This window comes from Rana temporaria, chromosome 1 (assembly GCF_905171775.1).
Source record: "Rana temporaria chromosome 1, aRanTem1.1, whole genome shotgun sequence".
NCBI lineage: Eukaryota > Metazoa > Chordata > Amphibia > Anura > Ranidae > Rana > Rana temporaria.
The window spans coordinates 342,480,855-342,625,033 of NC_053489.1; the positions used below are offsets into that span (position 1 = coordinate 342,480,855).

Sequence of the window (144,179 nt, forward strand, 5' to 3'; positions counted from 1 at the left end):
TAGGAAATATTTGGAACCTGACCCTGAACTATGTACTGGACTCACACAGTATATCACAGGTGGTGGCAGGTGCAGTTGAAATATACAGAGTCACCTATAGATTGCTGTCCCTATAGCTGAACAAAATTCCTAAACTATATGAAGCACAGCAGATGTCACAGGAATAAAGAGTGCTTGTTTAGATTTCTGAAGCAGAATACCTCTCTGACACTGTCCCTCAATCAACAACAGCAGCCTGTCCCTACCATAGCTACAACACAGTGACGAGCCATAAACCATAAGATGATGCAGATATCAAAGAAATAAAGTGTGCTTGTTGAGATTTCTGAAGCAGGATGCACCTAAATGACACTGTCCCTAAGAAGCAGCAGCCTCTCCCTATGATAACTAAAGCACAGTGACGAGCCAGGAACCATAAGATGATGCAGATATCAAAGAAATAAAGTGTGCCTGTTTAGATTTCTGAAGCAGGATACAGCTCTCTGACACTGTCCCTAAGCAGCAGCAGCAGCAACAACCTCTCCCTATCATAACTGTGAGCCTCTATCTAATAGATAGGCATGACTGTGATCAGTTCCCAGTCACAGTAGTAAAACAAATGGCGATTGGCTGCCGTGCAGCGCGCCAAAACATACCCGAACCCAAACTTTTTCCGATTGTTCGGGAGCAAAAAAAAAAAAAAAAGTCCGTACCGAACCCGAACTTTACAGTTCGGGTTCGCTCAACCATACTCCTTTACACAGACAGCCAAGGGGAGCTAAAAACACTTAGTTGAGCTGCAGTTTTACTGACCGCTGAGCCACAAGTAACACCTATGGCCATGTTTTTACTGAAAATTCTACAACCTGTCTCTTCCAGCTACCAAATGCAACCTATTCAAGTTCACAAGACTGCTGCAGTTGCTTTGGAACCACGTGTAATGCAGGCTGTTGCGGCTTGTGCTGGCTTTCAATGCTTTAAACAAGTGTAGAGGGAGACCTTTTGCCTTTGAGACACCAGTCAACTGCCCCTAAAGCGGTCTACCATCACCATTGCTTTTCAAATGGGTCCGCAAAATAGAACAAGGCCTAAAGAATTTCTTTAATCAGCAGATTGTTTGCACAGCGTCTCCCCGCAGGGATGTAGTTCCAAGGGAGGGGGGTGAGCACGCTGACTAACCCCCAGCCAGAACGGCTCGGATGATGGGGGCAAGCTTACTGAGGAGAAACGGGAAGTGAGAAATTCAGACAAAGAAAAAAAAATTAGAAGGGAAATCAAAGGAAAGGGTAAGTGAACCAACAATGTACTAGCTTAACCACTTCAATACAGGGCTTTAAAACCCACCTCCATACCGGGCCTATTCTGGCACTTCTCTCCTACATGTACAAATCATCATTCTTTTGCTAGAAAATTACTCAGAACCCCCAAACATTATGTATGTTTTTTTAGCAGACACCCTAGGGAATAAAATGGCGGTCATTGCAACTTTTTATCTTGCACGGTATTTGCACAATCATTTTTCAAACGCCTTTTTTTTGTAAAAAAAAAAATGGTTTCATGAATTAAAAAATAACAAAACAGTAAAGTTAGCACAATTTGTTTTGTAAAATATGAAAGATGTTACGCCGAGTAAATAGATACCTAACATGCTTTAAAATTGCGCACACTCATGGAATTGCACCAAACTTTGTTACTTAAAAATCTCCATAGGCGACGCTTTAACATTTTTACAGGTTATCAGTTTAGAGTTAGAGGAGGTCTAGTGCTAGAATTGTTGCACACGCTCTAACGCATGCGGCGACACCTCACGTGTGGTTTGCACAACGTTTACATACGTGGGCGGGACTTAAGTGTGCGTTTGCTTCTGAGCGCAAGCTACCGGGGACAGGGGCGTTATAATTGTTTTATTTATTCTTTATTTTACTTTTTGACTTTTTTTTTTACATTTTCTTTATTTTATTTTTTATTTTCCGATCACTTTTATTCCTATTACAAGCAATGTAAACATCCCTTGTAATAGGAATAGTGTGTGACAGGTCCTCTTTAAGGAGAGATGCTGGGTCAATAAGACCCCACATCTCTCCTCCAGGCTGGAAAGAATGAGATCGTGAAAAAAATTCACATATCTTATTCTTATAAGACGCAATTGCGGTTTGTTTACTTACGGGTACCCGGGCATGACGTCATAAAAATCCCCTTTTTGGACATCATGACGGCGTGCGGTTTTAAAGTGGTTAAAGGAACCTCAAAGATTAAACCTCCTTTGCCATGTAGTTGCCCACCCCATTAATTTGTTCAGATCTTCTTGCAAAAGGTTTCCACATCCTGCAGAGAAGTTATTGTTCTGCTTTAGCATCCGCAAATACCTAGATTGAACTGTTTACCACATCCTCCAGATCGTTTATGAACACATTAAATAAGATTGGTTCCAGTACAGAACCCTGTGGCACCCCCACTAACCCACCCATGACCATTCCGATTATTCCCCATTTATCGCCACCCTCTGAACTTGCCCTTGTAGCCCATTTTCAATCCATGTACTCGCCAATGGACCTTATTTTGTACAGTAAACGCTTATGGGGAACTGTGTGTCAAATGCTTTTGCAAAATCCAGATGCACCACGTCTACGAGCCTTCCTTTATCTAGATGGCATCTCGCCTCATAGAAGGTTAATAAATTGGTTTGGCAAGAACGATTCTTCATGAATCCATGCTGATTACTGCTAATGATACAGTTTTCATTACTAAAATCTTGTATATTGTCCATTATCATCCTGTCCAAGATCTTGCATACTATTGATGTTAGGCTAACTGGTCTGTAATTCCCAGGGATGTATTTTGAGCCCTTTTTTAAATGTTGGTGCTACATTGGAATGGTACCAGCAGATTGGAGAAAAGCCAGTCGGACTGTCAGTAAAAATTAGCAACAATGCTATGTCAATTACTTGACTGAGTTCCACAAGTACCCTTGGGTGCGAGCCATCCTGTCTTGGTTATGTATTAACCACTTCTCTACTTTGGGTGTTTTTCAGATTTGGCGTTTACAAGACTAAAACATTTTTTTTTGCTAGAAAATTACTTAAAACCCACAAACATTATATATATTTTTTTTCTAATACCCTAGAGAATAAAATGGCGATCATTGCAATACTTTTTGTCACACCATATTTGCGCAGCGGTCCTACAAGCGCACTTTTTTTGGAAAAAAATCACTTTTTTGAATTAAAAAATAAGACAGCAATAAATTTGGCCCAATTTTTTTATATATTGTGAAAGATAATGTTACGCCGAGTAAAATGGTACCCAACATGCCACGCTTACAAATTGCGCCCGCTCGTGGCATGGCGTCAAACTTTTACCCTTAAAAATCTCGATAGGCGACGTTTAAAAAATTCTATAGGTTGCATTTTTTGAGTTACAGAGTAGGCCTAGGGCTATAATTATTGCTCTCGCTCTAACGATCGCGGCGATACCTCACTTGTGTCGTTTGAACACAGTTTTCATATGCGGGCGCTACTCACGTATGCGTTCGCTTCTGCGCACGAGCTCGTCGGGACGGGGCGCTTTAAAAAACATTTTTTTTTTTTTCTTATTTATTTTTATTTATTTTATTATTTTTTACACTGGGAAAAAAAATAAAAAAAAAATGATCACTTTTATTCCTATTACAAGGAATGTAAACATCCCTTGTAATAGAAAAAAGCATGACAGGTCCTCTTAAATATGAGATCTGGGGTCAAAAAGACCTCAGATCTTATATTTAGACTAAAATGAGAAAAAAAAAAAAAAATTGGAAAATGTCATTTTTTCAAATGACAAAAAAAAAAAATGTTTCTTTAAGAGGCTGGGCGGGACTGACGTTTTGACGTCACTTCCGCCCAGCCGAGCTATGGGGACGGGCGAAGGAGATTTTTCCTTCAGTCTCGTCCCCGCTCAGCTCCCGAACGGTCGCGATCTCCTCCGCCGCTACCGACGGCTCCGGTAAGCGGCGGAGGGCGCGGGAGAGCGGCGGGAGGGGGGGGCCCCTCTCCCGCCACCGATAACGGCGATCTCGCGGCGCATCCGCCGCGGAGACCGCCGTTATCGTTACCAGAACCGCTGACAGTAAAGATACATATCTCGGTAACGGCAGCAGCTGCTGCCACAACCGAGGTATGTATCTTTAAAGTTAGGCCGTATATAGTCGTACAGCGGTCTGGAAGTGGTTAATGTTAAGTTCCCAAGTCTAATTCTGTCCTCTGTTAGCCATGAGGGTGCTTCCTGTGATGTGTCACAAGGCTAAACACTGCAGTTTTGGTTACTGAAGCCCTCGTGAAGACTGATAAGAATAAATTCAATACATTTGCCATCTCCCCATCTTTAACTAGATGTCCTTTCTTATTCTTAATGGGGCCAATATGGTCTGCCCTCCCCCTTTTTTTACGGTTTTACATACTTAAAGAATTTCTTGGGATTTTTTTTAAGTCTCATGTGACAGTGGCACACGTGTCAAGTAGTTTTTTTTTTTTTTTTTTTTTTTTTAAGGGGGTGAATGTACAGTGTCAGTGTGTTTTTTTTTTTTTTTTTCCCCAATTCATTTTTTTATTTATTGCAATTCCTTTTTTTTTTTTTTTTTTTTTAATCAGCCCTGTTTGGGGTCTTTGGTGAGATATCAGGGGTCTTAACATACTTCTGACATCTCCCCTCTGAGAAATTTCCCAGTCCCTTTCTCTACAGCCTCAGCTGCGCTGAAAATGAAAGGAGAGAAGCCAGCGGCTTTTCTTCATTCATAAACATCGTAATCACAGGAGGTTACAATGTTTCAGTTATGTGAATGTACAGAGTGAGTGATCACTGACTCTGTACATTCAGAAAAGGTAGGAGCCGGCTCCTACCACCGCTCTCCATCCTGACAGATCGAGGGGGGCACGACGACAGCAGCAAGGAGGGCAGGGGGGGCACGACGACGGCGGCAGCAGCAGCAAGGAGGGGAGGGGGGCACGACGGCAGCAGCAAGGAGGGGAGGGGGGGGGCATCACGGCAGCAAAAAGGAGGGGAGGGGGGCACGTCGGCAGCAAGGAGGGGGGGGCACGACGACGGCAGCAGCAGCAAGGAGGGGAGAAGGGGCACGACGGCGGCGGCAGCAGCAGGGAGGGGGGCACGACGGCAGCAGCAGCAGGGAGGGGGGGGGCACGACGGCAGCAGCAGCAGGGAGGGGGGGGCACGACGGCAGCAGCAGCAGGGAGGGGGGGCACGACGGCGGTGGCAGCAGGGAGGGGGGCACGACGGCGGCGGCAGCGGCGGCGGCAGCAGCAGGGGGGGGGGGGCACGACGACGGCGGCAGCAGCAGGGAGAGGGGGGGCACAACGGCGGCAGCAGCAAGGGGGGGAGTTACGACACGGCGGCAGCATGGAAAAAGATGAAAGCCACAGCTTCAATTAGAAAGAAGGACTCTGTCTGGTCGGGGCCTCATAAAGGACATCCTGCTTCAAAATCCAATATTGCCAGATGGACCAACAACTACTTTCAACCGCTTATACTCCAAAGTGAGATTTTTTATTTATTTGTGATGTACTCCAAGGAAAGGAATTTTACAGGTAAACCAAAAATCCTAATTGTGCATCATAGGGCACTTCATATTATTGATTGCTTTGGATGTCACAAAGAACTGAACATGGAGGGTTGGCCACAGGGACAGACTGTCAACTCGTGGGACCCCCGGGCAACAGGAGATTATGGGGCCCCCTGTATCCCTGCCCACACTCACGCCACACACATCATGGGGGCATGAAACAGGGCATGGGGGTACACATCAGGGCATGGGGGCAAAGAGCAGTTCATGGGGTAAACAGCAGGGCATGAGGGCACAGAGCAGGGCATGGGGCAGACATCAGGGCATGGGGGCACGGAGCAGGGCATTGGGTAGACATCAGAGCATGGGGAAGACATCAGGGCATGGGGGCACAGAGCAGGGCATGGGGAAGACAGCAGGGCATGGGGGGCACACAGAGCATGGGGCAGAAAGCTGGACATGGGGCACAGAGCAGGGTGTGGGGCAGACATGGCATGGGGGCACAGAGAAGGGCATAGGGCAGACATCAGGGCATAAGGGCACAGGGCAGACATCAGGGCAAGGGGGCACAGAGCATGGCATGGGGTAGACAGAGCATGGGGCAGTAATCAGGGCATAGAGCAGGGCATGGGACAGACATCAGAGCATGGGGGCACACAGCAGGGCATAGGGTAGATAGCAGGGCAAGGGAGCACAGAGTATGGCATGGGGTAGACAGCAGGGCTTGGGGGCACACATCAGAGCATGGGGAAAAAGAGTAGAGCATTGGGCAAAGAGCAGGGCATGGGAGCAGACATCAGGGCATGGGGCAGACATTAGGACATGGAGCAGTGCATGGGGAAGACATCAGGGCATGGGGCAGTCAGCAGGGCATGAAGGCTCAGGACACATCACAGGGCCAAAGGGAATTGGGCACACAGTGGGACACATAGTAGGGCATGGGGCACACAGTAGGGCACATCGTGGGGGCACAGCGCAAGGCATAGGGGCACACATCAGAGTATGAGGCAAAAAGCAAGGCACGGAGCAGGGCATTAGGTAGACATCAGAGGATGGGGCAGACATCAGGGCATGGGGGCACAGAGCAGGCCATGGGGCAGACAGCAGGGCATGGGGCACACATCAGAGCATGGGGACAAAGAGCAAGGCATGGGGCAGACAACAGGGCATGGGCAGACAGGGCATGTGGCAGAGAGCAAGGTATGGGCAGATATCAGGGCATGGGGCAGAGAGTAGGGTATGGGCAGAGATCAGGGCATGGGGCAGAGATCAGGGCATAGGGAAGATATCAGGGCATGGGGCAGATAGCAGGGGATGGGGCAGATAGAGAGCAGGGTATGGGGCAGAGAGAGAGCAGGGTATGGGGCAGAAAGAGAGCAGGGTATGGGCAGACTCTAGGGCATGGGGCAGTGTTCAAGATGCTGGGCACACACTGTATAGGGACACAGCAGGACAGCATACAAGCTTTCCTTCCTAGATGCAGAGTAGCGCGGGAAGCAGCTGTAAACATTCCTCTCGTGATACGCTCCTCCCTGCCGGCCCCTCCTCTTTTCTCGTCTGTCCAAGGTGATGACAAATAGAAGCACCTGGGGTGGATGGAAGGGAAGGAGGGGCGCGCATCACGAGAGGTCTGTTTACACTGCAGTCTCTTAGCAGGAAGCAGTGATTCGGGACCCGATCTCCCTGTTAGCTAGCTGTGATTGACAGGTAGATCATAGGGCAGGGTTATTGAATTACAATTCGCCGAGGTCCGGTCAGTAAAATTTTCTTCTAGCAGAGGTCCGAATATGTCGGTTTCCTGTCACACATTTTCGCATGCACCAAACTACATGTTGTTGCAGCACAATGCGGCTTGGTGCGGCGCAATTTTTTTTTATAAAAGGGTCAAGAACTTTTCTCTCGGTTTCTCGGTGAGTAGTGAAGCCCATTAAAATGGGCTGATCTGCCCTAGACGAGTGCACCACATGCACAAATCTTTATAAAAGAGACAAAACACTATGGTGGAGAGAATGCGGCTGCTCACCCCAATAAGAATGATGAAAGAATTGTCCCAAATGGGGTTATTGCGCAGCTCAAAAACGGAGAAGTGATACCATGTAATAAAAAATTATATTTATTCATATGTTAAAAATCTAACAAAAGTAGACAAAATTGGATAGCAAAATTGGATAGAGCATGAGTTGCGACAGGTACACAAACAGCGTTTACATAAATGTATAAAAAACGGTACACAAATAATGTTTATACAGTCAAAAATGTGCATTGTAGTATAAACAGTCTAACGAACGTTTCGACCTTTAGAGGTCTTCTTCAGAGAATTTGTGTAGCTGAAAAGGAACACATAATGATTAGGCATCTCATGGTTATGACTTGGGTAATGAGAGGTACATTTTTAAGGTTTTACAAAAAGCCCTTAGACTAGGAGAGCAGTGTGTAAAAAAATTGTAATAAGAGCAAACACGTTTGTGTACATTTTTGCAAACGATAATATTGCATGAATTTATAATCCCTTTACCTTAGTGTTGTGTCTCAGTGATGTGCTGCGGTCCAATCGGCAGCATCAGGTGGTCCACTAAAGATAGCTCCCATCCCAGGCAGCGCAGCAGCTGTCCACGTCGTATGGAGCCCCTCGCTCAACACCACAAGAGGTCACCCCCAAAATAGTGGGGCCAAAGATGGAATGACCCTACTGAAACCCAGGAGGGGTGGGGGATGTCAGTGGAAGGGGAGGTTTAATAATGAAGCCTGTAAACAGAATAGTAAGGTTGATATTCTGAATATTTATATACATATATAGTGGGCGTATTTCATTAAGAGGTTATTGAGGCTCTGGGGTAAAAGGTGGAGGTGAGCGAAATTAACCGATATTGGCTAAGGGTAGTAAAAGAGGGGTGCTCAAGGGTACTAGAGTAGAGATTTGGAATAATAATCTCTAGAATAGGAAAAACAGGAGTCTCCCGAAAACAAGAAAAAAAAGAAAGGAAGAGGGAGAGAGAGGGAAAGAAGAAAAAGAGCAAAAAGAAGAGGAAAAAAGGGAGAAGAAAAGAAAACAAAAAGTGAAAAGGGAAAGAAAAAGAAAAAGAAAGAACATGAGGAGAGTTATGAAAAATAAAAAAGTGAAGGGAAAAGAAGGAGTGGAATGGAAATGAAAAGAAAAGGAAGATCAATAATAAAGAAATATGAAAATAAATAAAAAATAAATGATATGAAAATATATAGTAAGGAGAAAAAGTGAAAAAAACGGAGAGAAGTGTGATGAAGTGTGAGGGTGTGATGTGATGAGGGAAGTGAGAAAAGGTGAAATGAATGGGGATGATGAGAATTGATTGAAGTGACGTGTGGGAAAATATGAAAGAGTGATGGGAAGGAATACAAGGACAGTGAAGGTGATGTAGACAAAAGAGGAAGGGAAGTGAGGGACCTGGGGCGGGAAAGGAGAGGAGAGAGGAAAAGGAGGGAAAAAGATGTGTGCTGAGGGTAAGAGAGGTGAATAGTGAGGGAAGTGACAGAAGGTGAAAAAGGCGCAGGGAGAGGGGACGGGGGGGCAAGAGGAGTGACGCAAAACGACGGAAGCACAAAGGTGTGGAAAGTGAAAATAGATGTGAGTGAGGGCATAAGTGAGGGGGGGGGGGAAGAGAGGTCGGAAGGACAGAGAGGGGAGAAGGAAAAGTTAGGGGTATAAGTGCAGAAAAAGATGTAGGAAGTAAGGCAGGGAGAGGAAGAGACGGAGAGGGGCGAAGAAAGAATGCAAAAGTGCAAAAAAAAAAAAAAAAAGAGGTGAAAATGAAAGCAAGGGGAGGGAGAGAAATGGGGACAAGTGAGAACACATGAGGAACAATGGGGTGAAAAGTGAAGGGTATGATAAGTGAGGGCAGCTGGGCATCAAAAAACAGTGAGTGACAATAGACTGAATGGTGAAAAACACATCAGGAATAATATAGACGGATAGGGTAAGGAGAACTGTACCTTTAAATTGTAGAGACTTAGTCTAAGATTGTCTACTTTTGTTCGATTTTTAACATATGAATAAATATAATTTTTTTACTACATGGTATCACTTCTCCGTTTCTGAGCTGCGCAATAACCCCATTTGGGACAATTCTTTCATCATGCACAAATCTTAACCCATCCTTAGATCCGCATCCTTAGTCCCCAGTGCACATCACAGTCCCCTCCCTTTCACATCAAGATCCCCTCTTGATGAGTGTCCTCAGCTCCCCCTTTACATCACCCCCCCTCCACTCCTTCCACAGTAGTGTCCTCACACTTCCTTAACATCAACCCCCATTAACAGTACTGTCCTCTGCCCCTATTTACATCACAACCCCACATGACAGTCCTCAGTCCCCCCACATGACAGTCCTCAGTCCCCCCACATGACAGTCCTCAGTTCCCCCCACAAGACAGTCCCCCCACATGACAGTCCTCAGTCCCCCCACGTGACAGTCCTCAGTCCCCCCACGTGACAGTCCTCAGTCCCCCCACATGACAGTCCTCAGTCTCCCCACATGACAGTCCTCAGTTCCCCCCACATGACAGTCCCCCCACATGACAGTCCTCAGTCCCCCCACGTGACAGTCCTCAGTCCTCTCACATGACAGTCCCCCCACATGACAATCCTCAGTCCCCCCACATGACAGTCTTCAGTCCCCCCCACATGACAGTCCTCAGTCCCCCCCACATGACAGTCCTCAGTCCCCCCCACATGACAGTCCTCAGTCCCCTCACATGACAGTCCTCAGTCCCCCCACATGACAGTCCTCAGTCCCCCCACATGACAGTCCTCAGTTCCTCCACATTACAGTCCCCCAACATTCTAATGCTCAGCTCCCCCCACATGACAGTCCTTAGCCCCCCCCCACCACATCACTGCAATCCTGAGGCTCGGCATCCTCCCCCACATTCAGTTATTGGCTCCTAACTTCACCCCCGCACTGTCCTACCTTACACAGACAGATCGGAGGGAGGGAGGCACAGCGTGTCTGGATAGGTGCAGGAGAGGAGTTGCAGGGAGGCAGGCGGGACAGTTCTAGATGGAGGTCCGAGGTAACAAAGAGGTGATTGGCTGCTAGGAAGAAGGACAGTCCTAGCAGCCAATCACCTGTTTGATAACCATGGTCCGCTCCGTCCTCCACCCAGAAGTGTCCCACCTCCTGCTGTCGGCTCTGTGAGGATTACAGAGCAACGGCAGGAGAAGGAAAAGGCTCCTACATAGCGGTACCACGGTGGTCCGAATGGCAGAGTGCCGTGGGCCGCATTTGGCCCGCGGTCCGCCATTTAGTGATGCCCATCATAGGGAAAGCTGTCTTAGGGCCCTCTACTGGTCACAGGCCCTCGGTCCGTGCCCGAATCGCCCGATGGTCAGTCCGCCCCTGGTGCCAATCCTGGAATATCTAACCAGGCCTGCCACATTGTATGGAATTTACGGGGGGCATTTCTGTGCTGATATGTCAGTTTCTCCCTTATCAACAGTTTGTTCACCTGGTCAATCCACTGTTGCCTCGTGGGAACCCTGGGGGTGATCCAGAGCTGAGCTATCAATAGTCTTGCCACATAAAGTAACCGGATTATTGCTGTGTAAGTGGACGGGGTTAATAGCTCCTCATCCAGGGCTCCCAACAGGCACACTACAGGAGTTCTCGGTATGACAAAGGCAAACACCTGAGAAATCAAGTCAAGTATCCCGGTCCAGTAACGGAAGAGTTTGGGACACTTCCAGAACATATGCATGAGGTCTCCGTGATCCCTCATGCATTTTGGACAGAGAGGGGTATCTCTGTCCCCAGCTGTGAAGTCTGGTTGGAGTTCTGTAAGCCCTGTTCAGCAGGTAGAGGTGTGACAGTCTCTGAGAGGCTGATACCAACAGCATGGGGGTGGAGGCTAGACAAAGATTCCATGTCTCCCCATCCATTGACCCCACATCCTCCTCCCATTTACTTCTACATGTCAACTTGGCCGGGTCCTGAAGTGCGTTAAGGATAATATGTAGCCTCTAGAAATCATGCATTTTTTGTCACTTTCCATCAGAATCCCCTGTATTATGGCATGATCAGTTAGCCTAAGGGGTGTCAGTCTGATTGATTGATTTAATGGATTTGTAATGCGCCAAATACTGACCCGTCAGGGAAGCGTCTAAGCGCAGAAGACATACCTGTAAATAGATAAATCAAGTCAGGGAAGGAAAATAGAAGGAAAAGAAAAAAAGGAGAGCACAAAAAAGCAAACTACCAAGGAACAACAGGGAAAATTAACGTGACTCAGCCTGCTTTTCCCTCAAAAAAACAAGTTTTTATCCTTTTACGAAAGGCCATAATGGAGGGGAGAGACCGGATAGAAACAGGGAGACTATTCCATAGGGCCGTTGCTCTCACAGAAAAGCGTCTACCCCTGAAGGTAAGCAGGCGAGCAGATGGACAAGTGACGAGACCAGCTGTAAGTCCTCGTGCAGGGGTGTCTGGATTGTATCTGCAGTGCATGATACAGTTGCAGATACTTAAAAAAGTTAGTGCGTGGTATACCAAATTTTGATTGGATTTCCAAAAAGGATTTGAGGACATGACCATTGTACAATTGTGACATGTATTTGAGCCCTGCAGCTTCCCAATTTCTGAGTCCACTGAGCTTAAAGGATCACTAAAGGAAATTTTTTTTTTTTTTGCTGAAATGACTGTTTACAGGGTATAGAGACATAATAGTTAACTGATTCCTTTGAAAAATGATTCAAAATAGATAAAAATCAATCATATAATGTGCCACTCAGATGCAAAAATGAAACTGAAAGTAGTTTAGTCTTTGCATGTTATTTTATGCCTCTGTGCTGGACAGTGCCATAGAGAGTCATGGCTAGGAAAACGAAACTAAACTCTCCCATGACCTTTTTCATACGGAGCCAGACAACCAGGAAGTGTCCAGAGCAGTTTTACAGCAACATCAGAGCAAAAACGAGCAATGAGGACATGAAACCAGGACTGCAGTAAGGTAAAGGAAGCTATTTAGCAAAAAAAAAAAAAAATTCCTTTAGTGACCCTTTAAGCAATTCTCTATAATGCATATTTCACCAGATAGGAGGAAGTGTCAGGAAACACCTAACACCCAGTAATCGTTTGATGTTGTTCCACTGTATTTTCAGTAGAATTATGGATGGGAGTCCTCTATGTAAGTGTGTATAGCCAGCCTCCAATCGTGACAATGCCGTGGCATCGTCCATTGGAGTGGCCAGGAGGCTGCGTATAGGGTCCGAGGCGTCCACCAACCGCCCAGCTGTTGTAGCTGGGAGGCAAGGAAATAAGCTCTGGCAAGGGGGACTGCCAATCCCCCCTCATCCTTGTTATATTGTAAAGTAGAGAGCCTAATCCTAGCTGTTTTTTTGCGCCAAATCAATTCCCTAAATTGGGAGTCTATTCTATCGAACCAGCGACGGGGAACCCAAACCGGTGAATTATGACAAATATATAATAATTGTGGCGCCCATACCATATTTATGAGGTTCACTCTCCCCACCACTGATAAAGGCAACTTACACCAGTCACTGCATTTGTCCCGAAATTTAGCCAGTAGGGGGACAAGATTAAGAGGTATATATTGGGAGACATCCGGGGACACCTGTACATCCAGATAACGAAAAGAGGAGACTATCTGTACCATCGATGCACAGTCAGGTAGAGGGGCTGTCAGAGGGTCCAAGGCCATCAGTACTGACTTATTCCAGTTAATGGAGAAGCCGGACAGTGCACCAAAGGCTTTAATGAGATTCATAACTGTAACCAAAGAGCCCTGTGTGTCACCTAGGTAGAGCAGGGTATCATCAGCATATAATGATATTACATCCGTTCCCGTGACACGCTATAAACCCCACGATCTCACTATCCCCCCTTATTCATGCTGCGAGTGGCTCCAGGGCAAACAGCAGGGGTGAAAGTGGGCACCCCTGTCTGGTGCCTCTGAACAGCTGGAATGGCTCCGATAACTCCCCATTAACCCCAATTCTAGCTGAGGGTTGGGTATACAGTAATTTGACCCAGCTAATAAATTTGGCACCCAGACCCATACGCTCCAAGACCTTCCACAGGTAAGGCCACTCGATGCTGTTGAAGGCCTTAGCTGCGTCCAGTGAAAAAAATTGCCTGGTTCTCAGGGTTATCAATCGGGAGCTGTATATTCAAAAAATTTACCTAATGTTGTGGGCTGTGGATCTAGTGGGTATGAATCCAGACTGGTCTTTGTGGACCAGTTTTTGGATTACTTGTGACAGTCTCGTCACCAGCACCCTTGCCAAAAGTTTGACATCGGTCGTAAGCAAGGAGATGGGTCTATAAGAGTCTGGTGACGTAGCCTCCTTACCGGGTTTCAAAAGAACTATTATAATCGCCTCATTCATAGAATCAGGGAGTGTGCCTTCCTTAAGTGCCTCATTATAGACCTTCACCAGCATGGGTAGTAGAGTGTCTGCATATCTTTTGTATACTCCGGACGGAAGGCCATCAGCTCCCGGAGACTATTTTGGGTTTGTTCTAATGCTGTAGCTAATTCATCCTCCGTTAGTGGGGTATCAAGTATGGCCGCATCCGAGGCAGACAACTGAGGCAGCTCACACTTCCCTAGAAATCCTGTTATGTCCTCTTCTGCAGGGTGTACCTTGGAGGTATATAAGTCAGCATAAAAAGACCTAAAAATGTGTGTTATGTCAGAAGTTTGTGTCTGAAAAAACCCCTTGAGTATTGCACAAGGCCGAGACCATTGATGTGGATCTCTGTGCCCGTGCAAGCAAGGCCAACATGTGCCCAGTAGACTCTCCCTCTTCAAAATGGGTCTGTTGTAGGAAAAATCTTTTGTTTTCTGCCAGCTGTAGTGCTAGTTGACTAGACATGGCCTGCGCCCCTAACCAAGCTCCTTTCGTGTCCTCAGTAGGATTAGCTATATAGGTAGCCTCGGAGTCCCTGAGTGTTTTGCAGACTTCCCCCTCCCAAGCCTTCGTATTCGTTTTTATGCTATTGATCGTGGTAATAAATTGACCTCGCAAAAAAGTCTTGTCAGTATCCCAGAGTCTAGATTGACCTGCAGGAACAACTTTAAGCGCTCTCTGATCGGGTCAGGGTTCGGTAATAGGGAGAGCCAGAACGGATTAAGTTTTCACTGTCTGGTTTTAGCAATAGTAGGCAACGAGATAGTAACCCACAGGGAAGAGTGATCCGATACATGTCTGTCCCCATACCAGAGTCAACAATCAACGGAAGTAATGTATCGTTACCCAGGCCTAAATCAATCCAAGATAAACTCCCGTGAGCTGCAGAGCAACACGAGTATTGCCTAAGATGGGGATGACCCAGTCGCCACACATCAGTCAGTCCGAGCTCCTCAAGCAAGCCGACGAAGGAGGTAAACCCTTCATTACGAGCAGATATATTGGTGGGGACTGGCACTCTGTCCCAGTTATGGTTTACTGTATGTAGTTATTAAAATCGCCCACAGCTAGCAGTGGGACATTTGGAAATGATGCCATAAAGCTCGCCAAGTGCCTGAGGATCTTGGCTGAGTAGGGGGGCGGTATATACACTCCAGCCACAATACACACCATATTAGATATAGTACCTAGTAAATAGACATATCCCCCCCCCGCGTCGATGACCGTTGAGAACAATGGAACTGGGTATCTTGACAGATCAGAACACTTACCCCTCTAGCATAGGCAGAGTACGTAGAGTGGAATTGATGGCCATACAACCGGGGGCTAAAGCTAGGAGTTCCATCCGGTGGGAAGTGGGTCTCCTGTAAACACACTACCCCCGCCCCCGTAGATTTGAGGTGTCGCAGGACTGCTAATCTTTTCACAGGACTGCTCAACCCCCTGACATTCCAGGACAAAATTTTAACATTTGTAGCCATTTGGGTACATCAAATGTAAAAGTAGGGCCGCACCCGGACCCACTGTAGAAAAAAAGCGTTATTTGAGATACAATTGACATTAATAAGGCATGTGGATCAGTTCTGGTGTCAATGAAACCTGAGATACCTCTGAACAGTCCATTGACATCTGTATAGGTAGGGGGCCTTGCCGGACGATCAGAGGGGCCCGAGCGGGAGCCAAAATCACAACATAGTCTGAGAATTAAAGAGAAAAAGAAAAACAACCAAAAAAAAAAAGTAAAACATCAGTATTGTCTGTTTCAGAGCCAACTGGGCTCCCAGCCACTGGGGCTGAGGTGTAAAATTCCCTCAGACAAACCGCCCAGGCGGAAAGCATCGGAAACTCTCCCAGATGTAAATTCTGGCTGGTAGGCAGTGTTTCATATGTACAGTCAGCATGGAAAGATCCATGAGGTAAGAAGTCACCGCGTTCTCCTCATCCGCCTAGCCAAATGGGTAATAACTCCGTCTGTTAGGAAAAGTGACACATCTTCATTCTTGTGCTGGACGTTGCTGTCTGGCAGCTTTAAGTGCTCTATCCTCTCGATCCAACCATTGTGCAGCCGAAGCGGGACGATCAACGAAGTGGGCCTCTCCCAGGGCAGTCACTCGGAGACGAGCTGGGTAAAGCATTGCGTATTGTAAATTAAGCTCCCTGAGCCTTTTCTTAACATCATTGAATGTAGCGCGTCTCTTTTGCAATTCAGCGGAGAAATCAGGAAACGGTGATATTTTGGAGTTGTCAATCACCATTTTTCCAGACATGGCCCTGGCCTTAGAGAGAATCGCATCCCTGTCTTTATAATTGAGGAGCTTAAACAGAAAGGCCCTGGGATGGTTACCTGGTGGTAGAGGGCGGGAGGGCACTCTGTGAGCCCTTTCAACAGCGAAAAGTGGTGAAAAGGCATCTTTGCTAAAAAATGGAAATAAGCCATTGCTCTATAAAGTCTACAGGGTTTTTACCCTTGGCCCGCTTACCCAGGGCGCGAACATTATTGCGCCTCATGCGATTTTCCATTTCGTCAAGTCATGCAGCATGTTGTTCAGTGAGGTGACAATTATAATTCAGGTCTCTCTGCATAGGAACCATGTCATCTTCCACTGTACTCACTCTGCCTTCTAGGGCAGAGGTCCTCTCTCTCAGTTTTGTGCATGTCATGGCGCACATATGATAATTCAGCCTTCACCTCTTTAATCTCATCCAACAGGGCTGTTATGGACAGATTGCAAAATGTCACAGCAGTGAATATGTCCCTCAAAGTGGGTTCTGTACTAACCTCACTGGGGGAGCCATGCTGAGGCCTAGTGGCAGTGTCTTTAGGGGTACTCACTGTGTTCCATTCAGGAGATAATCCGTCAGCATCCTCCAAGGGGACCGTGTCATCTGCCTCTAAAATGCCCTCAGAAGTTTCCCCCACAGCGGGTGACTCAGCCAAGGCATCTTTGTACGACTTTCCACCAAACAGGAGCTTTTGTGCAGCCTCCTTGTACTGTTCCTTAGCCGTGCGGTGTGGACCGGCACCATCTTGGCTGTGGTTGTCAGCAAGGCCTTTGGTGGAGTTGGTCCTTTTAGACATGGCTCATTCGCCGCAGAGAGTCCGATTAGAATCCGGATGCCTCCCGGGTACTGGTACCGAAGGATTAGGTACCGCTGCTGTCCAGATTCATTGAGGAGAAGGAGTATTACACGGATAACTGGCGGAGCTGGAGACACACACGTCCTTCTACATAAGCTGCTAAGCCACGCCTCCTTTTTTTTATTACTTTGAGGAGTTTTCTTCCAAATTTACACTTGAGCACTTTGTAACTTGAAGGTCAAAGCTACCAAATTCTCAACATTAAAAATCCTATTGTTTTAAATGGTAAGATGTGTCATGGAAATTTGGCTGTAGGCTATGCGCACACCATTTCTCCTGTGCTAATAAGCAAACATTTTGTCTAATGATATAATGCGTCTTACCCAGGGGTCAAGTCCTGGGGAAAAAAAGTGTGGGAACTCCCACCCAAGATCCACTCCCCCACCAAAAAAAAAATCATATGCTCATATGCATATATATTTCACAGAAAATACTGGTGCTGGCCTGGCTGGTCTCGGTACTGGCCTGACTGGTCTCAGTGCTGGCCTGGCTGGCCTCAGGGTGCTGGCTGGCTGGCCTCAGGGTACTCGGTACTGGCCTGGCTGGTCTCAGGGTGCTGACCTGGCTGGTCTCAGGGTGCTGGCCTGGCTGGTCTCAGAGTGCTGGCCTGGCTGGTCTCAGGGTGCTGGCCTGGCTGGTCTCAGGGTGCTGGCCTGGCTGGTCTCAGGGTGCTGGCCTGGCTGGTCTCAAGGTGCTGGCTGGCCTCAGGGTGCTGGCTGGTCAATCTATATATATAAATACATATTATAGCAGGGTACAAAAAGGGCTTTTTTTACAGCTCACTGCACACACAGTGTCAGTGTGTCAGTGTCAGGGCAGAGTGTGTGTGACGGTGTGAGGAGAGAAGACGCAGGCTCACCCTAGCGTTGCTGTGTGCCTCCACGTGATGTCACACACAATCGGCCGCGTACTGAAGGACAGGTGGCAGGCGATGTTGAAGCCTGGAGGAGGAGTTTAGAGTCTGCTCGGCTCAGTTCGTCTGCCCCTGACAATGACTTGAGTCGAGTCCTTCACTATGCGGCGATGCTGGGCATCGCCGCTAAGTGAAGGATCGGCTTGGGCGGCTCGGCTGCTGGAGACCAGGGACAGACTGACAACTCATGGGGCAGGGCATGGGGGCACAGAGCAGGGCATGTGGCAGACATACAGGGGCACAGAGCAGGATGTTGGGCACATACAGGGGCACAGAGCAGGATGCTGGGCACATACAGGGGCACAGGACAGCATACAAGCTGCTGGACTTTCCTTCCTAGATACAGAGAGTAGCGCGGGAAGCGGCTAAAAAAATACCTCTTGTGATTCGCTCCTCCCCGCCGGCCCCTCCTCTCTTCTCGTCCGTCTGAGGTGATGACAAATACAAGCACCTGGGGTGGACGGGAGGGAAGGAGGGGCCGGCGGGGAGGCGAGCATCATGAGAGGTCTGTTTACTGCAGTCTCTTCGCAAGGAGCAGGGATTCGGGACCCGATCTACCCGTCAGCTAGCTTTGATTGATGGGTAGATCGAAGTGGAAGCTGTCATGGGGCCCCCTACTGGCCATGCCCGAATTGCTCTATGGTCAGTCCGCCCCTGCTCGAGGCTGCTCTAGTCCTGCAAAGAGAACGGCGTTCCTGCTGTGAAAAAATTGCAGGGACGCCGTTCCCACGCATTCCCGCAGTACTCGAGCCCTGGTCTTACCTATCATTCTATTTCCCGTATATATCCCCGAGTAAACAAACATCACCATAGCTTACATCTCAGCTCCGTCAACATGACTGCCTGCCGAGCAGTTGACTGGTTATTTTATTCAAAGGCCACAAAAGAAATTACAAACAGGAAGTTCTGGCTCCAACAGTGAATCGTCTCCTATACAGGATGTGACAACACAGGATGTGAATTTATACAACCAATGAATAATGGCTAAAGGAGTCCTATGGGTGTGTTCTGAGCAGAGATAGGGTGTATGTAGGTATTTGTGCACAGTGACGGGGGGGGGGGTGCACATGGGGGGATCAGAAGGAGGAAGAACAAGGAGGGAGATCGGTGCAGGGGAAGAAATTACAAGAATGATGCCCTGTGTCTGTGTCTCTCCCTGCAGCAGCTGAAAGCCGGCGGGAGGGAGAGAAAATGACTTTCAGCAGCTGCAGAGAGCCGCACAGGGCATCTTTCTATAATTGCACCTCCACCCGATCACACCCATTCCTCCTGCTGTTTGGGCTCCCCTGTGTGCCCGGGCCCCCTACAGGAGGACTGCTGCCCCCCCCCCCTATCAGCGGCCCTGCCCCCTAGTATTAGTGTCCATGCAGATCCTACAATAATAACTTTACTGGTATTGATGTTTTTTGTGGAATGACTGGTGTGTAGCACTTGCAGATGTGGCTGGCCAGAGCACACGGGGTGGATTTACTAAAACTGAACAGTGCAAAATCTGGTGCAGCTTTCCTTAGAAACCCATCAGCTTCCATGTTTTTTTTGTCAAAGCTTAATTGAATAAAGCAGGCCATACACGGTCAAATTTCGAACAAATTTTTTTTTTTGTGATCCGATGATGCCACCATTGATTTACGAAATTCGGCGACCAAACCTTCATGTTGCCGGGAATATTCATTTCTCTCCGGGAATATTCTTTTCTCTCAGTGGACATTCTTTTCTTGCACATGCGCGTTTTTTTTTCTATTACATTTCTCGCACGATTCTCCCATCATTGATCAGAAAATCGTTTGTTTTTCCAAAAATTTTCAACATGTCGGATTTCTCAAATTTGTTTGCCGCACGAACATCGGCTGTTGCTGCAGCCCACTAATGGTGCGAAATTCATACAAAAATTCTTTGATACGATTTTCGAAAGAAAATTCTTTTAAAATTGGAACCGTGTATGGCTGCCTTAAGTTGAAGTTAGAAGCTGATTGGCTATCATGTACAGCTGTACCAGATTTTGCAGCCTCCAGTTTTAGTAAATAAACCCCAGTGGGTAGGCACGCTTTAGTTCAGAGGTATTTGTTACCTGCACTGGACATACAGTATCAGTGGTACTGTTCCCTTGTTTATTATCCTTGATTAGCAATTGATAAATCATTATTGCTCCTCCTTGCAAATGTGTGATTGAGGGATGTGAGTAGCGTTGTATTAGTTCTATGGTTAATGATGTATTCCTTCTGATTTTATTTATTTATGATGTCCTGTAATGTTTCTACCTATGCTTATATCATATGTAAAGCGGTTGCTACTCCAGGTGCATGCATTGAGGGCATGTACGATTGCTAATGATTTTTTGTGTTTTGCTTTATTTCCTTTTCTTTTGTGTTTTTTTTTGTAATATATCATCATCTGGCTTATGTTTACAACTAAGCTTTCAGCTCACAAAGAGTTACATGTAAAACTGGTTTGGTTTCATTTCCTGGTGCTAGGTTCACTAGGGCAGTGCAGTGTACAGAAGACAGCTCGCCTCCTACAATCAGCATTCAGCACGTTACACCTACACTTTTTATGGCTTCTCCATAGGGTGTGAGTGATTCAGAAGAAGAAAATTCAGAGCAGTGCTACCAATTTGCAATTAACAGGTGCTATGGAGAAGAAGATGTCACCAGAAGAAGTCTCTGCCTTCAGTCATCCTCACCTCCTTAAGCTTTGTGGACTGTGTGGTGCTGGCTGCCCTGTACCTGTATTTTTAGTATCCTGTGGGCATTGCTTTTGCCTTGGCTGTCTTGAGGGCTTCTGGCAGCAACTTCCTAATTGTGAAAAGCCATGCCCAACCTGTACCTTGCCCAGGGAGAGTCAAGAAAGCCTGAGGCAACATCCATTGCAATGTAACCTGTGCCCAGTTCATCATCCATGTACTGCCAGGTGGAGCTGCCTGACCTGTGGGGAGTCCTATTGCCCTGAGCACTTCCAACCGCACATGCTTGAAGAGGAGAGTGGTGGGGTGTCACTGGCTGGGCACCATGTGTGTGATGCGGCAGGAGAGGAGGCCAGGAGAATGAGTGGTACCCGGCGGTGCCCACAGCACAGGGACAGGCTGGTGGAGATGTACTGTGGCATTTGCAGAGTGTGCATCTGTACCCTATGTCCCCTGCTTGGCAGTCATAAAGGCCACCCAGTGACCCTCATACAGCAGGAAGCCATGCACAAGAAGGTAAGGCAACCTCTCCATGCCTAAAGTATATATAAACAATTGCCTTGTAAAACAACCCATTCAGCTTAGAGTTCACCCAAAATTTTTTTTTTAACATTAGATTGAGGCTCATTTTGGGCAGCAGAATCAAGTGTTTTTTTTAAATCGAAGCAGTACTTACCGTTTTAGAGATAGATCTTCTCCGCCGCTTCCGAGTATGGTCTTCGGGACTGGGCGTTCCTATTTGATTGACAGGCTTCCAACAGGCTTCCGACGGTCGCATACATCGCGTCACGAGTATGCGAAAGAAGCCGAACATCGGTGCGGCTTTATTCTGCGCCTGCGCACCGACGTTCGGCTACTTTCGAAAAATCGTGACGCGCTGGATGCGACCGTCGGAAGCCTGTCAATCAAATAGGAACGCCCAGTCCCGCAGCCCATACCCGGAAGCGGCGGACAACATTACTCTCTAAAATGGTAAGTACTGCTTAGATTTTAAAAAAAACACCCGATTCTGCTGCCCAAAATGAGCCTCAATCTAATGTTAAAAATTGAGTTTTTTGGTGAACCTCCACTTTAATCAGGAATACAAACGCAAATCATTAATGTGCATATATGAGGGGTCTTCAAAAAGGGGACATACTTAAAGGAATGACAGAAAGGAATGCCCATAGACTTTAACAAGGAGATGGAATGCCCATAGAGAATAATGGTACAAAACAGAATGCCCATAGAGAATAATGGAAAAAAAATTAAATTAGTGACAGTCTTTAGACATATCAAATAAATGTTTTGCAAACCTACTTTTAAATATCAGTGGCCATTTTTAAAATTGAGACTATGTGGGATTATTATTGTTTTTTTTTTTTTATGGCATAACAAAGTATGTCCCTTCAAAAAGTTTCTTTTATATTTTAGTTGGAAACGGTGAGGGTGGGAGGAGTAGTAATTGGTTGTGTCTGAGAGTGTCACGTGACTAGTCTGTCTAGCAAGCCAGCCAGCTGACCTTGCAGTTTAGTATAATAATTGTCACCCTGTGGTGAAGATGGCTGCGAAACTTATAACAAAAGTGCAGAAACTTTTTGAAGAATCCTCATATATACCACAAAAGTGAGTACACCCTTCACAATTGTGTAAATATTTTATTATATGTTTTCATGTGACAACTTTGATTCACTGTAAAGTAGTGAGTATACAGCTTGTATAGCAGAGTCCCAGGCCCCCTTTATATAGATAGTCCGAGGTGGCTTCCTGATGACTAGGGATGAGCCCGATGTTCGAGTCAAATGTAAGTTCATGTTGATGGGGACAAGGGCCTCATCCCTACAACCCTTGCCCGGTGGTTGTGGGGGTCTGCGGGCGGGGGGCTTATCGGAATCTGGAAGCCCTCTTTAACAAAGGGGACCCCCAGATCCCTGCCCCCCATGTGAATTGGTAACTGTACTCCTACCATTTCACCAAAATGTTTTAAAAAATGGTAAAAAACCCAGGAGACAGCTTGGGACAAGTACTTTGGTGAGCAGTTCTTAATTCTGAGCACATTGGGTAGTCGCTAAGACATGAGGTGAAGGATCTCATCAAAATGTATTAATGAACTTTTGATAATGTTTTATATTTTACACAAGTTCACTTTAAATCTTTGTTGTAAAGTATAATTGTTGCACTTTTATGCACATGTTTACTTTATTTCCATGTCATATGGTCATACAAGTTCATCAAGGTCATTTTTTCACTTAGCACACCCTATCACTCTTTCTTCTCAATTGCACAGTGATTTGTTCACCGTTTTGGGGAGCAGCCTTTGTGTTGAAGGTAGTAATTGATCATTTTGTGGTGCAAGGTTCCCCCCTTTTTTTCAGAAATAAGCCATGACCTTACTTTCTAACTATCTATCTAATATATACAATGATAATAGATATATATAAAAAAAAGGGTTAGTGTTGTCATCAGGCTAGATCCCTGTCTCTCCTTGACCAATACAGCAACACCTGAAAGAGAGATCAACAGCGGAAGATCACAGGTCGCTTTTCATGGTGGATCACCCCAACAACTTCAACATTATCGAACGTGGCTCAGGTGGGCACTCCCTGCATCTTCTGGCAGCATTCAATCCAGCACAGTCCTGGCAGTACAGCCCTCTGGAATATTCTCCACTAGCAACAACTTGTATGTGAGTGTGACGTGGCTGTCAGCATAACGTCCTTGACATCATACAACATATTTGTAATCCACAAAGAAAGATAACGTAGGCATCTTTATGACATTTACCAGTAGTACCTGGGATCTGGCAGTGTTACGGTGTTACATCTTTTCGCATTTACAGTGACAACATTGGCCCAGATTCACAAAGCACTTACGCCGACGTATAACACGTTACGCCGACGTAAGTGCCAATATGCGCCGGCGTATGTGTGCGGCAGACCCACGAACCAACATGCGCCTAAAAACAGGCTACACCCCGCCGACGTAGCTTGCACACGCCGGCATAGGGTGGGCGCACATATGGGCTGGGCGCATGGTGCTGCTCCCATTGATTAGCCATTCAAACATGCAAATGAGGGAATTACGCCGATTCACGAACGTGCGTGTGCCCGGCGCATGCTACGAGAGATGCGCGTAAGTTGTATGTCCGGCGTAAAGTTATTTCCCATAAATGAGGTGCAACCCGGCAACAGACATGCACAGGTCTGCACCAGGGAACACAAGCCGGCGTATTGTGCGTTGGACGTGTGTCTGGCTTGGCGTACGTTATGTTCACGGCATACGTGGTGATCTGACGTAGCTTAGGCAGTTGTGCCGGCGTGTTGTGAGCAGGCGCAGGGGGGTGCTGGGTATGTGTCCACATCACGGCGCATGCGCAGTTCGTGATATGTACCTGTCTGGCGCTCGGCCCATCATTTGCATAGGGTCACGCCCACTTCCACCTACGCCGACGTGCGCCTTCGAAACCTACGTCACTCTGGCGCAGCGTTGTGAGAGCTGGCTTGCTGAATACAATGCTTGCCTCTCCGCACTACGTTGGCGTGGCGTACGGTGTTTGCTCTACGGTGGCGTAATGTGCGCCTTGCTCTCTGTGAATCTGGGCCATAGTGTTTAGCATCCTTTTTGTCTGACCTACGAAGGATTACGCTGTCCAGGTACATTTTAAGGCCATAGCCTCAGGTGTGTAGCTTGGAGGTATATCTTTTGTGGAGTTCACCAGTAATGCCTTGGATCGGGCAAGATCAAGAACTCTCCTTGGGCATTCACCGTAGTGACAAACAGCTTGATGTCCTTCTTGAGTTAACATGATTTAAGTTAGTCCATCAGACATATGCAAAACAGGTAACAGTGGGGCCTTCAAACCCTGGCTACTAGGCCATATTCAACGGTAACAATTTCTTCATGAAGTTGTTAAGGCGGTAGTATCTTAGCGACTCTGCCAACGGCAAGAATACTTTTCCTTAAGTTAGGAAGATGAACAGTACAATGGGGATATTTTTGCTACCCAGTACATCTTAACAACTTCATGCAACAGTCACTCTATTTAGTTTATTACATCTTCCCCTCCCTCTTGCTTACCAGTCTCAGGCACCTCCGGGTCTTGTTACTGGCGCCACTTCCGGTCTGCAGTGTATATATATTCATATTTATATGCACACTGTTTGATTTATTTTCCTCTGATTATAGTTATTTTTCATTGGTCTGATTAGTGCAGTGTGGCGGTTTATAGCCGTCATGTCCGTTGCAACTAAAGTGCTACGGTAAAGCTGTGGTTACCATTCCCCTTGTACTTCCATATTATGGCTGCTGTAGTTTATTTACACTCCACCAATAAAATGCCCGCCGCTAGTATTGGAGACATGTGCCCCATGAATATGGCCACCGTATTTTACTTATATCCCACCATTAAAATGGCTGCCATCAGTGTTGGAGACATGTTCTCCTTCAAAAGGGCCGCCGATCGACTTCCGTTTTGAGTATACATAAAGAAAACTCTCACATCCAATCATATTCCTCTGATGAAGTCACGTGAGGTGACGCAACGCGCCAGCAACATTGCATGTGACCGGAAGTGACGTGGATTTCGTCCGTAATCACGGTTTTATCCCTGTTTGTTTTTTACTCTGCTTGTAAGCGCCCAATTTTTGGCTTTATTCAATTTCTTGGTTTTACATATTTGACGATGAGAGTTCTTTTCTTCTGCCATTTTCCCTATTTACATTGTGTGTCTCCATTTTACTGAAGACCATCGCCATCGTTAAGGACATCAGGAAGCTGTATATGAAGGTTACTATCCTCTCAGTAAGACGTCCTGGAGTTATGCAAAGCTTATGTTCTTTGGCATTGAGGTGAGCCCACTTGTAAAGAGGACCACCACTTGAAGCACTTTGATCACTATTTGAAGTACTTAAAGCCAGTATTTGGATTATCTTATATTAATACACCAGCAAAAGCACTTTGGGCTGATTGATATAATATTGATTGCCATTGTTGTTGTTTTTTTCAGTTTTTTCCTTTTTTGTCATTATTTTTAGCACCTGGCCTGTACGACAGACACTCTCACATGTTAAACGTTTAGGAGGTTTAGTGGTATTAGGGTCTTGGATTATACACACTCTTGGGTTATATTGCACTGTGCACTTTATTCAATAGGTACTCACATCATTTTGGTTATTTATTTGGATCACTGCATGGACCTCTATATCTCATTTAGAGAGTGTACCTAGAGGTTGCGCTCATCACATTTTTTCTTAATACAATTTTTAGTGGATTTGTACACTTTATAGATTTGAGCAGCATTCTAACATATTGAACACATTGGTTCCCTGTACAATTTTGTGATTCACTAGGCAAGCGCAGGAGACCTCTTCTTTCAACTCTACATAAAGATGGCCTAGGCTATAAGAAGATTGTGAAGACCCTGAAACTGAGCTGCAGCACGGTGGCCAAGACCATACAGCGGTTTAACAGGACAGGTTCCACTCAGAACAGGCCTCACCATGGTCGACCAAAGAAGTTGAAGGCACGTGCTCAGCGTCATATCCAGAGGATGTCTTTGGGAAATAGATGTATGAGTGCTGCAAGCATTGCTGCAGAGGTTAAAGGGGTGGGGGGGGGGGGGTCAGCCTGCCAGGACCCCTGCCTTGCTGAGGCTGACTGAGCCTGGTGGTGAAGTGAGTGCACTCACAGTCTCAGAGAAAAACTGAGACAGGCATATCTGATGGTGGCAGGGGTCAGGGGGTGATATGTCTGATAGTGACAGACAGGGTGATATATCTGATGGTGACAAACAGGGGATGATATGTCTGATGGTGACAAACAGGGGATGATATGTCTGATGGTGACAGGGGGTAATATGTCTGATGGTGACAGGGGGTAAAATTGTCTGGTGACAGGGGGTAATATGTCTGATGGTGACAGGGGGTAATATGTCTGATGGTGACAGGGGGTAATATATCTGATGGTGACAGGGGGTAATATATCTGATGGTGACAGGGGGTAATATATCTGATGGTGACAGGGGGTAATATGTCTGATGGTGACAGGGGGTAATATGTCTGATGGTGACAGGGGGTAATATATCTGATGGTGACAGGGGATAATATGTCTGATGGTGACAGGGGGTAATATATCTGATGGTGACAGGGGGTAATATATCTGATGGTGACAGGGGATAATATGTCTGATGGTGACAGGGGGTAATATATCTGATGGTGACAGGGGGTGATATGTCTGATGGTGACAGGGGGTAATATATCTGATGGTGACAGGGGGTAACATATCTGATGGTGACGGGGGTAATATGTCTGATGGTGACAGGGGGTAATATATCTGATGGTGACAGGGGGTAATATATCTGATGGTGACAGGGGGTGATATGTCTGATGGTGACAGGGGGTAATATATCTGATGGTGACAGGGGGTGATATGTCTGATGGTGACAGGGGGTAATATATCTGATGGTGACAGGGGGTAACATATCTGATGGTGACAGGGGGTAATATGTCTGATGGTGACAGGGGGTAATATATCTGATGGTGACAGGGGGTAATATGTCTGATGGTGAAAGGGGGTGATATATCTGATGGTGACAAACAGGGGGTAATATGTCTGATGGTGACAGGGGGTAATATGTCTGATGGTAACAGGGGGTAATATGTCTGATTGTGACAGGGGTTAATATGTCTGATGGTAACAGGGGGTAATATGTCTGATGGTGATAGGGGGTAATATGTCTGATGGTAACAGGGGATAATATGTCTGATTGTGACAGGGGGTGATATATCTGATGGTGACAAACAGGGGATGATATGTTTGATGGTGACAGGGGATGATATGTCTAATGGTGACAGGGGGTGATATGTCTGATGGTGACAGGGGGTGATATATCTGATGGTGACAAACAGGGGATGATATGTTTGATGGTGACAGGGGATGATATGTCTAATGGTGACAGGGGGTGATATGTCTAATGGTGACAGGGGGTGATATATCTGATGGTGACAAATAGGGGGTTATATGTCTGATGGTGACAGGAGGTAATATGTCTGATGGTGACAGGGGGTGATATATCTGATGGTGACAAATAGGGGATGATATGTCTGATGGTGACAGGGGGTGATATATCTGATGGTGGCAGGGGGTGATATGTCTGGTGGTGGCAGGGGGTGATATGTCTGGTGGTGGCAGGGGGTAATATATGTGATGGTGGCAGGGGGTGATATGTCTGGTGGTGGCAGGGGGTGATATGTCTGGTGGTGGCAGGGGGTGATATGTCTGGTGGTGGCAGGGGGGTGATGATGGTTAGCAGGGGGTGATGGGTAATGATGGTGGCAGGGGGTGATGTCTGATGGTTGGCAGGGGGTGATAGGTAATGATGGTGGCAGGGGGTGATTTGTCTGATGGGTGGCAGGGGGTGATGATGGTTGTAGTGGGTGATGGTGGCAGGGGGTGAGGATGGTTGTGATGTCTGATGGTGGCAGGGGGTGATGTCTGATGGTGGCAGGGGGTGATTATGGTGGCAGGGGGTGATGGGTGATGTCTGATGGTGGCAGTGGGTGACGATGGTTGTAGTGGGTGATGGTGGCAGGGGGTCTTTAAAATTGGGAACATAAATTCTGGTTATCCTAGTAGCTACCAGGGATTTCCCCTCACTTTCTGTGGTGGTTATGGAACAGAAGTGAAGGGGAAATCTCTCCAGTTGGACATGGGTGACAAAAACTGATGGACTAAATAATCCGCCCTTATTATATCGAAAATAACAGAAATATGTCTTCTTACCTTTATTATCTACCTTAAATCACATTGCTTTTTGCCTAGTGTACTTGTTTGTAGCCTAAATACTGAAATTTGTGCTTAAAGATGTAGTTTTGTAACTTTTGTAAACTGCCAGTAAAAACTTGGCTGTGCCAGTACATTTTTGGTGTCCTGACAGTAAATTTCAAACTGGTAGGTTGGCAACACTGGAGAGGACATGCAAGCTATTAACAGCCTCTGCTCTGCAGGTAGGAGTCCTGAGCAGGGGAGGCAGAGATTGATGTTAGAGAGGGAAGGAGCAGACTACAGGGGCACTATAATGTAAAGGGGGGCTGTGATATAAAGGGGGCACTGTAATTCAAAGGGGAATGCATTGTACAAGGGCACTGTTACAACACATTCCCCTTTATATCACAGCCACCCTTTACATTACAGCGCCCCTTTACAGAGTAAACATTGTGGATGGACCCTCTGCACACTGCTATACACCCTTTCCAGCAAACTATGCAATGAAAAACAGGGATTTTTAGTTCACACATATTGCAATATATGCTTAAACTGGCTAACTACATCAAAGTAATCCCTCTTATGGCCAGTCCTACACTGCTATGTCACTGCTATGTCACTGCAAATGCTATGATGGACACCATGCCAACATGGGGCATAAAGACACAAGGTTGGAGTGAGCAACTAGGTTCAGGTCTGGTCACTGACCTGCATTGCAAGAGAAAAAATGTTAAAATACATGTACAAGCTATTGGGATTTGATCACAGGTATATCTTTTCTCTTTTTTTCACTTTACAGAGTAGTCCCCGTTACATTAATTGTAAAGGGGACTGCACTTTAATGTAAAGGTGGGCTGAAGGTGAACTGAGGACAATGTGGGACTGCTTTGAAGGGGGAACTGTGATGTAAAGGGGGACTGTGGACACTGATATAAAGGGGGGCTGTGCAACCACCAGGCGGACCAAGCGGCCGCTTGGGGCGGGCAGGTCCGCAGCCTGGGATGGGGGCGGAAAGATGACCTTTTTTTAATTTTTTTTTATTGTCCGGAGTTGCCGCCGCCCTCCGGCGCCCGGTGTCCCGCTCCAGGGCTCGAGTCCTGCGGGAACGGCGTCTGTAGAGGAGAAGGGAGGGAGAAAAAGTTTCACTGGCACCGCACTGCCCCGCCCCCTCCCCCGGCGAGCTGTTGCAGAAGAACAATAACATCATTAGCATGTGACAACCCCGACCCAGCAGGAGATCGTGGCCAGCACTAGCTAAACTTCTCTTCCTTCCCTGCTGAAGGGAGCATGCTGGCTGCTTGTAATTTTTTTTGTGATGGATGCTGATGAGCTGACCAGCCAATCTGCAGGCACTTGATAGGGCTAGGTGCATGCAGATTGGCTGGTCAGCTCATCAGAAAATTACAAGCAGCCAGCATGCTCCCTTCAGCAGGGAAGGAAGAGAAGTTTAGCTAGTGCTGGCCACGATCGGGTTTGTCACATGCTAATGATGTTATTGTATAAATACCAGGAAGCAGCATGGATGGAGGGTAAGTCACAGAAATTGTGTGTGTTACTGTGCCCCCCCCCCCTGCAGACTTTAATTAAACTCATGTTTAAAGGGAAACCTGGCTGAGGTTGACAGGCTGGCATTGTGAAGATGGATGAGGATGACTCTGGGTGGATATGAGAGTTACATTGTGGAGATCCTCTTCACAATGTAACTCTCATCCCCACAGAGTCATCCTCATCCATCTTCACAATGCAACACAATCATCTTCATCCCCACCCAGCACCATCCATCCCTCTCTAACGCATCCCCTGCACGATCTATCCCTTTCCACAACACATCCCCACCCAGCACCATCCATCCCTCTCTAACGCATCCCCTGCACCATCCATCCCTTTCCACATCACATCCCCACCCAGCACCATCCATCCCTCTCTAACGCATCCCCTGCACCATCTATCCCTTTCCACAACACATCCCCACCCACACCCAGCACCATCCATCCCTCTCCACAACGCATCACCACAACGCATCACCACCCACGCCAAGCACCATCCATCCCACTCCACAATGCATCCCCACCCACCCCTCTCCACGACGCATCCCCACCCACGCCTAGCACCATCCACCCTCTCCACAACACATGGCTGTGGAGGAGGCGGGTACAGAGAGAGGTGGCTGTGGAGGAGGCGGGTACCACCCACCCCTCTCCACAACGCATCACCACAACGCATCACCACCCACGCCAAGTCCCATCCATCCCACTCCACAATGCATCCCCACCCACCCCTCTCCACAACGCATCCCCACCCACGCCTCTCCACAACGCATCCCCACCCACGCCTAGCACCATCCACCCTCTCCACAACACATGGCTGTGGAGGAGGCGGGTACAGAGAGAGGTGGCTGTGGAGGAGGGGGGTACAGAGAGGTGGCTGTGGAGGAGGGGGGTACAGAGAGGTGGCTGTGGAGGAGGGGGGTACAGAGAGGTGGCTGTAGAGGAGGGGGGTACAGAGAGGTGGCTGTAGAGGAGGGGGGTACAGAGAGGTGGCTGTAGAGGAGGGGGTACAGAGAGGTGGCGGTAGAGGAGGGGGCACAGAGAAGTAGCTTTACAGCCCTCTCTGTACCCCCCCCTCCTCCACAACCACCTCTCTGTACCCCCCTCCTCCACAACCACCTCTCTGTACCCCCCTCCTTAAAATTACTAAGAATGTATTTTTTTTTCTTTTTTAATAATTATGAGGTGGCACTGGTGGGCAGTAATGAGGTGGCACTGATGGACACTAATGGGCTGAACTGGTAGGCAGTGATGAGGTTGCACTGACAGGCTGAACTGGTGGACACTAATGAGGTGGCACTGTTGGACACTGATAGGCTGCACTTTACCTCTCCACCCTAAACAATAACCTCCTCCCCAACCTAGATTTTCTGAGATAATGAAAAAAAAAAAAAAAAATCGGCCTAAAATATCGGCCGCCCCAATTTTGAAATATCGGCATCGGTATCGGCCAGAGAAAAACCCATATCGGTCTACCTCTAGTCTGCACTGTAGGGGTGTCTGCATTGTAGGGGTGGGAGTCTGCACTATAGGGGTGTCTGTACTGTGGGGGTCTGCACTGTAGGGGTGTCTGTACTGTGGGAGTCTGCACTATAGGGGGGTCTGTACTGTAGGGGTGTCTGTACTGTGGGGGTCTGCACTATAGGGGTGGGGGTCTGCACTGTAGGGGTGTCTGTACTGTGGGAGTCTGCACTATAGGGGGGTCTGTACTGTAGGGGTGTCTGTACTGTGGGGGTCTGCACTATAGGGGTGGGGGTCTGCACTGTAGGGGTGTCTGTACTGTGTCGGGTTGGGGTCTGCACTGTAAGGGTTTCTGTACTGTGGGGGGCTGCACTATAGGGGTGTCTGTACTGTGGGGTATGGGGGTCTGCACTGTAGGGGTGTCTGTACTGTGGGGGTCTGCACTATAGGGGTGGGGGTCTGCACTGTAGGGGTGTCTGTACTGTGTTGGGTGGGGGTCTGCACTATAAGGGTGTCTGTACTGTGGGGGTCTGCACTATAGGGGTGTCTGTACTGTGGGGGTCTGCACTGTTGGGGGGTCTGAACTGTTGGGGGGTGTCTGTGTAATGGGGTCCAGAGGTGCAGGGTGCTATGTAATGTAAAGGGGTCCAGTGGTGTATGGTGCTGTGTAATGTAAAGGGGTCCAGTATGTTTTACATTTAGTAGTATGGTGTATATTATACTAAGAATTTCTGGTGTGGCGTGGTTACAAAAGCACAAATTAGTGTGTTTTTTTATATAAAAAAAAATATTGAAAGAAAATTTTTTGCAAGGGAGGTGGGTGGTCGTTGGGGGGGGGGGGGGGCGCCAAAATGGAGCTTCGCTTGTGTAGGCAGAAATCCTTGCACCGGCCCTGCTGGGGAGTGTTATGTCACCAGCAGCTAGGGTTTTTTAGGATATGGCTGAGTGCAGGGTAATTGGTTTATACTCCAGCTTTATTTTTATGCACAGTATCAAGAGGTAATATTGTAATTGTGATACTTATTTTAAATAAAGGTGTTTTATTCATTTGCTACACTAGGAGACTTGGCTTTTCTTTCTATCTCCCTGTTCTGTGAGAGGAATTTGGCTGCAATTTGGAGCTCCCTCTACCTTCTGGTGTATATTGAGTTGGTCCCACAAGCATTTATAGCTACTCTAGAGAGCCATGGATTAAAGTTTCTGATAAGGAACATATGTTTTTCTTTCTTCTGTTCCCACGGAATCCTTTTGCAAGCTCTGAAGGGGGAATGTGGCACAGCAGAGGGTTGCATTTGTTTTGGAGAACACAGTTTTGTGGATTTTGCATATTCACCGGGATTGATCACAAATTGTCTTGGAGGTTGATCTATTACTACGTGTGCACAATTTCTTATTTTTTTCTGTGTGATTATTGTATGATTATTTTCATTTGAGCTCTGTATTTTGAGCTCTGTATTTTTTGGATTTTATATTACATGACATTTTGGATTTTATATTACATAAAATTCTGTGTCAATAATTTTAGTATTAGCTACAAAATGTTGTAAATTATTATTTGGAGCGTCGGATTTGAGGATTTTAGGTGACAACATTATACTGTACCATCCCCAGGACTAATGTTGTTGTATTGATTTGTCTTGATCCACAACAGAGCAGTATATAACTGTAATGGAACGTCCCACACTCCATTTGAGTGCTTCTGTCATATACTGCTTCCTATCAGTCTGGATATAGATATCAGATATTCCAGATGCCCTCAACTAGGGTTGCCACCTCATTCCTTTAAACCAGAACACATATTAATTACACAGGTTCTGTGGCTGATTAAGGTGGTAATTAAACTCACCTGGTGCCATATCTGCATTACATTAGCCACAGAACATGTGTAATCCATATGTGTTCGGGATTAAAGGGATGAGGTGGCAACCCTACCCTCAACACACAACGAGACAAGACTTGTTTGTGTGCTGAACAAGGAGTGTTTATTAGAACCAAGAATTCAGCCTTATATACAGTTAGAGGAGGTAACCAGAACATAAATTAACATGAGCTAATTAACTAATCATTTACCCAGACGACGTGACTCATAGATATGACATTTTCAGGTTAGCCGTCACGTCTACGCTCACCTGCTATACAATACACATTATCATAAGTGTAAACACAGGACATCTTCACACAATAGCCGGGTCAATTAGCACAGAGAACAGAGATGGCTTGAGGCGAGGGCATTAGCATGTATGAATGAGTCACTCTTACAACCAACCCTTTAAATTCAGAATCAACAACCAGCAAATAGTTCTCTAGAGATATCCTGGAATATATTGTGGATAATAATTACATAATAATCCCCTCTTAGGTAGTCCAGGATATAATTTCTCAGTCATCCTATGCCCTTATTGGACATAGGATGATTTTAGACATAAGAGGGTCCGAGTCTGTCACAATAACTATGTGTTACAAGTCTATACAAATACTTTCTTAGTTTTTAAATATATGTTCTTCAAGGGCTCATTCACACCAGCAGCCCATTACACAGCGGTGTGCCCTCTGAAGAGGCAGTGCAATGTTTTGTTACAATGCATCACACTTTACTTTTTCTTTTGTGAATTGTCACAAAATGCCATTCTATACATGTCTATACACCGCAGTGTGTAGTAGTGTACTGTAATGCGTCACAAAAATCTGCATGGGGGAAAAATGCACCATGTCATACTTTTTTTCAGCACACACCAGTTGGTGTGAACTGAACTAATAGAACATGCAACAAATTGCTTCATCTGTGCTTTGTGATTGCATTAGGCAAAGAAGCGATTAAGGGGCATTCTTACCAAATGTGTAGGAATGAGCCTGAGCTGCCACATCTGCTCTAACATAAGTTGAGGATCCCAGGAAGCTGTACCACCTCAGTAGTGGTTTGTAAGGATGAGCTAAGGTCTGAACCTGGGGGAAATGGTCACAAGATAGCAGGCCACCAGCTGTGGCCATGGAACCTGCTGCCTTACATACTCGCATAACAAAGGGGGAGGAATGACATCAATAACCTAATATGGTCATCGTTCATGGGTTATGACATAGTTCCTGATTTGAAAATATGACCTGACCTTCCTCTGACAAGCATGGGTCGACTTTAACAGGTGTCTAAGGCAATCCCGGGTCCCTACCTTTTCCATACTCCCCCCATGCTTTACTCTTCACGTTCTTCTTTATCTTTGCCTTCTGTCTCTTTTCCTTTGCTGGGCTCTTTAGCCTCTTTAATTGATTTTTTATTTTGCATCCATGACTACCCGGGGTCATTGACACATTGACTCTGGCTACTTTGACAAAATCGTTTTCCCTGACGAACATATATGTTCAGTTTAGGTTTAATGTGATTGTTTGAGGAGGAGGCCCTCCCTTCTTCATTTATGCTATGTGTACCAATCTATGTTTCTTATGTCGCCAGTCATAGCCCCTGTGTGGGTGGACTTGGTGCTTTCTTTGTATTACTGCAAATGTTCTTACATATTTGCAATAAAAATTATCGAACCAGAAAATATTACTTGAAAGGTAGGTTGTTAGGGGGGCCAATGAGTTTCAAGTCATTTATGTTTCAGAAATTCCTTTTGATGACAAAGACCTTCACTATAGGAGTTAAATAGTCATATTTATCTTGTGGGAAGTACATGGGCAAACCCGAAGAGAAGTCACTTAGCTAATGTATTGATAGAGCTGGGAATTGTAGCCAACTTATATTTATCTCAAGGTTGATCCAGAAAAGTTAGAGTCTTTGAAATTAGTTTAAAGTGTCGGTCAATTTGTGCTCTATACTGTATAATTCGGGAATCCATGAGATCAGGCCATATTTCATTTTAAAAGTGTCTTCTTCTAAAAAAAACTATTCCTTTGAGACTGAGTGGCAATGCCAATCTACAACCCTAGTTAGTAGTCCTTTTACAACGACACCAAAGTTCACCATACCTGTTACAACCCGACCCTACAATTTTTGTACACTCACCATTAGGTTTACCATGACTATTATACAGTCAAGTAGGCTCTTGTACTATATAGTTATTGGTAGAGCCAAAGTACAGTGTACAATCAAATTGTAACATACGTGGTGAGCTTAAGACTGTGAGAGTCAGCACTAGGAGTTAATTCAGCTCTACTCTATGTACTGTATATATAATCGCAAGAAACATGCTCTAAGACAGAGAGTTGTTCACATCAGGATGCTGCTGCTCCTTCATTGTCCAGTCACAAACTGGGGGCAGGGACCTAGAACACACCAATTAGCTGAGAGTATTGATCAGATTGTCAGACCTTTCTCGGTCATGCCCCTTCAACAGAAGCCAGACATTTAGCCGACTTTTGTCAGACCAGCTGCTGTACACTTGGTATTCGCCCCATGTGTCGCCCCATGTGTACAGGGCTTAAGCTATATTAATATGCTGCAGAGAAAATGAGGTAGCCAGTTTGACTCTTCATTCTAGCAAGGCTGTGTTAAAGCGGAGGTTCACCCTAATTTCCAACATTACTATATCCACATCCTTGAAACATTTACTAACACATATGTCTAACCTTTTTTTTTTCTGCGGCTCCAATTAACTTGACTCAGCGGTCTGAATTAGGACTTCCGGGTTTTCCTCCCACGGGAGTAGGCGTGTATTTTGCCTTCCCTGGGGGCGCTATGTATGCTGGGAGGTTTCCGCAAGTGTCATGCTTCCTAGGAGACAAAGCGCAGCGCCGTCCAGCGAAATGTCTTGTGACACCGCTACCCGGAAGTCCGTGCTTGTGGGCTTTAGTATGCCCACAAGCAAAATGGCAAATCCCAGGATCAGTCAATAGAAGTTTTTCTTTAAAACGAAAACGGACGGGGGATGATTGTAATCGCCGGACGAGTGAGTACTAATTTGTTATATAAAACCACATTGAATGGGCTTAAAAAAAAAAAAAAAAAAAACGATGGACCGCGGAACCCCCGCTTTAAGCAGCCCATAGATTACTAAATTTTCCTTCCACTATGGGTAAAATGAAAGAAAGAAATCGATTGATTCCTCCATCAATATTTAATGTGCCTCCTGCATCGCTACTGTGATCTGCCAGTGGGGGGTGGGGTCGGGGAGGCCTTCCTCGGTGGCAGAACACAATTATTCTGCTGCTGGCAGTAATCAACATTAGTAAAATCATCCTGCCCATACTTGAATCGAAATTCAACCGATCCCTGTTTAACCAACTGAATTTCAATCCATATATGGCTGGCTTTAATCTCAGGACAAAATTACAAAACAGTTCTCCTCAATGTATTTCAAAGTATATTTTATGTTTGTCTGCAATAAAGTTTTATCAAATATTAACTTACAAAGTCCAGGTGATAATAGGATAAGAATGATTTATGATGTGTAGTTGTAATGGAATGGAAACCATGGACTTTACATAGTAAGAAGTTGTTTAAAATGTATAGATGAAAAAAGAAATATATAATTCAAGGCAAATCAGTACAGCACAAGCTACGTTTACGTTTGTGTCATTTGTGAATCAATCCTAGAAGGAAATATTGGCTGAGAAATAAGGACTATCCTTTAGGGCTTTTGAACATAGCAGTACACTAGGGTATATAGCATACATAGTAAAATCTGCCTGTTGTTGTGGCACCCGGAAGCCACAGTGACATTTTCTTGCAGGACTGTGGTGCTGGGATCACAGGAGCAGTAGTAAAAGTCTCTTGCAGGAATGGGGTGCTGGGATCCAGTGGCGTAGCATTGGGGGGGGCAGCCGGTGTGGTCGCCCTGGGTGCAACATTTAGAGGGGTGCACTTCTGGGTGCCTTCCAACAGATTCCCTCCGACACCCTCTGACAGATTGTTCTGAGGGTCCTCTGCCAGTGTCATCAGTGACATCAGTATCCTCCCACCAACATCGGCGCGATTAACATACCCCCCAGCTCAACTAAATTTCAAAGTCCTGCTCAGATCTTGCTCCAGTGCTCGGCTTCCACACCCCTTCGCTCTTGTTGGTTTGGGCTGCTCAATCAACTATTTTGCTACATTTAGCCAGCTAATATGGCAGAGTATTATGCCACTCTTAAGGTCAAGAGGTTAACAGTAACTTCCTGACAATGTTTTTTTGTGCGTGTGTTGCATGGTGCTGCAATCCCCTGTTGTATGTGCCCTGCAGCACTGCCTCTGGCTGCTCCTAAGAACCAAGAAAGACTGGAGATCTGTACAGTTTTATACTGGGGAAGGGGGGCTATAAGGGAGTGGAGTCTGTACTGAGGGGAAGGGCTGGCAGGGGGGTCTGTGCTGAAGGAGGGAGGTCTATACTTAGTTGAGAGGGGGATCTGTACTGAGGGAGGGGGTGTCAATACTTAGTGGAGAGAGGGGTCTGTACTGAGGGAATGGGCTGGCAAGGGGTTCTGCACTGGGGGGGGGGGGTCAGGGGTCTGTACTGAGCAAGCGCTGTCTGTACTGAGAGAAGGGGTCTATACTTAGTGGAGGGGAGGTTTGTACTGTGGGAGGGTGGGGTCCATACCTAGTGGTGAGGGGGTCTGTACTTAGTGGAGGGGGGGTCTATGCTGAGGGAAAAGGGGGTCCATACTGAGTGGGGTCTATACTTAGTGGGGAGGGTTCCAATGGCTAATTGGGCCCAATTTGGACATTTTCACTTAGGGGTGTACTCATTTTTGTTGCCAGTGGTTTAGACATTAATGACTGTGTGTTGAGTTATTTTGAGGGGACAGCAAATTTACACTGTTATACAAGCTGTATACTCACTACTTTACATTGTAGCAAAGTGTAATTTCTTTAGTGTTGTCACATGAAAAGATATAATAAAATATTTTCAAAAATGTGAGGGGTGTACTCACTTTTGTGAGATACTGTATATATACACATACACACTCACCAGCTACATTATTAGGTATACCTGTTCAATTGCTTGATAACACAAATTGTTAATCAGTCAATCACACGGCAGCAACTTAATGCATTTAGGCATCTAGACATGGTGAAGATGACTTGCTGAAGTTCAAACCGAGCATCAGAATCGGGAAGAAAGGGGATTTAAGTGACTTTGAACGTGGCATGGTTGTTGGTGGTGCCATACAAGCTGGTCTGAGTATTTTAAAAAATGCTGATCTACTGGGATTTTCACACACAACCATCTCTAGGGTTTACAGAGAATGGTCAGAAAAAGAGAAAATATCTTTGTTTGGGGAATGGTGTGCAGTCGTGTTGGAACAGGAAGGGGCCATACCCAAAGGGTTCCGCGGGTATTTTTTTTTTCTTTTTTTACATGCTTCTTGCGGTCTTACCTTGCTTGATCCGGCACTCGCATGTCCTAATACTAGAGCCGCCAGCATAGGGCCAGATTCAGAAAGATCAGCGGATCTTTCTGCTGGCGTAACGTATCCCCGATACGTTACGCCGCTGTAACTTTGGGCGCAAGTTCTGTATTCAGAAAGAACTTGCGCCCTTATTTACGGTGGCGTAACGTATGTGTTGCGGCATAAGGTCGCGTAATTCAAATGGGGATGTTGTGGGCGTGTTTTATTTAAATTTGACTTGACCCCCGCATTTTTTACGTTTTTTTTTGAACGGCGCATGCGCTGTCTGTAAAATGTCCCAGTGTGCATTGCTCCAAATTACGTCGCAAGGACGTATTGGATTTGACGTGAACGTAAATAACGTACAGCCGTATTCGCAAACGACTTACGCAAACAACGTAAAAAATTCAAAATTCGATGCGGGAACGACGGCCATACTTAACATTGAGTACGCCTCATAATAGCAGGGGTAACTATAGGCCGGAAAAAGCCCAACACAAACGACGTAAAAAAATGCGCCGGCCGGACGTACGTTCGTGGATCGCCGTAACTAGCTAATTTGCATACTCGACGCGGAATTAGACAGAAACGGCACCTAGCGGCCGGCGGAAAAAATGCATCTACGATCCGACGGCGTACTAAGACGTACGCCTGCCGGATCGATCCCAGATAGATACAAAACAAAGATACGATGCGGGAAATTTAAAATTACGCGGCGTATCAATAGATACGCCAGCGTAATTCTTTTGTGAATCTGGCCCATAGTCTTTATGCACGAAAAGATATTTTATAAAAATGTGTGATGGACGTTTCCATCTTGCTTGTGGGCAGTCTGAAGCCACTCCCGCGGGTAAAGGATCACTGACAGAACACTGAAGGCTGGATTAGAAAGGTAAAGAATCTGATATATATAAAAAAAAAAAAAAAAAACAACGGATTGCGCATAGACGATGGGTAGTGGTTTGATTTAGAGAAAGTTGAAATTTAGGGTGAACCTCCGCTTTAAGAGATCCCTTCACAGGAACTAAGGGCCAGATTCACAGAAGAGATACGACGGCGTATCTCCTGATACGCCGTCGTATCTCTGTGATCCGCCCGTCCTAACTATGCGACTGATTCATAGAATCAGTTATGCATTGATAGCCATAAGATCCGACAGGTGTAATTGACTAAGCACAACCCTTGAAAAACAACCCCACACCGTATCGATTTGGACCAGTGCACAAAGCAAGGTCCATAAAGACATGCATGAGCGAGTTTGGGATGGATGAACTGGACTGGTCTGCACAGAGTCCTGTCCTCAACCCGACTGAACACCTTTGGGATGAATTAGAACAGAAACTGCGAGCCAGACCTTCTCGCCCACATCGGTGCCTGACCCCACAAATGCGCTTCTGGAAAAATGGTCAAACCTTCCCATAGACACACTCCTAAACCTTGTGGACAGCCTTCCTAAAAGAGTTATAGCTGCAAAGGGTGGGCCAACTCAATATTGAACCCTATGGACTAAGTGTGACTATGCCCTGAATGTATTTTTGATTGTCTATGCATTTTGCTTAGGTTCAAAATGCATAGATTGGTGGCAGTGTCAATGAACCCTGAAAAAATTGCAGTGAAAATCCTAAACCCTTTTGCCATCTTTGAAAGCAGAGCTTGAACCTGTGAATGTAGAGCATATGGCAAGCCTTGGCCTAATTGTTCCTTTAGGCCGGGTACACACGGACAAACATGTATGGTGAAAGCGGTCCGTCGGACCGTTTTCACCATACATGTCTGCCAGAGGGCTTCTGTACGATGGTTGTACACACCATCGTACAGAAGTCCGCGCGTAAACAATACGCGGGGCGTGTCCGCGGTGTCGCCGCGTCGATGACGCGGTGTCGCCGCGACAATGACGCGGCGACGTGGGCGGCCCGCCTTTAAAATGCTTCCACGCATGCGTCGAAGTCATTCGACGCATGCGAGGGACGGCGGGCGCCTGGACATGTACGGTAGGTCTGTACTGACGACCGTACATGTCCGAGCGGGCAGAATTCCAGCGGACTGTTTTAAAACAAGTCCAGGAATATTTGTCTGCTGGGAAAAGGCCCGGCGGGCAAATGTTTGCTGGAATTCGGCCCGCTCGCGCCCACACACGACCAAACATGTCTGCTGAAACTGGCCTGCGGGCCAGTTTCAGCAGACATGTTTGGTCGTGAGTATGGGGCCTTATATGCTATAAATGAGCTGAGGAGTTGTCTATTTGTTGTACATGGTGTGTAAACATTTATTCTACAGAGATGAAATATGACATTCGGATGGAATGCTGATAATGTAGTTATGTCGCTATGGGGAGCTAAAGACATTATAAACCTTCTTACGTGCACTTTGTGGTGTTTTTCACTGCATTAGATGTACATTAATCATATCGTTTCATAAATGGTTTGCCACGCCACATGTCTCTACACACAGTGCCTTGAAAAAGTATTCATATCCATTGAAATTTTCCACAGTTGCAACCAAAAACATACATTTAATTTATTGAGATTTTATGTGACAGATTAACGCAAAGTGGCACATAATCGTGAAGAGGAAGGAAGCTGATAAATGTTTTTTTTTTATTTATTTTTACACATAAATGAAAAGTGTATTCATGCATTTGCTTTTAGAAGTCACCTATTTAGTAAATAGAGTCCACCTGTGTGTAATTTAATCTCAGTATAAATACAGCGGTTCTATGAAGCCCTCAGAGGTTTGTTAGAGAACCTTGGTGAACAAGCTGCATCATGAAGGCCAAGGAACACACCAGACAGGTCAGGGATAAAGTTGTTGAGAAGTTTAAAGCAGGGTTAAAGAGGAGGTCCGGGAAAAAATTAAAAGCCAGCAGCTACACATACCGCAGCTGCTGGCTTTTAATAAATGGACACTTACCTCTCCTGCTGTCCCTCGATGTCGGCAGCAGGGTTCTCGACGTGAAGCCGAAAAGGCTACACTGCCGCCGCCATTGCGGGTAAGGGAACCCGACAGTGTAGCCTTTCGGCTTCACGCCGGGAACCCTACTGCGCATGCGCGAGGCCCCACTCCTCTCTTCTATTAGCCCAGCGGCCAGGGAAGGAGGGAGCCCCGCTGTGACGTCATTGCTGCATCATGGCCATGACCGGACTCCCGGAAGTAGGAAGGGATACTTGTCAAAGACAGGTATCCTGTCCCCCCTTTCCCCGAAAGGTGCCAATTGTGGCACCGGGGGAATCCGATGAGAGGAAGTTCCACTTTAGGGTGGAGCTCTGCTTTAATTTATAAAAAAATATCCCAAGCTTCGAACATTTCACAGAGCACTGTTCAATCAATAACCTGAAAATGGAAAGAGTATGGCACAACTGCAAACCTACCAAGACATGGCTGTCTACCTAAACTGACGCCAGCATAGGAGAGCATTAAAGCGGAGGTCCACCCGATTTTTTTATTAAAAGCCAGCAGCTACAAATACGGCAGCTGCTGACTTTAAAAAAATGGACACTTACCTGTCCAGTGCGCCCATGATGTCAGCAGACGAGGCTGAGCAATCGCTCGGTCCTTGGCTGCTTCGGCCGCCATCCTCGGTGAAGGAATCAGGAAGTGAAGCCTTGCGGCTTCACTGCCCGATCCCCTACTGCGCATGCACGAGTATCGCGGTGCGCCGTCACTGGTCCCCGCTCTCTCCTGGGAACAGTGTTTCCCAGAAGACACCGGGGGGGGGGGGGGGTTGGGTGACGTGAAGGGGCAGGTATCTGCACCCCCCTCCCCCCTGAAAGGTGGCAAATTTGACACCGGAGGGGGGAGGGATCCAAAAAGCGGAGGTTCACTTTTTGTGTGAACCTCCGCTTTAATAAAAGAAGCAGCCAAGAGTCCCATGGTAACTCTGGAGGAGCTGCAGAGATCTACAGCTCAGATGGGAGAATCTGTCCACAAAAAAACTATTAGTCGTGCACTCCACAAATCTGGCCTTTATGCAGGGCCATCTTTAATATTGATTGGACCCTGGGCAAACATTTTCTTGTCTATCCCCCCCCCGCTCTGGGACATACAATAAATAGCAGCTAGACTCAAAATCAATTTACTGCACCAGATCAGGCAGCAATTGCGATTGGTTGCCAGAGATTACATCATATCATTAGCACTCACTGATTATTTACTAGAGGTTAATCCATATAATTACCGCTCACTGATTGGTTTCCAGAGGTTACTGCACATCATTACTGCTCACTGATTGGTTGCTAGAGGTTAATGCATCTTATTACCACTCACTGGTTGGTTGCTAGATGTTACTGCACATCATTACTGCTCACTGGTTGCTAGAGGTTACTGTACATCATTACAATTAATTGATTTGTTTCTAGAGGTTGCTACAAATCATTATTGCTCACCGATTGGTTGCTAGAGATTTCAGCAGATCATTACTGTTTACAGATAGGTTTCTAGAGGTTATTGCACATTATTACCTCTGTATAATTTTGTGGGTGAGGCCAAACTGCACTAACATTTAGGTATTGTTACATACCAGTAGTTCAGGTGTGGACTGTGAACAGAAGAGTGCGCTACATACAGAGTGCAGGGTTGAGGAGTGCGCTACGTACAGCGTGCAGGGTTTAGGAGTGCACTAATTACAGAGTGCGGGGTTGAGGAGTGTGCTATGTGCAGAGTGCAGGGGTGAGGAATGCGCTATGTACAGAGTGCAGGGGTGAGGGATGCGCTATGTACAGAGTGCAGGGTTACACATTATTACTGCTAACTGATTGGTTTCTAGAGGTTGCTACAAATCATTATTTCGCACGGATTGCTTGCTAGAGATTACAGCAGATCATTACTGTTTACTAATAGGGTCCTAGAAGTTACTGCACATTATCACTTCTGTATCAAGTTGTGGGTGTGGCCAAAATGCACTAACATTGAAGCAATGTTACATACCAGTAGATCAGGTGTGAACTATATACAGAAGAGTGTGCTAGGTACGGAGTGCAGGGTTGAGGGGTGCACTACATACATAGTGCAGGGTTGAGGGGTGCACAATGTGCACAGTTGAGGTGTGTGCTATGTGCAGAGTGCAGGGTTGAGGGATGCGCTACGTACAAAGTGCAGGATTGAGAAGTGCGCTAAGTACGGAGTACAGGGTTGAGGGGTGCACTGTGTGCAGAGTGCAGGGTTGAGAGGTGCGCAATGTGCTCGGTTGAGGGGTGTGCTATGTGCAGAGTGCAGGGTTTATGGGTGCACTATGGGCAGAGTGCAGGATTGAGGGATGCGCTATGTACAGAGTGCAGGATTGAGGGATGCGCTATGTACAGAACAGGGACGTGCAGTCAGGGGAGGCAAGTGAGGCAGGGCCTCACCTGCCATGAATATTAAAAAATAAATAAAAAAATTGAGCTTTGAGAGTTTTAGCTAAGCGACCTGGGGTCACAGTGACCCCAAATTTGGGGGACTACTTGCGCAGCCTGTCAGGAGCTAAATACAGAGCGGCAACTTTAAATAAAAGCTGACAGTCTGCAGCAGACTAAGAGGTTGAGTTCACAGTGCCTCTCACTTCTTGTCAGAGGCACTGAGCTCAATGAACACCTTGGAGACTTGGACCAATGGTAAAGTACCATTGGTCCCAGCTGTCCAATAAAAAAATGCTGCAGTGGAGGCATGCCTCTCACTGCAGTGTCATAGAAGGGGCATGTGTCTAAAAGACACATGCTCCCTTCCAGCCCAGCCCTCTTATCTACAAGGAAAAACAGGAAAAACATGTGTTTATGTGTATAAGATTTACCCATAATTCCATGTTTTTCTCACACAGTTAAGAGGGAGAAACTGATTCTGTTGAAAAGGTTCTGTTATATTCAAGCTAAATCATATATTTATATGCTATATGTTCTAACATAATACTTTATTATTTATCTATTTACCGTGAAATTACTGGTTGGAAGTTATAACTTCAAACTTCAGTAGTTTGTCTGTGAAGCCACCTGCTTGAGTACAGATTTTGTAAATATAGTAAATTACCTTAAAAACTATATATAATTTTTAATGGTAATTAACTCCTTGCCACCAGGCCAATTCTGACACTTCTCTTGTACATGTAAAAATCACATTTTTTTTTGCTAGAAAATTACTCAGAACCCCCAAACATATATATTGTTTAACAGACACCCTAGGGAATAAAATGGAGGTCGTTGCAACTTTTTATGTCACACGGTATTTGCACAGCAATTTTTTTTATACTAGCCAGTGCCTCACCAGCCATTGACTTCATCGCACGTCCCTGGTACAGAGTGCATGGTTGAGGGATGCGCTATGTACAGAGTGCAGGGTTGAGGGATGCGCTATGTACAGAGTGCAGGGTTGAGGGATGCGCTATGTACAGAGTGCAGGGTTGAGGGATGCGCTATGTACAGAGTGCAGGGTTGAGGGATGCGCTATGTACAGAGTTCAGGGATGCGCTATATGAAGAGTTAAGGGGTCCACAATGTACAGTGTGCAGGGTTGCACTATGTGCAGGGTTGAGGGGTGTGCAGGATAGAGGGATGCGCTATGTACAGAGTGCAGGGTTCAGGGGTGCACTATGTGCAGGGTTCAGGGGTGTGCTATGTGCAGGGTTGAGAGGTGCACTATGTACAGAGTGCAGGACTGAGGGTGCACTATGTGCAGGGTTCAGGGGTGTGCTATGTGCAGAGTCGAGGGGTGTGCTATGTGCAGAGTCCAGGGGTGCGCTATGTACAGAAAGAACAATTAAGGCGTGTGCTATGTGCAGAATGCATGGATGAGGGGTGTGCTGTACATCCAAGTCCCCCCCCCACCCCAGATACAAAGCTCTCCTCCCTCCAGTTCAGAGCTCACCCCCCTCCCCTCCGAATTCTCTCACACCAACTAGAAAACAGGAACAGAAGAACAGCCTCAACATCATGTCTGTGCAGCTGCTGGTCTCTAGAGGAGCTTCTGCCTGTGTGGATGCCCTGCCCCCTCCCTCCTATGCTCTCACAGAGATCGATGTGTAAAGCAGGGAGAGGTCTGAACGGCCGCACGGAGAGGAGCGCTTACGCCTGTAAATACAGAAGCAGCGCTCCTCTCCTGGAGGACAGTAGCAAGCAGACAGCATGACTAGGGTGACCACATTTCCAGACTACCATTCAGGGACACCCCCCCCCCCCTTCCCAAAAATCAGCTTGTGCTGTAACAAATCACAGCACACAAGAGGCAGGATTTATGATTTCTCCAATCACAAGCAGGGGGGGGCTGTGCTCCTCCAGGCATTCCCGGCCAGGACAAGTACTGTCAGTGAGTAAAGCAGTGATGTGGCGGCCTTTTTTGGGGGGATCAGATTGGGCCAGGGGGTGGCTGTGTCAGTTTCATTCCGAGACACTGTATTATCGTGGAATGAAGGTGCCCGGGACAGACCTGCAAAATGCGGGACTGTCCCGGGCAATCCGGGACACGTGGTCACCCTAAGCGTGACTAGCACTGGAGGTGATGGAACTCTGTTCCCTGGCGGACAGTGGGCAGCAGCGCAGGCTCAAAAGGCAGCTGCTTTGGCCCCCCCCCAAAATTGACCTGCGTTAAAGATGGCCCTGCTTTTATGGAAGAGTGGCAAGAAGAAAGCATTGTTGAAAGAAAGCCAAAAGGAGTCCTTTTGAAGTTTGCGAGAAGCCACGTGGAAGACACAGCTAATATTTGGAACAATGTGCTCTGGTCAGATGAGATCAAAATTTAACTTTTTGGCCTAAAAGCAAAGCATTATGTGTGTCGAAAAACTAACATTGCACATCACCCTGAACACACCATCCCCACTATGAAATATGGTGGTGGCAGCATCATGTTGTGGTAATGCTTTTCTTTGCATTAGCATTGACAGGGAAGCTGGTCAGAGTTAATGGGAAGATGGATGGAGCCAAATAACAGGCAATCTTAGAAGAAAACCTGTTATGCCGCGTACACACGATCGGTCAAACCGATGAGAATGGTCTGATGGACCGTTTTCCTTCGGACCAAACCGATCGTGTGTGGGCCCCATCGGTTATTTATCCATAGGTTAAAAAAAAGCAATCTTGTTTTAAATGTAACCGATGGATATCTAACCGATAGAAAAAAATGATCGTTTGTAGGCACGTCCATCGGTTAAAAATCCATGCATGCTCAGAATCAAGTCGACGCATGCTTGGAAGCATTGAACTTCGTTTTTTTCAGCACGTCGTTGTGTTTTACGTCACCACGTTCTGACACGATCGGTTTTTTAACCGATGGTGTGTAGGCACGACTGAACATCAGTAAGCTTCATAGGTTAACCGATGAAAACGGTCCATCAGACCGTTTTCATCGGATGGGCCGATCGCGTGTACAGGGCTTTAGAGTCTACAAAAGACTTAAGACTGGGGCGGAGGTTCACCTTCCAGCAGGACAACGACCCTAAACACACAGCCAGAGATACTATGGAATGGTTTATATCAAAGCATATTCATGTGTTAGAATGACCCAGTCAAAGTCCAGACCTAAATCCAATTGAGAATCTGTGGCAAGACTTGAAAATTGCTGTTCACAGACGCCCTCCATCCAATCTGACAGAGCTTGAGCTATTTTGCAAAGAAAAATGGGCAAAAATTATACTCTCTAGATGTGCAAAGCTGGTAGAGACATACCTAAAAAGACTTGCAGCTGTAATTGCAGTGAAAGGTGGTTCTACAAAGTATTGACTCAAGTAGGCCAAATACAAATGCACGACACACTTTTCACATATTCATTTGTAAAAAAAAATGAAAACCATTTATCATTTCTCTTCCACTTCACAATTATGTGCCACTTTGTGTTGGTTTATCACATAAAATCCCAATAAAATATATTTATGTTTTTAGTTGTAACATGACAAAAATGTGAAAAATTTCAAGGGGTATGAATACTTTTTCAAGGCACTGTAAACTTCAACAGCTGCAGTCACTTAGAGCTAATAAAGTTACTCAAACAATAAAACATGTTTTTTGCAACCGTGCTCATAAAAAAACAAAAACAAAAAGATATGTATATAAATCAAGCACACATACATGCTCTATCTAAAAATGGATTTCTCTAATAATAAAAACGGTGTCAAATTCAGATATTTAGGATGGAGTACAGGGGAAGGGGCTAGCCCATGGGTGTTCAACCTGTCCCCCCGCCCCCAAGCTGTTGCGGAACTCCAAGTCCAATGAAACATTGCAAGCTGCGGTCAGTTACAAGCATGACTCCCAAAGGCAAAGGCATGATGGGACTTGTAGTTCCGCAACAGGTTGAGCACCCATGGGCTAGTCAATATGTTATTTATTGGCCCCTTCCTTTTCTAAATGAACATAGTGAGCACACTTGCTCTCTGTGTTCATTCATAGCTGAAGCACATTAAACTGTGATTACTATGCTTCAATTTGTGAATGAACAGGAAGCTGCTCAGCACAGAGCTCCTCCCATTCATTCCCTGTGCAGTGCAGCTGAGGCTGCAGAGAAAGGGGCATGTATTTGAGCTTTGGGGTGCACACCCTAATACAATGGGCTGCGCACACCTATGTGCAGCTGTAATATCAATCTGCAATAAAGTAATAGAGTAAAGGGGGCTGCACTATAAAGGGGTACTGTGATGTAAAGAGGACTGCACTATACGGGGGCACAGTAAAGTTAAGGGGGGCTGTGTTGTGAAGGTGAACTGAGGATACTGGAATTGCTTTAAAGGGGGAACTGTGATGTAAAGGGGGAACTGTGATGTAAAGGGGGATTGTGGACACTGTGCTGTAAAGGGGGTTGTGATGTGAAGGATGAGGACTGACTCTTTGAATATCCCCCCCCCCCCCCCCCCGAAGGGTTAATATACTAAGCAGTAGATACTGTTTGCTGTCACTGTAAAACTGGTTTCTGGAAATAAGCGCAGTGAGATGTCAGAACAGGATTGTTCTGCTGCGATGAGAAACCAAATACAGAACTTTATGAAGGGCGTGAACGATCAAATGAGACTGGTATTCTGCCATACTTCCTTTGCTCTATAACCCCCTAAACTGTTCCTTGACGTTTAACACAACTTTCTCCACCACCACTTAACTATTATGCTGCATGCTCACTGAGAGCCTTTGATGAAAGCATTAAGTGCAAAAACATGAAAGGGACACAAAGGGCAATCAAAAGGCTCTAATGTATGTTCCTACACCATAAGTGTTGTGAACTGGCTTTAAAACTTTTATTCCAGATATGTATTCATGAAATTATATTTCATTTTTTAGATACTACTAGTAAAAGTATCAAAAGTTTTCATAATTATTAGTGTCCTAAAAACCCCTACATATCATTACTAAAACTTGAAAGTCAAAGGGGCATTACTTTTTAGCCATTCAAACTCTAATGCCACGTACACACGGTCGTTTTTCGGCATGAAAAAAAAACTACGTTTTTAAAAACGTAATTTAAAATGAACATGCTGCATTTTTTAACGTCGTTTTTAAAAATGTTGTTTTTCGGGTTGTAAAAAATGATCGTGTGTGGGCTAAAACAACGTTTTAAACCCGCGCATGCTCAGAAGCAAGTTATGAGACGGGAGCGCTCGTTCTGGTAAAACTACCGTTCATAATGGAGTAAGCACATTCATCACGCTGTAACAGACAGAAAAGTGTGAATCGTCTTTTACTAACAAGGAATCAGCTAAAAACAGCCAAAAGGCGAATAGAACTTCCCCTTTAGAGTGCCGTTGTACGTGTTGTACGTCACCGCGATTTGTTCATCATTTTTTTAAAACGATGGTGTGTGGGCAACGTTGTTTTTAATGATGAAGTTGGAAAAACTTTGTTTTTTGGACATGCTGAAAAACAACGTTTTCTTTCATGCCGAAAAATGATCGTGTGTACGCGGCATAATACACAGTGCTGTTGGTTTAATATTGGATACAAAGAAGAAGACAAATAGAGCCTAAAGGAACCTTTCTCAACCTTTTTAACATGGAGGAACCCTTGATATAACTTTCCGGTCTCAGGGAACTCCTGTAATGCCACGTACACACGATCGGGTTTGTCTGATGAAAACGGTCTGATAGACTGTTTTCATCAGACTAACCGATCATGTGTGGGCCCCCTCGGTTATTTATCCATCGGTTAAAAAACTCGGAACTTGTTTTAAAATTATCTGATGGTTAACTAACCGTTAGAAAAAAACAATCGCCTGTGGGCACGTCCATCGGTTAAAAATCCACGCATGCTCAGAATCAAGTCGACGCATGCTTGGAAGCATTGAACTTCATTTTTCTCAGCACGTCGTTGTGTTTTACGTCACCGCGTTCTGAAACGTGTGTAGGCACGACTGATGAAAGTCAGCTTCATCGGATATCTGATGAAAAAATCCATTAGACCTTTTTCATCGGATGAACCGATGGTTTGTACAGGGCATTAGAAATTTCTATATCTACAACTCATGATACTTTAGTGTAATGGTCAGTGGGAAGAATGCTCCTTACACTCGTGGTCACTGGGAAGAATTACCCCCTTACAGATAGCTAAAAAGAGCAGATGCAGAAATTGCTCATTGCTCAAGGAATCCCTAGCATCCTCTAAAGGAACCCTGGTTGAAAAACCTTGGCCTAGAGCAGGGGTGGGCAATTATTTTTTCGATGGGGCCACATGAGAAACTAAAAATATTTTGGAGGGCCGGGCCAAAAGGCTAAACTCAATACTGCATAAAATCAATTGTATTTCTTTATAAGTAAATATCATTGTTGGACAACTGGTACGAGTACTTGTTATAGTTAAACGATGAAAAAGTGAGGTTGCCTTACAAGAAATTTTTTTTAATTTATTAAACAAAATTTCCCAAAACAATGAACATTTTTCACAATTTGTGACTCATATTAGTGAAAATTTCCAGAGAGGATCAGAGACTGCGGACATGATACCAGAGAGGATCAGAGACTGCAGACATTGTCCCCATAAAGTCCTGCCAAACGACAATGTATGCCGTGTCATAAATTATGGTTTATGTATGTCTTATTGTCTTAGTGATTGATTCACATCACAACTTCATTGATAGCTTTTTTTTTTGTATGATTTTTAGTTTTGCTCATTACTGCCACACACGTGCAATGCATGGCTGCATGTGTGTGGCAGTGATGAGCAAAAGCAAAAATCATACAAAAAATAAGGGTATCAATTTCAAATCAATGAAGTTGTGGTGTTAATCAATCACTAAGACATACATAAACCAGTGTGCCATCAATTGCTGCCAGTGTGCCATCAATTGCTGCCAGTGTGCCATCAATTGCTGTCAGTGTGCCACCAGTGTGCCATCAATTGCTGCCAGTGTGCCATCAATTGCTGCCAGTGTGCCATCAATTGCTGCCAGTGTGCCACCAGTGTGCCATCAATTGCTGCCAGTGTGCCATCAATTGCTGCCATTGTGCCATCAATTGCTGCCAGTGTGCCATCAATTGCTGCCAGTGTGCCACCAGTGTGCCATCAATTGCTGCCAGTGTGCCATCAATTGCTGCCAGTGTGCCCTCAATTGCTGCCAGTGTGCCACCAGTGTGCCATCAATTGCTGCCAGTGTGCCACCAGTGTGCCATCAATTGCTGCCAGTGTGCCATCAATTGCTGCCAGTGTGCCATCAATTGCTGCCAGTGTGCCACCAGTGTGCCATCAATTGCTGCCAGTGTGCCATCAATTGGTGCCAGTGTGCCATCAATTGCTGCCAGTGTGCCACCAGTGTGCCATCAATTGCTGCCAGTGTGCCATCAATTGCTGCCAGCATCCCCACAAGCAAGTACCTGATGATGATGATGATGATGAAATCTCTGTCCTGTCAGTGTTTTGCTGCCTGCAGTCCTCGGCCGTCTCGGGTCTCCTACAGCAGCCTGTGCAGTGTGCACAGTGTGAGGTGAGGAGTCGGGACCGGGTCATTACTTGGCGGGAATTGGGGGACTTTTTTGAATTCGGGGACACTCACTCCATGTGGTGACGGGCGGCTGGGAATGCCGTCAGCGGGGGGCGGGAAAGGAAGCGTGGCCAGCTCCAATGGCTTCTTCGGCTGAATCAGCGGGGGGCGGGAAAGGAGGCGCGGCTAACACCCACAGGTTTCTTCGGCTGCACCAGCGGGGGGGGCGGGAAAGAGGTGCGGCTAACACCCGCAATTCTTTCGGCTGCAAATTCAGACTTCAAATTCAGATTTCTAGCGATCCGCCCGGGGGCCGGATTAAAAGGTCCGCCGGGCCGTAGTTTGCCCACCTCTGGCCTAGAGTGTTAGGTTAGAGCCTTGATAACAGTTTTAAAAGGACAAGACAAATATATTTACGTAGCTACCCATCTTTTAAACCTACACGGTTTAGGAGATATTTACAATGTCCTCGAACGCTGTAGTTTTCTGCTCATGCTCCAATGTATTCGGTACATGCACAGTTGCACACTTTAGAAAGGGCACACTGTGCCGTTTCAAGCGGGGTGCATGCTGTGACTGGCGGTTCCCACGTGCATGCCATGCGCAGTCACAGAGCCGGAGTATGTGGCCCTGGAAGAACGAGGCCTGAAGATGGATGCTTCCAGCCAGCAGTGACATTGCAGACTTCAGTTTCAGGTAAGTGACACATAATGGGCTACTATGCGATGCATAGTAGCCCATTATGCGTTACCTTTGCAGGGAAATAAAGAGGAAGTAAAACCCATCGGGTTTACTTCCTATTTAATGCCAAGCAGTGGTTTGCAAAGCGAGCAAAGTCCTTTCTTGTATTAAGAGGCGGAGCGGTACATCAGAGGCAGACTGGTGGTGGACGGTAATGATGTGACTGCAGGTACACAGACAGGTTACACTCACTGCCAGTGGCACTGTGATGATCAGGGACGCACAGGGGATGTTTTCTTTCCTTCCTCCATTCCTCCACTGCTGCTGTGCCAGCGCCTCTAACACTGTACGGAGGGACTCTATAGTGGAGCGGCTGCCTGTGTGTCCCCAAGAAAAGACATTGGTAGGGTTTTAACCTCACTTCCTGTTCAGCTGTGTGACAGGAAGTGAAGCCAATTTTAAGAAAAGGGACACAAAGCCCAATCCAAAAAACACAAGCAGGGGTTCTAACACTCACTTGGCTTCCCTCAAACACCCACAATTAGAATAGGATTGCCTTGCGCTAGATTTAAGCACAGTGCTGTAAATCAGCACTTCAAGCCTGTCCGCCAATACCCCCCCCCCCCCAACAGGCCATGTTTGCAGGTTTTCCTTCATCTTGCACATGTGCTTTAAAAGACCGTCTGGACAGCAATTCTTGATAAGATAAATCCACCAAACATGTCCTGTCGGGGGTACTTGAGGACTGAGGCTGAGAACCACTGCAGTAAAAAGGAGAAAATTAATATATACCGCTCTGTATTTTTCTTTTCCTGGTGACTACATGGCAGCAAACAATCCATGCATACGCACCAGGAAAGGAGCTTTGAGACAAAAATCACACCTGTTTTGTTAGGCCAATCAGCCTATTTCAGCTGCAGCTGTCAAAATCTGTAGCATGAAAAAGTAACAAAAAACAAACTTCAAAATTTGAAAGTAATTTGTTTGGTCAACAAAACAAGGAAAGCAAAAACAAACAAAAAAATCAAACAAAAATAAATATAAAAAATAAAAATAAACATAGGTTCATTTGAGACAGTAAACAAAATATGGTTTATGCTTTGGAAACAGGATAAATAGACCCAGACATCTATTAAGGATTGAAACATTAATTAGTCACAATATCTTGAGAAATATTTAGCAAAATAATGCAGCACAGACAAATACATCAAAGTGAACACCCTAAAAACAACATACATTGACAACCTCACAAATATTTCAGGCGAAGATAGCCCCCACCCAAAATAAATAAATAAATAAACCAGTAAAAAAAACCTTGATCAAAAACATATCTGTTTTGCAAAGATATTCGATAAGGACACACAAATATAATCTTGCCAGCTGGCCCCACACACAATCTGGCCTCTTTTTAGGGCAGGTAACAACTGCTCTATGCAAGCTTTATATAACATAGGCTTGTGTGCTAATAAGGCAATTGAAAACACATGCACAGCCCATGAAACACACAAAACACAAGTTCACCCAATGTAGAGACTGAACTTTAAAGTGAGTACACCTGTTAAGGATGTCCTTAAATTACTAACCCAAAAATCACGCTCTATGAGCATGCTCAGAAACATCCAAGTGCTGTTCACACACAAAAAGCAACATCAAAAAATCGAAGTCCCTGGGCATGCTCAGATCACCAGAAATGCAGAGGCAAAGCCCTGTCCAAAATGAATCACATCATTCGGCATGCTACAAAATTAGAGATGGGACAAACACCCCCTGGTCCGGGTGGGCAAACAAAGAGCCTAACATGGGCAAAAGTTATACCATAAATACCATTGCAGTCTATGGGAATTGACTTGTTCATTTTGCTAGACCCCACTTGGCTGGCTTATCTTCTATTAATTGGCCTTAAAATGGGTATGGGGGCCCAGGTCCCATCTAAGGGACATACAGTACCTGCCGCCGTTATTGTACTTTCAGCGTGATCTCATCAATCTGGTTCTCGGCGTCAGGGTACTGTAAATCTTGGGCTGGCTGCCACAATAGAAAAAACACAGGAGAGAGAGAAAGCGGCCTCCATGATGGAGTGGGGGGGAACATGCAACGTATGGGCACAGGCAGCACTGGGCAGAAAGGCAGAGGCTCAGAGGCAGAGCTGGCTGGCTGTAGCGGAGGCGGAGCGGTACATCAGAGGCAGACTGGTGGTGGACGGTAACGATGTGACTGCAGGTACACAGACAGGTCACACTCACTGCCAGTGGCACTGTGATGATCAGGGGCGCCCAGGGGATGTTTTCTTTCCTTCCTCCATTCCTCCACCGCTGCTGTGCCAGCGCCTCTAACACTGTACGGAGGGACTCTATAGCTGATGGTTGAGTTAGTTGCTGAGAGGGAGTAGGATCACTGGTGGCCGGGCGCCCTGGATGGTAGTGCCACCGCCTCTCTCCAGTGCGCCCTAGGCGGCTGCCTAGTGGTAGCACCGGCCCTGACTCCAAGGCAAATTTTAACCACTTCCGTACCGTACCATGTCATATGACGTCCTGGACTTCAGTGGGGGATATCTGAATGATGGGTGCAGCTACAGGTATCATTCAGATATCCTTTTTCACAGTCTGCGATTTTTCGCACCATAAGAATGATCATAGCGGAAGTTCTGCCACTTGATCGTTTTTACAGGCGGCGGGAGGGGACATCCCCCCCTCCCACCACCATCCGGTGCTTCTCCGGGCTCTCCCATACCATCGGAGGCCCAGAGAACTTATCGCCCGCCGCCGAATGAGGAGCATAGAGATTTAAAAACATAAACATAAACAAAGCTACAATCGCGGCTGAAAGCATGAGATCAGTGGTTTTTTTTCCCCGATCTCATGCTTTCCAGCCTGAAGGACAGATGTGGGGTCTTATTGACCCTGCCTCTCTCCATAAAGAGGACCTGTCACACACTATTCCTATTACAAGGGATGTTTAGGTTCCTTGTAATAGGTATAAAAGTGATCAAAAAAAAAAAAAGGAACAAAAAAGTGCAAAAAGAAAAAAATGTTACGTAAGAAAAAAGAAAAAAAAATTAAAACGCCCCTGTGCCTAGTAACTTGCACTCAGAAGCGAACACGCATGTAAGTTCCGCCCACATATGTAAACGCCGTTCAAACCACACTTGTGAGGTATTAACGCGTGCGCTAGATTTTAGCACTAGACCTAGACCTCCTCTGTAACTCTAAACTGGTTACCTTTAAAAAAAAATTCAAGCGTCGCCTATGGAGATTTTTAAGTCCCGAAGATTGGCGTCATTCCATGAGTGTGTGCAATATTAAAGCGTGACAAGTTAGGTATCTATTTACTCGGTGTAACATCATCTTTCACATTATCCCCAAAAAATGGGCTAACTTTACTGTTTTGTTATTTTTTAACCACTTCAGCCCCGGACCATATTGCTGGTCAATGACCGGGCCACTTTTTGCGATTCGGCACTGCGTGGCTTTAACTGACAATTGCGCGGTCGTGTGACGTGGCTCCCAAACAAAATTGGTGTTCTTTCTTCCCCACAAATAGAGCTTTCTTTTGGTGGTATTTGATCACCTCTGCGGTTTTTATGTTTTACGCTATAAACAAAAATAGAGCGCCAATTTTGAAAAAAAATGAATATTTTTTACTTTTTGCTATAATAAATATCTCCAAAAATATATAAAAAAAAAATTTCCTCAGTTTAGGCCGATATGTATTCTTCTACATATTTTTGGTAAAAAAATATTGCAATAAGCGTTTATTGTTTGCTTTGCGCAAAAGTTATAGCGTGTACAAAATAGGGGATCGTTTTATTGCATTTTTATTAATATTTATTTTTTACTAGTAATTGCGGCGATTACTGCACCAATCTCCCTGTGGCTCCCAGTAGGAGGGGCTCACAGTGACATCACAGTGCTACATAATCGAAAGCTCTGCCTAACGGCCTTGGGTGAAAAGGCCTATTTTAAAGCCAGCTTCTGCTGGCGTAAAGGGGTTGAGATCAGCAGGGGGGGGGGAGGTGATAGGGGGATCAGCAGAGCTGGGGGAGGGGGGGTCAGATCATGGGGGGGGTGATCAGAGTGGCAGGGGGAGCAATTACTGGACCAATCCCCCTGTGGCTCCCAGTAGGAGGGGCTCACAGTGACATCACAGTGCTACATAATCGAAAGCTCTGCCTAATGGCCTTGGGTGAAAAGGCCTATTTTAAAGCCAGCTGCTGCTGGTGTTAAGGGGTTGAGATCCGTGACATATATTGCCACAGTTTACTCTGACAGCTGCTCCAGAGAGTTTACAAGGGGACCTCGTCAGAATTTTGCTATGAGGCCCCCATTCTAGTTACGTCCCTGCAAGACAGAATCAATTTTTTTAATTTCCCCTGCACATGATTGGTTATTTGTGTTCACATCTTTTCACCTCACATGTTAGTACATCACACTCCTAGTATGTATATATCATGTGGGCAGAAGAGTGATGCCTTTGTTAGGTGATTGCTCTCCAATGACAACAATCACCAGCTGGAGGAACCAGCAATATCAGTTCCCAGCTGCTTCACTGTGAATTTCTTTGTCAGACGTGGTAGTCTCTTGTGGATTCATTTAATTTTTGTTCTTTTAATAGCATTCCTTGGTTACGTGTTTTTTTTTTTCTATGCCTTTCTTTGCAAACTGTTTGCTTACCCAAATGTTTTTTTCACTAATATTCAACTAACAAATAAACAGTTATTTCACAGTTGTGCTTCCTCCTATAATTGGTTATCACTGTTCTGATACAAACATAATAGGGTTTGTTTTGGAGATTGCTTTGTGCTTGCAATTTTATTGAAATTAACATAACTTTTGAAATGAATGTGTGCATACAGTAATAACAGCTAATCCAGGTATATGTTTTATATATTTTTTATGATTACTATCAAACCTATACTTGTCAATCACAGTCTTATCTTTGATATATTCTTTTCCCTAATCTGCAGAATATGGGGCAGAACCTCATACAGCGGCGCATTTATGCGCCGGGCGTAGCGTATCTAAGATACACTACGCCGCCGTAACTTTTTTTTTTAATCCACAAAGAATCCGTGCCGTAAGTTACGGCGGCGTAGTGTATCTTTGGCGGCGTAATGGCGCGGAATTCAAATGGCAGTGATGGGGGCGTGTTTTATGCAAATACGTCGTGACCCGACGTAAACAACTTTTTTTTTAACTACGCATGCGCCGTCCGTGGGGGTATTCCCGTGCGCATGCTCGAAATTAACCCGGAACTAGCCAATGCTTCCGACGGTGACGTCATTCTACGCAAATTCCTATTTGCGAACGACTTACGCAAACGACGTAAAAATTTCAAATTTCTACGCGGGAAGGACGGCCATACTTAACATTGAGTACGCCTCATAACAGAAGCTTTAACTATACGCCGGAAAAAGCCGAACGCAAACGACGTAAAAAAATGCGCCGGGCGGACGTACGTTCGTGGATCGCCGTAACTAGCTAATTTGCATACTCATACTTCGCTGGAAAAGCCACCTAGCGGCCGCTGAAAAATTGCATCTTAGATCCGATGGTATACTAAGACGTACGCCTGTCGGATCGACCCGAGATGCCGTCGTATCTTGTTTTGAAGATACAAAACAAAGATACGACGCGGGAAATTTAAAATTACGCCGCGTATCAATAGATACGCCGGCGTAATTATTTTGTGGATCTGCCCCTATAAATTAATAAATCAGTATAGAATTGAATACAAACTCATTTTTCCTTGGTATAAGTCATGTAGAGTGATAAAAGCTCCCTTTGGCCCCTTTCACAGGCATGGCCAAGGGGTGGAAAAAAACAGACAGTTGATCTGATGTTTTTTTAAAGCCCCCTGACTGCCCACATACAAGCAAACATGGTACAGCCTGGGTGAGTACACATTTGAACACAGAATCCCAAGTTTGAGAGGTGGCACCACTTGTCAAACCTTCCCATGTAATTGAATGGTAATGCACTGCAACCACAAGCAAAATGCTTGATTTCCAGTCATTGCAATGCAAATTTGCTGTCCAGCAGTAAAAAAAAAAAAAAAAAAGAGAGAGAGAGAGAAAAAAGACCATTATTGCTTCCAAAATGCATGAAAACCTAATTTCACCTTTGTATGTCTCTTTTCAGGGGATTGTAAACAATAGTAGTAGTGTGAAAGGAGCCGATAAGCTGTGAGTTTGCAGCAGTTTAACAATGTACAGTAAATAGGCAGTGCCGGCCCAAGACATTGTGCTGCCTGGTACCAAGAATGAAATGCTGCCCCCCCCCCCAAAAAAAAGAGTGGGCACAGCCAGGTGGACCTGAGGACAGAGTGGGAGCAGCCAGGTGGCACCGTATTGCCAAGAATGCAGCTCCCACTCCATTGCCATGAATGCCACACTCCATTGCCATTAATGCAGCACCTACATTGCCATGAATGCAGCACCCACATTGACATGAATGCAGACTCACCATTCGTCAGTGCAGCCTGATTTATTTTATCTGGAGCCTTGAGGAGACAGGGAGGGGGCGGGACGAGCGCCGACAGACATACAGGAGAAACTCCTGTTTTCTCGGCTGCCTCTTTAATTGAAAGTCCCGCCTCCTGTGATGGACAGAACAGTCGTCCAATGGCAGCGCAGGAGACGGGACTTCCTTTTACACAGGATGCCATGTAAACATGAAATACTCCTGTATCCTGTACGGCACTTGTCCCGTCTCCTCCAAGGCAGCAAGCATTTATATCTTTTGTGGCCCCCGGCGTTTGGGGATTCGTTGGGGGCCACAAAAGATATATATGTCAAAATTACCAGGCGGGCCGTCCGAAACTGGAACGCAGGCCGCGATTGGACCGCAGGCTGGACTTTGGACATGCCTGGTTTAACCACTTAAACACCAAACCTTTTTCTGACAGTTGTTTTCAAGTTAAAATAATCTTTTTTTTGCTAGAAAATTACCTAGAACCCCCAAAACATTATATATACATATATATATATATGTATATAAATATATATAATTTTTTTAGTAGAGACCCTAGAGAATAAAATGGTGGTTGTTGCAATATTTTATGTCGCACTATATTTGCGCAGCTGTCTTTCAAATGCAATTTTTGGGGAAAAATGACCTTAATAAAAACTAACCAGTAAAGTTAGCCCAATTTTTTTTCTTTTTTTGTATAATGTGAAAGATTTTACGCTGTGATCTTGTGGGGTAATCCACAAAAGGGATACGCCGGCGTATCTACTGATACGCCGTCGTATCCCTGTTTCTATCTATGGAACTGATCCACAGAATCAGTTTCACATAGATAGGGAGAAGATCCGACATGTGTAAGGGACTTACACTGTCGGATCTTAGGATGCAGTACCGCAGCCGCCGCTGGGGGCATTTCTCGTCGAAATGCCGCTTCGGGTATGCAAATTAACACTTACGGAGATCCACAAAGCTTTTACGCTTCGTTTTTTCTCCGTAAGTATTAGTTTGCCGTCGCAATATTAGGGCTGCTTTTATAAGGCCTAAACTGTTTAGGCCTTGTAAAAGTAGACCCTTCTATCCCGCGTCGCTGTCATTTTTTTTTCGATTTTTTTTTTCCGCCGCAACTCGTATTTTTTTTTTACGCCTGTCGCGATTCTCAAAACCCGGCGCAACGTAAAACCGCGCAAAGCACGTCGGGAAAATGACGTCGGGAGCATGCGCAGTACGTCCGGCGCGGGAGCGCGCCTAATTTAAATGGGACTCGCCCCATTAAATTAGGAACGCCTTGCTCCGGCCGGATTTAAGTTCCACCGCTCAAAATTTCTAGGTAAGTGCTTTGTGGATCGGGCACTTAGGTAGAGATTTTGCGGCGGTGTAACTTAAATGGAAAAAGTTACGTTGCGGCGGGTTTTTGAGGATTAGGCCCATTGTTCTAAGCAAAAAAATTGTGATTCTCATTTTGGCCAGAATCGTGCAGCTCTAGCTGTAGGTAAACCATAGAGAAGACACCCTATTTATCCTAAACTGCATGAAAAACTGCATAGCCCATAGCAAATAAAATCTTCTTATTTATAAGTGCAGATCTGAAAAAAGCAATCATTTGATTGGATGGTACAGTTCTCTTTCAGACACTCTCATAAATCGAGTGTGAACAGCCTGTAGTGTAAAGAGGTATTGCACCATTGGTTAGCATACAAAAGCAACATTTGCAGAGGACAGAATTTTAAATAAAAGCCCTGAATGGCACCCATGTAGGAAGACAGACCATTCGCTGTCGAATTCCTTTCCAAATAAAAAATGGGTATTTTCATGCCAGAGAGATGCTTTGTTTATGTGACTTGGCCATGCCAAGTTCTAATGTTTACTCTTTTATTGCCATGATAATTTTGGTCACTGGGGCAAAGAGTTTGATTCTTCACTCGACCTTGGCTGGTAGAAAAGGTTGGCACTTGCCAATCTAGTTAACAAACAAGCCGTAAAAAAGAGTTTGCTGTGCATAACGAGTTACGTTAATATATTTGTTTGATAGTTTGTTTTTAGTATAGTTTATTATTCCACCAAACACCACATTGTTTTATAGAAAATGATATTGAAATCTAAATCATAATTATCATTAAATGTCATCAAAAGGCACATGAAAGTATTTATATCTAGACAGGTAAAGTGTTCTTTGGACTATACTGTATGCCAGCTGATGGGTATCGTTTAGTGAATGGGATACAGCCTCTATTTGCTTTTACAGTGAAACCTCGGATTGCGAGTAACAGCGGTTAACAAGCGTTTCGCAATACGAACACTTTTTTGACTCGGTTTGTGAGTGTTGTCTCGCAAAATGAGTTGGATTCAAGCCACAGCGGTGTGCAGTACTGCATTTGGCCCGAGGTGCGGGGGCTCCGGAGCTGAGTGGAGCCGATTGGAGCCATTCAGGAATACTCCTGAAAAACTCCTTTCCAAGGTTTTCCGAGTTCATCCGAGCTGTCCCCAAACCTTTCTGAGTATTTCCGAGGCTCTCTCTGGCCACACGTGGTATTGCATGCCATAGACGTCAATGCGGAAACAAATTATTTTAGTTTCCAGTGACTTCTATGGGGAAACTCGCTTTGATATGAGAGTGCTTTGGATTACGAGCATTTCCTTAGGAACGGATTATGCTCGAAATCCAAGATTCCACTGTATAGTAAACCAAGGCTAAACGATACAGTGCAGATTAATTTAGCAGTACATGAGGTATCCACACAGATATAGGTCTGTTCAAGTTATTCACAATGAGATGTGTTGCTACTCAAATCAAGGTTAGGGGCCTATTCACACTAGCATGTTACTGTAATGTGTGTAGCATACAGCATCCACGCACCTAGGCAGGTCAGCATAGCACTTGCGTTGTAAAGCACTGCAATACACAGTTATGAACCATCTGTTCCTTATGGTATGCTGGGTTAAATAAAAGTGTATTTGCTTTTTAGTGCATTGAAAGTATATATTAAATACATTTTTTTTAATTGGATTTACAGCTAAAATTCCCTGTTTGTGATCACTGGAAATTATGGCAATTGTGGAAGAAAGAATGCAATAATTTTTTCTTGTATGTCACCTAGCAGGATATATTTACCTTTAAGCTCTTCATACACCAGTAGAATTCTGTTCAAATATCTGTATGGAAATTCAGAAAAATCGCGTATCAGAGCTTTCACTGGTACCATTATGGACTCAACAAATTTTGTTTGACAAAATGTGCCATGCCGATGTATTAAACTCAGCATTTGATTTACAGATACAAATATGAGTTACAATTTTTCCCGGCGGAAATGCCCTTGTCACAATGGTCAAGGACAATTAACAATTTGATTCCATTACCCATTTGGAAATTAAATTAACTTTGTGAAAATATATTTTTTAGATGACAATTCTAGTAGTGTATGGCCAACTTAAGACATTTGACATTTTCTCAACGCCTGTCCTCAGGACCCACTAAGACTGACCATACACCTATAGATTATCTGCAGATTTTCTATGGTCAGATGGAAAAAGTGGAACAGATTCCTCCATCTACGCTGAACTGTATGGATGGAAGAATCTCCCACTGGCCCAAGCTTACATATCTTGCTAGTCGGCCCCACTGGCTCTCACAATACCTGAACATTCTGATTGGGTGCAGGCATTGTTTAGGTTGAGAGCCAGGGGGGCCGACTAGCAAGATACTGAAGCTTGGCCCAGTGGGAGATTCCTCCATTCACACAGTTTAGCGTACATGGAGAAATCTGTTGCACTTTTTCCATCTAACCATAGAAAATCTGCAGATAATATATAGGTGTATGGCCAGCTTAACAAGATAACTGAAATACATCACAGGTGATATCATTTGCTGCTCAGTGATTGCAGTATTCTAGTCTGTATTCTAGCTTCAGGCATCATTCAGATATCCCCGCACAGTCAAGGACGTCATAGAGCGGAGACAGTTTCAATGTCAGCTGTTACATCTTGTTTTACCACTCGGTGATCCCGTGGCTCTCCTCTAACTCTATGCACGATCCGGGCACCCTCTCACTTACTCCGCCCTGGCAAGGCTGCAAATGGCGGCGCTGTAAGGCTGCAAATGGGGGCACTGTAAGGCAGCAAATAGGGGCACTGTAAGGCTGAAAATGGGGGCACAGTCAAGCTGAAAATGGGGGCACTGTCAGGCTGCAATATGGGCACTGTTATGCTGCAATCGGGGCACTGTCAGTCTGCAAATGGGGGCATGGTGAGGCTGCAATGTGAGGCATGGTAAGGCTGCAATGTGGGGCACGGTGAGGCTGCAATGTGGGGCACTGTGAGGCTGCATTTATGGGCACGGTGAGGCTGCATTGATGGGCACGGTGAGGCTGCATTGATGGGCACAGGTCACGCTGCATTGATGGGCACAGGTGAGTCTGCATTGATGTGCAATGGTGATGCTGTGCTGAGGGGAACTGATAAAGTTGTTGTTAATATTTATTTTTGTAACTTAATTCTGCATAAAACATTTAAGTGTAATTTCATGAGATAATTTATGATGGCGTGATTAGGGGCGGGGCAGGGTAAGGGTTGGGTGGGGCAACTGGTGGTGAGTAACCCTTAAAACCTGGCTAGTAGCTCAGGACTTGACATTTTGAGCCCTGTTGCAGAGTATGGCAGGGTATTGCAGAGTATGGCAGGGATGGCTGAGCATGGATGGATGGATCTCTCCCCCTCTCCTACTGTACCGATTGGTACAGAAAGGGGAGAGAGGAACCGGCGTCATGTCCATGGACGCCCTCGCAGAATAAGCCGACCACGCTGTAGCCGTCTTTCGGCTATAGCCTGGTCGGCATGTGGTTAAAGCAAGAAAATTGTAAATCTTAAAGGATAAGTACACTTTTGTAAAAAAAAAATATACAACAAATATTATAATAATAAATGCACATCTTTTTGCCGGTAAAAGAAAATGTGCATTCATTTTTTTACTAGGTGCCTATATTTTATTGTCAATAGACCATTCTTTTTACATTTTGAAATGCTTAAAGTACAACATTCACTTGTTGCCATCTATTCTTTTAGCTAATAAAAATGGTAAAGCTGCGCTGCAAAATGAAGAATCAACATAAACAATCAATTATGCTGTGTATGGTGCACACAGATCACCGGTGCAATCTAGTTAAAAAATGCAAGTGAAAAAAGTGCAAAGTCCATATAAAGGGATGTATCACAGAGAAATTTAAAGGTGACAGAAAGTTCTCAGAATGAGTGACAAAGATGTCCAGATAATATCCTGTGAATCTGTATAGCAGATGAGAGTATCCTCCACCACTTAAGTTCTAGCTGCTTACCAGAACGAAAGGTTAATAAAGCATGTAAACACATAAGCCAGTTCCAGGAATCCAGGATATGCTGTCACTCTATCTCCATTTCACATATCTTCTACATCAGACCAATCTTTCTCCATAGATGTGACCCAAAAGAAAAAACGCTGACATAGCGTGATAACGTTTCAAGAGTTTTAATAATAAAAAGTGTTGCACTCACATGTAGGTAGATAAAAAAGTGCGTGTATCAAATTAGCCAGCCGGCTCTGCTGTCCGCTCGGCCTTCCGGGTAGACAGCGTAGTACGAATCGTGGTGACGTCAGCACGCCGCTCCTCCCTACGCCCCTGGAAGAAGTCATTGTTGTGACGAAACGGCGTAGGGAGGAGCGGCGTGCTGACGTCACCCCGATTCGTACTACGCTGTCTACCCGGAAGGGCGAGCGGACAGCAGAGCCGGCCGGCTAATTTGATACACGCACTTTTTTATCTACCTACATGTGAGTGCAACACTTTTTATTATTAAAACTCTTGAAACGTTATCACGCTATGTCAGCGTTTTTTCTTTTGGGTCACATCTATGGAGAAAGATTGGTCTGATGTAGAAGATATGTGAAATAGAGATAGAGTGACAGCATATCCTGGATTCCTGGAACTGGCTTATGTGTTTACATGCTTGATTAACCTTTCGCTCTGGTAAGCAGCTAGAACTTAAGTGGTGGAGGATACTCTCATCTGCTATACAGATTCACAGGATATTATCTGGACATCTTTGTCACTCATTCGGAGAACTTTCTGTCACCTTTCAATTTCTCTGTGATACATCCCTTTATATGGACTTTGCACTTTTTTCACTTGCATTTTTTAACTAGATTGCACCGGTGATCTGTGTGCACCATACAATAATAATTACATTTTTTTTATTATTCATGTTTTTGTTCAGGCTTGGGTGTTTAGATATTATTTTATTATTATTATTATTATTATTATTATTAATAATAATAATAATAATAATAATTTATTTATTATATTATGTTAAGCTTAGGGGTTAATTATTATTTATTATTACATATTAATAATTTATGTTATTAATTTATGAGGATTTTTTGTGATTTATGTATATATTTGACATTTATCTATTCATTATTTTTTACATATTTTCATTTGAGCATAAAATCACGGAATTTGTGACATAATGCATGAATGCACGCAAATAGAGTGTTTCCATTACATTTCTATGAGAAAAAAAAAGGGCAAAAGCGTGCAAACCGGCTCAATTTGAGCTACAAAAAAAGCTCCTTAACTTTTTTATGTTTCAGGCGTTTGACTTCAGGCAGCTTGGAGTGGGGATGTGAACCAACTCCATAGAGAATAATTTACTTTTTTTTCTCCTCCAGCATTTTGGAGTCTCGAGCTCCAAGCTACAAACCACTGAGGTTTGAAAGGGGCCCTAAAGGGACACTGATATTTTGCCCATTTAGGGTAAAGTTAGTTTTGTCACATAGCCCACCTCCCCCGCAGTAAGCTTATACTTACCAAGCCAGACATTATTATTATTATACAGGATTTATAGAGCGCCAACAGTTTGCGCAAAGCTTTACAACAGGGAAGACAGTACAGTCACATTACAATTCAATACAGGAGGGCCAAGTCTATTGTGAGGTGCGGGAGTCTCCCACATTTAGGCTGTGACTCCCTGACACCCACAAGTAACACGCAATATCCCAGCTGCAGGGCCGATCCTGGGCGGGTGCACGGGGTGCACCTAGGATGACCACATGTCCCAGAGACTCCTGCTACAAGTTCCACCATATTGTTTTCCGCAGTCCCACTGGCCGTAGAGACCTTTATGGTATGAGAGAGGCTTTTCCTGTGTGCCATCAACTCTTATCTTCACTCTTTTTATTATTGTATATGCTTTATTGTATTACCCCCCCCATCTCCCCGCCTGGGAGTTGTAGAATAATGTGGGTGGATGATGGAAGTTGTGGAATAATGTGGGTGGATGATGGGAGTTTGCCACCTCCCTTAAATTCGTTTTCGCAGGTTGGGATGTCTGCCAATCTGCACTCCCCTGCCACCTCCCCACTGCAGCAAGTCTACCTGTCTAAGCTACAGTGTGGACTTGTGGTAGAGTTTATACATAAGGATGACACCATGTCACCCTCCCAAGTGTTGGGGTCCAGTGATTTGCCACTGGGGAGGTCACATACAAAATAGCCCTGCTCGACCTTTGGGAGTGCAGAGAGATGACAAGAGACAAGTGTATGGCTGGGAAAAAATACATACCTAGGGAGTGTGCAGACACTGTCACTCTGTCCTGAACTGGCAAAGTGACAGTGACTATTTAAAGGAGCTGCGGAGCTGCGGTGGCTCAACGCGATTGGCACTGCGCTCATAAGCCATTCACCTCTGGGGTTCGGATCCCGGTCTCAGCTACATGTGAATTGAGTTTGGTGGTCTCAGCCCGGTGGGTGTGCTATGCGAGGTAAGCTTGCGCTTAGTACGCCCACCCCCCTCCCACAAAAACCACCACACTTACACGCACTCGAAATTGGTTTAACATGCACGCACTTTGACCACGCGGTCTCTAAAAAGAGAGGCAAAGGACTAACGGTGCTGGTTGAGCGGGCTAGATCCTCTCACTCCCTTATAGGGAGTCCCTCTGCCCCGTTGGGCTTCAAAGCGGAGCAGGTAGGGCGGGCTGTGTGGGAGGACCCCCTCACACACCCGCCATTGCCACCTGGGGCATGGAGAAAGGTGGCAGATTGCCTCTGGGGGAGGCCTGCCTACTCCCAACTCCTGCAGTCCGGCTCCTCTCTCGAGTACATGCACAAAATACACTTTAAAAGAAAAGAGAAAAGAAAAAAAACAACCAAAAATTTAAAGGAGCTGCAGTGACATTAGCAATGCTGCAATGCCTTAGCTCATACGACTCTGGTAAAAACATGTTTCATAATGTAGGCAGGTGCAAATGCTGTTGTAATATTACTGTTAAACAATACTTTAGTTGTAAACCAGTACTGTAAATTGCTGACATAATGTACTGTATATGAAATAGATTCATATTCTCAGGTACATTACTAGGTGGATGGAACTACATAGGCAGAGCTTCGGTTGTCTACTGACATCTGGTGGATCACTTGAAATATGAAAGTTAATCAAGGTATGAAAGAACTGGCAACTCTACTAAGAAACATGCTGGCAACTTGCCACAGACTTCCATTATTATTTTTATTTTAAGTTGATAATTAATTACTGCCACATGCTAAAAAAAAAAAAAAAATGAAGTTACTTAAAACTGCTGACAAACAAGCAGCGGAAAATCAAAAGCCATCTTTTAATTAGTGTACTTAAACACGTCTATCACAACTAGTTACATACAGACAGGTTTTTGACGTAGGAAAATGCTAATTCAGCTAATTCAGTCTTCTTTCTAAACAAGTTACAGTTTTCCTTACTGCTATCAAGTCATAAACAAGTTTACTTTTTGCTCTGTGCCTTGTAAATGTAATAAATGATGAAGCTTAACTGCCATTTGTAATAACAATTAAAAATATACACAAGTTGTAAATCATAGCGCCATAATGCACCCATAGCTTGTTTTGTGGACTGTATCATGTGGCTGGTGGGGAAGCTGGCTATTAAAGCGGGGGTTCACCCGAAAAAAAAATTTAACATTAGATTCAGGCGAGTTGTTAGAAGCACAATCGGGTGTTTTTTTTTAAATCATTGCAGTACATACCGTTTTAGAGATAGATGTTCTCTGTGGCTTCCGGGTATAATCTGCAGCACTGGGCGTTCCTAATTGATTTACAGGCTTCCGACCGTCGCATACAGCGCGTCATGAGTTGCCGAAAGAAGCCGGACTGCTAGTTGGCTCTATAAGGCGCCTGCGCACCGACGTTCGGCTTCTTTCGGCAACTCGTGACGCGCTGTATGCGACGGTCGGAAGCCTGTCAATCAATTAGGATTGCCCAGTCCTGCAGATTATACCCGGAAGCCGCGGAGAACATCTATCTCTAAAATGGTATTTACGGCAATGATTTAAAAAAAAAACACCCGATTGTGCTTCTAACATCTCGCCTGAATCTAATGTTAAATTTTTTTTTTTTCGGTTAACCCCCTGCTTTAAATTAACTTCTTATATTGCCCTGTATATTGCAGATATTCTTTACATTTACAAGCCATTATTATATAATGAGCAGGGCCCTCTGATCCCTTCAGTATTGAATTGTATTGTAATTGTATTGTCTGTCCTCATGTTGTAAAACGCTGTGCAGACTGTTGGGGCCATAAAAATCCTGTAAAATAATAATAATAATAATAATAATAATAATAATAATAATTCAGAACAAATTGTTGTATCACATATCTAGAATATTTGTACAGTATTATATTTTATATCAGGAAACTTTCAGTCATAAACCTCTACACATGAGAAGAAAAAATATGATTTATGACTTATAGATTTATTTAGATTTATGTAATTCAGTTTTGTGTGTTCCTTAAAAAAATGATATAATATTGAACCTATAAGGAACAGTTTGTGCAGCGCTTTACAATGTGAGGGCAGACAGTACAGTTACAATACAATTCCATACAGGAGAAATCAGAGGGCCCTACTCATTAGAGCTTACAATCTAGAAGGGAGGGTCAAATGAAACAAATAACTGTGGGGGATGAACTGATGGAGAAAATGAAAATACAGGTGTGGGTAGGATAGTCTCCTCTGAACAGGATGGTTTTCAGGGATCGTCTAAAAGCTAATAGAGTAGAATCAGATTGGGGTAAGGAGTTCCATAGGATTGGAGAGGCTCTGGAAAAGTCCTGGAGGCAAGCATTAGAGGAGGTGATGAGGGAGCTAGAGAGTAGGAGGTCTTGAGAGGAACGAAGAGAACGATTAGGTTGGTATTTTGAGACAAGGCTAATGATGTAGCTGGGGGCAGAGTTGTGGATGGCTTTGTAAGTAGTTGTTGGTATTTTTAATTTATTTTTTAGATTTGGACAGTGATTGGACGCGGGGCTTAAAGGAGAGTTCAGAGTCCAGGACTACACCTAGGACCTTGGTATGTGGGTATGGGCTTATAGTTGTGCCATCAAATTTGACAGATAGATCAGGGGAGGGGGCACGTGGGGGAGGAAAAATGATAAGTTTGGTTTTGGATAGATTGAGTTTGAGGAAGTGGTGTGACATCCAGGCTGATATATCTGTTAGTAAATGAGTGATACGTGAGGAGTCAGAGGGAGGGAGTGAGCTGAGGGGTAGAGAAATAGATTTGGATGTCATCAGCGTAGAGATGGTATTGGAAGCCATGGGAGGCTATCAGCTGACCCAGGGAGGAGGTGTAGATTGAAAAAAGGAGAGGTCCAAGAACAGAACCTTGGGGGATCCCAACAGAGAAAGTATGAGGAGAGGAGAAAGTATAATTGTAAGTAATGCTAAGGCCCCTTTCACACGGATGGATAGAATGGTGCTTTTAGCTGCGGATTTTACCGCGGCTAAAAGCACACAATGCTTTCCTATGACACCCTTCACACACTACGGTTACCTGCGGTTTTGTTACCCGCGGTTTTGTGCGGATAGAAAAAATAGAACTGAATGCATCCAGCTGCGATGTACCGCAGCTATCGGCACATTACCGCAGGTAACCACAGTGCAATGGGGAGGTAGGTGCTTTGGGGCTGGGGGGCGCCCTGTGGCCCCCCCACCCCAAAGCACCCTGTCCCCATGTTGATGAGGACAGGGCCTCTTCCCGACATCCCTGGCCGTTGATTGTCGGGGTCGGCGGGCGGGGAGCTTATCGGAATCCGGGAGCCCCCTTTAATAAGGGGGCCCCCAGATCCCGGCTCCCCACACTAGGTGAATGAGTATGGGGTCACCGGGTGATATCCGCCCCCTTATGTTGTCACCACCCAGAGCATGATGGGAATGTGACGTCATAAGAGGCCTATATAAATCGGTGCGAGCCGCGCACACGGCATTACAGCGGGAGGAAGTGACGTGTCAACATCGAAGAAGAGAAGAAGGCAGAAGGCTACAGAAGCCCGGGGCCCCCTGCTCGTAAAAGAGCTAAAGAAGAGAGCAGGGGCCCCTGGCGGAAGAGAACCAGGCGACGGTGAAGACCGGGACACCCCCCCCCCATGGCAGAAGACGTCGAAGAAGCCCGGGGGGCCCTCGTAAAAGAGCTAAAGAAGAAACCGGGCCCCCCGGCAGAAGAGAACCAGACGGTGGTGAAGATCAGGACCCCCCCCCCCCCCGGCAGAAGACGTCGAAGAAGCATGGGGGGGCCCCCGCTCGTAAAAGAGCTAAAGAAGAAAATGGGCACCCCCGCAGGAGAGAAGCAGACGGTGGTGAAGACCGGGACCCCCGCAGAAAACGCCAAAGAAGCCCGAGGCCCTCGCTCATAAAAGAGCTTAAACAAAGAAAGTGGGGGCCCCAGCAGGAAGCCCCTCGGAGCTGACTTATAAATTACTTTAAAAACCCTGTGTAGTGTGTTTTTTTACATTTTTTTCCCACCAGGTGAATGGGTAGGGGTACGATGTACCCCATACTTATTCACGTAGGGCGGGCCGGGATCTGGGGGCCCTCTTATTAAAGGGGGCTCCTGGATTCCGATAAGCTTCCCACCCGCAGACCCCGACAACCAACGGCCAGGGTTGTCGGGAAGAGGCCCTGTCCTCAATAACATGGGGACAGGGTGCTTTGGGGTGGTGGGGCCGTGGGGCGCCCCCCTGCCCCAAAGCAACTACCTCCACATGTTGAAGGCATGCGGCCTGGCACGGTTAAGGGGGGGCTCACTCGTCCCCACCCCCTTTCCTGACCGGCCGGGCTTCATGCTTGGATATGGGTCTGGTATGGATTTTGGGGGACCCAATGTCGTTTTTTCAGAATACAAGGGGATCCCCTTAAAATCCATAGCAGACCCAAGAGCCTGGTATGCTCTTGGAGGGGGAACCCATGTCAGTTTTTTATTTGAAATTTGGCGTGGAGTTCCCCTTCAAGATTCATACCAGACACAGTGCTTGGTATTGGCAGGGATCCAAATCGGATCCCCGTTTAATATCGTGCCGCGGCTAATCGCACTGTACAAATGCAGCTGACCGCTGTGCCTGAAGTCTTGAATTCCAGCAAAACATAAACATGCTTTTATCTGCGGCAAAACAGCCTTCCGTGTGAAAGGGGCCTAAAGGTTCAGTTGGACAAGTAGGAAGAGAACCAGCTAAGAGTACAGTCACAGAGACCAAAGGCGTGAAGTTTTTTGAAGGGGATCAAGAAGGCTATTCTCAGCAAGGTGGTCGCTCAGTCGGTTGTAGACCAGACGTTCAAGAAGTTTGGATAAAAATGGGAGCAAGGAGATGGGGTGTAGGTTGTTAATAATATATATGCCTCCCGGCAGGACAGAGCCACCTTGCGGCCATATATAGTCGGCCGCAGGGTGGGAAGAGGTTAAAAGGGCCCAAGTTAGCCTAACATCAATAGTAAGCAAGCTCTTGGAGGGGATTATATGGGACTATATACAAGATTTTAGTAATGAGAATGGTATCCTTAGCAGAATCGTTCTTGCCAAACCAATCTATTAACCTTCTATGAGGAGGTGAGTTGCCATCTAGATAAAGGAAGGCCCGTAGATGTGGTGTATCTGGATTTTGCAAAACCATTTGGCACAGTTCCTAATACATGTTTACTGTACACAGCCATTTTTCCCCGTCCAAGAGAAAACATGACAGTTTTCCCTACGAGAAAACTGATCGTGTGTACGTGGCATAACTGTTTTGAAAACCAGTTAAATCAATGTTCTGCTTTTAGATGCAAATAACGTAAGTCCAAACCAAATTGATGTTTCAGTTGTCTACCAGCGTCTAAAACTTTTAGCACGGTTCGCTCCACTCTTCATGTATGCTTTTGGAGACTTGAAAGGGAGATCTCCCACAGCCTAACTGTCCTTAACATAGCTACAAATATTCATAACTAAGACGTCTCAATTCTATCTGTACACCACCTTTGCATTTGAGGCAGGTTACAGTGCAATAGATCACAAGGTAGCACCATTGTAGGTGAAATAAAAGATAACACCTTTAATAAGTGGCTGCTATGCAACGCGCAGCAAGTGTTCAACTTCAAAGCACATAGCTAATAAAAAAATAATATAGATTGTCCTTTTTAAAGGAGATCTTTTGTGAGAGCTACACGTGGATTGCCTTTGGTTACAGTATAATGCAAAATGCCAGTTATCTAGTAATAGTTTGAATTAGTGATTTAGAACAAGTATTTAGAACAGTAGCTTTGACTTCATTGCTGCATAAGTTGTCCAGGTCATTGACTGAGAAAGTACTGAAGACAGAGCCAGCAAGACAACTCGCATACTCAGAAGAAAATCAGCCATAGCCATAGGGCAATCGTTGGCTTTTCCTCTGTAGTTATCAGTCAAGCATTTATCTCCACCATTCGTAGAAACAGTCATTTTTATAAAACTTCAAATATTCTGTGTAAAAGAGGCGAGCATAACAAAACTGATATGTTTGCCGCCGAAGGTTGTGTGATTGAAGGCTGTAGAAATGGACTGATGGCTGATTAAATCTGGCCCTGTTTATAATGCATCACTGGCCAGGTATGTGCCCATATTATAATGAAGTGTTTCTATTTTTTAATTACTGACAAAGATGATTGGCATTGTGCACTGTGCACTTGTAACAGCTGAGCAAGCACATTTTGCTGGAGTGCATTGCAGTCCTTCTGCTGCTGAAAAAGTGAGCCATACAGCTTTGCTGAAAACAGTGTGCTATAGTAATAAACTTTCTTATTTCTTGTAGAATCTGACGAACAGATGCCTGGAGCAGCTTGATCAAAAGACAATCAATGTACTTGGCAACATACAGAATATTGAGCAAGCTGCCACCGAACTCAAGGTATGAGGCATTTCTTAAGAACAAGAGAACATCAGAGGGTTTCAATCAATACCAACATGCTGTATGTAGCCCATGTGTTTGCTATTTTATTACATGTTTTCCTTTCTGTAACACATATTGAAGAGGTACCAACCAACGAAAAGCAGAAAAACCTGCACATATTAACCACTTCAGCCCTGAAAGGTTTACCCATCTTCATGACTGGGAATTTTTTTTTGCGATACGGCACTGCGTTACTTTAACTGACAATTGCGGTACCCAAATAAAATGTATGTCCTTTTTTCCCCACAAATAGAGCTGTCTTTTGGGGTATTTGATCGCCTCTGCAGTTTCAATTTTTTGTGCTAAACAAAAAAAAATATATTTGTTTTTTAGTTTCTGCTATAAAACACATTCAATAAAAAAATGTAAAAAAATCGAATTTCTTTAAAAAATTTAGGCCAATATGTATTCTGACACATATTATTGGTAAACAAAATCCCAATACTGATTGGTTTGCGCAAAAGTTATAGTGTCTACGAACTGTGGGATAGATTTATGGAATTTTTATTTATTTCATTTTTACTAGTAATGGCGGTGTTCAGCGACTTATAGCGGGACTGCGACATTACGGTGAACAAATCAGACACTAAGGCCTCGTACACACGACCAGTTTCCTCGGCAGAATTCAGCTTCCGACCGAGTTTCTGGCTGAATTCTGCCGAGGAAACTGGTCGTGTGTACACTTTCGGCCGAGGAAGCCGACGAGGAGCTCGACGAGGAAATAGAGAACATGTTCTCTATTTCCTCGTTGTTCTATGGGAGCTCTCGTCCCGCCGAGCTCCTCGGCGGCTTCAGTGCTGAACTGGCCGAGGAACTCGATGTGTTTGGCACGTCGAGTTCCTCGGCCGTGTGTACGAGGCTTCAGTGACACTTTTAACACTTTTTTGAGAAACAGTGACACTAATACAGTGATCAGTGCTAAAAATATGCACTGTTACTGTACTAATGACATTGGCTGAGAAGTGGTTAACGTCAGGGGCGATCAGGGGGTTAAAATGCCTAAAATGTGCTTGGTTACTATGTGGGAAGTGCTTGTACTATGGGAAGGCAGAGATCCATGTTCCTGCTTTGCAGAAACACAGGATCAGTACCTTCCCTACTGACAGAACGGCAGTCTGCCTTGTTTACATGGACAGACCGCCATTTTTCTTGTGTCCTGAACGATCGGTGGGTCCTGGCAGACATTGAGTGCGCTGGACCCACTGATTGGCTCCCGCTCTGTCCAATCACAGCGGGAGCGGGTAGACGGCGGTACGTGTGCACGCCTCAGTCCCGGAAGTGCAGGATCACGTACTAGGTAAGTAATCCTGCACAGAAGTGCCGCATTGCCGCTATATATATATATATATATATATATATATACTGTATATATAGCCAGATTCAGGTATAGTTACGCCGGCGTATCAGTAGATACGCCGTCGTAACTCTGAATCCGCGCCGTCCTATATTCAAACGTTTAAACTGAGATACGCTTAAATGCTGCTAAGATACGAGCGGCGTAAGTCTTCCTACGCCGTCGTATCTTAGCTGTCTATTTACGCTGGCCGCTAGGGGCGTGTACGCTGATTTACGCCTAGAATATGTAAATCAGCGAGATACGCCTATTCACGAATGTAGGCTCGCCCGTCGCAGTAAAGATACGCCGTTTACGTAAGGCATTTTCAGGCATAAAGATAAACCACCAAAAAGATGGCGCAGCCAATGTTACATATGGACGTCGGAACCGCCGTCGAATTTCAGGTCGTTTGCGTAAGTCGATTCAAAATAGGACTGGGCGTAGGTTTTGTTCACGTCGAAAGCATTGACTATTTGCGACGTGATTTGGAGCATGCGCACTGGTATACGTCCACGGACGTCGCATGCGCCGTTCGTTCAAAACGTCAATTACGTGGGGTCATGCTTTATTTACATAACACACGCCCACCTCTTCACAATTTGAATTAGGCATGCTTACGCCGGCACATTTACGCTATGCCGCCGTAACTTAGGACGCAAGTGCTTTGTGAATACAGCACTTGCCTCTCTAACTTGCGGCGGCGTAAAGTAAATTACATACGCTACGCCCGCACAAGTTTAAGCCGCCGTATGTGAATCTGGCCAATAGTATGCGGTCGGCGAAGGGTTAAAGGATACCCTTCACATGCGTCCTAAATTATGCTAATGCATATTAGGTGTACAGGTTATAAAGACAAAGTGGTTTTTGTTCCTACCAGATTTCTGACAGTAACTTTGTGGCATTCATTAACAGCCAAGAAAATCAAATACAGCAATATAAAATTGGTATTTTACACGGCATATGTACAAAAGTATATTGGAAAGTATACACTATATACAGACCTCTATTTATGCAATATTAGTCGGGACTGCTGGTAAGTTAGGTTGCAGAATATACGTGGCAGGTATAGTTGTACTATTGTTCTTCATGCCAGTAGAACCACTTTGAGGAATTTTTCTCGAAGCCCCCTCTCCAAGGCCACCAGATCCTCCATTTCATTAAATTCAGTGTAGCTCCCTCTAGGTAAATTATGTTATTTGTGCCACTATAGTGAGTGGAGTAGATATTCCCAGTTAAGCTGTTAAGCAAATCTAGTTTGGCTCCATTGTAGCAAGTGGATGGGTATTGATTGTTTGGTCTGCTCAGGAGTCCTAGGCTGAGAATTTGATTCCCCTGGAAGTAGTTTTTAAAGCATAGGGAGTCAAATGATCAGCTGAATACCATACTCTGGCCAATCCTTGGAAAGGGGCATCCAGTAGGTAGCTGGGGAAGTGAGAAATGTGAAGGTGCCCTGAGCAGATAATTCTTTCATTGTCAGGGAGGGTTCTGTCACTCCTGGTGCTGATGCCCAAGATATCAACATCTGATATCAGAATTTGTTACGCTAAGAGGCCAAGGAGGACAGATAAAAAGAGAATACCTACTGAAGGACATTGTTTCAGACTCTAGGTTTGGAGAAGGAATTTGTCATCTCTCTCTGAGGTGATTGGGTTGCAGACTGCTACTAGGACACTGTGTGTAAGGATCTTCCTGGGGACAGACAGTTGCATAGAGATCTAAGAGAACTGGTTGCTAATGATTGCCCTGTGGTCTACAGCTGTGGAGCCTGAGGCCTCGTACACACGGGCAAGAATCTTGTCAGGAAAAACCCGTTGTTTCTTCCCTCACGAGATTCTTGGCAAGAATCTCTTGCCGCCCGAGTGTACACACAGACCTTTCAAAAGAACCGTGGTTCTCTTGAAAGGCAAGAATGCGGTGACGTCATTGTGTACAACGAGCATGTGCTCGTCACATTGAATGCCGTCGCCGCCATCTTGCTTCACCCTACCATTTCGAGCATGCGTGGGTTTTCACGGCGACAGGTAAGTTTACACACTCTCGGGTTTCTCGTCGGGAAACAGGCCGACAAAAACGAGAAAAAAGAGAGCAGGTTCTCTTTTTTTCTCGTAGAGATTCTGGCCAGATTTCCAGACGAGAAACCTGAAAACCTTGTACACACGAATGGTTTTCTCGGCAAGAAGCAGTGTTCTTGCTGTTTTTTGCCGAGAAAAACGGTCGTGTGTAAGAGGCTTTATATATACAGACATCCACAGCTATCTCCAGAGAAGTAGATATTGAAAGACTAGAGAGACGCTAGATCATTTGCTGGTGCTGCTGGTTATTTTAAAGTATCCCGTGACCCTAAACCCCACACCTGATAAAGTTTTTCTTTAACAATAAATCCTAAAAACACCTAGACTGAGCTTTAATTGTTGGTCTGCTTGGGTGGCTGGTGGCCTCTGCACTATTTTTTGGAGAACAGTTCTGCTAATGCTAAAAAAAGACAGATTTTCAGGGCAGGGTAAATATTGATTGTTGGACATAGAAAGCAAAACATCAAATTGGGTGACCAAGAATAGCAATAACCGAAGCTTTGTGAATTTAGGATGGAACAAGCATTTGCCTTAAGGTATTACCCTTACTTACCTCTGCACTCAAAAAACAAGTAACGGCCTTTTTTAAACTTTTGAAAAAATTAATATAGTGTATCCATATAACACTATACAGCATTGTAATTGTATTTTAGATAAGGGTCCAGGTTATGGGTCTTAACTATACATCAGCCTCTTGATGAGGTAGGCAATTAAAGTTGTTTTTCTTGTTTGAACATTCCCATCATTTGCTAATGGCTTGTTCTGTAGAATAGACAATTACAGAGCACTGGCAGTAATTTGTTATAATGTGCAAGTGCCACTCTTGGAATTCATTATGTGACATTAAATTACTAAGTATTAATGTTATAATGTCTCAGCGCTGAATAGGCAGCACTATTCTAAGGCCGCGTACACACGATCGGTCAAAACCGATGAAAACGGACTGAAGGACCCTTTCATCGGGCCAAACCGATCGTGTGTGGGCCCCATCGCTCAGTTAACCTTCGGTCAAAAAATTTAGAACTTGCTTTAAAATTATACCGATGGACTGATAACCGATAGGTCAAAACCGATGTTTAGTATGCAAAGGCATCGGTTAAAAATCCATGCATGCTCAGAATCAAGTCGACGCATGCTTGGAAGCATTGAACTTCGTTTTTTTCAGCACGTCGTTGTGTTTTACGTCACCGCGTTCTGACACAATCATTTTTTTAACCGATGGTGTGTAGGCACATCAGACCATTAGTCAGCTTCATCGGTTAGCCGATGAAAACGGTCCATCGGACCGTTCTCATTGGATGGACCGATCGTGTGTACGTGGCCTAAGTATAACTTTTTACAGAGAACTGCTTTATTCTTGTTTCCGTCTTAACTGGGGAACAACCATGCCCTTTCTCCTTTCTCCTGTTGGCTTATATGCTTCCTTTTGGCTCTCTTCTTCAGTCCAATCAATGCACTCCTCCTTTGCAAACGAAAATACTATTTTACTGTTTCTGCCATCTGACTCCTCTACAGCAACTTAAAGCAGAGTTCCACCCAAAAGTGGAACTTCCGCTCATCGGATTCCTCCCCCCCCCCTCCGGTGCCACAATTGGCACCTTTTGGGGGGAGGGGGGACAGGATACCTGTCAAAGACAGGTATCCTTTCCCACTTCTGGGAGTCCCAGCCACAGTTGGTGACGTCAGCGTGTAGGGGTTCCCTCCTTCTCCTCCCCCGGCCGCCGGGCCAGTAGGAGAGAGGACCGGGCATGCGCAGTAGGGTTCCCGGCATGAGGCCGAAAGGCTACACTGCCGGTTACCCTTAGCTGCAATGGTGGTAGCAGGTCCTGACAGCTGATGGAAACACCAGCTGCGGATGCCGACATCACTGGACTCCAGGACAGGTAAGTATCCATTTATTAAAAGCCAGCAGGTGCAGTATGTGTAGCTGCTGGTTTTAATCTTTTTTTTTTTTTTTGGATGGAACACTGCTTTAAGTATAGGATTATAACAAGGTATAGAAAAAAATTATCTTCAATAGGTGCACAAAATACCTACTGATCTTCTCAGAAATTCAGAGCTGCCCTGTTATCCTAAAGAGTCTGGTTAGCCCTCCATGGTCTTAGCTTGTGTTTAACCATTTGTCTACCGAGGCATTTTTTTAAATGTTTTTGCATACATGTAAAAATCTGCATTTTTTTTGCTAAACGTTACTTTAAACCCCCAAACAATTATGAAAGCAGGGGCCCCGGAAATGATCATGGTAGTGGTTGCATTTTTTTAAGTTGCATGATATTTACTTAGCTATTTATCAAATGCATATTTTCAGGATAAAATACACTAACATACACTAACATTTATTTATTTATTTAATATATAAGGGTTGCATCGAGGTATTAGATACCAAACGTGTCAAGCCATACAATTGTGCACGCTTGTGAAATTGCAAAAATGCATGGTACCAAAAAATTGTCCAGAGGGTGCTGCTTAATAAGGTAAATGCTTGTTGCCTATCCAGATTTCACAAAGCTTCTGGTAAGGCTATTCAACCAATCTGATGTCTTTCTTTCTATGGCCAACAAAGTGACTGATATTTATCCCACCCTGACCATCTTTTACCCTCCAAATAAACTTAACTCTTATTTCTCTGCCTTCCTTCATCCATCCCACTCACCTCCTGTGTCTGTGCTCTCCTTCATTGATCCAACTCCTTCACTGATAAACTATATAAAATAAATGTAAAATAATGTAACGCACCCAACACTTTTGCGTACACCCTTATTAAAACATGCAGCAAAGCAAGCATGTGTATATATACACACAAATTGCACCACACATGTGAGGTATCACTATGAATGTTAAAGTGGGAGATATGATTATACATCAGACAGGAGGCTCATATCTTATGCATTATCTTTCTTTAATAATGCCCATAGCAGAAATACAGTAAACATTTATTGTAACTTAAAAAATTCAAAGAACTACCCTTCCCAGCAGTCCCTGGGCCAGTGTAGCCCCTCCCAGACCGTAGCCTATATAAGGGACTGTCTGAGGTAACCTATTCCTCTTTCTTTCTGCTCATAGCCAGAACTCAGATAAGTACATTACTCTATGTTTATAATTTTTATGTAGGCTTGCTTGTTATTTGGTTATCAGCAGCCTTTTTAATTTGTGTAGATCCTAATGTCACATCGTCTTTCCACAGGGTGCTGGGGATCCCCCCCCCCCTCCCACCCCAGCTTTTATTACAGCTACGGAGGTTTTTCCCTCCTCCGCTATTCCCTTCAACTTCTACCTGTATCTGTATATACCCTCTGATCCCCTCAGACCTTCATCTGTGTGTTGTTCTATCAACCTTCTGTCTTATGAAGCACAACTGATATTTCTAAAAATGATAAACGCTTAGTTTTTGCTGTATGCTTTTCCCACTTTGCTATCTGTGCCACCCGTTTTGTAGAGAACGCGGTTTCCTCTGATGTGTACATCTTACAGTCATTGGGCTTCTTTATTTGTTTATTTTACAATATACCGCTGCTTTGCTTCTTTTGTTTCCCCCCGGTGCGCTCTGCACACTGCTCGTTTTCTGACTGGAGGTAGGACGGCGCCATTTTAACATCTCGGCGCCTTTTTTCCTACCTCCCTTCTTCTCCTCAGAGCGTCTCATCTCTGAGGGGGGCGTGGCGGTGAGGATCTCCCTGCACCAATCGCGCTATTGTCGCGAATCGACGGCGCCATTGCTGCGGAGCTGTCCTGGGGGACCCCATCCTCCGTGTGCTAGACCGTCTCTCCCCATCGCCGCCACGCCAGGGTGCGGGCGGCTGTATGGTTGGAACTCTGTGTAGATCTCACTGATCTATGCGAATCACATTAGGCCCCGAGCCTCACGTCTAGCTCCCCTTGTGGTGGGGAATATCTCCCCTCATCTAACTTCTGTCACTCACACCTAGCTGGTGGGGAATTCCTCCCCTCCCCTGCTTCTGTCACTCCTTCACCTTCAGTTACATTAAACATCAGTTCTTGTTCTGGGAATTTATTCCCCTGTAGTCTATTCTACATATAATGAATATATTAATACATGTAAATAAATAATAAATTTAAATAATTATACGAATGAATAAATTATTGACTTATTAAATAAATATAAATAAATCAATGGACATAAATGTCTATAAATAAATAATTTATACAATCTATATGATTGAATAAATAAATAAATATATAAATATATATATAATAAACAAATTTAAAATATAAACTATTAAACTATACTTTATATATAATTGAATAATTAAATACATATATATATATATATATATATATATATATATATATATAAATAAATAAACAAATTATAACAATAATTGATTGAATTATAGAAATTACTATACAAGTTATAGTACATAACTTCCGTATCTTCCTGTGCTGCACGGCTGTGCTGTCCGCAGACAGCTGACTCTTCTCCTGTGGCTGGCGACAGGTCCTTTACTCCCTACTGGTGCCACTGAAGTGGTGGACGCAGCCCTGGAAGGCCCTACCTACCTCAGTGCTGCACTGGTTCCTGAACTGGTCGGTAGGTCCGTCCAGACTACCAGGGCATCGGTTGTTCCAACCCACATGCACCCCTATGTCCGGATCTCCCGGCAAGGATATAACGCCCCTGAGTAGGGCATGGCGTCCCGTATGCGCCATCACATTAATGTGGCCTCCGTCTCCCCGGCAGGGGAAGTAATTAACATGCCCCAGGCAGTACCCTCCCAGGACTGCCGACCCATTGACTCCCCGACTGGGGAAGTAAATAACATACCCCAGGCAGTACCCTCCCAGGACTGCCGACCCTCTGACTCCCCAGCAGGGGAAGTACATAACATGCCCCAGGCAGTACCTTCCCAGGACTGCCGACCCACGGACTCCCCTGCAGGGGAAGTAAATAACATGCCCCAGGCAGTACCCTCCCGGGCCTGCCGACCCACTGCCTTCCCAGACTCCAATCGACCCCCGAGCCTCGGGGAGATGCACATGCAGAGGCAGCGATCCGCTAGATGGACTGAGCCAGACTCCTCGTGGACTCTTCCAGAGTCGTCCGCGGAGTACGAGGCGGCTAACACCTTTGAGTCTGAGGATGAAAATGATGATGATAATGATGATGATTATGTGAGCAGTGGGCACATGGCGCTCCATGACGACGCCAACCCTAGGTCCCAGGGTAAAACCTTATTGGACTCTTGTGGAGTACCATTTTCGATCAGGAGGTGATTGGCCACCCACACTCCGGTGACTGGGCACCTCTACCTGAGGTGTTCCAATAGATCGAATGCTGGACCCGGAGATCGATCGGTACGCTGACCGGACAAGTTGAGGGTGGAATACTCACCCTTCCATTACCAAATACGGTGGTGCTCACTCCAGAGGTGGATCCCATAATCATTCAGTATTCCAGGAAGGGAATAGAGAGGGCCTTTGGGACCTCACAGTACTGGGTCTTAGATCTCTGGACCTATCACCTAACCCTACGCCTTAGTGAGCAGGCTACCGCCTCTGTAAGCCGGTTGACCTAGCACAATGGGATCACGCTAATTGATGATATCTTTAAGACGGTAGGACAAATGGAGTTATATTACCAGGCGTATACCTGGTTCACCATCCCATTCGGTTTTTCAAACCTAAACACCGTCCTAATGGACAACAGGTTGCTAGACCTTGGACCAAACAGCCGATAGTAGAGATGGACCCGCTCTCTTTGAACTTCCTCAACAACATCTTCCCGATCAGGAAGAAGAAAGGCGGTTTTTCGTCCGGTGGGAGCTTGAGAAATCTCACCAACTTACTGCCCTGTGGAACAAGGGTGAGGTTGAACATCTACTTGAACGACCTACTTCTAATGGCTGGTTCCCCTCGCCTAGCGAGCAAACACGCCTCCTGGATGGTCGGATCGCTTCGCGATCTGGGACTCCTCATAGATCACGAACACCTATTATCTCCCAATTTCAGGAGATAGAGTTTTTGGGGTTCTTGGTGGACACCAACCGAGCGACCCTTCGGCTACCCATACCCAATTAGCCACCATCCGCAAAGACATCAGTATCATGCTGGGCAGCAGCGGGTGTCCTTACGCGGACTGACTCGCTTAGTCGGCCTGTTCCCGGTGTCAATCCAGGCCACTCTCCAGCCCCTCTTCACTGTCGAACCCTCCAGAGACTCGAGACTCTACATCTTCGCTAGGGGCTTCGCTATACAAACTAAGTGAAGCCATGGGGGACCTACGGTAGTGGTTACGTCATGCCGTCAAACGGAACGGCGAGACATTTTCAACTCCTCACCGGATTTCGTCATAGGGTCGGATACCAGCCGCCTCGGCTGGGGTGCTCGGTGCAGTCCCTCGTCCTCCGGTAGGACGTGGTCCGCAGAGAACCCTCGGCTGCACATCAACACGTGCACCCCTGACGGCCTTTTTTGCCATCGGAAGTCTGTTGCCATGCACGTCCATCCGCTGTGTGCTATTGCGTTCGGACAACGTACCCGCAGTCCGGTACGTCGATCGCTTGGTGGGCCCCTGATCCAGAATCCTAGCGGATCTAGTAAGACTTCGGGCACTTCTGCCTGGAATGCAACATCGTCCCGATTGCGGGATATGCCACAGACTATCCCTATAGGGTGGCAGATTGGATTCTCGTTACCTGACCGATTCCAACGATTGGCGACCGCTCCGGGTTCCTGATCCTCGCTCACTTCGCGGATCCTTCTCTATGGACCTGTTCGTTCCCCGTATCAACCACCAGTTTCCGCGCTCTTACAACCGGAGGCCGGATCCGGAGGCGCACCATGTGGACGCCCTCCACCAAACGTGGTCACAGGGGACACATTACGCGTTCCCCTGTTCCCGGTGACCCTCAGGGTCCTCCTTCACTTAGCAAGCCGGAGGGCATCAGTCGTGCGGTTCACTCCGTGGTGGCCGACGCAGCCATGGTTTCCCCTCCTTCTGAGGATGACGGTGGAACTCCCCAGGTTGTTTCCTCATTCCCCCCACCTCCTCGCTGGTCCGAACGGGGATCTGCACCCTCTACTCACGAAGCACATCCTACCTCTCCTCACATGGTTAGTATCGGGGTTCCGGTCGCAGACTACGACCTTTCGGGAACAGCTAGGGATTCCCTGCCTTGGACTGGGCCCCGGGACTAGATCGGCATCTCGATCTACCTGGGGACTCTGGGTTACTTGGTGTGATCAACGACGGGTCGACCCCGTTCAAGCGCCAGGGTCTGTAATAGCCAATTATCGGGCGGACTCTTTGGATCCGTTGGTGTGTCAATTTTGAAGGCGTTAAGTTTAAATCGCCCAATGTACCAGCACACTTGGGATTTTTCCAAGGTCATGATCATGTTCTCGGGCTGGGGGACGTTGACACTCTGTTTTGAGGTTACTGTCTTTCGAGCTTACTGTCTTCTTGTGTCTGATTTCCATCATCGTGGGTCAGACGTCAAGGCTTTGGACATATCCAGGCGTCATTCCTCGCCTCAGAGACTCAAGTCTTTTTCCGTCGTGCGTTGGACCAGACGGTACTTCGATCGGTTTTCTACCCGTTCTTCCCCGCACATCCACAACTGTATGTGGTCCGCTGTCTACAGACTTATATGTCCTTGACAGCCTCGCTGCGATCTTCGCAAGTCTTTCAAATCCTCGTTTCCTACGTTAATCCTCTCTTCCCGGTTTCCTCTGTGACTTACTATAGCGGCGGACTGTTGTCAGCGACCGCTTTTCCGCCAATCCCGCTTTGAACAGGAGGTACACATATCTATGTCAGTGTTGTGGATTATTTTGATTGTTATTGGTCATATGCATTGTTATAGCTTTGAACTTGCATAAGATATGAGCCTCCTGTCTGATGTATAATTCGAGATTTTCCTAGCTTGTGACGGAAAATATTAATTATATGAAGACAGGAGGCGAGTATCTTCCCTCCCAACCCAACCCTGTCACGAGGTTGTCTCTCTCTCGTTCTAGACTGATGAACCACGCACCCTGCAAGTCTGAGGCTGGTACGCCCCGGGAGTTCGTTTTCACTATCCCTGTTGGGATTGCTGTCCGTTTCGATCCATGGGTTTAGTTCACCGCAGATGGAGGTTCCTACTGCGTTCCAGATCCGGAGTCGGGATGCCGTTGACTGAATCCGTTGGTCCATGTTCCGGAGGACAACTGACCGGTCGGCTCCAAATGGTTTGGGTTTCCTATAGTCCCCGTTGGGATGAAGCTGGTCCAGATGAAGTTGGTCCGTGTTGGCCTTGTCCTTCGTTTCCTCCAGATTCGGATGTTGTGTTCCGGTCGGAAGGTTCCCGGCAGCCGCGGAGATGTCTAATTGGACTTTCGGTTCCTGTTTACACTAATTCGCATGAAGAAAGAGGAATAGGTTACCTCAGACAGTCCCTTATATAGGCTACGGTCTGGGAGGGGCTACACTGGCCCAGGGACTGCTGGGAAGGGTAGTTCTTTGAATTTTTTAAGTTACAATAAATGTTTACTGTATTTCTGCTATGGGCATTATTAAAGAAAGATAATGCATAAGATACTCGCCTCCTGTCTTCATATAATTAATATTTTCCGTCACAAGCTAGGAAAATCTCGAATTCTGGGGTCATAATTTACAGTTAACTCTAAACTGTCAACCTGTATAGGTTTTCAAAGCATCACCTATGAACAATTTTGGACAACAGACTATTTGGGTACCATATTTTTAGCAATTTTATGGGTGTGCATAAAATTAAGACTTGACATGTTTTGTATCTATTTACTTAATCCAACCCAATCTTTTATATTAAATAATTAATTTTTGTATATCTTTTCCTGAAAATATGCATTTAATAAATAGAGACTACCATCATTTCAATTTCCAGGGTCTCTGCTTTGAGAAAATATATAATTGTTTAGGGGTTTAAAGTAATTTCTAGGAAAAAAATGCAGATTATTAACACGAATACGAAAAATGTAAAAGTTGCCCGGTAGACAAATGTTAAACACAAGCAATGGACAATGGAGTGCTCATCAGTCTCCTTGAGATAACACAGGTAGGGCCAGATTCTCAAAAGAGATACGACAGTGTATCTCCAGATACACCGTCGTATCTCTGTTTCTGAGCCCGGGTATCTATGCGAGTGATTCTTAGAATCATTTACGCATAGATACGGCGTAGATCCGACTGGCGTAAGTCACTTACACCGTCGGATCTTATGTAATTCCACGCTGGCCGCTAGATGGCGTTTACAACGATTTCTCATTTGACTATGCAAATGAGCCTGATACGCCGATTCCCGAACGTTTTTGCGCCGCCTCGTCGTCGTTTACGTCGTTTCCGTAAGCGTAAACTTACCCCTGCTATATGAGGGGTAAGCTTACGAAGATCCGTCGTATGCCATGTTAAGTATGGCATAGGAACAGCGTCGTCTTTTTCCGTCGTTTTACTAAGTCGTTCGCGAATAGGGCTTTACGTAAATGACGCTCACGTCGGCTTCATTGAAGTTTTCCATCGTGAGCTGGAGCATGCGCACTGGGCTATTTTTACGGCCGGCGCATGCGCAGTTCGATCGGCGCGGGGGCGCGCTTAATTTAAATACAAGCTGCCCCCTTTGAATTACGTGGCCTTACGCCGGGCCATTTATACTACGCCGCCGCAAATTACGGAGCAAGTGCTCTGAGAATACGGCACTTGCTCCAGTAAATTGCGTCGGCGTGGTGTAAATGGCTTACGCTACGCCGCCGCGGATTCTACGAGAATCTGGCCCGTAGTGTTGAAATTTTGCAGGGCAGCTGAGAATTTTTTACAAGATCAGTAGGTATTTTTTGCACTTATTGAACAGCTATACCAAAATGCTTTTAATGATATATTTAACAGACCAAACGCGAGCAAATGAGAGAAGTTCATTGTTCAGTTTTACATACAGTTTAGGCATGATGTAATTGTAAACAAAATAAATCACATGGGAGTGATCTGTAGGAAGGGAGATATCCAAGACGGCAGTTAATAAAACCAGCAGATCATCAGTATTTAGCATGTGTCTTATCATAATTTAGTATTGTTAGCAAAATACATATAACAGTTTGGTAGTTTTGCATTTTTTGACTTGTGTGAAAAGCTTATTAGTTGGAATTTCCTTTTCACCAGCAGCAACTGCAAATGAAATTTAATTTTTATTAAATTAATATACTTGAAAAACTCTAAATTAGGTATTTGTTGTGCCCCCTTATAAAACAAACAGAGACCAACCGACAAAATCTGAGACTGGAATATTGAAATCCTTAGCTACCTCCCTATCAGTATAGTGCACATCAACTTGCTATAACAGATAGACCTTTGTTGTGAATATATTGTATGATGTACTTTGTCTTAATCCCTCACTCCTACCTTTATCATTAGGCACACACTCTGGCAAGCAAGGATTCTATCACCTCAAAATGTACAGAACTGCGTCTTTTGCTTGAAGAAGAAGAAACATTTGCAAAAAAATATATTGATGACAAGGCCAAAATGGTTCTGTGGGCCTATGATGGTCAAATAGAGACATGCCAAGACCAGATAAAGGTCATTGATAAAATATCAACCAAAGTCAGAAGTATTCATCAGCAGCCTGATGACATAAAACTCATTGAGGTAAGCTGGTAACATTTGGTTATAGCGCTAGCACAATTTCCATTCATATTATTTTATCAAGACTTAATGATTGAACAAGTAAGATAGCACACACTACAGTGAAGGTGTCTTTGGACATTAGAGAACATTAATGAACATTTTCTCAATCAAGCTGTTTACTGATAAATTAGGGAATGTTTGTTTGTAGGCACCTCCACACCTCCAGAATTGCAAAGTATGGGACTTTTTAGGCATTCTTGACCACAAAGACAAATTTTTTTTATTTTTTTTATATAAAACCAATACAAATTTTATTGTTAATAAATATTTTAAAATAAGCATAAAACCCCATTATATTAGGGGGGATTTACTAAAACCGGTGCACACATAATCTGGTGTAGCTGTGCATAGTAACCAATCAGCTTCTAGGTTTTATTGGCAAAGCTTAATTGAACAAGCTAGAAGCTGACTGGTTAGTATGCACAGCTGCACCAGATTCTGTGTGCACCAGTTTTTCTAAATCGCCCCGATTGTGTCATCTGGTCATTAACTATTTGTTCTCCTCATGTTCCTATATCCCTTCAGATTTAAAAGAAATTCTTCATCAAAGGCTGGAGATAAACTAGATTTTGGTGACACACCATGAAACAACAATTTAAAAACATTCCTAGTAGAAGAATCCACACATCTGCCTGATTGGCCACACAGGAAGGCAGGCACCTCACAAGGAACCCAGAATTGCACACATCAGGGTGAATCATAATGTGCCATATAGTATCCACACCAGCCCTGTGTATCCACCTCAGGTTCCCAAGTTACTACTCCAGACTGCTGTGCTTTAATTGAATTACTCTAGACCAGCCTTTTTCAACAGGGTGCCTTCAGTTTTTTTTTTCCAGGGATGCCTTGGCAAATCGCCCAAAAACAGAATACATGCCAGCAAATATTTTAAGCCCACCTATAAATTACACAAAGCCAAAAGTTTTCATTGTGCACCATTACAACCTTTTAGCTGTAAGAGGCCTAACAACCAATGACATCATCTGTTGATAAAAAGGACGTCAAGCCCATGTACAGCATCCTTGTTTGCCCTTCCCCAGCACTGGGGTCACATTAGCTGAGTGAGGGAGAGAAATCAAGGGAGAAGAGAAACGCTGAAATATTAGTCAGTACCAGTGTGTATTTGCTTTGGAGGAATAACATCGGCTCCAACGTTGGGTGTCCTACATGTGTAAATGTTGCTGCATTATGTAAAACTTAAGATTGTGTAGAATTTTAAAGGGTGCCTTGACCAAAAAAAGTTGGGAAACATTGCTCCAAACGGCTGCATTCTATACACCATTCTGCACATTACTCTGGACTGCTGCATTGTGTTCACCATACTGTATATTACATAAACTGGGCCACTGAACTCTGCACATCATGTGATAAATCACAAACTTTATACAGATGCAGGCTTTTCACTATTCTGTATCTATTATACAGGGGAAAATTGTGCACTATACGTGGTACCTTACAATGAATAGTCTGGCCCACTGCATTCTATATACAGTGGGCCAGATTCTCAGAAGAGTTACGACGGTGTATCTCAGGAAACACCGTCGTATCTCTGTTTCTGAGCCCGGGTATCTATGCGAGTGATTCCTAGAATCATTTTCGCATAGATACGTCCAAGATCCGACAGGTGTAAGTCACTTACACTGTCGGATCTTAGATGTAATGCAACGCCGGCCGCTAGGTGGCCTTTACGTTCAGGTCTCATTTGACTATGCAAATGAGCCTGATACGCCGATTCCCGAACGAATTTGCGTCGCGTACTCGTCGCTTACGTCGTTTCCGTAAACGTAAGGTTACCCCTGCTATATGAGGGGTAACCTTATGCCAGTCCGCCATATGCCATGTTAAGTATGGCTTCGGGTCCGCGTCGTCTTTTTCCGTCGGTTACGTCGTTTTCCTAAGTCGTTCTTGAATACGACTTTACGTCAATGACGCACACGTCGGCGTCATTGATGTTTTCCGTCGTGAGCTGGAGCAATGCGCACTGGGCTATTTTTCAGCCCGGCGCATGCACAGTTCAATCGGCGCGGGGCGCGCTTAATTTGAATGCAAGCCGCCCCCTTCGAATTACGCGGCCATACGCTGGGCCATTTACACTACGCCGCCGCAAATTACGGAGCAAGTGTTTGGGGAGTACGGCACTTGCTCCTGTAAGTTGCGGTGGCGTAGTGTAAATGGCTTACACTACGCCAACGCAGATTCTTAGAGAATCTGGCCCAGTATCTGTATATTACTTACTCTGACCCAGTGTTTCTCAACTCCAGTCCTCAAGGTGCCCCAAAAGGTCATGTTTTCAGGCTTTCCATTATTTTGCACAGGTGATTTGATCAGTTTCACTGCCTTAGTAATTACCACAGCTGTTTCATCTGAGGGAAACCCTGAAAACATGACCTGTTCGGGTGCCTTGAGGACTGGAGTTGAGAAACACTGCTCTGACCCTCTGCAATCTGTACTTATATAGGACAGTTTATACCCTAAACTGCTGCACTCAGTTTTCTATGTGTTCCCCAGGCCACTGGATTTATTTTTAATTTTTAGGAATGTGGTATTTCAACCCATTCAACAAATGGGCACACTTTTGTGAAAGAAAATGGCTGTCTGCTATGAATGAGAAAATTAGAGCTAATATAAAACTATGGCTCATTGCAACCAATTAGGTTTTTATTGTTGAAGGGCTGATTTATGAAAACTTGAGACACATATCTGATGCCATTGACAACCTGCCATGTTCATTAAAACTGGTCTACCTGCAAAAAATATTTAAATGATGGCAAAGATTTATTCAGGCACTATCAACCACCACCAAACGTAAAATTGAAAATTGTTTTTATAAGATTTCATGGAGTTAAATTAGAGTATTAGTTAATTACCCTTCAGTGGACATCTGCCTGTAATTCCTCTTCTACTGTACCATGTATCCCAGGAAACATCACACTTGATCATCTCAGTGCTGCATATACCCAACATGTATTTTGTGAACAAAACAGAAATAAAATGTATAATACTAACCACATCGCAATCCTTTTTGTGAACACTAATTAGTGTGGTGCATTTCCTCCTAATAGCATATCTTGAAAGCAATCCAAATAGAAATGAGTAATTACTCAGTATACTCTTACACTACCACTACAATATTCTCTTTATTAAAACCGGATTTTTCAGTTCAGGTAAATTAATCTTCAAAGGTCAACAAGAATATTTAAAAGGTATCCCTTGTGCTGATGTTGCCCAGTTGACATTAAACCTTAGTTATTTACCAATATACTGACATGATTCATATGTTATATGCCTTTAAGAGCCATGCATGGGTTGCCCACATGACTCCACTATAGGGTGTGATGACATATCACAAATGACGTTCAACCATTGAAGGACTTTATTCCTTAAAGGGTTGGCATTTCATTTAGTCACATGGTGGTTTTCTCCCAAATGTTTTATGTATGCATGGTCATTTAAAGAGACCTTGCTGAAAGTCCATTCATTTCAACAACAAACTTCCATAAGCTGATATGTGTTATTATTGTATATTATTCATGTTAGTTACCTGTCAAAGCCTCCTTTATGCAGACGTCTAAAAGACTGCTGATTGATGCCGCCATCTTGGATGTGATGTCAGCAGCCCCAGCAGACTCAGACCTGTCACTCTTTTTATTATTCATCTTCACTTCTCCCATGGCAGTTACATAAAATGTTATGTAGGAAGGTGATGGGAGGGGTTCAAAGGCACATGGCAAAGGAAAAAAAACTTTTTTATGGAATGGAAAAATGCTGCAAAGTAAGCATTTTAAATACTTGTTTTTTTTGTACTTCTACCTGTCCTTTTTTTTTTTTTTTAAGTTAGTGACAGGGTCTCTTTAAAGTAAATATCCAACATGCTCCACACTTTGCTGGTACTACTTTTCAATGTGTATGTCAAGGCAACATTTATTTTAAATGTAGCACTGCCCCTGTAGGAGTCACTAGCGTCCTGGGTCTCCACTGCTGCACAGCTAGTCACACAGCATTTCCTTCCTGCACTCCCAACCCAGGAACCAGTCCTCTGCTTGTTTTTTATATATATATATATATTTTATTAGGGGTTAATAACTTGGATGGGGTAGGGAATGATAGGATGCCCAACTTGAAAAATATCCAGCACTATAAACAAAAGTGACAATTCCCCCTATTTACAAAAAGTCCACTTTTCCTTCCTCCTGCACAAACGTGGTTTTCTCAGCAATGCACCTGCTGCTCACTCTTGGGGGAACTAACAGCTTTGTGTTAGCTCAACAAAGGCCCATTACAGGCAGGAACTCTTAGTCCCTTGACAAAGTAGTGTAGTGAACAAACAGCATGACATTCCTCCTGCTTCCCTTATGGCCACTGATCCCAGCTCCACTTGGTTGCAGAAATTGTTAGCCCACCTAGCTGCCACCAGACTCACCTGGCTGACCTTCCTCCTAGTCCTCCTGACTGACTTTCTTTCCCAGTCCTGCCTAACTGGCACATTTCCATAAAGATTGCCCTGGGCAAGGATGAAGACTAAGCCCACTGCTGTCTTCAGAGAGCACTGTTACAGCTGCCAATCTATTCCCTTGTGTTGCCTCTGCTCAGTGCGGAGCTCTACTCACTGTCTGTATTTTGCTCTGTCCCACTGCCTCTCTTGAAGGTTCTCCTCCAACTGCCTCCTGTGGTCAGATACTTCTAGGCTAGCTATCCCAGGCCTCCAGTCTGAGGTATCACCCCTCCCTGGCAAGGGGGTTCCCTCAAGGGCCATGACAGTCTCTCCTCAGCACTCAATCTCCACCCTACTCCCCTGCTGGAATGGCCCATGTCTATTTATGGGGTTATCTCTGCCCCCTGGCAGCTCCTCCTTACCCCCGCCCTCTAGTTCTATAAGGTTCCCAAACCTTCCAGACACCAGCGGGAGGCATTAGAGAGCTGCCAGGATGCAGCCCTGGCCTCTAGTAACCCTGACCCAATTCAATGACTCAAGTTATTTCTGGTGAAAATATGCTTTTTTCCTACTCTTACACTATGGTAGTAGCACATACTAGAAGGGTGCTACACCCAGGGGAGATACCCCAGGGGAAAAAAACTGCCTCTTGCGCCCAGGGGCAAAAAGGGCATCCCATAGGAAAAGGGTAAGGGGAAAAAGGAACAAACTAGGAAAACAGCTTTATACAAAAAGGTTAGCAATATAAAACAAAATGGAGATATACACATGTTTTTCAACATATATTGTATCCATGGCAGGTATATAGATATCTACATCCTGACGTCAGGTCTATGTAGCGAGTAGAGTAATTCAATCAACAACATATGTACATGTTTACCAGAGCACCTCCCCCTAAAGGAAAGCCCTCCTAGCATAGCTGTAAGAATAGCAGGAACCGTCCCAGAACCAGACAGGAGGACAGCCGACCATGATGATCTTGCAGTAGAGCTGCACAATTAATCATCAAGAATCGTTATCGCGATCTTTTTCCGTTGCAAAATTGACACAGGGTTTCACAATCTTTGGTATGCAAAGAATTTTCTCTCTGCACTTTGGTATGCAAAGAATCTTCTCTCTGCTCTCAGCCAAAGTCAAAGTCTGGGCAGTCTGCCTAGTTTTAAAAACATTCTATCAGTGGAATGTTAAGTCTAAACATTGTATCAATTTGACTTTTACATCAAAGGAATAGACTTCTGTATGTAGATTAGGAACGTTTAAGTGGTTAAACACCAAACCTTTTCAAGTTAAAATAATTATAATTTTTTTTGGTAGAAAAATACTTAGAACCCCCCAACATTATATATTACTGCATGGATTTAAAAAAAAAAAAAAGCATGCCAAGATTCAAGTGAGAACACGCATGTCACACATGTCGTGCCTATCTCAGAGTTTAACTTTGATAGATAAATTCCAATTGCAAGTGACCTGTAATATTAGGCATAACATGGATGACTCTAAAATAATATGAAATCTGCCAGCCTGCCAGAAATATTTAATGGTAGCTGAGTTTTACTTTGTCTTCTCTGAAATGTCCTATTGTTCTAGCAACTTCTCCCTTAATTGTAGATAGAATTGTGTAGTAATTCATTCTGTTTTAGTATATCACTACCAGGGGTCAAGTCCTGGGGAAAAAAGTGTGGGAACTCCCACCCAAAGATCTACTCCCCCACCAAAAAAAATGATGGGGGTGGGTGGTATGTAGATGAGAGGGGTGGGGAGGAGTGTATGGGGGTGGGTGGTATGTAGATAAAAGGGGTTCGGAGTGTATAGGGTGGGTAGTATCAAATACACCACTGGCCACTGATGCATTAGTGACCAGTGGCAGGTAATTTACCCCTTTGTGCTGCATTTGTGAAACCAGTGTCAGTGTTTATGAACCCTTTCATGCTGCACTAAATAGGGGTAATAAACACTGACACTGGTGTCACTAATGCAGAACAAAGGGGTTAATAAACTGCCACTGGTCACCAATGCATCAGTGGAAGTACATTAACCCCCTCATTGCTGAATACCATTGTAAATTACCCCCCCCCCCCCCCCCCCCAAGATGTAAAAACGTCAGACAGTTAACACAGCTAAGCCACTGTGATACAACACTGCCTTAGGTAGGTTAGGTTTTTAGCCTCTGCAAACTTGTTGCACGGGCTCCTCGCAGGTCTTGGCGGCAGCAGCAGCAATCTCCTCTACTCTTTTATCCCGCCTCCCTGCTTGTGAATGACATCACGCCAGGTGGGCGGGACCTGGAGGAGAAAGCTTGATCCGACATACAGGGAAGTGACTTCATACCCGCACAGCTCTGCCTCTGCTGCTGATATAAGCAGGGCCGGACTGGCCAACCGGGATACCGGGAGATATCCCGGTACGCTGCCTGTTCTGCGGCCGGTTTGAGCTGAGCCGCGGCTGTCCCGCTCTTCTCCCGCCTCCTGTCACACACGCCAGCACTGAGGCACGAAGTTCATTGTGAAATATTCGGCCGCGCTGCCTGTGACAAAAGTCCCGCCCCCCTCCTAGACCAGCTCATTTGATAGACACAGTATTCTGTCAATCACAAGAGCTAGTCTAGGAGGAGGGCGGGACTTTTGTCACAGGCAGCATGGCCTGCTGAGGGAAGGACAAGATAGCGGCATAGTTGCCAGGAGACGATCGGAGGTAGGTCCAGATCCAGGGATCATGCTTTGTCTTAGCCTCTGCTTTGCTAATTCGGTCCAAAAGCACCACTGAGAATGTGCTCTTTACCTGCTGCAGGCTTCCCCAGAAAGAACACCTCTCCTGGGCACACGTTTTCCCTGACAGGCTGGGCGGTTGGCTCGGGACAGTGAGAGCTCCAGACAGGTGGGTAGAGCAGACAGCACAGCAGTACACTGGAGCCCAGATCATCACTGCCCAGCAGACATCGGAGATTTTCTCTCTCCTTGCACAGACTTAAGATAAGGGGAGACAGATAACAGACTGCTTTTCTCCTCCTGTGAGTTCCGACCTGTTCTGCAATCCACACTGTGGAATGCTGTGCTGTAAACCTGTGCTGACCGTTGCAGTGCAGGTTTACTAGTGAAAGTAAAATGTTTATAGGTTAGAAATATACTGGGACTTTTCAGGCTGTACTTAGATTTATTGCACACACACACTGTATCTTAATGAAAATCATGCATTTTAATAAAATATAGTGTGCATGTGGAATACATCTATGTAGCAACGGAAAATTTCTAGTATATTTTTAACCAAACAGCAAGTGATGGGATGCAGCCCAACTGCAGCAAAGTAAAAAAGTCCACTCTGCAGTGTTGAAGGAAAGCTTGTACTTGCTCCAGCCAGCTGCAGTGCTCTCCCCCTCCACCCAAAGCCTCAGCATCATCATACTATGCAGGAACATTAACCCTGTATGGTTGGATGAGGCTGGAGTGTGACCACAGCCACTCACAATTCACCCAGGAAGGAGGCACTCCACAGAACCAATCACAGTACTGGGAGAGCCTACTGGAGCAAGGAATAAGATAAAGATGGGTACACACTAGGGTTGTCCCGATACCAAGCATTTGCCCTGAGTACTTGTACTCGGGGCAAATGCTCCACCGCTGACTGCCCAGGTATCGGGTGAAGCATCGATCAGTGCAGTGGGAGAGTTCCAAGCATCGATCTCCCTGTATAGGTTTCAAAAGTCCGGCTTTCAGCTGCTTAAGTGAAATCAGCGGTGATCGGTACTTGTAACTCTCCCACACGCGATAACTGCTGACTGTCCCCGCATCCTCCTCCAGTCCCCCTCCGTTCTGCTGCTCTGCTGCTGTCCCCCTCCATGCTTCTCCGTGTCCCCCTCCATGCTGCTGCCCCCCTCTCTTCTCCTCCGTGTCCCCCTCTCTTCTCCTCCATGTCCCCCTCCATGCTGCTGTCCTCTCTTCTCTCCCTCCATGCTGCAGTCCCCCTCCGTGCTGCTGTTCTCCTCCATGCTGCTGTCCTCCTCTCTTCTATCCCTCCATGCTGCAGTCTCACTCCGTGCTGCTGTTCTCCTCCATGCTGCTGTCCTCCTCTCTTCTATCCCTCCGTGCTGCTGTTCTCCTCCATGCTGCTGTCCTCCTCTCTTCTATCCCTCCGTGCTGCTGTTCTCCTCCATACTGCTGTCCTCCTCTCTTCTATCCCTCCGTGCTGCTGTTCTCCATGCTGCTGTCCTCCTCTCTTCTATCCCTCCGTGCTGCAGTTCCCCTCCGTGCTGCTGTTCTCCTCCATGCTGCTGTCCTCCTCTCTTCTATCCCTCCGTGCTGCTGTTCTCCTCCATGCTGCTGTCCTCCTCTCTTCTATCCCTCCGTGCTGCTGTTCTCCTCCATACTGCTGTCCTCCTCTCTTCTATCCCTCCGTGCTGCTGTTCTCCATGCTGCTGTCCTCCTCTCTTCTATCCCTCCGTGCTGCAGTTCCCCTCCGTGCTGCTGTTCTCCTCTGTGTCCCCCTCGGTGCTGCGGTCCTCCTCTCTTCTCTCCCTCCGTCCTGCTGTCCCCCTCTCTTCTCCTCCGACTTTGATTCTTTCTTAAAAACGGGGGGCACAGTTTGCCATCTTCGCCCTGGGCACCAAATGGCCTTGTCCCAGCACTGTTCCGATCCCTCGGCAACAGGCCACTTGCCTGAGCGGCCAGCAACAACTTTAACCGAGGGAGAGGCGTCCGCGGGTCAGAGCACCAGCAAAGCCCGCCCCCTTCCTCCCTGCACACAAACTCGCCCACCTATGTGTCTACACAGCCACCTTCACCTGCTTCCCATCACTGCAGCGGAGCGCCCACATAGGCAATGGCGGTGCTGCACATGGAGGAGAGGGTGGGGGCAATATTTACTTGCCAAAGGTGGAACATCTGTTGTGACAGCAAGTCGTTCAGAGAAGTGGCTTGTTCATGAGATATTTGGATTTTTTTATTTTATTATTATATATTTATGTGTGTATTTATTTATTTTTGTATGTATTTATTTGGATTTATTTATGTGTGACTTTTATTTATTTATGTGTGTATTTATTTATTTATTTTTGTATGTATTTATTTTAATTTATTTATGTATTTATTTATTTTGCTAAGGACAAACGCAACTGTCTGTGTAGTACACGGATGAAAGGAACTTGGGGTGTCCGCACACACACTATAAGGCCTCATTCACACGGACAGACCGTTCAGGTCCGCCTGTCAGTTTTGACGGAGGACCTGAACGGCCGCTCCATGCATCCCTATGGAGCGTCGGATGTCAGCAGAGACATGTCCGCTGACATCCGACCCTATCCGATCTGCTTAAAACAGATGTATGGGGGGCACATCCCCATCCGTCCATGCAGATCGGGTAAGATCTGATGAAAACGGACATGCTGTCCATTTTCATCAGATCGCTCCATAGGACACAGCGGTGCCCGACAAGCCCCTCCCCGCACAGTGAGCAGAGAGGAGCTTGTCATCCGTCGGCTCAGCGGAGATCTGCGGACTGATCTCCCGCTGACTTGGCGGGAGCAGACGGACTCCGTTGCGACGGAGTCCGCCTCGTGTGAATGGGGCCTAATAAACAATCAATTTATTTACTGTACAGGATTTATAATTTCATCAACAGTTTGCGCAGCACTTTACACCAATGAGGGCAGACTGGACAATTTTCATACAATTCATGCGCAGCACCGCCACTGCCTATGGGTGCCCTCCAGTGATGGAAGCAGGTGAAGGTGGCTGTGGGGCTTTGCTGGTGCTCTGACAAGCGGATGCGTTCAGGTGATAAAAAAGGTAATTACTGGGGAACTGCGACTCTGTTTCCAAAAAGCATAAATTGATTGCTTTGCGCATAAGTTATAGTGTCTACAAACTATGGGATATTTTTTTTTTTGCCAATTTTATTTGCTGCAATGATGGACATGGTGAGGCTGCAATTATGGGCACTGTGGGGCTGCTATGATGGGCATAGTGAGGCTACAATGATGGGCATAGTGAGGCTGCAATGATGGGCATAGTGAGACTGCATTGATGGGTAAAGTGAGGCTGCAATGGTGGGCAGAGTAAGGCTGCAATGGTGGGCACAGTAAGGCTGCAATGGTGGGCACAGTGAGGCTGCATTGATGGGCACTGGTGAGGCTGCATTGATCTCCTGTAACATGCCCGCAGCCTCCGACATCTCCTGTACCATGCCTGCAGCCTCCGATATCTCCTGTACCATGCCCGCAGCCTCCGACATCTCCTGTACTATGCCTGCAGCCTCTAACCATCTCTTGTATCATGTCCGCAACCTCTGACCATCTTTTCTTATATCATGTCTGCAGTCTCTGAGGGAGTCTGGAGAGGAGTCAAGAATGAGAGATCTATATTGTAGACCTATGTGCTTTTATATCAGTCGTATCTATATATAATACGCTCTTCAAATCAGTTTTAAAATGCATGGTTTTCCCTGCAAATAATGACGTTATGCTGTTACGCTGGTATAATAATGTTATGGGGCTGGTATGAAATTATTTCCAGGGCTGGTTTTTATTCCCAGTCCGGCCCTGGATATAAGAGTGTAGCGGCGGCCAGCGGGTGCTAGTCATGCCTATCCGCAGCGGAGCAAGCGCATCTTTACGAGGTATCAGAGACCTCCCTGCCCCCCGCCTGGTTCAGGAGCGGCCGCCAGCTCCGCCTCCACCTCCTCTACAATTCGTCTGCAGTAGCAGGCAGCGCTGAGTGTAAAGACGGCAATCCTTTACCAGCCAGCTTTGGGACACAGACTGGGGACATTTCCTCCTATTCTCTGCCCTTGTCCTGCAAAGGGAACGACGTTCCTGCTGTGAAAAAAGTGCAGGGACACCGTTCCCATGTGTTCCCACAGGACTCGAGCCCTGATCACTATCCAGAGGTGCGTTAGTTTATCTGGTATGAAATTTATTCTGTTCTGGTATATCACTATCCTCATTAATTATGTTACCATTATTATTGGTTTAGTGAAGTAGATGACATGGTACTTGTGTTTTTTAAACAGGATTATACAGCATCAGAGAGGGAGATTAGGACTTCCATGGCTCCAGCTGAACAATGGCATCCAGTCCCAGTTACCTTTGAACATCTGGAAAATTACTATGGCTCCTTCACAGAAACTTTCAAATCTATATTCAAGGAGCCTCTTACAAACCCGTCTTCAAAAAGGGTAAGCATGGTAGGTAGGTATGTAAGCATTTGCAAGATGGTAAACATTTCCAAATTAATTTGATTACAATTTTAGTGGATTGTAATCTGCTATAAATAATGTAATCTTTGCATATGAATGACAAAATCTGGCAGAAGAATGGGGATTACTTCTTCCTTACACTACGCAATGCAGCAAGACATTATTTTTCAGAATTGTATAAACCGCACTGTACAATTGAAGTGTAGCCTGTGCATATAATACCTTTCCGTGTTTCCACCCCCCACCCCCCTTCTCGCTGATCACCATGCAATTAAAATGTTTCCAACAAATAATTTTGTTTTTCAATAAATACATCTTTTGAGACCCAGGGACATCATCACTGGTGTCTCTGCTGCTTTTTACTTTAGTTTGGTGGGAGGGGCTGGTAGGCTCCTGTAAAGTGAAAATATTCCAATATTCTGTCTCAAAAACATTTAATGAAAGAACACCCCTGGATCCCTTTAGATGTACTGGGTGGTGCAGACTTTAGCTGTTCAAGACTGCTGATTGATTGATGTTAATCATGCTCATCTAAAGGGATATCAGGGATGTGTTCTTTCACATAAAGCTCAGGAATAAAATGATTGGTGGCAGAGAAAGATAAGCTTTAAGAGGGTGGTTAATGACCTACAGATCAGAGAGAAATGAAAGGTGTGCTATTTTTTTAAATGAGCCAATGGAATAAAAAACATATTCATATTTTTTTTTCAGCAAATATTTATTAATTTAAAAAATTCTATATAAATAAGAAGAAAAAAGTACAAACCACATTAATTCATAAAAAAAAACAGAAATGTTTACAGTCCTTCATCTATATATCTTAATTCTAAATGATCCAACAGCCAAAAATAGGAAATATAGCTGATTCACAATAATAAGTACATTCCAAAAGTCTGAAAACATAAAAGAGTGCGGGCGTACAAAAAAAGGAGGGGGCGGGAAGAGGGGGATGAAAAAGCAGGAGTTCTCACACAAATTGAATAAGAAAAAATCATATACAGATTGTAAGTGGGCGTCAGTGAAGCTTAGCCATGAAGTCATAAAACTTAGGTGAATCCTTAAATGTTATACAGGTCAACCAAATCCTTTTAAACTTCTCAGAAGTATTGCTATTTTCTGCTACTAATTCCTCCATACGCATAATTCGGATAAACGTATAATGTATAAACGTCTCAATCCACTCTGTAATTAAGGGCATAATTAAAGATTTTCAATATCCAGGTATCAATAACTGCAGAGATAAGGAGACATTTTTTAGCTTGAGATAAAAGTTAAGGTAAAAGAGAGCGAGGAGTAAGTTCTAGGGAATTACAGTAACTAAGTTTTATAACGACAAATTACACATTCCACAGTTTATAGATAGAAGGGCATGCCCACCAAATATGAAGAAGGGTACCCATAGAAGCATGACAATGCCTACACAGATCCGACTAAGATGGAAAGATATGATGTATATTAACTGGAGTACGATACCATCTCAAAAGCAATTTAAAATTGCGTTCTTGAGTATCGCAAGCCATTTTAAAATTATGAGCATTAACCGGCTCCTGTACATATACGTCGGCAGAATGGCACGGCTGGGCAAAGTGACGTATATTTACGGCACTTTGAAATTCTTGTTGTGCGGGCACCCCTGCCGCGAGCTTCGTGATTGTGCCCGCGGGACCCGCGGACACAATGTTCGCCAGTGTCCTACGATCGGGTCACAGAGCTGGAAAACGGGGAGAGGCCAGTATAAACAAGCCTCTCCCTGTTCTGCCTAGTGACACTGATCGTCTGCTCCCTCTCATCGGGAGCAGCGATCAGTGATGTGTCACTCATAGCCACGCCCCCTAACAGTTAGAATCACTCCCTAGGACACACGTAACCCCTTCCTAGCCCCCTAGTGGTTAACCCCCTTCACTGCCAGTCACATTTATACAGTAACCAGTGCATTTGTGTAGCACTGATCACTGTATAAATGTGAATGGTCCCAAAATAGCATCAAAAGTATCCGATATGTCCACCGCAATGTCGTCGTCATTATAAAAATCACTGATCAAAATTACTAGTAAAAAAAAATATTAATGAAAATGGCATAAAACTATCCCCTATTTTGTAGATGCTATAACTTTTCCGCAAACCAATCAAATACCGCTTATTGCGATTTTTTTGTCCGATGTGTCTGCCGCAATATCGCAGTCATGATAAAATCGCAGATAGCCGATATTACTAGTAAAAAAAAAATTATAATAAAAATGACATAAAACCATCCCCTTTGTTGTAAACGCTATAACTTTTGCGCAAACCAATCAATATACGCTTATTTTTTATTTATTTTTTTTACCAAAAATATGTACAAGAATAGGTATCGGCCTAAACTGAGGAAAACAATTGTTTTTTATATATTTTTGGGGGATATTTATTATAGCAAAAAGTAAAAAATATTGAATTTTTTTCAAAATTGGCAGTATATTTTTGTTTATAGCACAACAAATAAAAACCGCAGAGGTGATCGAATACCACCAAAAGAAAGCTCTATTTGTGAGAAAAAAAGGACGTCAATTTTGTTTGGGAGCCACGTTGCACAACCGCGCAATTGTCAGTTAAAGCGACGTAGTGCCGAATCTAGGGCTGCAACTTACAATTATTTTCATAATCGATTAGTTGGTCGATTATTGTTTTGATTAATTGATTAATCGGATAATAGCCTTAAAAAAAAAAATAGCATTTTTTAAAATTTTTGGGTCAATTTGATGTTGGGCAGATTACAAAACACAAATTGCCGCAAAAACACATTACATTACACATTTCTGCAGCTTCTTAATTGAAGTATATTAAACCAAAAAAACAAAATGGCACCGTTTTTGCGTTTAAAAAGTCCTTGCCCTTTCCAAATACGCAGCAGCTGAAAAAAAAATCATGGATGTGAACGTGTCCCATAGAAAAACATGTAAATGAACTGTAGTGTGTTTCTGCAAAAAGCACCAAAAAAACAGAGGCGTGAACCCAGGCTAAGATGTTTATAACATAATGGGGTTAAAAACAAAAAGAAGTACAAAAAGATCAAATAATCGCTGCTGTAAGGGGTTCATTTTTTACTGTGGGACAGTGAAAGTAATATTTACAGTAGCGATTTGCTTTTTTGTACTATAAAAGGCAATTTTTTTTTTTAACCCCATTATGTTACTGGCCGATTAATCGATTATGAAAATTGTAATCGATTAGTTGTCGATTAATCGATTAGTTGTTTCGGCTTTAGCCGAATCGCAAAAAGTGGCCCGGTCATTTGGCAGCCAAATGGTCCGGGGGTGAAGTGGTCAACAAAAATTTGGTCGCATTTCACAAAATGAATTGAGCGGCCAAGTTCCACCGTGCAGTTGACTGTATAGGAAGGTAAACCTGTGGAGTCAACTTCGTTACTAGATAGTGATAAAAATTTGGTGATTGAAGTTAAAGGAACCAGAGGCCCTTCGTCTGGTCATGCATAGCTTGAACTTGTGAAAATGAAAGAAATGCATCTTCTATAAGCATATGTCTATTTTGCAGTCAAAAGCATGTATCCCAACTTAGATTGTTTAACCACTTCCCGCCCGGTCCATAGGGGATTTACGTCCGGGAAGTGGTTACACAATCCTGACTGGACGTCCATGGACGTCCTGCAGGATTTCATGCCGCACGCGCCCGTGGTGGCACGCAGCGATCGGTGATGCGGGGTGTCAGTCTAAAACCCTGCATCTACGATCTCGGTAAAGAGCCTCCGGCGGAGGCTCTTTACCACGTGATCAGCCGTGTCCAATCACGGCTGATCACGATGTAAACAGGAAGAGCCGTTGACAGACGCGAGTAGAGGAGAGCCGATCGGCGGCTCTCCTGACAGGGGGGGTTCGCGCTGATTGTTTAAAAAAAAAAAGCTGTAAAAAAATAAAAAAGATGCCAATCAGTGCCCACAAATGGGCACTGACTGGCAACATGGATAAATCAGTGCTGCCCCACAGTGTCCATCAGTGTCACCCCACAGTGTCCATCAGTGCCACCCAACAGTGCCCATCCATGCCCAGTGCCCACCTATCAGTGCCCATCTGTGCCATCCATAAGTATCCATCAGTGCCATCCATAAGTGCCGCCCATGAGTGCCCATTTGTGCCGCCTATGAGTGCCCAGTGCCGCCTATGAGTGCCCATCAGTGCCGCCTATGAGTGCCCATCAGTGCCGCCTATGTGTGCCCATCAGTGCCGCCTATGAGTGCCCATCAGTGCCGCATACCAGCGCCGCCAATCAGTGCCACCTCATCTGTGCCCATCAGTACTACCTCATCAATGTCCATCAGTGCCATCTCATCGGTGCCCATCAGTGCTGCCATATCAGTGCCCGTAATTGAAAGAGAAAACTTACTTATTTACAAAAAAATTAACAGAAAAAAATAAAAACGTATTTTTTTTAAAAAATTTTCAGTCTTTTTTTAGTTGTTGCGCAAAAAAAAAAATATAGCAGAGGTGATCAAATACCACCAAAAGAAAGCTCTATTTGTGGGGAAAAAAGGACGCCAAGTTTGTTTGGGTACAGTGTAGCATGACCGCGCAATTGCCATTCAAAGTGCGACAGTGCTGAAAGCTGAAAATTGGCTTGGGCGGGAAGGTGCGTAGGTGCCTGGTATGGAAGTGGTTAAGTAGAGAAGTGAGAGGACATGGCAAAGATGATTAGGGAAACGGTGCCAGTGCTTTGGGACTGTGTAAGTAAGCCAAGGGCAAGAGGAGCGCAGTCCGATGTCTTTAAATGGAATCCAAAGGGCTGCTTTTGGAAGTAGCGGAGAGGAATTTATTTTAAGTTGAACCCATCGTTTATTATAAATAAGGAGGATGAAACCAGTCTAAGATACGAGAAAATATAGCTGCTTAATAATCGAGCTTGAGGTCTAGTAGAGCTGCGCCCCTGCTTTTGACCGACAAAGGATTTTCCAATTAAGTTGAGGTTTGGTGGTCTTCCATATAAATTGTAATGTTTAATTTATTAAATTATTATTACATTTATTAATTTAAAAAAGATTTTTGGTAATTTATTGGTAAGGTTTGGAACTTATACAAGTATTTTGGGCGAATATCCATTTTGATAGCATTTAATACGACCAAACCAAGTTAAGAGTTCAGATTTGGTTTGTGATAAAAGTGGAAGAAAAATGAAATCATAAATGAGAGAAAGATCCATTGGATTCTTCACTCCTAAATATTTCATGGCAACAGCTTGCCAATCAAAGGGATATGAAGATGTTAAAAATATAACGTCCTCCCTAGGTAGTGAAATATTTAATATATGTGATTTTGAAATTACTTAGGTGTCCAAAAGTATTAAAGTCTTTTAAGATATAATTATATATATATATATATATATATATATATATATATATATATATATGTATGTATGTATGTATGTATGTATGTATGAATGATATAATTGATAAGATTTTGATAAGACAATTTTGTATCTAGTTCTTTCCTGCAATTTTCATGTGTGTCTTTTATGTAAATGATGGAACATAAGAATGTACAATGCTGAATAGAAAGTTGAAGTTAATAATAAAATAAAAAAAAATTGATTATAAAAAAAAAAAGGAAAAGGAATTCTGGGCCAGATTCACAAAAGGGATACGACGGCGTATCTCCTGATATGCCGTTGTATCTCTGTTTCTATCTATGCGACTGATTCATAGAATCAGTTACTCATAGATATCCCTAAGATCCGACAGGTGTAATTGTTTTACACTGTCGGATCTTAGGATGCAGTACCGCGGCCGCCGCTGGGGGGAGTTTGCGTCGTAAACCAGCGTCGGGTATGCAAATTAGGAGTTACGGCGATCCACAACGGATTTTCGCGTTCGCTACGTCGCCGCTAGTCTAGTTTCCCGTCGCAAAGTTAGTCGTCGTTTTGGGTGCCCTAACTTTAGTCAGCAATACGTTTGCTGTCTAAAGTATGGCCGTCGTCCCCCGCGTCGAAATGTAAAAATGAACGTCGTTTGCGTAACACGTCCGGGAATACGGAAGTACGCTACACGCGTCGCCGTTCGAAAAAATGACGTCACTGTGCGCACAGCACAACGGGAATTGCAAAACGGAGCATGCGCAGTAGGTCCGGCGCGGGAGCGCGCCTAATTTAAATGGCACACGCCCATTTGAATTGGCCCACCTTGCGCCGGACGTATTTGCGATACACCGCCGCAAGTTTCCAGGTAAGTGCTTTGTGGATCGGGTACTAAAACTGGAAACTTGCGGCGGTGTATCGTAAACGGGTTACGTTACACCCGGCGCTCTTGTATGTGAATCTGGCCCACTAAGCCTAGGTGATGTGATATACATTAAAAAGTCACCTGCATAAAGAGAAATGTTATATTCTACATCATTAATGGTAATGCCATATATGGAAGAGTTGTTACGTATAGCCATCGCTAAATGTTCCATTGTAATCACATATAATCATGCACCTTTTTTATTTAGATACATTTAGTGGCCTCAGAGAGAGAGCAACACAAAAACCTGGAACGTTAATTAAAACAGGGTCCTTTGTGGACAGATCACTGTTCTTAAAACGTAAGTTCTGTTAACCTTATGCAGAGTTTATTTTTATTAAGTAAAACTGTACCTATAATAGGATGCTTGTTTCTCAGTGAAAAGTATGGGATTGCCTACCTAAATTCTACAGCCAGCCAGGTAGGGATGTACTCATGCTGCAGCTGCAATTCCTTGCTTCTGCGACAATTTTAACTTGTCTTGCAGAGTTTGAGAGGTAGCACCACCTTATTTAAGAGGAGTTCCACATTCTGTCGCACACCTCAACAAACAATGGCCAGGGTTGTGAGGAAGAGGTGCTTTGCCATGTAGCCAGGTATTGGTCAGAAGTTGAGGGGGGGGGGGGGGGGCATAAGCTTGTCCCCTTTCTTTGCTGGTCTGCCGGGCTGAATGCTCTGATAAGGGTCTGGTGTTGATTTTTGTGGGTCCTTATGTTTTTTTTATTTTTTATTTTGTGAATGCCCCTCTTAAAATTCATACTAGACTTGAAAGGCCATGCATGGATAACTGGGGGGAACTCTCATATTTGTACGGGCTCTTTTGCTTGCATTTTTCCAGACATGCAAGTGAATGGGGCCAGTGATGTCACTGGTTGTTAAAGACCCAGCCATGCCTGTCCCACTGGCATCTTTAGCAAACATTCATGTATAATGACAGTAATAATACTGTTATTATATATGCAAACTCCATTTTTGGCATGATAGGGGATACGGCTGTATCCTCGTCTCCCCTTGCCTAGCTGACCGGCATCTGGCCCCTGGACACACATCCCTTCACTCATGGATATCTAAATGTTACTAAGATACTCACCATCACTGTAATCGATAGTGGTGGTTGAAATGTTGGCCTTTGGTGACCTAGAGCAGTGGTCATCTACCCTGTCTTCAGGGCCCACTAACAGGCCAGGTTTTATGTATTACCTTGGGGAGATGCAGACTAGAATACTGCAATTACTGAGCAGCAAATGATGTGATGCATTTCAGTTATCTTGCAAACACTGACCTAGAGGATAGAAGCCTGATTAACTACCCCATCTGCCAAAGGTGCTGGCAACAACTGGTCGTAACATTATTGGGTTTATCTACTGTATATCTGTTTATATATGAACTATAGACATGCCTGTCGCTACAAGGCAGGCAAACCAAGCAATTGCTTGGGGCCCCGAGCTGGCCTGGGGCCCCAACAAGGGCCCCTACTGTGCTCCCAATATGCTGCAGCCGCCTGAGCGCTCTACAGAGAGCCTGCAGCACTTCTGCCTTGAGTTGTCACTTCCCCTTCTCTGTAGTGTGGCCGAGCTCCTCTTCCTTCCTCCTGTCAGTCCAGACTCTGGCTGGAATTCAGTTTCCTGTTCCTGGCCGGACTGACAGGAAGTGCACACTGAGTGCTCACTTCCTTTCAGTCCGGCCGGGAACAGGAAACTGAATCTCCTAACCCACGGTATGGACCCGGTAGGGGGCGTAAAAAAAACATAGGGAGGGGGAGTAAAAAGAACATGGGGAGGCTTTGCGTGCGTGCGTGTGGGGGGTGTGGGGTTCGGTGGGGCCTCCATGTCCATTTTGCTTGGGGCCCCCATATTCCTTCAAACGGCCCTGACTATAGAGCTTGGCTGTAGTTCTTTTCCTCATGAAGCGGGCAGCGACCTGTGAAACGTGTTGAAGTCCCAGCAATAAACCCATCATCCATTTTCAGTAGGGGTGATGAGGCAACTTCTACGTAGTACTATACTCATTTTGTGTACATATTAAATGTCTATACGGAATATGTCCTTTCATTGTTTACATGCTTTTATATTTTGTAAAATAAATATTAGATATTTTATCATATCCAAGTAGTACCATTAAAGTCCTCATATTAGCTTTTTGGTTGTTTTTTTTTTGCACAGATGCTTTCTTAGAATGTGGTACTTGACACTTTGGGCCAAATTCTCAAAAGAGATACGCGGACTTAACTAAAGTTTTCTAAATTTACACGGCGCGTATCTTTGCGCCCGATCTTCAAAACGAGTTAAGCCCAGATTTCCGGATTTTCAGTCCTACCTAAAATAGTTACACCTGCGCATCCCCGGGCGCAAATTATGCTAGTCTCGCCACTGTTTTTGATAGGCAAAGATGCAAATGAGGGAGTTAGGGCGATCCTCAAAATTAAGTGTGTGCGGCGTATTTTCCGCCCTGTGCGCACCTGTTAGTTTCCCTGTCTAAATTTCCACAATATAAAAGCAGCCCTAATTTTACACATGCTGTGGAAGGGTTTGCTGTAGGTAGTGACTAGAGCTATAGTTGTGAAGGATCTGTCTGGAAAAATGCCTGGGGCATCAATGATTCTGACGGCACTTGCCACCTTACAGGCACAAAGGAGGAGGAGGGCACAGAGGAGTAGGATGAGGGCACAGGCGAGAGTTTATCGGCCACGGCGTGATCTTTTTCAAATGCCAGATTATGAGGTGTATGGCAACTACAGGTTTGATAGGGAAGCCATCCTGGAGATCACCCAACTACTTCAGGAGGATCTTATCACCCCAACCAGACGCTCCCATGCCCTGACACCTCTACATAAAGTAATGGCAACCCTCCATTTTTTATCCAGTGGCTCATTCCAGCGTGCATCTGGAGGTCTGGCTGGGATGGTGCAGTCGACAATGAGCCGATGTGTCCATCAGGTGGTCCCTACCATACTGCGGCGCATGACCAATCAATTTGTGAAGCCCACCCAGGAGGAGCAGCGTCTGCAAGCCATGACTGACTTTTACAGCATTGCTGGCTTCCCAAGGACCATCGGGGCGATAGACTGCACCCATGTGGCACTACAGCCCCCCCATGAAACTGAACACCTGTTCAGAAACAGAAAAGGGTGGCATTCCATCAACGTCCAGATGATTGTAGATGCCCATGGCCTCATCTGGCACGTTTGTGCCAAGTTTCCAGGGTCGTGCCACGACAGTTTCATTCTACGGCAGACCAAGATCTACCAAGACTTGGAGATGAACGTTTATGGAGACAGCTGGCTGATTGGTGAGTGACATTGGTGTCAGGTATGCCCCCCCCATGATGCAGACATCACAAGGGGCACATGCATGACTAATATCCTCCTGTCTTTTCCCTTACAGGTGACTCTGGATATGCGTTGGGACCCCATCTCATGACCCCTTTTAGGAACCCCCCAAACACCCGGAGAACGCAAATTCAACGAGGTGCACATCCAGACCCGGTCAATAGTAGAGCGGACATTTGGCCTTCTCAAGTCCAGATTCAGATGCCTTGACAAGACTGGGGGTACACTCTTGTATTCCCCAGACTTTGTCTGTCAAATTATTGGGGCATGTTGCATCCTCCATAATTTTGCTCTGAGAAGGGGCCTGCATGTTGAGATATGTCCTGACCTAACCCCCCACCCAGGCAATCCCCCCCCCCAACCACCTCTACCCGGTCTGCTGAGGGCCAGGCAATAAGGAGACAACTGGCTGAAGGCATCTTTGCCCAGTAAATGGACCTTAATTATCTTTATTTTTTTTGCTTTGCCAACAAAAAATCACAGAGATTATGTGACCTTTAAACATTTACTTTGCACATAAAATGCACATAACTTATATGACAATGAGAATGTCTTTTTTGAAACAAAACGCACATTAATTATCTCACAATGAGAATGCATGAATGCACGCCACTGTGGTCCCTAGCACAGACACATCACATGCACATCGAATTGGATTAGATCCAAGCCCCCCCCCCCCCCCCTTTGGTACCTGGGAGCAGTAACGCCCCGCCACGGCTCCAATTATGTCACTGTGCATTCATACACCATTCAGGAACCTGGGATGACTTCTCCCTGGTCCTGGGGATCCCTACTCCACCAAAACTGAGGGTGACACCCTTATGTTATCAGGAATGCCACCCCCCCCACATTCACACATCATTCACACACATAAACCAAATCATAAGTACAGTATAAAAAAAAAAAAAAAAATCAAAAGTACCCCTGCAACTTAATGATGTTGCCGAGTGCTCCTTCTGGGCTGACCACGGGCACGGGCACGGCCATGGCCACGGCCGACTGGGGGATCTTCACGGGGGGGGGGGTCTGTGCAGGGGAGGGAGTATCTTCACGGGGGGGGTCTGTGCAGTGGAAGAAGGAGCCTCCCCTGGTGTCTGTCCTCCTGCTGGCCTGCCACGGCTATCCTTGTCAGACAGGCAGTCATGTCAGCCGTATTAGCCTGGCCAGCCCGGGTATTGGCCTGCACAGCCCGGGTATTGGCCTGCACAGCCTGGGTGAGGACAGTCACCTCCTGGGCCACGCCTGTTGTGGCGTTTTTCAGGTCCCACAAACACGTGATGACCCCCACTGAGTTGGTGGCCACGTCACCCAGTGACTCCCTCATTAAACCCAGGCTGTGCTCCACCTTGCTCATAGATTTTTTAATTTCAGCCAGACTGCGGGTCTGCCGGGCATTGTCCCTCAATAGACTGACCGGCAGACGCACAAACCCCCCCTGGTTTCCGGGGTCGGCCTCCTACTTGCCCCTGAGGCTTGTGGCCTTGGAGGAGGGGTTGGAGTGACCCATGGGTGCTGCTGCATGTTGGAGGAGGGTTGGGAGGGGCCACCCATGATGGTGGCCTGACTGCTGGGCGCCTCTGGGGTACCCTCAGGGGATGACTCAAAGGTCATATCTTGGCCCATCAGGATTTGCTGGCCAATATCAATATTCTCATCTTCCTCCCCCCTTCCTCCCCCCACTCAACATCCAAATTAGGGGAGTTGTGGGCACTCCCCTCCCATGGCGAATCCTGCCCTTCTTGGGACTCTGCATCAGCCTGTCTTGGGGGTGGTGCAGCAGCCTGCACTGATGGGCCAGCAACCTCCTGCCCTGATGGGGCTGCCACCTCCTGGGCTGATGGGGCTGCCACCTCCTGGGCTGATGACCCAGCAACCTCCTGGGCTGATGGGGCTGCCAACTCCTGGGCTGATGGGGCTGCCACCTCCTGGGCTGATGACCCAGCAACCTCCTGGGCTGATGGGGCTGCAACCTCCTGGCCATCTGGGGAGGACACAAAACAATCACAGGTTGGTGGATCCACACACTTGGCACATCTTCCCTTCCCCCACCCACACATGCTAATCACCATATAGAAAATGAAAAAAAATTACCTGTCCTCATAAGAGGATCAGAGTCAAAGCCAGGCAGGCCCACCACCTGCTGTGGGTGGAAACACTGGGCCACTGCCCATTCCTCCTCACTCATCCTGACTGGGCAGGGTCCCCCTCCTCCAGTGCCCCTGGTATGGGCATGCAGCGTTGCCAGCTTGTTCCGGGACACGCTCTTCAAATCATTGGTCCTGGTCTCCCCCCCCCCCCCGCCGAATTGATCCGATCGGTGATCTTTTTAAGGATCTCCTTCCTCCTGGCCGGGGTGGTGTTGTGGCTCTCAGGGCCATGGAGAAAACGCCCATATTTTATGACGCCCTGAGCAAGAATATGCTTCTCTGCCACTGTAAAATTTAGCTTCCTGGGCTTGGTGGCCATGACAGACAACACCCAGCAACAGGAAACTCACCCAAAAAACAATCAACAATACACACACAACAAAGAAAAAAAAAAACAAGCAAAAAAAAAAACACAAACAGACAGCTACTATAAATTCAAAAACAAACAGGCAAAAAAGGGAAACAAAAAACAATCACACTCCAAAAAAAAAAACACTTATCAAAAACAAACAGGCAAAAAAGGGAAACAAAAAAACAATCACACACCAAAAAAGAAACACTTATCAAAAACAAACAGGCAAACAATCAAAACAAATAACAAATTATCAAAACAAACACCAACTATACTCTACAACTCCTCAACAACTTTTCTCACAAACAAATCTTACCAACAAACACTGACAAACGTTCAAAGCAGAAGCAACTTGCTTTAGGAAGGGAACACAGGGAAATACTTTTGCAAGGGAAGTGTGTTTGACTGGGGCTATTTAGACACAGGGCGATCCTCAAACTAAGTACGCTTGGCCTTTTACCTATCTCACTGATTGCGATGAGCAAAGTTCTGCACATGCCCAGTGAGGTCCAGATTCGTGCGCGCATGCGCAGTACGGCCGGCCCTTCATTTGCATGGGGTCACGGCTCATTACAATGAAGCACGCCCACTTCATTCCCACTTGCCATAACCACGCCTTACGCCTTGGAATTTAGGTTAAGGATGGCGCAATTTTGTGCGCAAATGCGCTGAGGATACGGCACTTACGACACCAACTTAGGGCGCCGTAACTTAAATGACATAAGTTAGGTAATACTAAATTTGCACAGCTTTTTGAGAATTTGGCCCCTTGTGCTCAATATTCAGAAGGTCCCTTTGGGTACTCCTTTCTCCCATCTACTGCATACTTGCCAACAGTCCGGATTTTCCCAGGGAAAATCCCAAAAATCTGACCCTCGTCCCGATCTGGTGAAATGCTGGGGAAATCTGATGTAAGGAGGGACTCTGCTGGGGGCACCTGATGTAAGGGGGAACTCTGCTGGGGACACCTGATGTAGGGAGGGACTCTGCTGGGGACAACTAATGTAAGGAGGGACTCTGCTGGGGAAAATTGATGCAAGGAGGGACTCTGCTGGGGGCACCTGATGTAAGGGGGAACTCTGCTTGTGACAACTGATGTAAGGAGCTACTCTGCTGGGGACACCTGATGTAAGGAGGAACTCTGCTGGGGAAACCTGATGTAAGGAGGGACTCTGCTGGGGGCACCTGATGTAAGGAGGGACTCTGCTGGGGGCACCTGATGTAAGGGGGAACTCTGCTGGGGGCACCTGATGTAAGGGGGAACTCTGCTGGGGACAACTAATGTAAGGAGCTACTCTGCTGGGGGCACCTGATGTAAAGAGGGACTCTGCTGGGGGCACCTGATGTAAGTAGGGACTCTGCTGGGGGCACCTGATGTAAGGAGGGACCCTGCTGGGGGCACCTGATGTAAGGGGGAACTCTGCTGGGGGCACCTGAAGTAAGGGGGAACTCTGCTGGGGACAACTAATGTAAGGAGCTACTCTGCTGGGGGCACCTGATGTAAGGAGGGACTCTGCTGGGGGCACCTGATGTAAGTAGGGACTCTGCTGGGGCACCTGATGTAAGGAGGGACCCTGCTGGGGGCTGCTGCACACAGAAGGCTTTTTATCTTAATGCATTAAGATAAAAAACCTTCTGCCTTTACAACCCCTTTAATTGTGCGATTTCTCTCAAACTAGTGTTTAGCCATGTGGGCAGTAGGAGAGATGAGTGTATATTATCGTCTATTGCTCTATTGGCACTTTGATTTTTGAAACAGAGTTGCTTTAACTTTCAATATTTTTATTATTATTCAAATAACAAGACAATGGGGGTTATTTACGAAAGGCAAATCCAATTTGCACTAAAAGTGCAAACTACAAGTGCAAAGTGCAGTTGAAATTGCACTTGGAAGTGCAGTCACTGTAAATCTGAGGGGGACATGCAAGGAAAATAAAAAACAGCATTTTAGCTTGCACGTGATTAAATGATAAAATCAGCAGAGCTTCCCCTCATTTCAGATCTACCCCTCAGATTTACAGCGACTGCACTTCCAAGTGCACTTTCAGTGCAATATCAAGTGCACTTTGCACTTGTAGTCTGCACTTCTAGTGCAAAGTGGATTTGCCTTTTGTAAATAACCCCCAATGTCTTAGAAAGTACATTCAATGAGCAATAAAGGTGAAATAAGCATCTGAATGTCCTTCCATTGAAATATGCAGAAATACCACACCTCAAAACATTAAACTGAGAAATTTAAATATAAAATATATTTGGTGGAGATATTGGTGAGGTTAACAGAGTTGCTTTAAACTGAATTACAGTAAAACCTTGGTTTGTGAGCATAATTCGTTCCAGAAACATGCTTGTAATCCAAAGCACTTGTATATCAGGGTATAAAAGAGAAGAGAGGCACCTCTATGTGTAGCAATAAGTTGCTAAATGTTGTACCTTCATTAAATGTAACCATATTGCTACACTTAGAGGCTCCTCTCTTCTTTTTTATACTCAGTTGTGACATGACGCTACTCTTATATCAAGACATCGCTTGTATATCAAGGCAAAATGTATTAAAACATTTTGCTTGTCTTGCAAAACGCTCTCAAACCAAGGTTTTACTGTATAATTTTTTGATTAGATTATTCAATACATTCATTTAGACACTAGATGGCAGCAAATCAGTATGTTTGTGACTTGTTTTTAAAAAGCAAAGGAAAAACAGCTGTTTTCACTATTACTTGGTTCCAGTTTTGTAGTGAGAAATGAAGATCGGCTGTATCGGAGGGGAGGGGAGTCCGTTTTTAATATTCATTTGCTGGATACAGACAGAGTTTTGCTATGGGGAGCATAACTGAAAAAGACAGAAATGAGAGATCTCCTTTCTTATTGCAATTCACTCTTACTACTAAAGTAGAACTAAAGGCAACACTTTTTATTTTCTATTTTGGATAGAATATGGGAGGGTTATTACCCTTGTCAGTTTTGTTTTTTTGCCAACTGTGTCTTATTTGGGAGATTTCCCATCATTTCCTGTTTTTCCTTCCTATGCCAAGCTATAGCAAGAGGTAACTTTGTTTCAGGTATTAATGAACTGAGAATATTTATAAAGACTAAAGCAAAATATTGTTTTTAAATTGTAACCTGACTGATGTCTGTATTAGTTTTCTGATCTGCAGTAGAGAGCAATAAAAGGTCCTTTTTTGAGTTTAAAGTACAGAAACCAGAGTTTAGTGTCTTTTTTGAACTGACTGAAATCAACTACTGCTTTAAAAGATTCAGTAACATAGAGCAGGCATGCAGATCACATTCCGACATTGGTGTGACTTTATTTGCTGCAAGCTCCTGCCCGGTCCATAGTTTAGAAAGTTTTGAAATCAGCAAACCAGTATTAGACTTGTTGCCCATGGCCATACAGAGGCTATATAGTGCGCAGGGCCTGCGTTATCACTTTCCAGGATCCACAGTTGCCATGTACAGTGGCTTATTGACAGGGCTGGACTGGGACAACAATTTGGCCCTGGACTTCATCCAGACTGGCCCACTTTGACAGGTCTCTCCCATGGCGGCCGGAAAAACTGTGCTGTAACGAATCACAGCACAGTGATTGGACACAAGAGGCGGGATTTATGATTTCTCCAATCACAAGCAGGGGGCGGGGATTGTGCTCCTCCAGGCATTCCCGGTGTATTGTCACAGTTTGCTGCCTATCCTAGAATGCTCCGGAAGTCACGTGGCGGCCAACTACGCATGCGCGATGCGTTCCAAACGCAAATGCGATACGTTCCAATGGATTCACGACAGTGCACACCAGTGAAACCTCGGTCGGCATCCAGGCTCTTTCCTTAACATCCCCGTGGATTGGAGGATGTTAAAAAAAGAGCCAGGAGGCCGAGCGAGCAGAGCGAGCCGTCCGACTGGCCACTTTCCTCTAAATCCACGACGCCCTGAATGCCGTGTTCGCTGGTGTGTACTGTCGAAAAAAACAATTGGAACGCATCGCACTTGAGTTTGGAACGCATCGCGCATGCGCAGTTGGCCGCCACGTGACTTCCGCAGCATTCTACGATAGGCAGCAAACTGTGACACTACACCGGCCAGGACAAGTACTGTCAGTGAGTAAAGTGTTGATGTGGCAGCAGGGCTGTCTTAATTAGGGGGCCCCTGCACTTTCCCCAAAGCAGCTCGTCCTTGAGCCCACGCTGCCCCGAAATTGGGGGCCCCATGATGGCACTGAGAATGATGGGGGGATACCTGGGGTGTAGAGGGGTCAGAGTGCTGGGGGGGGGGGGCATCAATCTAGCAGATATATTAAATGCACAGGACAGCTTTGTTACTTAATGTATGTAGTATTTTCCCCTCTGTTTCTTTGCTGTACAGAATGATTGTTCATGTAGTTAATGCAGAGCTCCGCCCAAAAAGGTACCTCTTACCTACTTGATGTTGTTTACCTGCACTGTCTCCATTGTAGGGGCCCCAGAGCATTACTTTGCCCAGGGGCCCATAATGCTGTTAAGATTTCCCCGTGTGGCAGGCCTTTTTTGGGAGCATCAGATTGGGTGGCTGTGTCAGTTTCATTCCGGGACACTGTATTGTCCTGGAATAAAGGTGCCCGGGACAGACCTGCAAAATGCGGGACACGTGGTCACCCTACTTAGCACCCTGGGGTGCCTTCTGGGTTCCTCGGGTGTGCCTTGGCAAAATTGCCACAGATTGCCTCAACATTCCTGTGAGTGGATCAAGCTTGTCTTTTTGTTACACAAAGCCACAGGTGTTTTTTTTGTGTGCAGCATTTGGGTATGTGTGGGCCAGCCACTGGCATCCTAACAACAGATGATGTCATTGGTTGCTATAAAGGATGCTGAGTGCCTGCACAGCATCCTTGTTTGTCCCTCTACTGCCCCTTGAGTCACGTTAGCAGGAAAAGGGAGAGAAACAGAGGGAAAGGAGAAACTGTAGAATACTAGTCAGTACCAGTGCACTAAGGTGGAGGAATAATAATTTCTAATATTGGGTTTGCCCACGTGTTTGCATGCTATATGTAAAACTATTATGTAATTTTTTTACATTTTGGATTGGGGTGCCTCGAAATGTGCAGAAGGATGACTTAACTGAAAAAAGATTGAGAAACACTGAATTAGAATGTGTGGATGTATGCAGTTATGTGCTAAGGGTTGCTTAAAAGACACGCACAGATTTATTAGAGTTGCCACTTTTTTTTCTTCTTTTTTTTTAGTATACACTATAGGATTGTAACAGACCTAGGACACCTTTGGGAGCTCCAAAAAGAATGGTAATGCGGCGCTCATAGTGCCCCCTCATCCTCCTGTCAGACCTTTTTCCAAGCCACATTCCTATCTGAATCATCTCTGACAGTCTGGGCATTGAATTATGTGTCCGGGTTTCAGTCCAGCTGAAACCCAGACACGTGATTCAAAACCCGGACTGTCTGGGTAAATCCCGAACAAGTGGCAACCCTAGGATGTATGCTCCATGTTCTATGTGTACATTCAGAGCATACACACAGTACATATGGGTGATTTATGCAATCCCCAGCTCATATCCGCATGCAGCCGCATCTTTTAATTCATCTCAATGGGTGGCTGTAGGTGGAAGCTGCAAGTCCTGCAACATTAATTATGCATGACTTGTGCATGAAGCCTTACAGCCAGGCAACTAGCAGTTTAAGGAAGGTTATCAATGGCAACCCCCAGGTTTCTCTCGGCACAGGATTCCTATAACATCTATGCACTCTCCATGTGGCCACAATAGGGTGGCCATGTGTCCCGGATTGCCCGGGACAGTCCTGCATTTTGCAGGTCTGTCCCGGGCACCTTCATTCCAGGACAATACAGTGTCCCGGAATGAAACTGAATCTGATGCCCCCAAAAAAGACCGCCACATCACCGCTTTACTCACTGACAGTATTTGTCCTGGTCGGGAATGCCTGGAGGAGCACAATCCCCGCCCCCTGCTTGTGATTGGAGAAATCATAAATCCCGCCTCTTGTGTCCAATCACTGTGCTGTGATTCGTTACAGCACAAGCTGATTTTTGGGAAGGGAGGGTGTCCCTAAATGGTAGTTTGGAAATGTGGTCACCCTAGGTCACAAGATAGCAACATTATTCTATTCCTATTTCAGCAACAACCACTGCTGTTTCACTTGCAATATGAACATGAAACTGATAATGTATTTTATATATTTTTTTCAGATGCCAGATGTCCAACATTAGATCCCAATACAATGCATCCTAAGCTGAGGCTCTCTGAAGACCTCCTTACAGTAAACTGTGCCTGGTTAGGGACATTTAACTCCAGCCACCCTCAAAGGTTTGATAAACTCATGCAGATACTAAGCAGAGACTCTTACTTTTCTGGCACACACTACTGGGAGGTAGATGTCCTTCAAGCAGGACAAGGATGGTGGATAGGCGTCACTTACCCGTCGATCCAGAGGAAAGGAGACTCTGAGTTCAGTCGCCTCGGATGGACCAGTGGATCATGGTGTATTAAAAGATTTGATCATGAATACTGGGCTTTCCACAAAGGAGAGAGGAAAGCAATTCATCTCAACCACCACCCAGAGAAAATTGGGGTTTTCCTGGACTATGAATCTGGAGTTCTTTCTTTCTTTGATGTCACAGCAGGAATGAGGCATTTGCATACTTTTCGCTGCAGGTTTACAGAACCACTGTATCCTGCTCTACGGTTATGGGATGGATCAGTCACAATCTGTAGATTGACTTAAAGGGTCACTAAAGGAATTTTTTTTTTTTTAGCTAAATAGCTTCCTTTACCTTACTGCAGTCCTGGTTTCATGTCCTCATTGTTCGTTTTTGCTTTGATGTTGCTGTAAATCCTCTCTGTTCTGGACACTTCCTGGTTGTCTGTTTCCTGATGACCACAGTACTGGGAGATTTCTCACTGTGGTGACTAATCAAGGAGGTGTGATTACTGTGTGTAAAACTAAACTGGATTGGTGCTGAGGGGTTTTAGACAAAGCATCACTGCCCTCTATTGGCTCACTGCCCTCTAATGGCTCTCTGTACATCAGAGAACCAGGAAACAACAGCAAAAACGAAACCAAACCGCAGGCACAATATATGATTGATTTTTATCTATTTTTAATCATTTTTAAAAGGAATCAGTTAACTATTATGTCTCTATACCCTGTAAACAATAATTTCAGCTAAAAAAATGTTTTCCTTTAGTGACCCTTTAAAGCTAAAGTTTAGTGGGTTTTTCTCTTCCTTTTCGCTGTCAGAGCCATTTTTGCATTTTTTTGCACACCTTTAAGAAATCATTTTAAACCTGAAGATTGCATAAAACCCCCAAACATTATATATTTTCTGAAAGCAGACACCCTAGAGAATAAAATAGTGGCAAGTTTTTTACGTCACACAATATTACCGCAAATTTCAGTAAAAAACACACAAAGTGGATTTTAGGGCAAACAAACGCAATAAGCTAACCAAATGTTTGGTAAAATATAAAAGACAAGTAAATAGATATCCAAAATGTTAACCACTTACGGACCGCCCGCGGCAGAAATACGCCGCTACTTTGAAGAGGAATACCATTGTTTAGGTAGCAGCTAGCTACCATAACCCCGGTATCCTTTTCTTCAGTGTTCGATCCGCTTCAAGATAAAAGTGGTCTCGTCGCAAGATCACTTTGATCGGTGGCGGGAGAGGGTCCCGCCGCTCTCCCATGTCCTCCGCCGCTTACCGGAGGACCGGGAAAACTCCACGCCAATTTTTAAATAAAAAACCGACATAGGTTCCCCCTCCAGGAGCATACCAGGCCCTTAGGTCTGGTATGGGTTGTAAGGAGACCCCCCCTACGCCAGAAAAACCGACGTGGGGGTTCCCCCACAATCCATACCAGACCCGTATCCAAAGCACGCTACCCGGCCGGCCAGGAATGGAGGTGGGGACGAGCGAGCGCCCCCCCCTCCTGAGCCGTACCAGGCCGCATGCCCTCAACATGGGGGGGTTGGGTGCTCTGGGGTAGGGGGGACAGGGTGCCCCCCCACCCCAGAGCACCCTGTCCCTATGTTGATAAGGACAGGGCCTCTCCCCGACAACCCTGGCCGTTGGTTGTCGGGGTCTGCGGGCGGGGAGCTTATCGGAATCTGGGAGCCCCCTCAAATAAGGGGGCCCCCAGATACCGGCCCCCCACCCTAAGTGAATGAATATGGGGTACATCGTACCCCTACCCATTCACCTTGAGGCAAAGTGTAAAAGTAAATAAACACGACACAGGGTTTTTAAAATAATTTATTAGTCTGCTCCGGGGGCCCCCCCTGTCTTCTTTAGGTCTTTTAGCAGGGGGGGCTTCTTCTTCACCGCCGTCTGGTTCTCTTCCGCTCTCCGGGGGTCTTCTCCGCTCTCCGGGGGTCTTCTCCGCTCCCTGGGGGGTCTTCTCCGCTCTCCGGGGGTCTTCTCCCGCTCGCTGTCCGGTACCTTCTCCTTCAGGGCTGGCCGCCGCTATCTTTGTGTGTTAGCTCAATTACTAGCAGGAGGCCAGCCCGCTCTTCTGTGACGTCTTCTTCTTCTCTTCTTCTGCCTTCTTCCGATGTTGACCCAACGCCTCTTCTCGCTGCAATGACGGGTGCGCGGTTTGCATCCGATTTATATAGGTCTTTCTTATGATGTCACAGTCCCATCATGCTCCGGTACCTACCCACGTGGGTAGGTACCACGTGGGTAGGTACCGGAGCATGATTGATATAGCGATCAGTGCTATAAAAATGCACTGATTACTGTAAAAATTACACTGGCAGTGAAGGGGTTAACCAGTAGGGGCACTGAAGGGGTTAAGTGTGTCCTAGGGTTGTGTTCTAACTGTGAGGGGAATGGGCTACGTGTGAAACGACACTGATCACCGCTCCCGATTACAGGGAGCGGTGATCGGTGTCCTGTCACAAGGAAGATTGGGGAAATGCTTGTTTACATTAGCATTTCCCCATTCTTCCTCTCCGTGAGACGATCGCGGGTATCCCCGCAGAAATCGAGTCTGTGGGACGCGCAGACGTATATCGTCGTGCACTGGTCCTTAAGCGGTTAACAAAAAGTCCCCTATGTGATGATTTTTAGGTGACAGATTCTCTCTAATGAGACATGCAGGGTCTAAAAGACCCTGCATATCTCCTCTGGGCTCCACTGAATGTATTGCAATGCAGATCACATTGCAATACATCCCCACCTGGCTACGCTAGCCGGGGACACTGAGAGCCTGACCTGGAAGCGACATCATACATGTCGTTTTATGGGTCACAGCAAGAAGGGGAGAAGAGCAGACTTATGTCCGCTCTTCTCTTTCCCCTCCATCCGCCAGCACCCACCACGTCCTGGGCCCGCAGAGCGTGGAATACATGGCGGGGGCACCGAAACCGGGAGTATGTGGATGCTAGGGGGCGGTAAGCGCAGCCACCCGAATGCATCCACCCGACAGGCAGCTGATTGTGTGTGAAGCCCCCCGCTGTCAGGTCCGTAGGACTTGCTGACCTGGCAGCAAAAGGGTTAAACAGCATTAGGGACTCTACTTACCAACCATGAAGTGTGCCCTGTGTACTTGGGGCTACTATTTACAGTAGAAACCCTCAGTTATCTTCCCCCAGATACCGCCATAGCAGAGATGCAAAGGTTAAAGGATAAGTTTACCTTTTTGGGCAGAATTTCACTATTCACAATAAATAGAAGGTTTTGAAATCTCATCTGTCTATTTGAATTTTTTAAATGGTTTTCAGACTCCATCACTTCCTCATCCCCCAGCATTCACTTCCTGTAGATCATCTCCCAGCAGCATTCACTTCCTTGTTGCATCAAAGAAGAGGGTGTGATAGAGCATATTCACTACTCTGGACCACGCCTCTCTCACAATGCCACTGTACAATCTGATTGTACAATTTGCTTTAGAGCTATGTAGTACAAGGCCTGTCTGATTTGATACAAATTGAATAGTTTGTTCAAGTGTCCGCCTATTCCACAGCTCTGGTAAATCTAAGGGAAATTTTAAAAGGGATTGTACAATAAGATTGCATAGTGTATGGCAATCTTTATACAAGTACACAGGAAGGAGGAGACACTCAGTTGTCAGGCCCAGTTCACATCTCCATATATCTATCGGAAACTCACATTCCTGCATGCGTTTTTTGGGGGTGTTTTGGAGCCTTTTTACTCATCAAGCATAAGGCAGCCCATTCACTTGCATGGGCTACCCTAAGTGCAACAATCACCCTAGAGAAGCTCCAGAACTTTTTTTTTTAGAGTGGAGCGTGGTGCGTTTGTTGCACTTGGGGTGCCTTTAACACATTTGATGCACATTTGCAGTGTTTCTGAAATGCATGTCAAAGCACGCATTTTCTGTGCAGTTTGCCATGCATTCGTAAACGCACGATGTGAATGGAGCCTTGTTGTTCTTGTGAAAACACACCAATTTCATTTTCAGGTTTCATTCCCACCAATCGTAGTGGGAGAGCAAATTTTTGGGCACATTTTTCTCGTGACATGCATAGCACGGCTCATTAATTTCAATGTGCTGCCCTACATGTGGCAAAGTAACTCATGGGACATTTAGGCATGTTGCGGTTTGCATGTTTTTTTACTGTGTGTTTTGCTTGTGCATTGAGAATGCTGTTAACAAATATCGGAAAGTGTGACTAGTTAATTTTAGGTATACAGTATAAAGATGACCATACACCATACAATCTCCATTTGATTTATAAAAAATATATAAAAGGAGGACACACCAGCTATCCAATTACTCTGTATCCAATCAGACAGACCCTTGCACTACATCAGGGGTGTCCAACCCGTGGGCTGCATACGGCCCCAGGGAGTTTAGCATGCGGCCCAGGCCTGTCTGGAGGAATGTTGGGGAAGCCAGACAAATGCATGCATGGAGAGATTCCAGGAATGCTGTGCAGACATAGTTGATGGGTGAAGGGTGTGTGCTAATGAGGTCAGCTGGTAAACTCCTTCCTGTGTCTTACTGGTTTCTACATGCCAGCAAGTGATGACACTTTCTAAAAAATACAGCGAGGGCTAAGGTAATGTCTTGTTCTCAATATCAAATAAAGTTAAACTTTTTCCTCAACTGAGGTACATTAATGGTAAATTGGTACATAAGGGAGCTGGAATTTAGAAAAATAATATTAGCAGCTGTGACAGGCACTCATCAAAAGTGCCAACCATACTCTTTCCGAACCAGTGCTCCATTTATAACACCAGCGCTAACCATAGGCAAGGTAGGCGCCGTCCAATAACGCACATCAGTGGGGGGGGCGCTGCCGCCTTCTGTGCCCCGCTGCAGGAGGACCATGGCAGCACAAGCCTTTCCTGCCCACGAACAGTTCCTCAGATCCACGCTCCTTTAGGGGGCCCGGGGTTCCGTCACTTCACAGGGTGGCCCGGCAGCAGCTACAGAATTCATGCAGAATGTGTACAGTCAGAGTACACCCTGTTTCTCCGAATCCCCACCATGGCTTAATATTAATTCTCCAATTCTCCAACAGTTTCAGGCTGGGAGACTGTAGATTAAGGGGGACTTTTTTTCACTTTTGGGCGCTCGCACCTGCTGTGGAAGTCTCTCAGTCCCTGCTGCTGGCCTGGCGGAGTGATTCGGCTTGCTCTGCACACTGCCTGACTCCTTTAGAAAGTAAGTGCTGAGAGAATCAGGCAGAAGAGCACTGGCAGACTGGCTGGAGCCTGGAAGTGATCAGTGCAGCCATGCAGGCAGAGCAGCAGATTCCATGTGATGTCCACCCACTCCACTCAGCACCCACAGATCACCGGCAGAAGTCTCCGGAAAGGTACTATACAGTCACAACTGCACAAACACCTTTCCCCTATGCCCTGACCATTGCCTATGTTAAGTACAGCAGGGAGGCTGATCATCATTATCATATTATGTTGTTCTTCTGATTTTGGAAGCTCCCAATGACTTTCTTTATACAACCCTAGTCTGCCCATATGCTACCCTAGCCTGTTTGTATACTACCCTTGCCTGTCCGTATACAACCCTAGCCTTTCCATATACTATCCTACCCTGTCTTTATACTATCCTAGCCTGTCCGTATACTACCCTAGACTGGCCGTATACTACCTTAGCCCGCCTGTCCATATACTACCATAGAAAAAAGATTATAGTTGCGCTAATAAGTGAAAAAATTGAAAATTGAAGATTGATAATCAATATAAACGAAACCAAGCCAAAATAGTCCAAAGTATCAAAGTCCTCAGGTGGCTTGAAATATATTGGTGATAACAATGAAAGTGCTGTGAAACCAAACACGTATCCACCAACAGTGAAGAGATTAATAAAATTGTGCCAGGGGGTGACAAAATTAGGTTCTGCCTATGGTGTCAAAAATCCTTGCACCAGCCCTGCACCAGTCCTAGAAGTCTTCATAATAGAAAGCATTCCCTGATTTGGGGATTGATGAATGAAAGTCCACCTCCTGCAGTCATGAAACACCTTGCATTGTGGGAACATTCAGCTTTAACATTATAAACTCATTGCAACCCTCTGTGTTGAAAAATAATTTGAGTTAGATTAGAGAAAATGTGTCAACTGTGCTACTGAGATCACAGGAATCTGTCAGCAAACACTAGAATAAGTTTGACTTTTTCAAACAATTTTTTTGTCAGATTGGCCAAGTAATCAATGGGATAAATCATATGTATTTTTAATTTTTCTTTTAATTAATGCTAGTTCTATATAAAGTTAAATACAATTTTAACATTTGCATCTGTCGGGATTCACTTAAAATGTATTGCTTTTCATCAACTCCAGTCCAACTAGGGAAGTAGGGGCCAGATCCACAAAAACCCGCCGTAACTTAACTTTTGCCATTTAAGTTACACCGCCGCAAAATCTCTACCTAAGTGCCCGATCCACAAAGCACTTACCTAGAAATTTTGAGCGGTGTAACTTAAATCCGTCTGGCGCAAGGCGTTCCTAATCTAATGGGGTGAGTCCCATTTAAATTAGGCGCGCTCCCGCGACGGACGTACTGCACATGCTCCCGATGCGATTTTCCTGACGTGCATTGCGCAAAATTACGTTGTGCCGAGTTTTGTGAATCGCGCCGGGTAAAAAAAGTTGCGTCGGGAAAAATAAAAGTGGCGGCGGGAAAAAAAAAGATGCAGCGGAAAAAAAAAAATTTAATAAAAATTTGACATCGCCTCGGGAAAGAAGGGTCTACTTTTACAAGGTGTACTAACTTTACACTTTGTAAAAGCAGCCCTAATTTTGCGTTTGCAAACTAACAATTTACGGAGACTTCGCGAAGGGAAACCGCTTTGTGGATCTCCGTAAGTGCTAATTTGCATACCCGAAGCGGCATTTCGACGAGAAATGCCCCCAGCGGCGGCCGAGGTACTGCATCCTAAGATCCGACAGTGTAAGTCCCTTACACATTTCGGATCTTCTGCCTATCTATGAGAAACTGATTCTGTGGATAGAAATAGATAGATAGATAGAAATAGGGATACGACGGTGTATCAGTAGATACGCCGGCGTATCCCTTTTGAGGATCTGGCCCTATATTTCAAAGGCTTTTAACCCGCCTTTTTTTAAGAGAAAAGTTGAAAACAACTCACAGGTTTACCCAGCAGGGGTTTTCAGCATCACCACAACAGAGCATACATTTTCTAGTCTCTTGCCTAATGATACAAAGTGGGGAAAATTCAATAAAACTGGAGCACTTTGGTGCAGCTGTGTATGGTAGCCAAACAGCTTCTATCTTCAGCTTGTTCAATTAAGCTTTGTCAATAAATCGTGGAAGCTGATTGGTTTCTATGAAGAGTTGCATCACATTTTGCACTATCCAGCTTTAGTAAATAACCCTCGCAGTCTCTTAAAGAACAAGTTTAGGGTTTATAAAAAACATACATACTCACCTCTGCAGCCCATCAGTGCCACCTCATCAATGCCCACCAATGCACCAGTGCATCCCATCATTGCCCACCAGCGCATATCACCAGTGCATCACATCAGTGCCAACCAGTGCGTCACATTAGTGCCAACCAGTGCATCACATTAGTGCCAACCAGTGCATCACATCAGTGCCAACCAGTGTATCACATCAATGCATCACATTAGTGCCAACCAGTGCATCACCCTCATCAGTGCCAACCAGTGCATCACCTCAGTGCCAACCAGTGCATCACCTCAGTGCCAACCAGTGCATCACCCTCATCAGTGCCAACCAGTGCATCACCTCATCAGTGCCAACCAGTGCATCACCTCATCAGTGCCAACCAGTGCCCACCAGTACAACCCAATGTCATTCACTCATCAATGCCCACCAGCCTAGCACAAGACTCCATTCGTCCCTGACGTGCTGCTGCCCCGCCTCTGCCTACAATCCCCAGAATGCAGAGTGGACCGGTAACAGCCAATCGGTGGCCGCCGCTGCCGACATCCTCCACTGTAAAGAAAACGTCCCCTGACTGCTGCGCGCCCTGCCTCTGCCTACAAGCCCCAGAATGCAGCGCGGGCCGGTAACTGCCGGCCCGTGCTGCATTCTGGGGTTTGTAGGCAGAGGCAGGGCGCGCAGCACGTCAGGGGACGTTTTTTTCCAGAGTGGAGGATGTCGGTAGCGGCGGCCGCCGATTGGCTGTTACCGGCCCGCTGCCGACTTCCTTAAGCTAAAAATAAAAAAAAGTCAGCAGATAGCAGCGAGCGGGCCCCTCCTCCTCTGGGTGTAAACAGAGGGGAGGGGCGCCGCGCTGGGTGTACCAAGATGGCCGCGGCTCCGGAGCTAGGCCGAAGCCGCGGCCTTTCCTGATGCTGTGACCGCAGTGGCAATCCGCAAATCCGCGGATTGCCGCCGCGGTCACAGCATCAGGAAAGGCCGCGGCTTCGGCCTAGCTCCGGATTCGAGGCACCGCTAACGGCCATGTTAAATATCGGCCTAATTTGGATGAAAATCGGGCGATGCCGATTTCTCCAAAACGGCCAAATATCGGCCGATATATCGGCCTGCCGATATATCAGTCGACCTCTAATTTGCACCTAAATGTGCTTGGTGTTTACTGCACTTGTGCTCTATAGTTTGCACTTAAACCTACTTGGTGTTTACTGCACTTGTGCTGTATAGTTTGAACCTAAACGTACTTGGTGTTTACTGCACTTGTGCTGTATAGTTTGCACCTAAACCTACTTGGTGTTTACTGCACTTGTCCTGTATAGTTTGCACTTAAACCTACTTTGGGCCAGATTCAGATAGGAGATACGACGACGTATATCCTGATACGCCGTCGTATCTCTGAGTCCGGCCGTCGTATCTATGCGCCTGATTCATAGAATCAGTTACGCATAGATATCCCTAAGATCCGACAGGTGTAAGTGTCTTACACCGTCGTATCTTAGGCTGCAATTTCAGGCTGGCCGCTAGGTGGCGCTTCCGTTTGTTTACGTGAGGAATATGCAAATTACTATTTACGTAGATTCAGAAACGAACGACCGCCCGGCGCTTTTTTTTTACGTCGTTTGCGTTCGGCTTTTTCCGGCGTAAAGTTACCTTTGCTATATGAGGGGTATATGCGGCGTATCCTATGTTAAGTATAGCCGTCGTTCCCGCGCCGAGTTTTGAAATTTTTACGTTGTTTGCGTAAGTCGTTCGCGAATACGGCTGGACGTAATTTACGTTCACGTCGAAAGCAATGACGTTTTGCGGCGGATTTTCGAGCATGCGCACTGGAATGTTTTAACGAACGGCGCATGCGCCGTTAAAAAAAACGTAAAAAACGCGGGGGTAAAGGCAAATTTAAATAACACAAGCCCCCAACATCCCCATTTGAATTACGCGGCCTTACGCCGCAACACATACGTTACACCGCCGTAAATAAGGGCGCAAGTTCTTTCTGAATACAGAACTTGCGCCCAAAGTTACAGCGGCGTAACGTATCTAAGATACGTTACGCCGGCCGGATAGATACGCTCAGGTATCTGAATCCGGCCCTTAGTGTATATTGCAAGTGTGCTCTGTAGTTTGCACCTAAACCTACTTGGTGTATACTGCAAGTGTGCTTATTAGTTTGCACATAAAGCTACTTGGTGTGTACTGCACGTGTCCTCTGCAGTTTGCACCTAAAGCTACGAGGTGTGTGTACTGATTTTGTCCTCTTCAGGCCATTATAATGTCTGGAAGGACAACAAAGAGAGGCAGAGAGTCACGAGGGCAAGCAGGCTCTGCATCTAGAGGCAACAGTGCTGGTGGTGGACACGATGCATCCTCTTCAGCACGTGGCCGTTGCACACGCTCGTCCTTCTTTTCGGGAGCTGGCCGTGTTGAGCCTCAACATGCAGACAACTTGGTAGAGTAGATGACCAAGCCATCCTCATCCTCGTCCTCATCCTCTCTCACCCAGGCTCAGGGTACTTTGTCTGGCAAATTAGCTGCCAAGGCGTTCTCTTCCCTCTGCTCAATGGCATCACTTACTCCTTCCCTAGTCCCACCATGTCCTCCTAAGGAGTCCCCCGAACTGTTTTAACACAGTGTTGGGTACATGCTGCATTAAGATGTGCAGCGTTTTGAAGGCTTCGATGATGGAACACAGATAGAAGAAGGCAGTAATGTGAGCCCAGAGAGAGGGGGTGCCCGAGAGGGACAGCAATCTGGCAGTCATGTTCCCCCAGCTGCAGCATACTGCCAGGTTTTCACAGATGACGATGATGACAAGGGAGGGGATGATGAGGTCACTGACTCTACGTGGGTGCCTGATAGGAGAGAGGAGGAGGAAGAGGAGGAGGAGGAGGAGGCACAGGCACATCTCCAAAGAGGCAGGATGCCCTTCAGGGGCCAGCTTAAGGGCAGCACACCAACTTCATTACATCGCAGAGCTACGCCTGTGCAGGGCGCTGCTGTGTCTCAACGTTACTGCAAAGGTTCTTTGGTGTGGGCCTTTTTTGAGACATGTGCATCAGATCGCACCGTTGCTATTTGCAACATATGTCTGAAGCGTATCTCGCGTGGCCAAAACATCACCCGCTTGGTGTCAGGGAAGGTTCCCCCTGCTGGTGTTACTGCCTGGTATTTGGCGTGCAGTACTGTGGCCCACCACCAGGTGTCTCCCGACAGTCTTGGACTGTCGGGGGAGTTCTTCCCTGGTGGTGCTATGTTATCCTTGGGCTGCAGTACTGGTGTCCACCAGCGGGGGATTCTTAGCAGTGTGGAGCACACAGCCTTTCCTGCGTTCAGGTGTAACCTGAACGTAATTAACAGGCTTATATATACCCGGCGTGTGCAATCAGTCCTCGCCCTGGTATCGGTCTACTTACCCTGATCTTGAGCTTGTATTTGACCCTGATTTCTGGACCTGATCCCTGGACCTGATCCTGATCCTTGATCCCTGCCTGGACTTGTCCTCCCTGTGTCCTGATTCCTGTCCCCATCCTTACCCATCTACTGACCTCCCATGTGTATGACCTCGGCTTGGCTCGTTTATGAATACGGTATTCCCCTTTATTTGTACATACTGTTTGTCGTTTTATTGTGCACTGGTGGTTCACACATTTGTAAATAAACACCTTTTATTTCACTACTCACCTTGTTTGGTTCCTCTGTGCAGTCACACAGTCTGATCTACCAGCATTCCTGACAGTATACCAGGGCCATCCCTTGATCAGACGAGATTGCTTTGAGGAACCATACTGGTGTTGTGCGTTTTTTGAAAATGAATTTCAATGAAATCATTTACTTTTCTCTGCTGGCAGAGGAGGATGAGGAATATTGTCGCCAGGTTCTGGAGGGGTGGACTAGTGACCAGCTGATGGAAACTATCCGATCAGCTCATTCCTGGGTGGATCAGGGTTGCATAACTTTCAATGATGTTCAGGCATTAATCCGGTTGTGTGTAAAGCCAGCCCTGTCATTTATTCCTGATGGCAGTGACGATTTCTTTCCCCCCTTCAGTCATGACCAAGTTGAATCCCTGGTGTGGTTATTAGAGGATGATCCGACGTCTTTTGATGAGCATTATTCCTCTTGTCCCCAGCAAAAGTTGTCTGAATACATTTGTTCAGTGCAGGCTCTGATTAGACAAGGTGTGTGTGAACCTGCTTTTGTTCAGCCTGTGCTGCAGGCATGGTCAGATCTCCTGATTTCTGCTAAACCACTACATTCCAGCCCTGCCATTAACCACCTGCCTTCCCAAGGATCCATCTGTCCATCACCTATGGCAACCCCAGCCCAGAAAATTCCGCATCCTACCAAATATTACTACCCAGTTTCTACTAATTGTACCTATCCTGCCTTTAATCCACCTGTTTCCAGCCCTGCCATTAACCACTCACCTTCCCAAAGATCCATCTGTCCATCACCAATGGCAACCCCAGTCGAAGCTCAGTATACACTGCTTCCCACCAGATACCAATATCTAGTCTCTGCTCCCTGTACCTATCCTGCATACAACCCACCTGTCTCTTCTCAGCCGCCTACTAACCCACAAAAACTTCCTCCAGCTACTGTTCCCTCTACTCTGCCATATCCCAATCCTCCTTTCCAGTCCGCTGCACCCCTTACCTACAGAGCTTCTGTGGCTAAGCCCAAGAAAAAACGAAAGTTTTTTCCCAACCAAGATGATCCTGCCAGTAACCCAACCTGTCTCCGCACCAACCAACCTGCTCCAGTCTGCTTGCATGCCAGCTGAACCTGATTCTGCCAAACCTCTACCTGCTATGCGGCCAGTTTGCCAGCCTGATCCTGTATGCCAGCCTGAAGTTCCTGTGCCAGTTTGCCAGCCTGAAGTTGCTGTGCCAGTTTGCCAGCCTGAAGTTGCTGTGCCAGTTTGCCAGCCTGAAGTTGCTGTGCCAGTGCCATCTGCCCTGCCTGTTTCAGTGCCATCTGCCCTGCCTGTTTCAGTGCCATCTGCCCTGCCTGTTTCAGTGCCATCTGCCCTGCCTGTTTCAGTGCCATCCGCCCTGCCTGTGAAGTTCCTGTCCGCTGCCCAGTCTGAGGTGTCCCTGCCCGCTGCCAAGCCCGACGACCCGGAGTTTGCTGCCCAGCCCGACGACCCGGAGCTTGCTGCCCAGCCCGACGACCCGGAGCTTGCTGCCCAGCCCGACGACCCGGAGCTTGCTGCCCAGCTCGACGACCCGGAGTTTGCTGCCCAGCTCGACGACCCCGAGTCTGCTGCCCAGCTTGATTTGCCCCTATCTGCATCCCAGCTTGATGTACTTTTTGCCCAACCTAAGATTTCTGTACCCGCTGCCCAGCTTGAGCTGCACTTTGCCCTGTTAAAAGTCATGGACTTTCATCCGGCCCAACCTGATGTGACTTTATCTGCTGCCCAGCTTGACACCACGGACTTCCCCCAGCAACATCTAATTGGAGTGTCCGGAGGCCGCTCCTTTGGGGGGGGGTACTGTCAGGGAAGGTTCCCCCTGCTGGTGTTACTGCCTGGTATTTGGCGTGCAGTACTGTGGCCCACCACCAGGTGTCTCCCGACAGTCTTGGACTGTCGGGGGAGTTCTTCCCTGGTGGTGCTATGTTATCCTTGGGCTGCAGTACTGGCGTCCACCAGCGGGGGATTCTTAGCAGTGTGGAGCACACAGCCCTTCCTGCGTTCAGGTGTAACCTGAACGTAATTAACAGGCTTATATATACCCGGCGTGTGCAATCAGTCCTCGCCCTGTTATCGGTCTACTTACCCTGATCTTGAGCTTGTATTTGACCCTGATTTCTGGACCTGATCCCTGGACCTGATCCCGATCCTTGATCCCTGCCTGGACTTGTCCTCCCTGTCCTCCCTTGTCCCCATCTACTGACCTCCCATGTGTATGACCTCGGCTTGGCTCGTTTATGAATACGGTATTCCCCTTTATTTGTACATACTGTTTGTCGTTTTATTGTGCACTGGTGGTTCACACATTTGTAAATAAACACCTTTTATTTCACTACTCACCTTGTTTGGTTCCTCTGTGCAGTCACACAGTCTGATCTACCAGCATTCCTGACACTTGGGCACCACATGCTTGACCAGACATATGTCGACCTGCCATGCAGTTCGTTGGCAAGCATACCTGAAAGACCCACACCAAAGAACAAAGCAGACCTCCCCTTGCCCCTCATCAGCTGGGATCTCCAACCCCACTATACCCTCAGTCCTCTCTGAAGCCTGCACTGATAGGACTGAAGGTGTAGAATTACGTGTGTCACAACCTAGTAGTACATGCAGGCAATTTACTATCGGTACACCGATGTCAGATTGTACCAGCCAAATTTCCCTGCCCCAGCTGCTGCAGCGCCGAAAAAAGTACTCTCCCAGCCATCCACATGCCCAGCGGTTGAATGCTAGCTTAGCGAAATTGCTAGCACTTCAACTGCTGCCTTTTCAGTTGGTAGATTCTGCCACCTTCCGTGAGTTTGTGGAATGTGCGGTACCTCAGTGGCAAGTTCCCAAACGCCACTTTTTCTCACGGAAGGCGATTTCCGCTCTCTACCGCTATGTGGAAGGCAATGTCCATGCCTCGCTGGACAGGGCGGTCAGTGGTAAGGTGCATATCACCGCTGACTCATGGTCCAGCAGGCATGGACAGGGACGTTACCTCTCTTTCACCGCGCATTGGGTGACTCTGCTGGCAGCTAGGAAGGACACAGGGCAAGGTACAGTAGTGTTGGAGGTTGTTCCGCCACCACGCCTCCAAAACACTCCTACCAGTTGTGACACACCTCTCTCCTCCACCCCTCCTCTTTTTCTTCCTCTTCCTGTGCTGATGTGTCCTCGGAACCAGCCGCGCTCCGTAGGCGTACGAGGGGCTACGCAGGAATGCAGGCAAAGAGATGCCATGCGGTGCTAGAGCAGGTGTGCTTGGGAGACAGGAGCCACACTGGGGCAGAGGTTCTGTCAGCTCTGCAGGGGCAGGCTCAGAGGTGGTTGACGCCATGCCAGCTTAAGCCAGGAATGGTGGTTAGCGACAATGGCACCAACCTCCTCTCTGCCCTGCGACAGGGACAACTGACCCATGTGCCCTGTTTTGCTCATGTTCTGAATTTGGTGGTGCAGCGGTTCTTGGGCAGGTACCTGGGCTTACAGGATGTCCTGAAGCAGGCCAGGAAAGTCTGTGCATTTCCGAAGGTCATATAATGCCACTGCTCGGCTGACAGACCTCCAAAGGGAACACAACCTGCCCAAGAACCGCCTAATCTGTGACATGCCCACCAGATGGAACTCTACATTGGCCATGCTGCAGCGACTGCACGCGCAGCAGAGGGCCATTAATGAGTACCTGTGCCAATATGGCAGCAGAACTGGGTCAGGGGAGCTTGGGTTTTTTTCCCCACGCCAGTGGGCCTTGATCAGGGATGCATGCACTGTCCTGTCACCATTTGAGGAGGCCACAAGGATGGTGAGCAGTGACAGTGCATGCATCAGTGAGACTGTTCCTCTTATTCACATGTTGGAGCACACGCTACGTGGAATAATGGATAGGGCCCTTGAGGCAGAACAGAGGAAGGAAGAGGAGGACTTCCTTACCTCTCAAGGCCCCCTTTATCCAGACAGTAGTCCTGCTTGCTCGCCTAGCATACAGGAAGGGGACGAGGAGGAGGAGGAAGATTGTATCATCAGCATGGAGGTGGAGCCTATCACTCAGCAGCAGCAGCAGCAGCAGCAATCTTCAAGGGATCATTTACAGTCCCAAGGAACCCATGGACTTTTATGTGGCTGGGATGAGGTGGCTGCGGATCCTGTCATCCTCAGTGACCCAGAGGACTGTGCCCCAAATGCCTCAGCAAACCTACGCTGCATGGCCTCCCTGATCCTGCAAAGCCTGCGTAAGGATCCTCGTATTCGTGGTATCAAGGAGAGGGATCATTACTGGCTGGCAACTCTCCTTGATCCACGTTACAAGAGTAAGGTTGCAGAGCTTATCTTGCCGTCGCAGAGGAAGCAGAAGATGAAACATCTTCGGGAGGCAATGCAGAAAGGTCTGTGCAACGCGTTCCCAGAACCTGGGGGATTACCAAATCCTGGTCCTGGACAACGTGTTGCTGAGGCTTCGGTGAGTCACAGAAGGAGCGGTGGAGAAGGTGGCCGTCTGACCGATGCGTTCAGACAATTTTTTAGTCCGCAGCCCCAAGGTATGACCGGTTCCAGCAACCATCGCCAGCGTCTGGTTTACATGGTGTGGGAATACCTAGGGGCAAGATCAGACTTGGACACCTTCCCCACCGAAAATCCTCTGGCTTACTGGGTCTTGAGGATGGATCACTGGCCAGAGCTTGTACAGTACGCAATTGAGCTACTGGCTTGTCCTGCATCCAGCGTTTTTTCAGAACGCACATTCAGTGCTGCTGGAGGCTTTGTGACCGATCACAGGGTGCGCCTCTCCACCGACTCCGTCGATCGACTGACCTTGATAAAAATGAATCAGGCTTGGATCAACACCAGCTACCAAGCACCTGATGCTGATGTAACTGAATAATTTTTTGGAAGTGTCAGATCCCTTGGAGACTGCCTATGCTAATGCTGAGTGACTATCCTGTTATGCTGACTGAATATCCTTTTCCTCCTCAATGATCTTGCTGATAGCTAGTAAGAACATTGTTGGTTCTGGGCACCGCCACCAGTGCCTAAGGCCCCATACACACAATAGAATCCATCCGCTGAAAAATCCCAGCGAATGGGTTTCAGCGGATAGATCCTATGGTGTGTACACTCCAGCGGATCTTTTTCCGCGGATATTTATCCCCTGGGATGGATTCCAGCAGATAAATATTTGCTGACATGCTAAACAAATCTATCCGCTGGAATCCATCCCAACGGATGGATCCGCTGGTCTGTATAGACTCACCGGATCCATCCGTCCGAAGGGATCCCCCGCATGCGTCGTAATGATTCGACGCATGCGTGGAATTCCTTATATGACAGCGTCGCGCACGTCGCCGCGTCATAATCGCGGCGACGGCGCAACACGTCATCGCCAGAGGATTTTGGCGCGGATTTCAATGCGATGGTGAGTACACTCCATCGCATGGAAATCCGCACAAATCCTTGAGAGGATTTATCCGCGGAAACGGTCCGCTGGACCGTATTCGCGGATAAATCCTCGCGTGTGTATGGGGCCTAAGGCCTAATTTTTCTGCCCATGTTTAACAGGGGCGTGTAATAACGATTTTAATGCAATACTTTGCATGTGGCTCTTTGCTATGCTCCAATTACAGTATCTGTGAGGGGTTGCAGTGTTGTGGCACCAGCACCAGTGGCAAAGGTCCAATTTTTCTTCCCCTGTTCAACAGGGGCGTGTAATTACAATTCTTGATCTAATATTTCACAGCAGGGCATTCCAGCGCCCACCAAGACTAACTGTGAGGGCTTACAGTGTTGTGGCAACGCCAACATCTAGGGCCCAAATTTCTGCAGAGTATATACGGCAGGCCCCTACTTTCAAACATCCAACTTACAAACGACTCCTACTTGAAAACGGAAGGAGACAACAGAAAGTGAGAGGAAATCTACCCCTAGGAAATTCTCTTCTGTAAAAGGTGTCTCCTGTCCACTGATGCTTTATCATGCTTTTTTCACAAAAAAAAAAATCATTTGTCTTTGGGACAGAAAGTGAGGTGCAATCTTCTGAACAGATGCACACAGACAGCAAAACAAATGTTACAGGGATGATAACTAGGGTTGAGCGAACCCGAACTGTAAAGTTAGGGTTCGTACCGAATTTTGATTTTTTTTGGACCCGAACCCGAATAATTTGCTGAAAGTTTGAGTTCGGGTTCGGGGGTTCGGCTATGTAATGGCACTGCACAAAGTGTCATTTCTGAAAGGAAAAAAAAGTCATTTAAAACCGGCTTTGCGGCTATAATGAATTGTCGGCTTCGGCAATTCAGAGAGGATTCATTCATAAAAAATAAAATAAATAGTGTGGGGGTTCCCCCAAATTCAATTACCAGGCCCTTCAGGTCTGGAATGGATATTAAGGGTAACCCTGCCGTCAATTTAAAAAAAAATGTTGTGGGGTTCCCCCCAAATATCCATTCCAGACCCTTCAGGTCTGGTGTGGATTTTAAGGGGAACCCCACCCCAAATTAAAAAAAAAATGGCGTGGAGTTCCCCCCAAAATCCACACCAGACCCTTATCCGAGCACGTTAACCTGGCCGCCTGCAGAAAAGAGGGGGGGACAGAGTGCGGCCCCCCCCCTCTCCTGAACCGTACCAGGCCACATGCCCTCAACATGGGGAGGATGTCCCCATGTTGATGGGGACAAGGGCCTCATCCCCACAACCCTTGCCCGGTGGTTGTGGGGGTCTGCGGGCGGGGGGCTTATCAGAATCTGGAAGACCCCTTTAACAAAGGGGACCCCCAGATCCTGGCCCCCCCTATGTGAATTGGCAATGGGGTACACTGTACCCCTACCATTTCACGAAGGAAGTGTAAATTCTTGTAAAAAAAACACACAGACACCGTAGAAAAAAGTCCTTTATTAATAAAAAAAAAAAAAAAAAACTCCAGCGGTGATAATCCACTCATTCCCGGCTTCCTGCTCCAACGTTGTCCTAAACCAGCGACGGGTGCGGGTGATCTCCAGCGATGAGAGGATCCAGTGACGGGTGCGGGTGATCGCTGGTAAATTGCTTTAAATTGCCGCTAATAGCGGGCGTTTACCACATGAACGCTCCGTCCAATGACGGAGCGATCACTTGTAAACAAACCGGCGTCATGTGATGACGCCGGTTCCTCCCTCCCCTCTCTGTACCGATCGGTACAGTGTGAGAGGGGAGGGGGAGAGAGCGGAGACAGCAGCAGTGCTGCAGGCTGGATTTGTGACAACTGCAGTCACAGATCCAGCCATCCATCCCTCCCTGTGCAATACTCTGCCAATACCCCTGTGCAATACTCTGCCAATACCCCTGTGCAATACTCTGCAATACCCTGCAATACTCCGCAAAACCTTGCAATACCCTGCAATACCCTGCAATACCTTGCAATACCCCGCAATACCCCGCAAAACCCCGCAATACCCCGCAATACCCCGCAATACCCCGCAATACCCCGCAATACTCCGCAATACTCCGCAATACTCTGCAATACCCTGCAATACTCCGCAATACCCTGCCAATACTCCGCAATAGCGATACGATTGAAGCCAGGATCATTTTTTTATTTTATTTCAGGCTTACCAGCCTAGAGGTGAGATTTGGGGTCTTATTGACCCCACATCTCACTGTAAAGAGGACCTGTCATGTCATATTTCTATGACAAGGGATGTTTACATTCCATATAATAGGAATAAAAGTGATCAAAAATTTATTTTTGGGGGAAAAAGTGTCAAACTAAAATAAATAAAGTAAAGTTTTTGTTTTTTTGTTTTTAAAGTGCCCCTGTCCCTGTGTGCTCACATGCAGAAGCGAACACACACTCAAGTCCCGCCCACATATGAAAACAGTGTTCATGCCACACATGTGAGGTATCGCTGCGAACGTTAGAGCGAGAGCAATAATTTTGGCCCTAGACCTTCTCTGTAACTAAAAAAATGTAACCAGTAAAAAAATGTAAAGCGTCGCCTATGGGGATTTTTAAGTAGCGAAGTTTGGCGCCATTCCACTAGCGTGTGCAATTTTGAAGGGTGACATGTTGGGTATCTATTTACTCGGCGTAACTTCATCTTTCACATTATACAAAAACATTGGGCTAACTATACTGTTTTGTGTTTTTTTTTAAGCACAAAACTTTTTTTTTTTAAAAGCGTTCGAAAAATTGCTGCGCAAATACCGTGCAAGATAAAATGTTGTAATGACCGCCATTGTATTCTCTAGGGTCTTTGCTAAAAAAGCATATATAATGTTTGGGGGTTCTATGTAATTTTCTAGCAAATAAATGATGATTTTTACATGTAGGAGAAAAATGTCAGAATTGGCCTGGGTGCTCCAGAACGCCTGATGGTGCTCCCTGCATGTTGGGCCTCTGTATGTGGCCACGCTGTGTAAAAGTCTAACACTGTGGTATCGCCATACTCGGGAGGAATAGCAGAATGTGTTTTGGGGTGTAATTTGTGGTATGCATATGCCGTGTGTGAGAAATATGACAGAAACCAGAAAAATGTATTTATTTTTACAGAATTTTCAGTCTTTTTTCTTTGATAGCGCAAAAAATAAAAAACCCAGAGATGATCAAATACCACCAAAAGAAATCTCTATTTGTGTGAAAAAAAGAACAAAAATTTCATATGGGTACAATGTTGTATGAGTAATTGTCATTTAAATTGTAAGAGCACCGAAAGCTGAAAATGTATCTGGTTAGGAAGGGGGTTTAAGTGCCCAGTGGTCAAGTGGTTAAGAAGGGGGGAGTAATTATGGCTGGGGACTTCAAATTTTGTTTAGAACCTAAGACCGATAGTACGTCCTGTGCACAGGGGACTAAACATTTACAGAAGAAAAAGCTAAAAAAAATGCAATAACACCAATTAGTAGATGTATGGCGAATACAACATGAAAGAGTATGCAATTATACTTTTCACTCCTCTGTACACGGGACGTACTCAAGAATCTATTTTTTTTTATCAAACATAGGCTGCTGGAGTTAGTAGTTAACGCGAATATTGAAATTACGACCTTTTCAGATAACGCTCCAGTGACAATGAAAATGCAGACAGTGGGAGTCCATAATAGGAATAATACCTGGAGATTAAACGAAGACCTATTACAAGATAAAGGAACAGAAGACAGGATAAAGGAAGAATTAGAACAGTATTTTAAAATTAACACTAGAGGATATATCGGAAGCCACAGCCTGGGAAGCTCATAAAGCATACATTAGAGGGATATTGATAGCGATGGGATTGAAAAAAAAGAAGGTAAGGAAGGAAAAGGCATTACTATCCAAAGAGATCTTAGAGCTGGAACAGCAGCATAAGAAAATGGGAGAACAGGAACTGATACCGGCAGTCATTATAAAAAGAGAGGAGTTAAAAAGGTCTGATTGAACAGGAAACCTGAATGGTGTATAACAGAATTAAGAAAAAAGGTATCAATGGGGTAATAAGTGCAGGAAACACCTGGCCAAAATACTAAAAAAGAAAATACCGGCAAATCATATCGAGAAAATTCAAACCTGTTCTGCGGCAAAGGCATACGTAACAGCTGATATAGCAAAAACGTTCCAGGAATATTATGGCAAACTATATTCAATTAATCAAAAATATACAGTGGAGAGGGTTAAAGAGAGGATGGAAAAAACAAAAGCATTTTTAATAATTTGTGTCTAAATAAATTTCCAGAAGCTAAACTAGGTATATTATATGGTCCCATAACAGTAGATGAGATCACAAACATATTAAAAGAGTTACCCGGAGGGAAAAGCCCGGGCCCAGACGGGTTGACAACAATATATTATAAGAAATTTTAAGATATTTTAATTCCCCAACTGTGTTCCTACATGAACGAGATTGGGACTAAGTATGAAATATGTGAAGGGAGGCCCTAGAGGCGGCAATCACGAAGGTAAACACACTTCATTGTGCTCTAGCTATAGGCCTATATTGCTGCTAAATCCTGATATGAAGATATTCGCAAAGGTCTTAGCAGTGAGATTGAAAATAGTAATGAACGACCTGGTACATACAGACCAGGTTGGATTTATACTAGGAAGAGAAAGTAGAGACAACGAAATTAAGACGCTGTTGGCGGTCCAGGAAATAAAGGAAAGTAAAGCCCCAGGACTACTTCTGTTAATTGACGCAGAGAAAGCGTCTGACAGAGTAGACTGGGCCTTTATGCAGAGCACACTAGAAGCAATGGGTTTAGGCCCAAATATGACCCACTGGATCAAAGCACTATATAACAAGCCCACAGCGAGGGTGAAGGTAAACGGGACAGTGTCAGGGCTCTTTGAGATGTACAACGGTACAAGACTGGGATGTCCCCTGTCCCCCTTGTTGTTCGTGCTGACGTTAGAACAGCTACTGGAGGGGATTAGACAGACCTTAGACATCAAGGCGATTAAGAAAGACAAAGAGGAACATAAACTAGATTAACCCATCTAAGTCAGAGACCTGCTCATGTATATATACGTCCAAATTTTAAAGATGGATATCTCGGTAACGGCAGCAGCTGCTGCCACAACCGAGGTATCTATCTTTAGCATGAGCGGTCCTGTACACGATAATGGCGGTCTCCGCGGCAGATTCGCCGCAAGATCGCCGTTATCGGTGGCGGGAGCTGACTGGGGACGGGACTGAAGGAAAAATCTCCTTCACCCGTCCCCATAGCTCTGCTGGGCGGAAGTGACGTCAAAACGTCAGTCCCGCCCAGCCTCTTAAAGAAACATATTTTTTTTTTGTCATTTGAAAAAATGACATTTTCAATTTTTTTTTTTTTTTGCAATTTAGTCTAAATATGAGATCTGAGGTCTTTTTGACCCCAGATCTCATATTTAAGAGGACCTGTCATGCTTTTTTCTATTACAAGGGATGTTTACATTCCTTATAATAGGAATAAAAGTGATCACATTTATTTATTTATTTTTTTCAGTGTAAAAAGTAATAAAATAAATAAAAATAAATAAGAAAACAAAAAAAAATTTTTTTTAAAGCGCCCCGTCCTGACGAGCTTGCGCGCAGAAGCGAACGCATACGCGAGTATCGCCCGCATATGAAAACGGTGTTCAAATCACACAAGTGAGGTATCGCTGCGATCGTTAGAGCGAGAGCAATAATTCTAGCCCTAGGCCTACTCTGTAGCTCAAAAAATGCAACCTATAGAATTTTTTAAACGTCGCCTATCGAGATTTTTAAGGGTAAAAGTTTGACGCCATGCCACGAGCGGACGCAATTTTTAAGCGTGACATGTTGGGAATCATTTTACTCGGCGTAACATTATCTTTCACAATATATAAAAAAATTTGGCCAAATTTATTGTTGTCTTATTTTTTAATTCAAAAAAGTGTTTTTTTTTTTCAAAAAAAGTGCGCTTGTAAGACCGCTGCGCAAATACGGTGTGACAAAAAGTATTGCAATGACCACTATTTTATTCTCTAGGGTGTTAGAAAAAAATATATATAATGATTGGGGGTTTTAAGTAATTTTCTAGCAGTAAAAACTGTTTTAGTCTTGCAAACACCAAATCTGAAAAACACCTAAGGTCTTTAACCACTTAAGCCCCGAGCCTGTTTTTCAGATTCGGGATTTACAAGACTAAAACAGTTTTTTTTACTAGAAAATTACTTAAAACCCCCAAAAATTATATATTTTTTTTCTAACACCCTAGAGAATAAAATGGCGGTCATCGCAATACTTTTTGTCACACTGTATTTTCGCAGCGGTCTTACAAGCGCACTTTTTTTGGAAAAAATTAACTTTTTTGAATTAAAAAATAAGACATCAATAAATTTGGCCCAATTTTTTTATATATTGTGAAAGATAATGTTACGCCGAGTAAAATGATACCCAACATGTCACACTTTAAAATTGCGCCCGCTCGTGGCATGGCGTCAAACTTTTACCCTTAAAAATCTTGATAGGCGACGTTTAAAAAATTCTATAGGTTGCATTTTTTGAGCTACAGAGTAGCTCTAGGGCTATAATTATTGCTCTCGCTCTAACGATCGCGGCGATACCTCACTTGTGTGGTTTGAATACCGTTTTCATATGGCGGCTCTACTCGCGTATGCGTTCGCTTCTGCGCGCGAGCTCGTCGTGACGGGGCGCTTTAAAAAAAATGTTTTTTTGTTTTCTTATTTATTTTTATTAATTTTATTATTTTTTACACTGAAATAAAAAAATTATCACTTTTATTCCTATTACAAGGAATGTAAACATCCCTTGTAATAGAAAAAAGCATGACAGGTCCTCTTAAATATGAGATCTGGGGTCAAAAAGACCTCAGATCTCATATTTAGGCTTCAATGCAAGAAAAAAAAAAAAAAAAAAAAGGAAAATTTGTCATTTAAAAAAATGACAACAAAAAAATTGTCTCTTTAAGAGGCTGGGCGGGACTGACGTTTTGACATCACTTCCGCCCAGCAGAGCTATGAGGACGGGTGGGGGCCATCTTGCCCTCACTACAGTCCTCACTCTCCAGGCGGCAGCATCGGATCTCCTCCGCCGCTACCGACGGCTCCGGTAAGCGGCGGAGGGCGCGGAAAAGCGGCAGGAGGGGGGGGCCCTCTCCCGCCACCGATAACGGCGATCTCGCAGCGAATCCGCCGCGGAGACAGCCGTTATCGTTTACACGGCAGCCCACTGTAAAGGTGGATATCCCGGTTCTGGCAGCAGCTGCTGCCGTTACCGAGATATTCAGCTTTAAAAATAGGACGTATATATACAGTGGGCTGTCGTTAAGTGGTTAAGTGGTTAAATATTAATGCGCAAAAACAGGAGGAATAGGTTTATCAAAAGTTTCCATTCATTTGGGGGAAAAAGAAGCTAAATTACTTAGGAGTTAAGATAATATCAAATATTGAGATAAATAGTATATAGAGCAAACACTTGAAAGAAAGTTTTTACTGGCAGCACCTACATCCCTATTGGGAAAAATTGTATAGAAACCCCGGGTTTTAAACAGAGGAGATGCATGGGACTTTAATGGTGCTTGTTAATTTTTACTTTACAATAAAACTCTTTGACATATACTGGGTGGATAACACTTTACAATATCAGACAAACCAGAAAACGTTCATAAAAAATATAGAGATTTTTATTCATGCAATACATAACATTAAAAATGTAATAAAGGAAAGAAAATACAACGCAGTGCACTCTGTCCTTCTAAGTCGCAGCTTGCAGTCCTACATGTTTGGCCTAAATTAGGCTTCTTCAGGGACGTGTGCAGACTTTAATTAATCTAAAATAGATATAGATAATTTATAAAGAGTTTTGAAAGATTAATAACATAGAAAAATATATATTCAAACACTGGTATAACAAAAATTGTTGTTATACCTTATGGAACACCTTATGGAAAACCGGGCATTGATGCTAACATCGATTCCCAATTGTAAAAAATCTCTATTTTTTATGAACTTTTTCTGGTTTATCTGACATTGTAAAGTAATATTAATCAGCACCATTAAAGTCCCATGCATCTCCTCTGTTTAAAAACCGGGGTTTCTATACAATCAAATATTGAGACATTGGGGCTGATTTACTATAAACAATGCGCTGCGCCGATTCATGGCTTAATTGGTGCGCCGGATAAATCATTAATTGAGCGTATGAACCGGCGCAGCCGAGGGAGCAATGCAATAATAAATATGTAAAGCCGCCGAACTCCCTTTAGAAGTCTATGGGAGAAATCAAAAGTGTTAATTTCAAAGGTTAATATGCTAGTTTTTGTCATAAAAAGTGTTTGAGGACATGTATCAATGCATTTTTTATTTTTTAAAACTGTATTTTTTTGGGAACAGTGAATTTAATAATGCTTAAATTGCAACAATAAAAGTGAAATATTCCTTTTAATTTCGTACCTGGGGGGTGTATAATATGCCTGTAAATTAGCGCATGTTTCCTGTGGTTAGAACTGTCTATGCACAAAATTACATTTTGACGGAAAAAAAGTAATTTAAAAATCTCTCGCGGCTATAATGAATTGTCGGCTCCCGGCAATTCAAAGAAAATAAATTCTTAAAAAAAAAAAAACGTGGGGTCCCCCCAAATTCAATAACCAGGCCCTTTAGGTCTGGTATGGATATTAAGGGGAACCCCACGTCAAATTATAAAAAAATGACGTGGGGTTCCCCCCAAATATCCATACCAGGCCCATCAGGGCTGATATGGATATTAAGGGGAACCCCACGTCAAATTATAAAAAAATGACGTGGGGTTCCCCCCAAATATCCATACCAGGCCCATCAGGGCTGATATGGATTTTAAGGGGAACTCCACCCCAAATAAAAAAAAAGGCTTGGAGTTCCCCCAAAAATCCACACCAGACCCCTTATCCGAGCACGCAACCTGGCCGGCCACAGGAAAAGAGGGGGACGAGAGAGCGCGCCCCCTCCTGAACCATACCAGGCCACATGCCCTTAACATGGGGAGGATGGTTTGGGGTCCCCCCAAAGCACCTTGTCCCCATGTTGATGGGGACAAGGGCCTCATCCCCACAACCCTGGCTGGTGGTCATGGGGGTCTGCGGGCGGGGGGCTTATCAGAATCTTGAGGGCCCCTTTAACAAAGGGGACCCCAAGATCCCGGCCCCCCTGTGTGAAATGGTAATGGGGTACATTTTACCTCTACCATTTCATCAGAAAAAGTGTCAAAAATGTAAAAAAAGACAATAGCCGGTTTTTGACAATTCCTTTATTAATTTATTTTTTCCGCACTTCTTCTCCCTTCTTCTTCTTTTGTGCATTCATTCGGGTTTCTTCCTCCATCTTCTTCTTCCTCTGCTTGTTTCTTTGGTCTTCTCATCCGCATCTTGCACCAGCTTCTTCTTCCCCGTTGGTTCTCCGGACGATCCGCTTCTAATTGAAGTTCCCGCTGTGTGACGCTCCTGTTCTTCTCACAGTTCTTTTCTAACTGAGGACGCAGCGTCACCCGGTGACCCCGCCCCCTCTAACGCCACGGGGAAAGCCATAGGGAAGTCCCTGTGTAGTACATGTGCGTCAGAGCGGGGCGGGGTCACTGGATGACGCCGCGTCCTCAGTGATAAAAGAGTTGGCAAAAGAACAGGAGCGTCACACAGCGGGAACTTCAATTGGAAGCGGGTCGTCCAGGGAAGAAGAAGCCGGTGCAAGATGCGGACGAGAAGACCAAAGAAAGAAGCAGAGGAAGAAGAAGATGGAGTAAGAAACCTGAATGCACAAAAGAAGATGATAGGAGAAGAAGAGCGGAAAGAAGACATTAATAAAGGAATTGTCAAAAACCGGCTATTGTCTTTTTTTTTTTTTTTTACTTTATTTTTGGTGAAATGGTAGAGGTACAATGTACCCCATTACCATTTCACACAGGGGGAGGCAGGATCTAGGGGGTCCCCTTTGTTAAAGGGGTCTTCCAGATTCCGATAAGCCGCCCACAGACCCCCACAACCACCGACCAGGGTTGTGGGGATGAGGCCCTTGTCCCCATCAACATGGGGACAAGGTGTTTTGGGGGGGACCCCAAAGCATCCTCCCCATGTTGAGGGCATGTGACCTGGTACGGTTCAGGAGAGGGGCGCTCTCTCGTCCCCCCTCTTTTCCTGCGGCCGGCCATGTTGCGTGCTCGTATAAGGGGTCTGGTGTGGATTTTTGGGGGAACTCCACACCATTTTTTTTTTAAATTTGGGGTGGAGTTCCCCTTAAAATCCATATCAGACCTGAAGAGCCTGGTATGGAGATTTTTTTTATTTGATGGCGGGCTTCCCCTTAATATCCATACCAGACCTGAAGGGCCTGGTAATTGAATTTGGGGGGACCCCACGCTTTTTTTTGAGCAATGACTGTTCTCTGTATTTTTTATAGCCACAAGTACTTTTAAATTACTTTTTTTCCCTTCAGAAATGACATCTTGTACAGGGACAGTTCTAAGCACGGGAAACATGCACTAC

At 45.5% G+C, this 144,179-nt stretch overlaps 1 protein-coding gene across 1 annotated transcript; it reads left to right on the forward strand.

Moving 5' to 3' along the window:
- Positions 1-20,459: 20,459 nt before the first annotated feature.
- On the forward strand, positions 20,460-117,449 carry TRIM14 (tripartite motif containing 14). Its single transcript, XM_040361783.1, has 7 exons — positions 20,460-21,179; positions 72,822-72,917; positions 86,749-86,982; positions 98,453-98,604; positions 103,525-103,535; positions 105,106-105,198; positions 116,913-117,449. Exons 1-7 carry the CDS (start codon positions 20,613-20,615, stop codon positions 117,446-117,448), a joined length of 1,689 nt encoding a protein of 562 aa, XP_040217717.1. The 5' UTR covers positions 20,460-20,612; the 3' UTR covers position 117,449.
- Positions 117,450-144,179: the final 26,730 nt, after the last annotated feature.

Coding starts and splice junctions, on each gene's coding strand:
- TRIM14 (XM_040361783.1), top strand. CDS start 20,613: ATGGAGAAGAAGATGTCACCAGAAGAAGTCTCTGCCTTCAGTCATCCT. Junction 72,918..86,748: donor AAGCTGCCACCGAACTCAAG/GTATGAGGCATT, acceptor CTTTATCATTAG/GCACACACTCTGGCAAGCAA. Junction 105,199..116,912: donor CAGATCACTGTTCTTAAAAC/GTAAGTTCTGTT, acceptor TATTTTTTTCAG/ATGCCAGATGTCCAACATTA.